Here is a 144179-nt window from a genome sequence, read left to right on the forward strand (position 1 = left end):
TTATTTATAGGCAAAACCCAAATATGGCATTATATGACCGTTGGGGAATAGAATAATATTATAATTCAAAATTTATGAACGTTTTAAGCTCAAATGAGCTTGAACCCAAGAGTTCCGATCGACTGACCCAAGGTCCGGTCGACCAGCCCTAAGAGAGATTTCCTTTTTAGCACGGTTCAATCGACTAGGCTTATGATTAGGTCTGCAGGATCATCTTCACTTGAATGCCAATCGTCCGGACTTATGATCCGATTAACTAACCCCTTAATAAAAATGTGTTTTGGCTAGTGTTTTGATTTCAAAACCATTTCAAACCTTTTGTATAAGTTAAACATTTTAAATAAAAGGTTTTTCATGTAAGATGGGAGTTCCTAAGGTCAATCTATGGTCAATGGTGAGCTTCACATTAAATCAAATGATACACATGCACAATTAAAACCTATAAACATTACAATTGAAAAATATAAGTCTTCAAGCTTTTGCTCTTCATATTCCCAAGGAATGTGCCAAGAAATGTGATCGTGTAAGTGCTTCATGGCGTCCATTTTGCATCGATCATTTTTGCTTACTGAAACATAAACTTGTTCATACACTAAACTCACAAATAAGATGCTATGATTTGTCATTATCAAAATGGGATAGGACTCAAAACGTCAATAAAATGGAGATAGATTAGATGGATACATATATTTTTTGGGTAGATGCGAGCATGATTATGGAGTATGGTCATTTTGGGGACGTAATGACATCCAACGTGATATATTAAACTAACAATTAGGTCAACCACTTGCTATTTTTGTTAGTTTCAATCATCATAGGCGAATTGTGGTTTTTGGAATTGCACTCTTATATAATGAGACAACAAAATCATTTTAGTGGTTGTTTGGAGATTTTTTAGAAGCAATGTTTAGAAAGTAGCCTAAGACCATTTTTATAGACCAAGATGAAGCAATGGCAAAGACAATTTTTTTTTTTGCTATGCCTAGAGCAGTCCACAGTCTCTACACTTGATATAAAAACCTTATTTTTTATTCTTCCTTTCCATTTCTCCCCCCTCTATGCGAACTCTTTCTATCTCCTATCTTTCTTTTCTCTCAGTTCTATTAGCGTCCTTTCTCTTACCTTAAATCCTCTATGTTCTCTCTCTTTTCTTCTCTCAGTTCTCTCTTCTCTCAGATCCTCTCTGTTCTCTCTCTTTTCTTTTTTCAGTTCTCTCTGCATCCTCTCTGTTCTCTTTATTTTCTTCTCGCAATTCTCTCTACATCCTCTCTGTTCTCTCTATTTTCTTCGCGCAATTCTCTTTGCGTCCTCTCTCTTCTCTCAGTTCTTTTCTTATGTTCTTACCTTTCGTTTTGTTTTTACAGGTTGGATATAGGAAAAGGAGTAGGGTTTGTTCAAGTTTGCAGTTCGATTTTGGACACAGATAATATAATGACCCGAAGAATAATAGTATTTAAATAATGATTAAGAAGGTGGAAAATGGAAATAAGAAGAGAAGGAGGCAGTAGGCCACGTCGATGAGGTGACGTGTCTCGTTGACGAGGAAATGCCGAGAGAGGTTCTAGGCAGTTTGAATTTCGTCGACGAGGAGTGGGTTTCGTCGATGAAATTATTAAAGGACTCGTCGACGAGATGACGTGACTCGTTGACGAATCTAGCCCTATAAATAGTGAAAAACTCGGATTTTTTATGGAAATTCAACGCAGAATCCTCTTTTTCTCTTCCATTCGGTTCCCTCTCCTTCTCTTTTCGATTTCGGGCTGGATTTTCGCCGATTCAACGCTGAAGCCACCACAACGCTCTTGGAAAAGTTCCTACAAATCTGCCAGAGCGGATCGTTGGTGGGCCTTAGTTGGAAACCATTCCAAATCCAGGGTAAGGCTTTCTACTCAGTATTTGGTTATTTGGCAGTTGTAGAAAGTGTTATACGCGTAGAAATACTGAATTTTAGTTCTAGGGAATGTTGTTTTCAGGGTGTTGAGTAGGGAACCCTACAGGTGCAGGACAGATTTTCTTAGGGGCTTTTCAAAAATCAGGTAAGCGGATAAACTAAGCTCGTATTTTATGAAAAATATGTATATTGTTATAGCATTTTATTTTAGAAAAATAAATATATGTATATATGATTTATATTTGGGAAAATGCTATTAAAAGTGATGATATGTTAAATATACGAAAAACCTGTTTACTGTGGCATGAGTAGAAATTAATATGAAATACTATTTCTAGGAATGTGTTAATGATACGGATTTTTATAATGGAAAACCGGCGTACAGGCCGAGCTATGTATATGATTTTCCGGCGTACGGGCCGAGCTATGGAAATGATTTGTCAGCGTACGGGCTAAGCTATATATATGATTTGCTGGCGTATGGGCTGAGCTATGAATATGACTTGCCAACGTACGGGCTGAGTTATGGTAAAATGTGAAATACCGGTGTACGGGCCGATGATTTTCATGATATACATATATATGAAAAATGATATGATTGATTCGAAAATTAATGATATGAAATATCCATGTATTACGGTTTCAATATATGGTATATGGTATCGGAACTTGGTTGGCTTGGTCTAGGCTAGCACTTGCACGGTACCGTTGCTATGTGTCCATGGTCATCATGATCATGATATTTGTGTTAACGCCGTTGTACAGAGTGGTGTGAGATTGGATGGTCGATATGGTTTTCAAGAAGTGTGTGAGCGCCCCTGGTGTACGAACCAGGTCAAGTAGACCCATCAGACTTGTAGACTGTACTTTTGACTTGGCAGTGGTCGGCTAACCATTGTCAGGTCCTGCCTTCAGGCCACACAACCCAGTCATGTGGGGGTAATACATGACAATAGTTAGCAAACCTACCAGGAATGTTTTTGTATTATTATTATATGAGATGGAATATGTTTATGAAAATGCAGTTTGTTCTGCCATGTTTTGATGATATATATGTTTTCCCAAATTTGACATAACAGTTACTGAATATGTTCTGTATAGTATATGTATAACACGGAATACTCATGTTGTCACACACTAGTATTAGCTTATTTCCCTTACTGAGAGGTGTCTCATCTCAAAATTTTATAAACTTTTCAGGAGCCCCAGATAGGAGAGCGGGAAAAGCCCCGTTGATCTAGTGTTGTTTGTCTGCCCTCTTTGAAGGGTAAGTTTTAGTAGGGAAAGTTGGATTTTGTGGGAAGTGTCCCTAGATCTTGTTTTTGGGATGTATATACTGAAATATAGTGGATATAGTGACTCTGATATTTATGGTAATGTGATGGATGTTTTCGTATTTATAATACAGTGATTGTAGTAAATTTGGTATTGTGATGTATGGTATAATGAGGTGTTTATGATTTATGTTTCCTACTGCATAGGCTTCCGTGATGTGTTTCTGATGTATCCCTGGTACCCACGGATCCAGGTGGATTATGATCTGCTGAGATTTGTGATATTGATTTTATTATATTTTGGAAAAAAAAAATGGGGAAATTAAGCAAGTCGTCACAGATAAGTCCCTTAACCTTTTCCCATTTTGAATGTTGTTGTTTATTATTCTGCTTGGTTTCCTTGGTCCTTGGGCTTGACTCGGGTTGGCTTCAATTGGGACTAGGGTTTGGTTAGGGTTTTATTAGGGTTTGGTCAGGTCAAACTCACTTGGGCTTGACCAGTGGCTGGCCATTAGGTTGGTTAGGTTAAGCCCAAGTGGGCTTGCAGTAGGGCTGGTTAGGACTTGGGATGAGTGAGATGGGTTGAGCCCAAGTGGGCTTGTGGTGACTTGGGTCGAGTCAAATGGGCTTTTAAAAACGGTTTTTGGTTTCTAAAAAAAAATGGGGCTTTTAAGAGAACTTTGGGCCTTGGGTAAAGAAAAATGGTTTTAGGTTTCTTGAAAAAGAAAAAAGAAAAGGCAAGGCTTCTTTAAAAAAAAAAATTTGGTGGACTTGGGCTTTTAAAAATGATTACAAAAACAATATACTTGGGCTAGGGATTTGAAAAGAAATAGTGGGCTATGGGATTTTAACACTAGGCTCTTAAAACTTGGTCCCTAAACTTTCTTAAAAATGGGCTCTGGTTTTTTAAAACGGTTCTGGGTCGTGGGGCTTTTAAAATTGTCTTCTTGGGCCTTCATAGGCATGAACCAAGGGATTAGTTGACCCTAGAGTTCATAGGTCACAAATATGCTCGGACTTTAGGCTTGCTGACATCAATCTTAGTAAAGAATTTACCTTAATAAAAGCATTCTAGTAAAAGAAGGTAACACATGGATGTGGAATTGATTCTAACCTCAAGCCTTCAACTCCTTTGGTATTCTTGTCCAGAGTTAGTCCTCAGGTTGCTCCCCTTTGGGTGTTGGTCATTTCCTTGCACTTATCTTTTGCCTCTGCTCTTTGGTTCTGAAAATTCTTCAAGTTGTATAGGATCCTTTGTTCTTTGTTCTTCAGTCCTTCAGCAACCTGAACCCTCAGTTTGCCTAAGAAGGACTTAGTCCACCCTTCGATCTTAACCAATATTCCTCACTATACTCTCTTAATATCCATGTAACTTTTCGAGAGACACTAAATGTTGCGTGTATAGCCTCTCAATTGTCTCTCAATTGCCTTGTGTGTTTTTTCTTCTCTTGCGGAGGCCCCTACGTATAGGGTTAGGGCCTCGGCAAGCATTAAAACCAAATCAACCCATCAACCCTTTTTGCATTGCAACTTTCCTTATTACCTACATTTCCATGTGTGTGCTTGCATTCCTACTGAAAATTCCCATCCTATGTTAAGGCTCATTGAAACCGGATTTCCTTAGTCGATTTCCTACTATATGGGTTTCAAGCTGATTAACTAGATTGGGGAACAAAACACCTTTTTTTTATTACAAATTGTTGACTCTATGAGTCCAATCCTGTTTTGATAATGACAAATCACTTGGTATATGATATGTGCATTGAGATTGTGAACAAGAACTATATTAAGCATGCATGGAAGGATAATAACTCATGGAGGCCATAAAGAACAAAACATACATATCTAGGCAAGATCCATGAAACTAAAAGAATACAAGAATGAAGATGCAAACACCAAGCTCAAGAATGTCATGGGAATGGGTATTTAGAACTCATGTATTTACATTTTCATATGATCTAATTTGAGGCTCAACATATACCCTAGAATGACTTTAGGACTCATGCATTTCATGAACATCATTAGGGGACATTCATGGACTTAGAAATATTTTTAAAACCCTGAAAAATATTTTTTATAAAAGAGCCAAGAAAGAGAGCAAAGCAGAATTTTAAACTAGAAAAAAAAAATTCAGGAAATGGCCACTTCGGTAGCCTGAACTCAACCTCAGTCGCCTGAAGAATTTTTTCAAAAGCCTGAAGATTAAGTTCAGTCACCTGAAGAATTAATGGTAAAACACATAACCTAGCCGAGGCACTTCGGTCGCCTGAAGTTGTCACTTCAGGAGCCTGAACTCCACTTCAGTCGTCTGACCCTGTATTCAGGTTGATTTTTCGAAGCACTAAGGAACTTCAGTTGCCTGGGCACTCGACCTCAGTCGCCTGAACTTGCAGGAAACTTAAAAATTTAATTTTTAATAAGAGAACTCGCGAGATATTTCTTTGATCCAATGGTTAAGATCTATTCTAAGGGTAAATCACCTATATATACATCATCTAAACCCTAGTGGAATAGCTAAGATCAATGAGAATAAACAAGAACAAACCTTTGACATTCACTTGAGGAGATTGCACGTTTAGCTCAATTGGAACATACTGCTGAAACTTTAGATTGGGATTTTAAAGTTCATATGTTGAATCTGAGCTGAGGCTACCACGATTTACAAAAGACAATATAGCAATCATTATGCACTCCGTTTGGTATTGTGGTTTGGAAAATCAATCTGCACGTTAAAAGTTATTCTCATAAGAGTTTTTCATCTATACTGATTTGCTGATTGATATATATTTTTCAAAGAGTTTTTCATTGCAAAATCCATTTTTGAATATGTGTTAAGAGGTATATTAGATCAGTTTGATAAGATTATCACTTGAGAAACGATTTTGTCATTAATTAAATATTTTTGAGTCAAGTGAGTTTTCATTTAAAGACTTGATATTTTTTATAAGACTGTTTGTTTGAATATCCATAGAGTTCATAATGACACATTATTGAAGGATATTTTTCTAAAAGATATTACATTGGTTTTGATCTTTGGAATACATATTGTATACATACATATATATATATATATATATATATATATATATATATATATTTGCATATTACAAAGATCATTGTGTGATTGAATATTTGAAAGAAAGTTGTTGAGTTTGATTGATCTAATATTCAAACCAAAGTTTTTGAATAAGTTCACATAAGATATATTTGTGTATTTTCGCAAAGTGAACTAGAACCCTAATATTCTCTAAAGCGTTTAAATATATCATTACTTAGGAGTTTTGGTTAGAAGGGAAATTGCGTATTGAAACATAATCATTCATAAACGATTCTATCGTTTCATGCATTCCTAGCTTCAAGTTTTATTATATGATTATGTATTAGGAATTTGAATTGTACTCACTAGCTTTTGTTGGAAGCAAATTTGAGTGTTTTACAGATTTCATTGTATTCACGGTTCGGGTTATGAACCGGGTTTGAGGAGAGAGTTGTATCTCTTGTAAGCAGCAGATTAGGAGAAAGTTGTACCTCTTGTAAGCAGCAGATTGTAAGGGAAGTTCCATCCCAATTTAAGGAGCAGGGATTATAGTGGAATCCTTGAGTGGGTTGCTCAAGGCGAGGACGTAGGCCGAGTTGGGTGAACCTCGTAAAAACTGTGTTTGCATTCTCTCTTCCCTTATCTTTTTATTTTCCACATTGCATTTCAATATCCAGCTTGCATGTATGTTTGTTGAATAATCTCACATGAACTTAATAAGTAATTGGTTAAATTTAGATATAGGGACTAAGTGGTGAATAAGTTTCAAAGAATTTCCCATTCACCCCCCTCTTGGGATTACACATAAATCAACATTTGGTATGAGAGTGAGTGTACATAGACGTAATTGTTAATTTTTAAAAGATCACATGGACTATTGTGGTGTATCCCCATTTGGTGTGGGACAAATCCATGCAAGACCTCCAGTGTTTTAGGGTGATATTTCACCGAGTGGAAAATGAGAATGACTATTTTTATCAAATCGATGGATTGGAGGACTTGGAGAGTAATTTCTCAAGGAAACTTTGTTCCTATGAAAATTATTGATAATGTTGAAATCCCTAAAGTTGAATATGAGCTGAATGAGAATGACATTAAATTAATGCAAATAAATTTCAGTGCTATGAACATTCTATTGCTTGGTTTAGATACTAATGTTTTTCATGAAAATCAAGTCATGTCAAAGTGCGAAGGAGATATGGGAAGAACTCAATAGGAGATTTGGAGATACCAAAGGAAAGAAGTCCTCTACTTGGAAAGATCCATACTCAAATGATTAGGTAATAAAAAACTGTGGCCTAGTTGTGTTAGTTGATGAAGAGGTACACTCTACTCATTCTACTTCTCAGTCAAATTCTCAAAACGATTCATGCAATGACTGTGGTACATTTTGTGATAACTCTGGTAGTGAATATTATGATGAATCTGATAATGATAACATGCTATCTTATGAGGAATTACAAAAGGGATTTGTTAAGGCTTATAAAATGTTAACAAAGATGACTAAAAAGAAAATAATGTTGGCAAGTGAAAATAAAGACTTAGCAAAATAATTAGAAGAGTTTCGAGAGTCGCATACTTCTTGGGAAAAAGAAAAGATTGAAAAGGAATTAGAGATTAAGAGATTAGTAACCAAGAATGAGGCATCTCAGAAAGATTTGGAATCAAAAATTAGTGTTGAAAAAGAAAAGGATTTGAAAATCATAAAATTAGAAAACAAGAATGATATGATGGCAAAAGAGCTGAAAGAATTAAGATTCAAGATTTTGAGTGATAATGCAAAAGATCTTAAAATTTCTGAACTTGAATGCAAAGCAAACAAAATGACCGACGAATTGGTAAAATTACAAGTTGTTTGCCAAGGCTTAAGGAATTTAAAAATTCAAGGCTTAGAGAGAAAGATAGAGGATCAAGTTAAGATCATCTACACATTCACTAAGGGAAAAGAAAATTTTGACAAGCTCTTAGGTTCTCAAAAGATTACCTTAGATAAAAAAGGTATAGGTTACAATGGAATTGAAAAATAGGAGAAGAAAGAACCTATACATGGGGTATTTTGGTAAAGCGTCAAAATTCTATGCTAGTACTCCTTTGGTCCGTATGCTCATTCCACCTGCGTATTATGTAAAAATAAAGGACACATTAAATTTGATTGTCTATTTAAAAGGAAAGGGGTGAAGCTCAAACAAGTTTGGCGAGTCAAAGAAAAATGAGTACCAAAAAAACCCCAAACACTCCTCTTTAGACTTTAGGATTGAGAATTTAGTGAAGTCAGCCACACAAACAAAAAGGGGACGTGATAACTAATAGGCTTGAGAATATTATATGCTTAAAATGTAAAATCTTAGTATGTGTATGTACTACACTATTATTATACTAAGAATCCTACAAGAAAGTTAAGTTAATAAGATTTCTTTAAGCAATATATCCAATCTAACTACCTAATGCTTTTATATCGGAATGATTGGGTAAAATGTTGAAATATTGAATAACATGCAAATCTTGATGTATTCAAAGTGAAGGCTGGGAGATTAACTGGCAAAATATTAGAAACCTTATATCCTTGTAATAAGTAACATAACTCATAACATTAAAGAATAAATCCACTTCCAAATGGATTAAAGCATTGTTGTTTAACAAATAATTCTTATTGCTTAACCCATGCTTAAATATTAAAACCCTAAATTAAGCAGAGCATGTCCATTGCATAAGACTGAGTCTTTAGGAATAAATCATATATTAAACATCATCTAATCCTAAACTCATCCTTGGAGCCTTAAATGGTTAAGTCAGTCATCATTCTAGCCACAAGCACTAATATACGTAAATTCCATCTCTATCAAGTGCTTATTAAAAGATAACCTGTTATAATCAAATCTAGGACATTCTCTAAGGGATCAAATTTTTAATAAATATTCCCTTTTGTGCTTAAAATGTAAAAATCCCTAATTTTGATTTGTAATTAAGCAACATCCTCCACAAGAAACCTTTACCATACCATGATCATATCCGGTAAAGGTTCATTTATTATAGGTTCGTATCCTTGCTTAAAATTGAAGACATACTTATAAGGCACCATCCAATGAATGGATAATCAAAAATACCTAAAGAGCAGTATTCAAAAGTTAATATTCACCCAAATTGCTCTTTGGATTATGTAGTTGGATATATTCACTTCTACGAAAATATTTTTGAATATTGTCCACACACAATGAATATTCTTCCAAACTAAATGATAATTAACTTGTTAAGAGTGTTTGCAAAATCTCACTTCTCAAGCTCTTAAACTTCAAGTCAAATCTATTAGAAGATTGTGTATATGTCAAATGGTTAAGTTATATGCCATAGGTTGCAATCGATATGATAATGCAAATGACTAGGAAACCTATGCGTTTAGATCCATAAGAAAAGAAACAATGTAGGCTTATGACCCTAAAGTAAAATTGTTTATGACCTTTTGGTTCTCTAAGCTAAAGCAGGTAAAGTCAAGTATAAATCATTCAAAATCTTAGAACACTCGGCTACACTGGTGAAGAATGATTACAAGGAAAAGACATAAGAATATGATTAGGGCATAACTGAAGGGGAGCAAATTAACTTGAAAATACTATGGCTCTGAAACATAAGCATAATCACATTTAGTATCATACCTTGTATGTATATCTAGTATCAAATCATGAATGGTATGGGTAAAATATTTTGTGCATATTTGATTCAACATGTTAACCATATGATTTTCTTTTATATACTAAACTAAGCTTGTTAGATGCTTGAAAATATTTAGGGGAGCTGAGCTCAAATTCCTAGAGAAAGAGCCTAAAGAACCCATGTGTATCGTAGTATAGCTATAGTTGGTTTAAAATATCTTACAATGATTGCTTATATGGCTTTGAACTAGTAGTGAAATTAATTTTTGATAAGTATAAACACTTCATTTCATCTACACAAGTTTCAAATTCATAGGGGGACATCTAGAAATTATTTCCTATCTTATTATGCCTACTAATATTTCTTTTGCTTAGATGTGCAGTGAACCTTCTGTGACATGCACTCAAGTATGATGATTCTATGGAATACTCTAAATGAAAAACATATTGCTTTGCTGAAAATTCCTTGAGTTAATCATATGATCTTGTTTTGAAATGCATTGATAATTAGGATCGGTATAGTTAGTCCTTCTAGTTATAATTCTTTTCAAAATGTACTTAAAGCACAAATCTAGAGCACAATGTGTTTAGAAGATCTAAAAGGGGAGAGATATTTTTAATTGCATAATCTACAATGTGTATGAGTTTAAATAAGTAAAACAAGGGAGAGCTTTTCTGAGCTAAAATAGATTTGGATGCTTAGAATTATATTAGATAACATAATTCAGGGGGAGCAACGTCACTTAATACTCACAATTTGTCAAAAGTTTCATATTTAGTTCACTTGTTCCCATTCGATATCACATTAGTCAACATTTGGTATTAGTCAACATTTGGTATCCTCACATTAATAAATTTGAAATTTGTCACACTGTGTATGTTCACAATGCAATTAACATTTCACAACACAAATTTATGCATTAGCAAGGGGGATGGTTGATGTCAAAAGGAGGAGAAGTAAATTTATTTTGTCAAATATGATGGTTTAACAAGTTTAAAACTTTAAGATTTCAAATGGGAGAAGAACATAAGGTTATGTCCACTCGTGTATGATTGCATATCTACCTTTTTGTTGATGTCGAAAGGGGGAGAAATATCAGGAGCAAAAATTGTTAGCAAAACTAATTGTGCAAAAGGGGGAGAAGGATAATAGCAAAAATTGTTTGAAAAATCAAGAGCAAAATTTGTTGGCAAATCTAATTGTGTAAAGGGGAGAAAAATCAGACTATAGGAGACGAATCAGGCTAAACAACGTGTGTATGAACATGAGAATATTTTATTTAGAATCAGGGTAAACAACATGTGTATAAACATGAACATATTGTATTTGGCATGAGCATATTTCACACTGAATAATTGATGCATTAATTGAGGGGGAGCCTTGTTAGGCATAACCCATTTTTATTCTATGTTTTTGCTCGTGTATTTGTCATCATCAAAAAGGGGGAGATTGTTGACTCTATGAGTCCAATCCTGTTTTGATAATGACAAATTACTTGGTATTTGATCTGTGCATTGAGATTGTGAATAAGAACTATATTAAGCATGCACGGAAGGATAATAACTCATGGAGGCCATAAAGAACAAAGCTTACATATTTGGGCAAGATCCATGGAACTAAAAGAATACAAGAATGAAAATGCAAACACCAAGCTCAAGAATGTCATGGGAATGAGTATTTAGAACTCATGTATTTATATTTTCATATGATCTAATTTGAGGCTCAACATGTCACGACCTGCTCATTTTTTCGCAATTTTTTTTTTATAATGATAATATCAATAGCACATTTCCCATATTCCAATTCAGTAGGTCACAATCCACCTGAACCCTTGGCTACCAGGGATATATTAGAACATACAGCAGAAGCCCTAGCAGCAGAAAACATACAATAATGTACATCTCAATACCATATATTACAATATACCAGAGTTGCTATAGTCCACAGTATTTCCATATATACATCCCAAAATAAATCTAGGGACATTTCCCACAAAATCTAACTATCCCTACAAAAAGAAACTTACCCTTCAAAAAGGGCAGATATCCAACACTAGGTCAGCGGGGCTTTTCCTGCTCTTCTATCAGGGGCTCCTGAAAAGTTTATAAGATTAAGGGGTAAGACACCTCTCAGTAAGGGAAATAAACTAATATTAGTGTGTGGCAACATGAGTATTCTGTATTCTACATATACCATACATAACATATTCAGTACTGTTTTGTCAAATCTGGAAAACATATATATATATATATATATATCAACACATGGCAGAACATACTGTGTTTTCATAAACATATCTCATCTCATACAATAATAATAACATAAAAAAAATCCTGGTAGGTTAGCTGGTTGTTGTCATGTATTATCCCCACATGACTAGGTTGTGTGGCCCGAAGGCGGGACCTAACAATGGTTGGCAGACCACTGCCAAGTCAAACAGTAGTCTGTAGGTCCGATGGGTCTGTCAGACCTGGTCTGTACACCAAGGGCGATCACAACACACTTCTTTAATAACCACATTGACCATCAAATCTCACACCACTCCGTACAACGGCATTAACATAAATATCATGATCACGAAAACCATGGACACATAGCAACGGTACCGTGCAAGTGCTAGCCTAGACCAAGCCAACCAGGTTGTGATATCATATAGCATATACTAAAACTGTGATACATATATATTTCATATAATTTATTCTCACATCAATCACATCATTTTGCATATATACGTGTATCATGAAAATCATCGGCCCATACGCCGATATTACACATTTTATCATAGCTCGGCCCGTACGCCGGCAAATCATAGCACAGCCCATACACTGGAAAATCATAGTCACATAGCACGGCCCGTACGCCGGCAAACATAGCACAGCCCGTACGCTGGCAAATCACAGTCACATAGCACGGCCTGTACGTCGGCAAACATAGCACAGCCTGTACGCTGGCAAATCACAGTCACATAGCACGGCCCATACATCGGCAAACATATAAAAACCTCAGCCCGTACGCCGATTTTCCATCATAAAAATCCATATCATTCACATTTCCAGTAAACAGTATTTCCAACGTTTTATACTCATGCCACACTAAACATATTTTCCACGTATTCAACATAACATTATTTCAACAGTATTTTCCCAAAAACATAAATCATAGATTCATATAAACATATTTATTTTTCAGAAATAAGATGTTATACATATATACATACATTTTCTCGAAAGGACTAGCTTAGTTTATCCCCTTACCTGACTACAGAGAAAGCCCCCAAAACAATCTAATCTAACTCCTGTAGGATTTCCTGACGAATACCCTGAAAATAAAAACTCCCAGTATTAAAGTTCAGTATTTCTGTATGTACAACATTTTTGATAACTACCACAAAGTCAAATTTGGCTTAAAAAGTCTTACCTCAACTTAGGGATGATTTCCAACTTCGTTTTCCCAACGATCTGCTCTGGCAAACTCGTAGAGAACTTCGCAAGGAGCGTCGTGGTAGCTTCAAATCTTCGATCCAGTGAGAAACGAGCCCAAAATCGAAGAGAAAGAGAGAGAAGACCGAAGAGGAGAGAGGGGGGGAAAACTTAGCTTCTTTAGGAAGCCAAAATTCGGATTTTCATATTTATAGAACAGGGGATTTCATCGACGAGACACATCACCTCATCGACGAGTCCTTCGTTAAATTCGTCGACGAGACCCTGTATTCGTCGACGATATTCAGGTTGCCCCAGAACCTCTCTCAGTATTTTCTCGTCGACGAAGCCCTGTGTTCATCGATGAATTTTCTTATGCACTCGTCGACAAGGTCCTGTATTCGTCGACGAAACCTAGAATTTTCCTTGAAATTATGGTTATCCCCCAAAATGCAATGTCATCGACGAACGCGTACGGCCTCCTTCTGTTTCTGTTTCTATCTCTCTCCCTCTTTTTACTAAAATCATATTATTCTTCGAGTCACTACACAACATATACCCTAGAATAACTTTAGGACTTATGCACTTCATGAACATCATTAGGGGACATTCATGGACTTAGAAATATTTTTAAAACCCTGGAAAATATTTTTATAAAAGAGCCAAGAAATAGAACAAAGCAGAATTTTAAACTAGAAAGAAAAAATTTAGGAAATGGCCACTTCGGTAGCCTGAACTTAACCTCAGTCGCCTGAAGAATTTTTTCAGAAGCCTGAAGATTAAGTTCAGTCGCCTGAAAAATTAATGCTAAAACACATAACCTAGCCGAGGCATTTCGGTCGCCTGAACTTGTGACTTTGGTCGCCTGAAGTTGTCACTTCAGGAGCCTGAACTTCACTTTAGTCTCCTGACCCTGTATTCAGGTTGATTTTTCAAAGCACTAAGTAACTTCGGTCGCCTGGGCACTCGACCTCAGTCGCTTGAACTTGCGGGAAACTTAAAAATCTAATTTTTAATAAGAGAACTTGCGAGATATTTCTTTGATCCAACGGTTGAGATCTATTCTAAGGGTAAAGCACCTATATGTATATCATCTAAACCCTAGTGGAATAGCTAAGATCAACGAGAATAAACAAGAACAAACCTTTGGCATTCGCTTGAGGAGATTGCACATTTATCTCAATTGGAACATACTGCTGAAACTTTAGATTGAGATTTTAAAGTTCTTACGTTGAATCTGAGCCGAGGCTACCACGATTTACAAAAGACAATCTAGCAGTCATTGTGCACTCCGTTTGGTATTGAGGTTTGGAAAATCAATCTGTACGTTAAAAGTTATTCTCATAAGAGTTTTTCATCTATACTAATTTGCTGATTGATATATATTTTTCAAAGAGTTTTTCTTTGCAAAATCCATTTTTGAATATGTGTTAAGATGTTGATCTTGAGTGTGCATATATTAGATCAGTTTGATAAGATTATCACTTGAGAAACGATTTTGTCATTGATTAAATATTCTTGAGTAGAGTGAGTTTTCATTCAAAGACTTGATATTTTTTATAAGACTATTTGTTTGAATATCCATAGAGTTCATAACGATACATTATTGAAGGATATTTTTCTAAAAGATATTACATTGGTTTTGATCTTTGGAATACATATCGTATACATATATATATATATATATATATATATTTGCATATTACAAAATCATTGTGTGATTGAATATTTGAAAGATAGTTGTTGAGTTTGATTGATCTAATATTCAAGACAAAGTTTTTGAATAAGTTCACATAAGATATATTTGTGCATTTTCGCAAAGTGAACTAGAACCCTAATATTCTCCAAAGCGTTTAAATATATCATTACTTGAGAGTTTTGGTTAGAAGGGAAATTGCGTATTGAAACATAATCATTCATAAACGATTGTATCATTTCATACATTCTGAACTTCAAGTTTTATCATATGATTATGTATTAGGAATTTGAATTGTACTCACTAGTTTTTGTTGGAAGCAAATTTGAGTGTTTTACAGATTTCTTTGTATTCACGGTTCGGGTTGTGAATCGGGTTTGAGGAAAGAGTAGTATCTCTTGTAAGTAGCAGATTAGGAGGGAGTTATACCTCTTGTAGGCAGCGGATTAGGAGGAAGCTGTACCTCTTGTAAGTAGCGGATTGTAAGGGAAACTCCGTCCCAATTTAAGGAGCAGGGATTATAGTGGAACCCTTGAGTGAGTTGCTCGAGGCGAGGACGTAGGCTGGGTTGGCTGAACCTCGTAAAAACCGTGTTTACTTTCTCTCTTCCCTTATCTTTTATTTTCCACATTACATTTCAATATCCAACTTGCATGTATGTTTGTTGAATAATCTCACACGAACTTGATAAGTAATTGGTTTAATTTAGACATAGGGACTAAGTAGTGAATAAGTTTGAAAGAATTTTTAAAATACCGAATTCACCCCCCTTGGGATTACACCTAAATCAACACAAATCATTCAATTTTGAGAAACAAATCATTCAAATTGATTTTTAAGAAAGAAATCTTTTATCTTTTATGGCTAACATTTTCTATTTGTGCTTGTGTGTAGGTGCCAGCAGGGGCATTTGGGACGATTTGAATATTCTCTGCATATCCCCTATGTATTTTTCTTGTTGTATTTTATGTATTTTTTTGTAGTAGTATGGACCCCCTTTTTTGTTATTCTCTTTTGTATTCTCTGTTGCATTTGTATGAAATAAAAAAAAAAGTTTGTTATTTTTTTAAAATTAAGTCCCAAACAAAATGGGGTGTTTACGCACCTAGTGCATCAAATGACAATTACTTCATTTTGGTGGTTAGTGATTACTTTACATAGTGGATTGAAGGTGCATCATATGTGAGTATAACCACAAAGGCTGTAGTCAAGTATATCGATAAATAAATAATCTATAGATATGGTTTACCAAAATAGATAATTCAAACAATGTAACGAGTTTGAATAACAAAATGATGAATGACTAATATAAGCAATTCAATATCCAACATCACAGTTTTGTATTTATCGTCCCAAGATAAATGAAGCTATTGAAGGTGCGAATAAGAATGTCAAGAAAATTTTGGAGGAAATGATAGTTACTTATAGAGATTGATAAGAAATATTACCATCTATATTACTTGCTTATTATACAGTTGTTAAAACTTCAAGAGACTACTCCATATTCTCTAGTATATAGGATGAATGCAGTGGTACTGGTAAGGTAAAGATACTCTCGTTTAGAGTAACTATGAGAAATTAAAAAAAAAAGGAGAATAGGAAAAAAGAAGAAAAAAATGAATTGTTTGCTTTAAAATTGTATTTGAACTACAAATGGACTTGATTCCTTAAAAAGGGATATGCATGCTGCTTGTCAAATGAAATGATAGGTTCAATCCAAATAGTCACAAATCTAGGTTGTAAGGAAATTAACTTACATAAAAACAAAGGGTTCAAAATAATTAAAGAACTAAGGATAATTTTTTTTAGATAGGTTTGATCAATCAATGTTTGACTAATATTTAAAAACATTTACACTAGGGCGGCTTTTGAAATGATCTTTAAAAGGTTTCTTAAAAATGTTATTGGAAATCAAAAAGAAAAAAAATCCTTATTTTTTATCATAAGGAAAAGCAAAGTGTTTTTAACACAATCAATGACGATTTCATTTCCACGTTTGATAATCCTTAACTTCTTTTCCAAACCACTTCCAAATAAAAAATTTATCTTGTTCAACAAAACATGCTTTAAAATGTTGCAAAACTTCATAGGAGTGCATTGGATAAAGGATTTCATGGAAGACATTGGTAGTTGTAGTTGAATTATAACTTAAGTAATGATTGGGACTAAATGGGACAGGTCAATAAACTTACTACTTTCTTCGTAGGATGGTTAAAAAATGACATCTTTATATTTTCTTAACATTTTATACCAAAAAATAATTTTAAAAAAATGGCAATTGTTGATAGTTATTTTTTACCCAAAATACAACTGGGCTGAACATATGAGCAAAATTAGGTAAAAAACACAAAAGGAAAGGAAGTCAGCATGAGGCTATCAACCGACCACTTTTGGCAATTGACCGATCCCTTTTCCCATCATTATTGTTTGGTTCCCCAAACAAACGGTCGACCAACTCATTTAGGTTGTCGATTGATCGCAGTAAGTTTTAAATTTTTATGTTGCCTTATTGTGATTGGTAGGTAATTTTGGGCAATGCCATATGTTCTAAGGCTACCATATGTTAAGCAACAACGTTGATAGTTGATAGTAAGTAAGTAATGGTAGTCAAGTTTGAATTTAAATTTTAAAAATTTAAATTCAAAAAAATTAAAATTCAAAGAGGCTTTTCCTCTATTCCATTAAAGGTCTATAAAAGGATCTCTTGGTGGAGATATAGGAACACATCCAAATCAGGGCAAGGAAAGAATTTTCTAAGCGTTTTGGGGGGGTTAAATAGGGAGTTTGGTAAAAGAAAGAAAGAAAGACAACTACATCTCCTATCCATATTTTCGGGCATTTTGGGAGTGAATTTAAAAGAAAGGGTTCTCCACTTAATCTATAGAGGCATTTTCTTCAACAAGGTCAGTGTCTAGTTGCCCTCTTCATTCATTTTTATTTGTTTTTATGAGTTTTTGAATGTCAAGACATATTGATATTTTTTTTAATGTCCTTGATAAATGTTTCATGTTTTCTCCACTAATTGATGTCAATATTGCATGCTAAAGTGTTAGGATGTTTCTACTATAGTTTCATGGAAAAAACATGTTAGAAATTTTTAAAAAAATTCTTAAAATTTGCTTACAGGCGGTCGACCAAGTCATTTAGGCAATTGATTGCTCCCTATTGGACTTGAAAAAGTAGTCGTTGAGCTACCAAATTATCAACCGCCCCGTGCAAGTGGTTTTTTGCTAAATTACTAGAAGTGCATTTGAAACGCCCCGAACCCTTAAACCCGGGTCCGGTGCGTTATACCTGATCATGCATAATTAACATAACATACGCAGCGGCAAACATGATCATAATCTCCATATAACATAAAACCAGAGTTTACTAATTCTAACTATAATCCATATTAAATCATCCAACACCTGCATTTCCATAAATCTACATAACTCTCAAAATAATTCAGTATATTTACAAACTTTCTTTTCTCCACAGACTTAAAATATAAGGACGTAAAACATAAATTTTGTACATCTCAAAATTAACATAGAAATATACCCTTTACTTTTTATATTCCCCAATAACGCTATAAAAACCTCGAGCTCTCAAAGCTCTATCTCGAGGAAATCCTGAAAAAAATGACATTCATATTCGGGTGAGACACATCTCAGTAAGGGAAGAAACCATATATTAAAGCAGTGTGTGGCCAACATGAGTTTATATATAACATAATATTTAACGTTTGAAAATCGTTAACATAATTTTTAAAAATTATTCCCTGATCCTAATCAAACACATGCAAATGTTTAACCCACGAGATTTCCCGAGGATAGGGGTGATTACCCACCCATACAAGTAGCCCCCCTCTGCTCTGATACTTAGGCAACCCAAAGGTCACAATTTAAGCATACCAGGGCACTCACCTTACTCAGTAAGCCCTCAAGTGTTAGATTGATCTTGTACTCACGCATTCAACAATAATTTATCGACAAAGGTCCTAAGGATAGGGAAATCTACCCGTCCATACAAGTAGGTTCCCTCTGCCCTAGTACGATATGCAGCTACTGCCACATCTAAAGCTACTAGTGCACTCGCCTTACTCAGCAAGCCCTCAGGCGAAAGGTACGCCTCGCCCAATCGTAACATGTTCTACGTACATACATACTTCTAATATCATAATACATCATTCTTTTCTGTCATTATACATTCATGCACATTCATTCCTGTTCATAACTTAACTTTGCATTTCGTTTCACTTTAAGTGACTCTTTCCCATTTACATCATTTACCTTTGTCATTTCATTTCATTGCCATTTCATCGTCATTTCATTGCATAATATTTCATTTTATTACTTCGTACTACAGCTGGTCTTTAGCCATCATCAGTTAGTTTACGTAGAAACGTGCTAAATCTGCTAACACAGCTCCTTTTAACTGTCATCAGTTAGTCTACACAGAAGTGTGCTAGATCTGCTAACATGGCTCTCTTTCAGCTGTCTTACATGGTTGCATTTAACATACACAGGCAACATTGTCCATATCATATTTTATTTTCATTGCTTTACTTACTTAGCCTGCATCTCATACATTTAACATATATTTGCACAGAATCTCATGCTACACAATTTAATAGTAAAATTCATACATTGCCTATAAAATAAGCCAACCAACATTTAATGTTTATATACTAAAAATACTTTTCATTTCTTACTTAATTATCCTGAAAATATTTCCCACTTTCATCAGTTCATTTTCGCATATACATATCTAATAAATAACCCTAAACTTGGAAAAAAATATAATTTAAACAGTTGGCATTTTACCCATATCGAAATATATACACGTACATATAACACAATTTATTTTTCCATTAAATTCATAAAAATTCTAATTTAATATATATTTTTCCCCTTACCTGGTTTCTTGAACTACGCCAACAGGGACTCCGAAAAATACCTGCGGCGCTCACCCGAACCCTGAAATTAAATTCCTAATTCTAATAAATTATTCTTGAATAAAATATTATTTAAATATTTCCTAGGGTCATAATTCCTAAATAAATAAATATACCCTTAAATTTAGCCAAATTGCCAAATTTCTCAAATCCCACTCTCACTTTTGAGTAGGGCCTAAAAAACCCCAATAGGAAAATTACATACGTCAAAATGATGATGACGACAACTAGGACCCCATGGTGGTGTCCGTTCGTCGATTTAACCACATATTAACGGCAAAATTGAGAAAATGGAGAAAAATTACCTTTCCCCAAGAGCAGTGCTTAAGTCGTTCCCATGAAAAATCTGCTACAGTAGAAATGTTGGCAGTGGAACCAGGATTCCAACGGCACCTTCCGTTTTTCGATCCGCTACCAATTCGCCGAATAATTGAGAGAAGAAGAGAGACGGAGACGAAGGTGGCTGACGCACACGCAGGAAAGTTTCAAGGGGGGGCGTGCAGCTCTGACTCTTCTCTTTCTTCTTTCTTCTTTCTTCTTCCTTTTTCTTTCTTCTTTCTTTCTTCTCTTCTTATCCTTCTGTCAGTACTTTATATATATATATAAATATATATATATATATATATATATATACATATATACATATATATATATTTATATATTATATTAACCATATATATATTTCTCTTATTTCAATTAGTTTTTTTTTTTAATCCAATGTAAAAATATTTAATTTAATAACTAATTATTTAATTTATCTTTATTTAATTTAATATCTTAAATTTTAATTTTTTTTTCTTTTCCCACGTCATTCCTTTTATTTATTTATCTGTTATTTTATTTATATATATATTTCAAATTATTTTAATCTTTTTAAATTTCCGGGTCTTTACAGTATTTTTTTTTCTCTTTTTCATAATTTTTTATAGGATTTCAAGCATTTTTTAGTCTTCACACTCATTAGAATGTATCTGGTCAAGTTTGAGTGATGTTTTACTAGAGGTTTTCATGACTTTTTTTTTTTCCCATAAAAATCAAATCTCATTAAAAAAAGAATTCATGTGAAGTTTTTTGTTGACTTTTTGAGTCCAATCCTTATTTTGATGCTGACAAAGCACAACTATCTTATGTGTGTACTTAGTGCTTGAACATGTTCACAATTTGGCACGCATATAAGACAAAGGAAAAAATGGAAGCCAAAAGGAACTTAAAACACATATCAACCTGGTGTATTCCATAAAGAACTAAAGAGCAAGAAAGGAAAACATGTGTTTCATTTGTAAATGCATTTAGTTTAGATTAGTCTGTAATAACTACATGTCTTGCATGATATGGATTGCAAAGCTCAGAGGACTATAGACTGATCTTAGGGGACCTTACACTTTCACGAAAACCCTTTTTCTAAAATGATAAAATCATATAAGGTTTTAAAGATAATTTGTCAATCACACAAGAACTTAGTTTCCTTTATCCAATCAACAACACAATTAAACAACCTATCGATTAAGCACAATCTCCAAACCAAACAACCAGTTTATTTGCCAAGTTTGAGTTAACTACAGCACTATTAGATTAATGAAAGTATGTAAAATTCAATATTCTTTGGAATATAAACACATTCAAACTTTAAACCATTCAACCACAATATATCAATATATTAAATTCAACTTTCAGCTTTTGTTGTCAGCCCTGGTTATAAATTTGAATCAAGCCCTGTAGTAATGGATTTGCTTCTTTAATATGATGTGTAATATGAAATCCAATCAACACAATATCCACACTCTTCCCAAAATTCAGAATTCAAATAAATTCTCAATTAATTTATCTTTGGGATGTTAACCAAGTAACGTACTCCTGTATGACTTCTGCAAGATATAGTTTAACCAACGTACTCCCTTTCGGTTTCCGCAACCCAAATCAAAATTAAACTTTAAGTTTACTTGATTCCTAAATATACATAGTATATATGATCTTCAATTTAAACCATCCACGCAATTTAAATATGTATTGAAAATAAGGAGTACGGAAAGAAAGAGTGCGACGAAGATTTTTACGAGGTTCGGCTTATACCGAGCCTACGTCCTCGCCTTTGGAAAACCACCAAAGGATTCACTAAACCCGTTCCTTTGACAGGCGGAACAATACCTTTACAACACTCATTGGTTAAGGCTAGAGTCTGCCTTCTCCAAACAATATCCCCTCGTCCGGTCACTCCTTAACTAGGCTAGAGCCCGCCTCTCTAAGAAATATCCCCTTGCTTAGCCAACGATCCAAACAATCCTTGGAATTATCAATCTACAAGAAACACAAACAAAAGATGCGTACAAATAATTTCCTCCTCAAAGAGCTGATTAGTACAACAATTTAGAACTATAATATACTTCAAAGTAAACAACAATATGGAATTTAACTTGAAGCTCAATGAAGTATACCACCGATTAATTATTTCAATGATTGAAAGATTTAGAATTTGTAGCACAATTTTGGTGGAAGAAGATCAGCAAAAAATCAGTTGAATTCATGCAAGTTAAGAGCAAGAGAGAGCCTTGAGAATTTGAGAGCAATTGAGAGAGATTTTGAATTTTTGCTGAATTGAATTCTTGGTGCCTTGATTCAATGATATTTGAGGCTTATTTATAGACTTTAAAAAGTATGTAACTTGATCCCCAAGTGACTTGGAGTATTCCCCAAGTTTTCACAAATTTTGAGCCCCAAGCAATCTCATTTAAAAATTTGACCGTTATGAAAAAATTCAAAACAGCCGCGTGACAGATTACTTTTTATTTTTGGCAATCATCTGTCCAGTTAAACCAAAGGGATAGTAAGGTGGTAGTCAGCTATCCAAACACGAATAGAAGCCTCAAAGTGCACTAGCAGTCGGCTGTCCAGTTCTTGACAGTCGTCTGTCAAGCTGTCAGCTTCAAACACCCTTCAGTCGTTTGATCATAACTTTTTATGTATAACTCCAAATTTGACGTTATTGGTTTTAAATTAAAGCTAAGATAAAATTATAAAACTTTCATGTTGAACACATTTTAAAATAAATATTTTTTTATGAAGAAAAATGTACATCAGTGCGGATGTAGAAAAATTGACAGCATTTGAGAAATCCTCGTTTTGGTGCTTTTCATTCCAAAAATGATTCTAACATTTTTGAAACAATTTTTGACCTTATAAAAATATTTTTCAATTATTTTAAAATGTATCTAGGTCTAATAAATTAACCTAAGAGTTTTATGCATCCATATTGAAATTCTTTGAAGTACTTACATGAAATTTCTTAGACTCTTTCAAATTTTCAATCCTTGAATTCCTTGAGGTCTTTATGCTTGCTTCATCTTTCTTTAAGCTTTCTATGTTGATCACTTGGACTTTCATTCTTGAAACTTTTTCTTTAATATCAATGCTCTTATGATCTTCAAGTTTTAATCGATGCCTCAAGCTTTGATATAATCATCATCCTTTGAAGTGCAAACTTTCATGAATTCTTTAACCTTGCATTCATCATTGAGTCCTAAAAATAAATCACTTAACCAAAGCATGTTAAGTTCTACTTGTTTGTTAGCATCGAAACAAGATGTTAAACCTCGTAAAACCAACAAAATATGTTTTTGAAATCAAATGAGGGCCAAACTCAAGTTTTTCACTAACCTCGGTCAACCGACCCCTTCCTATTTTAAATGCCCCAGTCGACCGACCATGGCTTAAGGCCAAAAACATATTTTTACTGAGCTTGATCGACCGGCCATGTTTTACTCCTCAAGGCCTAGTCGACTGACCTTAGTGTTTGGGCTAGTTTTCTTAAAGACCAGCCAATCGACCTTAAAGCTTTAAAATGCCTAACCGATTGGCCACTTGGACTGGTAGACCGGCTCTTAAGGCCCGCTGACCGAACCTATGAAGGTTTGGGAAATTGCGAAGGTTAGCCGACCGGTCCCTTCCTCAGCCGACTGAACCTCACAGAAATTTGAATTTTTGCCGGAGGCTAGCTGATCGATGAATCTCTCGGTTGACCGAACCTCTCGGGGCTGCTAAAACTTTCCGCACTAAACGTCATTAATTTCTTAATTAAATAATTTTAAAATGACCAGCGTGTCCCTTAATGGTCAAAATTTTAGGAAGTCTATAAATAGCCCATTTATAAACTTAATTAACAACTTGATTAGAATCAAAATCTTCTCAAAATTTTTGGGCATTATTTTTCAAAGGCAAGCAAAGTTTTTACTCTCTTTTTCATTATTCTTTTGAAAAATCTTTTTAAAAGAGAGTATTGATTATATTCTCACTTTCTTCACTAGCAATTTTTTTGCTTTTGAAGATTGTTGTAGAATCATTATTGTGGGCATTTATTATATTATTTGAAAACACTTACTCTCACTCAAGTTTTTATTTTTGAAAATCATTCTTGACAGTAAGCTTAAGTTTCTCCCATATATTTTCTTGATAAATATTTTTTTAGGGAAACCTTTTGCGGTTTGTGAATCTTTTTGCACACTCATTATAAGATTCAAAAGTTCACTTGTGTTTATTTGCAAAAATCTTTTTGAGTTAAAAACCCTAACTTCCCTTGAACTATACTTTTAAATATCATTAGTTGGGAAAATCTCTTAAGGGTTTAAGATCTTTGAAGTATCTATTGCATACTCCATTTTATCAAAGATTATATATTTATATATTCATTTGTGCAAGAATCTCTTCGAGAGCAAATACCCTAGGTTCTCCTGCATCTCTTTTGAAAACTATTTTTGGAGAAATATTTTTGGGGTTTAATCTTTGAAATATTTATTATATATATTTCATTCAAAGATTGAAAAAGTTTTATTAAGAAAAATACCCTTACTTTACTAAGCTTACTGTCATATCATTTGAGAGTGCATTTAGAGCTTCATATTGTACATCTCTGTTTTTTGAGAAGCACTTTTATTGTACAAAAAATATTATTTGTTTGATCGATTTGGCTCAACCCAGTGATTGAGTTTGGAAGACTCCGCCCTGTAAGGAGAAACCAGTTTGGCTCAACCTGGGTAATTGAACTAGGAAGGCACTGTCCTGTAAGGTGCCAAGGTTTGGTTCCACCCGGAAAGTGAACCAGGGAGTTTCCGCCCTGTAAGAAGAGGTTGTAAATGGCGTCACTCCGCCCTGTTAAGTGAGCATTTAGTGAATCCTCAAGCGATTTGACTTGAGGCGGGGATGTAGGCTAGTTTGGCTGAACCTTGTTAAAAATATTGTGTCTCTTTTCTCTTTCCCTATGTTGTTTATTTTCCACACCTGTATGCTATTATTGAATTTGTTGTGAATGTTATATTTATTTTAAATATTTGCATACTTGATTGTTTGAGGGATTTGAGATTGCTTAGAAAAGACTCTAGGTTGTGTAATACTGATTGTGGTTTAAAACAAGACATATTTAACTTAGGAATTTTTAGATACCCAATTCACCCCCCTCTTGGGAGTACACCATTCCTGTCATTTTCAAGTTGTTTACAAAGTTTCTTAGACACTATTTGAAGTAATACATCCATGATATAGCTTTTTGGATGTTCTCTAAGTCTTTTAAAAACATAATTCAAGGTGGGTTTGTGGTTCTCTCACTAAAAATCTACACTCTTGTTAAGTTTGAACAAACAAAATACAAATTTTCAAAGTAATCACCCATGAAGTGGCTTGAGGATGAAAAAAATGTGTTTTGTTGATGTGTAACCTAACTTTAATCTCTATTCTATGTAGTTTTCATTGAAAATTTAGTTTTCTAATAAAAAACAAATGATTTTTCAACCAGACTTCAAGTAGTTTTCAAATATCTTTAAGTGTTTTCAGATGGTTTTTGAAAGATCATAAAAATGTTTTCTAAAAAACTTATTTTTGAAAATGTTTTGATGAACTAAAAGTGGCTTGATTCCTCCAATCGAGGATATATAAGCAATCTACCTTTGTAGATTCTATCATAACAAATAAATCTAAGGGTTTCTTTTATTTATCTTTTTTCTTTTGTTTTGGTGTGTCTTGTTTGGTGAATTTGGAAAGACATTCAAAGTAATGGAATTCCTATGTGATATATGCCTCTATATGAATTCTATGTATGAATTTTCAAAAGGGATTGAGAGTTGAAACTTGGAACTTTAAAGAATAAACAAAAAAAAAAGCAAAAAACAAAACCAGCAGGAAGCGGTTAACCACTTTTTGCAGGCAGGTACAACTTTTTCTATTTTCACCACACACACAGCGTAAGTAGTGCATCCATTCTTGAAATGGATACTTGGGGATGCTAGACCTTGTAATATCAAATTATGAAGATTTAAAAGTCTACTTTCACTATTCATAGCAATACTCCTGAACCAGATATTTTCTAAAGTAAGTTTTCCTTTTATTTTATTTAAAAATAAATAAAAAGAAAATTGCTACTCCATTTTTAAATAAAAAGGTAAGTAAAGGAGTCAAAGGTCTAGCTTGCTTTACTTTGCTTTTCTTAAGTCACCAAACGTTGGCAGTCAAACGAGTTATCTAAACCCGGTGTCAACAAAGACCCATCAAAGTATTTTATGACAATTCAACTATTGATTTTTTGAGTCCTATCCCTATTTTGATTATGACAAATCACAGTATCTCATTTGTGCGTTTAGTCTTTGAACAAATGTATGATACAGAAAGCGCAAATGAGAGATACATAAGGGAAGTCATGAAGTACTCGATCGAGCACAAATTCTGGCGTATTCTATAATGTATTAAGGAGCAAAAGACTGAAGACTGTATTTATTTTTCAGTTGTATTGTTATTTAGGTTTAATGTGTGCATGCATGATCATGATTTAAACTGAAGCTCACAAAAGAGCTTAGATTGTCCTTAGGCACTTTATATTTCATGGAAAATCATTTTACATATGTGCAAAAATTATTTCAAGTGAAAAATTCCAAAACAAGTTTTTCAAAACCCTTTTCATATTTCTTTTGTCGCATTGATGAGCAATTTCATCGATCAATCAATTTTCATCTTATAATATGTTCAACATGAAAATTGTGGGATTTTCTATTATATTTCTTTTGATACCAAGAAAGTCTCATTTGGAGTTTTTTAGAAAAAGTAATGTCCAAAATACTAAAAGGTGTTCGCAGAAGAAAATTCCCTTCATGTTTCTTTTTCTCAATCAATCACTTCTTATATTAACAAGTGTTCAACATGAAAGTTGTGCGATTTTCTTTTAAATTTCTGTTAATACCAAGAATGCTTAATTTGGAGTTGTTAGAAAAAAGTTATGTCCAAAAAACTAAAGGGTGTCCGCACAGAAACCCCAAATCTGGTCAAGCAGGCCACTCGTCGACGAGTTAAGTCCACTAGTCGACGAGTGCAACGGGCAAATAGATACTAACAGTTACAAAACGACTAGTTTTTTAAAATAAAATATTATTCCCCCCAACGGCCATATAACAACTAGCTTTGGTTTTTTTCCCTATAAATACATGCCGAAGCACTTGAAAAAGGTTAGAAAAACTCTTGGGAAACATTATTGCATATTCTTTAATTCCCATTCATTTTTTATACTCTATTTTGAAGATCAAGGTTCTGCTTCTCCTACTCTTTCATTTTTAATATTTTTTTGGGAGAAAATTTTGGGGTTATACAAGTAAACTTTGAGCATTTATTCATTTCATATATTTTGCTTGAAGTGCTTCTTGTTCTTGAGATTTCTAAAGGTTAATCTTATTTGAAGAAATCTTTTTCCATATTTCTCCTACTTTTATTTGTGAAAATTCTTTTTGGAGAAAACCTTTGTGAGAATTAAGGTGTACTCCCAAGAGGGGGGTGAATTGAGCTTTAAAATTTCTTTTTAAACTTTTTAGTTAAGTATAACCCTTTTTAATTTAGTTTGACTACTGTCACACAATCCCTTTTCTATTTAACTTGATTATAATCACATAATACATCCAACAATACATTTTTTATCAATCACCTTACAAACAACCAATCCAATGTAAAGATGATATTATAAATTCAACTCACTTCAACAGATAAAATTCCACATCAGATTTTCTACTTAGTATATATCAAAGACAATGTCAATTTCAGAAATATAATCTGAAGTGCCCTGCAATTTTCCTTTAATGAGATAATTTATTTCACAAGATATCCTTCAGCAGTGATATTTAGCATTCAAATTTAATATGAACGTTCAATCCATCTAAGACAATCAATATAGTTCCTCAAATCAAAGATAATCAGTATTCCAACAATTCCCCAATATCCAGCAAGTTCTCAACAGAGCATACATGCAATTTTTATATTTGCAAGAATGTAAAGAGATTAAGGGAAGAATAGAGAAACACCAGATTTTTTACAAGATTCGGCAAGCGACCTACGTCCTTGCCCCAAGCAACACACTGTGAGGATTCCTTTCCAACTTCATTACCAGGTGAAGTTACAACCTCTCTTCCTTAAAGGTGGAGTTCGCCTCTCTAACAAGAATCCCCTCTCGCTAGGCAACGATCCAACAATCCTGAATCGTCAAGCAAAATAAAAACAAGGAACGACTTTATTCGTACAAGCAACACTCTCAGTTAGAGCAGATTTGTATAATTCAAAATCAGTATACTTCAGTCTATAAACAATATAGAAGATGAAGCTGAGACAAATATCACCAGAGTTCTGATTTAAGAGTGGGAAATTCGTTAAAACGAATTAAAACTTCAACAAGATTCAGCAATAACACAATATGACTTTTAGCAAAGTATCAGCAAGCTTTCAACAAAGATATTTTCAAAAATATAATTCATGTAATCTTTGTGTTGTCATTAATTTTTGAAAATCTTGAATATTTATAGAGTAATAAAGTATCATACCATTTTCCCCAAGTTTCTTATCGTATTTCCAAAGTATTCTCCAAGTTTGGGAGTTAAGAAATCAGTTTTGGAAACTTTACAAACGCTTTTTTAAAGTTATAACATAACTTTTAGTCGACTAAGACCCGGGGTCAGTCGCCTGATCCTTTTAATTTCAGCGTAATTTAAAAACTCAGTGTCGAGTCAGTCGATTTGACGTTAAGGGTCAGTCGTTTGTCTTAATTCTGTTTGCTTAAAAAATTATTAGCAAAAAATGTTAGTCGCCTGATGTAAATTCATAAGTCGCCTGTTATGCTTTGCAACTTCTATGTTCTTCAAAATTTGATTTCTAAACTTTAACTTTAATCTTGGAAAACATAAGTGAGACTTTATAAAGTTATTTTCAATGATTTTAAAATCAGGTTTTTAAGTCAATAATATTTTCTAAGAGTTTCATGCATCAATATTAAATTTGTGAAGTACTTACATGAGACTTATATATGATCAAACTATCTTAAATTCTAAGTCTTCATGCTTTGGCTTGCTCTCTATATCAAACTTAAAAACTTTTATCTTCAATAAATTTTAACTTCATCATTCCTTATGACTTTAAGCACAAGCTTTATTGAAAATCTTCAAGAACAAACTTTATTGAAACTCTTCAAACACTCAAACTTGATCTTATGAAAGCATTTGAGTCTTAAAACTTTACTTAAAAAAACATGTTAAGTATTCTTAATTTGTTATCATCAAAACCTAAGATTAAGCCTTGTTAGGCCAACACTTTGGATTATACAAGTAAGGCTTGAGCATATATTCATACTCATATATTTTACTTTAAAGTCTTCTTGCTATTTATTTTATCAAATGTCAATCATAAGAAAAATCATTTTCCATGCTCTCTCATTTTTACTTGAAAAATATTTTGAGAGGATACTTTGCCAAACTTCACTTGCAAATCATTTGAGAGTGCATATAGATTCCATATTGTACAACTCAACTTATGTGAGAAGCATCCATTTGTACAAAATTTTTTACATTATTTGTATCCCTATGATTCGGGTAGTGAACCGTATTCCAGACGTGAGGTATTGCCTGAGGAGCAAGTGCTCCATCCTGTAAAGAGCGGTTGTAATGGTTTGGCTCTGCTCGATTAAGGGAGTTAGGGGGATTCCACCCTGTAAGAAGAATTTGTAAATGGCTTTACTCCATCCGGTTAAGTGAGCAGGATAGTGGAATCATCAAGTGCGTTGGCTTGAGGTGAGGATGTAGGTGGGTACAGTCGAACCTCGTAAAAATCTTGTGTTTGTGCTCTCTCTTCATTTCTCTCTTTATTTTCAATACTTGTAAGTTTGTATTTAAATTGTTGTGATTATTGTTTTTATTTAAAATATTTACATACGTCGGTAATTGTGGTATTTGAAATCACATAGAAAGACCTTAGGTTGCGTAATAGTGAGTATATTTTGAAATAGGGCAATAATTGACCTAGAGAGTTTTAAATGCCCAATTCACCCCCCTCTTGAGAATACACCATTCCTAACATCAACTATTATTTTCTTTTCTAAATACAACAAGTATTCAAGCAAGTCAAAACACATTGAGTTGAGATATCTTGTTGTTAGAAAAAAAATAAGTGCAAGATAAAAAGGTCTTGTTTTAACACATTAGTACTAAAATGATGATAGCAAACCCATTGACTAAAGCATTGATACCTAAAATGCATAATGAACATGCAAATTCTATGGGTCTAGGCAATAGCTTATGTATATGCATATTATTGACATGAAGACGATGAAATAACATATATGGTGCTTTGACATTATTATGTAACCAATTTACGATATGCATATATAGCTTATGTACATGCATATTATTGAAATGAAGATGATGGAATAGCATATATGGTGCTATGACATTATTATGTAATCAACTTATGATATGCACATAATTAGTTAATTGTTCATACTTATCCTCATTATGAGCCGTTTAAATCAATGCTAATCATGTGACGTGTAGAAGGAATTATATTAGATAATTGACATAAAATTGTCGTGATCCATATTAGTCATTTGCTTAGTGTATAATGAATGTTAATTTAAATGAAAGATATATAATTCTTGATATAATTTTTCAATCAAGTGGGAGAATGTGGGAGTTTTGTATGATCTTCATGATCATATAAGTAGCTGGGTGTATGTGTATATAAATAAATAATTAAAATTCAATACTTTAATTTAAAGATATATGTGCATGACCAAAGTCATGTGTCCTCATGGTTAATCAATAGTCTCCTAATTAAAATACATTAAAATAAGGGAGATGTATAATCAAAGTCATTAATCTCGTTAACGAATGTATCATTAAGGACATATCATATTAAACTAATGTACATTCATCCCGGTGGAAGAATAATACCATATTTATGACTCTTTGATGGATTGAATCCCTTATGGAGTTCCAAATAAATGGCACTTAACCCCTTTCATCACTTAACATAGTTTGATAAATTTTCCATTACTAATCCAAACATAAGAGCGAGTAATGGGAGAGAAGATAAACAATTTATGCATTACTAAAACTCAATCAAAAGGAATAGAAGAGAATAACAAATACTAACATTCAAGTTTGGTTGACTTAACAGAAATGACAGAGTATCTCATAGTTTACTCTTTATATCTTAACTTTGTTATGATTCATAAAATTGGTTAAAGATCCTTATTATGGAGATTTTCTAATCCCTTCGTCACTCTATACAAAACTAGGAAAGAAAATAAAAGAAAAAAAAATAGAGACAGATAGCACCACTGAATTTATATTAGCACGAGCGTGGGACATAACCCCCCTCAATTTATTAAAAATCACTAATAATTATAGACATACACTTAGAGTAAACAAAATTTGGGAGGGTAATCCAGTTTTTAAAAAGTTTTTGTATTGAGGGGCTTCTTCAAAAAACTAATTCAGATTCTTGAATTTTTGAAAATTTTATAAATAATTTGAGTACATAAAATTAATTTTTACGAGTCCTAATATTCACTTTATTTGTTGTTTTCTTCCTAGTTTATGATTGTTAATGAATAATCATAAGAATTTAAATATCTAAAACAAAAAAAAAATTGAAAATTGCCTCGTTCATTGGGCGCAAACGACTCAGCCCCACCGAGTATAGGCACAAAAGAGACAATTTGACCCCTAGGGAGTGGTTCAGGTGGTAGTGCAGGTTGCGGGAGTACTTTTCACGAGGTCAGGTGTTTAAACCCTCATAGATTCGTTTTTGCCACAGGACTCCTGAATTTATCTTTCCTTTAGAGTTGTGAGATCAATTTCAAGGGGCGCAAGATTAGTCACGTGGACCGTAAAACGGACACATGGATACTCGGTGCGTAATCAAAAAAAAAAAAAAAAAAGAAAAAAAAAAAAGGACGATCTTGTCCAGCTCCCTCGTCGAACGACTCGAACCCTGGCTCTCGGGAGTCACGCCCCAACCGTCCGAGCCCTCGAGCCTTTGTTCCAGCCTCCTAGCCTTCTTCGGCGATCTTGGCTTCTGTCGAAGGCTCAAGGGCTCTTCTTTGCTCGAGTCGCCGGACATCTCACCCTAGCATTCGCGACCGGCCTCTTCTCTCTGAAGGCTCTTCGTTGCTCAACGTGAGTCCCTCCCTCTTCTCCATCTCCTTACCTGTTTTTAACTAGTTTGGAACCATTGAAGTGCCCGAGCACAAAATTGATGCTTCAGTGTTTGAATGGTTAAATACAAAATTGATGTCAATGTTTCTGCGTTTCAAAAATCAAAAGTTAGAAGGGGCTGCCAAAACACAAACAATGCATCCCCCCACTGATCCATTGCCTTTTTTTTTTTTGTATATTTTTGGTTGTTGTTGAATGATGAATGTTTCTTGAGTTGTCTAATATGAGCGTTGTTAATTATTATGCAATTCATAATTTTGAGCATGAATGTGTTTATATTAAATGAGTGTTGTTATCGCTGTGTCGGTAGCGTGTCGTATCTGTGTTGGCATCGGTGCTTCTTGGATTGTAAATAAATGCCCTCCAAGCGAAAATAGCTGTTGCTTTCTGGTTTGAGATACATTAATTAATACTCTGATTTATAATCATACATATGGGATATTAACCAATTTGGTGGTATTGTTTTTAGGCATAGGTTGGCCAAGTTTCCTGCGTGCTTGGTGTGCATGTGAATATCATTTAAGAATTAATATAGTTTCTTTGTTCAGGCATTCATATGTTATGATGCTTTGTCCTTTTTGGGTTCAATGTTGAGGATTTTTAGCCAGACTAGTTCTGCATCACAGCAATTTTTTAACATGCCAATGCTCTGGTGAAATGGAGTAGAATCCCAATGGTAAACTCCTAAATTGCATTATACAAGTATTTTTTTTAAACTTTTGGTGTTCAATATTTTTTTCTGTTCAATGCTGACAGTCCTTTTTCTAGTCTTTTTGTTTAGAATGGTAATTATCTTTTCTAAATGAAAGAAGGGGATGTTGTTCTCTGCATATTTTTGTTACACAACAGTAACATTTATTTATTTAGGGTAAATCAGGAAGGTGTATTATTGTATTATCATTTCATTCATATTTTTCAGTATGCATGTTTTTTTTTTTTTTAAATTAATTTTCTATTGTTGTGCTTGAATCTGATAATACCAGTTACTGTTTTGCTGACTTTGAATTTATTTAGATCTTTGTTAGAATTTTTGAATGATTTCCTGAGTACTTAACCATGTATTGTGTATGTTAATCCATTCACAAGTCCGTAGAATTTATGTGCAATGCATCACTGATTTTTTTGTTCATATAAAACTTATCTATATGCACTCATCCTGTGTCCACTTCAATTCTTGTTTTGCCTTGAATAATCAAGACCTTACTAAAAGCATCCTTGGTAAATGTGTTGTTAATTTTATGCTTTTTTTTTTGATTGAGAATTTATAAGAGGTACGTATACATATCTGGTCAATCCCATAATATGAAGGGCTAGGAAGCAAAGTGCTTGGAATAGAGCATAGCTATTGGATATCCTACAATCTAGAGAGTTTTGTTATTCGACTCCCTAAACATAGGCATACTCTACCACAAATAGATAAACCTTGCGACCAAAACAATTCCCCAAGCTTGTTTAAAATAATTGTGCCATAGTGGTATCTAAAGGCCTAATAGCTTGGGAATTTTTTAAAGAGAAAGTAGAATAGGAAAATATATTTTTAATAATTGGAGAACCTGCAGAATGATTAGGGTTCCTATTGTTTTTAAAATGCATATTGCATGCATAAACTGACGATGGATCCCTTTAATGCACAGTAACACTGGAATGCTACCCCTTAGCTGGAGCATTTATATTTTATGTTCCTAGCTTCTTACAAATAAATTTTATTTTGGTTCTTCCAAAATATTTGGTAAACAAATTAGCTAATTGATGCTCAGAGTTCATGTGAGTGGCCTTGATAAGCTTTTGCAACAACTTTTCTCTGACAAAGTGATAGTTAACTTCAATGTGCTCAGTCCTATGATGAAAAATTGGGTTTGAACGACTGCCTGATTCTCACACATCCAACTCCATTGTTGGGGAATGTTGAAAACAAATTCCTTCCATCATTTTCTTCAATAAGCTTAGTTCAGGTTGTATGAGCAATGGCTTTGTCCAAAGAAATTGCACTTGTTCATTCAACTACACACTTTTTTGTTTTATTCTGTTATGACACAAAATTTCACCAGCAAACAACACACTTCCCTTTCTTGGATCTTGTGTGAAAGACATTACCTAGGCGAGTCTACATCCGTGCATCTGTGAATGAAATAATGACCATGATCCTCATATGGATGATCTCTACCACGTGCAGCTTTGAGATATCTTGAAATACAGAAAACAACATACCATTGAGTATTTTGAGGAGAGTCCAGAAACTGATTAACAACACTAGTTATAAAAGAAAAATCTGGCCTGATGACTGTAAGACAATTCAACTTTCCAAGTAGTTTCTGGTATCCACCCTGTTCAGCTAACAATTCACAATCAGTGACATTAATTTATTGTTAAGGCCCATTGGAGTATTTTGTATCCTGACTAACGTGTCTCCCCAAAGATCAAGAACATATTTCCGTATGGACAGAACAGTTTTCAAATGAGATCTGGCTACCTCAATTCCCAAGAAGTGCTTCAATAGTCCCAAAGTCTTGCAACGTGATTGCAAGAATTGCTTTAGATGCTCTATGATGTGACATCACCTGTTATCATTTTTCAATTATCATCCACACAATCATTTGGTAAAATTTTCTATAATTAGTCAAGGTTGTCAGAATTGGGATCCTATGTAGGATCGTTGGTGCAGGATCAGATCGTAGTATCGGATTGAGGATTTGTAAGATTCTACATACAATGCAAAATAAATGTTAATGATTTATGTATGTAGAATTTTATGACAATTCTTAAGACTAAAAACTTGTTAGTATGTATAGGAGGAAGTTAGAAACACATCTTAGGAATGTAAGCTACTAAAAGGCTGCTCTTTTTTTCTGCCACTGTAATTAGGCTATAAGAATGATCACTCATCAGTCATCACTCAAGTATAAAAATTCAGAATTCTGAGTCTTTCACCATGAAGAATCAGTTAGCAGTCGACACTGCTGTTTGTTGAAATTAGGAGAGAATCAAAGAAAATTTGGACTCAAGAGCTAGATCTTTTGTTGTCAAAGGTTTGACTCCAGAGCTTTCCGCATCTGCAAGATTGCGTCAAGGAACAAGAACTTTGCAACCTTATCAAACTCCAGAGAGCAAAACTGTTCTAAGACCAGAACCCAAGAACTCCAAACTGATTGAACAAGAAAACTCTGCAAGAATTGACCTAAGAAATCCAGAGCTGATTGAACAAGAACAGCCATGCAAGCTTATTGAACAATAACAGAAAAATAAAACTCTGTTGCTGTCGAGAGTTCTCTGCAAGCTGCTGCTAAGCATGTTATTGGGATGTGTATGGAGTAACTAAGTCTGGGTGCTATTTGCCCTAATTGTGAAGGATATAGGCCAAATGGGCCAACAGAGCTGCAATATAAAACTATCAGCCCAAGAAAAGTTCATCTTGGACCTCATATTTAAAGCCTGGGAATGAAAAAGGGCAGTCCAATTCACTAATTAGAATAGGTAGAATCCCAAGTAGGATCCAGATTCTATGATTCTACTTGTGATTCTTCCTCATCCCCAGTCATACACAATCTGGATTGCGTGGGTAGATCTGGATTCTAGGATCGTAAGATTCTATGATCCGGATTGGGATTTTGATATCCATGCAATTAGTATGACAATAGAATATAGAATAATCTTTCTCAAATCATTGAAGGACTAAATCAAACAACCCCATTGTATCTTCCAAACCACACAAGGATATTGTTTGCCATATAGTGACTTTTTTTAACAGTATATCGGATGTGAATCCTTTTAAATAGCAGATCTGGGAGGTTGAAATTCTTGGGCATTGCCATTTCGAAGAATGCAATTTGGTACATTAAAATGAGTTTCAATTGTAGAATGAAAGGCACAAAATATATTGAATAGCTCAAAATATCTTCCATTAACCAAAATAAGCCATCCTTGAATAATTGTCAACAAGGGTAATGAAATAGCAGAAGCAACTTTGACCAAACGTGATTGATGCAAACATTTGAATAATGAAAAAAGACTCATTCTGTTTATTGATATGATAAACAAAGGGACATGATGATGCTTTCCCAATTGTTTGGACTTGTACTATTATAGGTTAGATGCTTGACTCATGTTAAAACTAGTTTCTTCAGCATTTTCAAGGAGGAATGGTCAGACCAACAATGGATCTGAATTTGTGTATCTATATAGCATAACAAGCATTAGAAGATGGCATTGAATTGAAGTAGTAGAGACCTCTATCTTCATGTCCTCCACCAATTGTTTTGTGTTTTTTTGGTTTTTTTTTTCCCTTAATAGCAAAAGAATATTTCATTAATAGGAGAAGAATTTTAAAAAGGAATATAAGACATCTCCTAAGAATATTCTGGAACAAACTAGTGGGGAAAAAACTAAAAAATAACAAAGAAAAAAGGGAAAAAATCAGGCCAATTGCCCCTTTTCTTTAAATCAGAATGAGGGATAAAGGTAATTGAATAATTTAAGTACTGTGCCTGAGGTTAAAAGGAATGTCAAGAATATAGTAGATTGAGGCAGGAAATAGTTGGAGCAGGTTTTATTGCCCCTATGCCATCAATTGTTGTAGCATATCCATTAGCAAGGGTAGCACCAGGCAATGTATTGGTGCATTGGATTTTGGAGAAGAGACCATGTATACCTGTTATGTGGTCTGTAGCAGTACCATTGTTTTTTGGATAGAAGAAGACAATTTTACTAATGTCCAAAAGCAGGGTACATAACTTGGGTCCCCAAATATCCAGAGGATAGAAGAACAAAAGAATACGCAAAAAATAAGCATTCAATTATTTAATTACAAAGGCGCTCTCATCCAATCTCTTTTGAGATCCGACATTGATAATCCCTAAAAAAAAGACCAAGAGAGTGCACCCAAAAGGAGGCAAAGAATACCATTGTATCTCATAATAATTTTGAGCAGCTTGAGTGACATTTAAAATTTTTAGCATTCCTCTCAATCCACAACATGGTGAAAAGTGCCACCCTCAAAAGAGCTCTACCATTTCTATTTTTTGATAAAAAAATTTCCACCTTTCCTTGCGTGCCACCCACTCTTCCCCCGCATAAGAAAGGAGGGCGTTCCAAAGCTGTGATGTCACCCTGAAATGCATGAAGAGATGAGCTTTTGTTTCATTGCATTGACAAAACATAATGCACATGTCAGGCCGAAAGCCTTGTAGGGCCTTCTTCTTTGAAGTAGATCATGCATGTTAATCCTTTCTAGTATCATGCATGGTCCAAACAAAGGCATGAATCTTCTCGGGCACCTTAGCCCTCCAAAGAATGTGGTTCCAAGGGGAATTGTTAGGGGATCTCAAAAGGGGTAAGAGTAAAGATTCAATAGTGAACATTCTCGATGATTCGATGAATAATCCTCCCATACTCTCTCATCCTCTCTAAGTGAAGAACATGTTGGTCCAAAAAAGAAAGTAGGATAGTGAGTTCATCGGCCTCCTTTTCTTTGAAATTTTGAAAAAAAATGGAAATCCCATGAAGGACAATTCCCCTTATAAGAAATGAAGGAGTTTATTGGAGCATTATGTAATAATTAAAGCCTAAATAGATTAGGAATCTTAAGCTCCAACAAGGACACCCACACCCATACGTCCTCATAGAGTCGAACTTTTTTGCTATTATCCACATTAAACTGGAGGAGAGGAAAGATTGACTAGCTACCTAGGACACGAATTTCTAGGTACGTATGAGAGACAATACTGCTGCCTCTCGTGAGTTGTACCCCACCACTTCTAATGGATTCACACTTGCTCTTTATCAATTTATGCCATTGAGGTGAACCTCCAAAGCCACATGCCTATATGGGAGGTGTTTTTTTTTTGATAGCAAATCAGGGAGATGTTTTTAGATACCACATCCTCGATGCCTATACCTACCATGGACTTAGGTTTGCCAACCACCTCCTAGCTAACTAAATGGTCTCTCCTATCATTCCCTGGTGTCACAAGCCAAGCTTGTTTAGGGTATTATACTTGTTTACAACCACCTACCATGTGTGCTTAGGATGGGTAACCATAATGTAAATAGCATTGAAGGTTTATTCTTTGAGTCTGATTATGCCATAGTCAAAAAGGGAGCGTGTCTCCTCAATCAATTTGATTTGTCCTAGTGCTCGCTAGAATACCATAGATAGCCCTTTAAGGGGATGGTGTTGCCTATAAAACAAAAACAACAACAACAAGAAGAAGCCTCAAGTCCCACTAGGTGGGGTAAGCAACATGAATCCTTTCTTGCCAATTCACCCGATCCAGAGCATTTTCATTTATTAGATTAAGGGCTATTAAATCCTTCCTTACTACCTCATTCTAGGTTATTTTAGGTGTATCCTTACCCCTTTTCATGCCAGAAACAATAACTAACTCACTCTTCCTCATAGGTTCTCTACTAGGCCTATGTTTGAAATGCCCAAACCATCCAAGCTGCCCCTCCCTTATCTTGTTTTCAACTGGGCTGTACCTAAATTATTGTGTATATACTCATTTCATACTTTATATTTTAATGTTAACTCACTCATCCACTTTAATATATGCATCTCAGCAACTTTCATTTTTTGTACATAGGTTTCTTAGTTGCCCAACATTCTGAACCATAAAGCATAGCTGGCCTTATAGCTGTCTTATAAAGCTTTCCTTTTAATTTTAAAGCATATCATGGTGTTGCCTATGGACGTGTGTATAATTAATTGTGCTGTTTTATGATTTACTACACGACTCACTTGCTTTGGTGATTGTTTATTGGTTTTGCTTATTTTTGTATTCGGTGGTTATGAATTTGTTTAGGTGGTGAAACTGTGATTTTTGTTCAGCTGATTGGTCAAGCTATTGTGCTACAACTAGTGCCACCCTCACAAGGTGTGAAGTGTTCAACCCATGCTAGTTGGTATTAGAGCTTGGCTAATTGTTTCGTGATTTGGTTGCCTTTGGATTGTGAGATTGTGTGAAGCATTGATTAAAGAACTATACTAAGACAACCACAATATGGCTGTAGAGATGGCCTAATTTTTAGAATGTGTTGATTTATTGGAGGGATCCCTAAAATAGCTGCAAAGTTCCATTGAGGAAATTTCGAAAGACTTTTGTGGTATGGTTGAAATGTTACAACACCGTGGTAGCAAGGTGAACTTGATGGTTTGCGCTTTTAGGAAATCCAATTCTCTAGCGATAAAAGAAACTAAAATAACGAGGATGCTAGAACCCAGAGCATATAAGGATGCTTGTGATGCTAAGTAATTGGAGAACTTCTTTTTTGACATGGAGCAATACTTTCCTATGGTGAGGATAGACTAGGAGGAGTTGGAAGTATCTATGGCGACAATGTTAGTCACACTAAACTGTGGTGGCGTACCAAGTATGATGCAAGTTGGGTGGATAGTGTGTAAGTGATAGTTGGGCAAACTTAAAATAGAGAGCTCTGAAGGCCCAATTCTTTCTTGAAAACGCGCAAACTGTAAGATCTTAAGCAAACAATATGTGAAACAACTTTTTGCTTTGATGTTGGATATCTAGGACATGTCAAAGGGACAAGCTATTCAATTTTCTTGAAGGATTGAAACCACGGGAAAGGGCTGAACTTCATTGACAAAGAGTTCATTAGTTGCCTGCCACATAGGTTGTTGCAGAACACTTGATTATCTATGTTGGATAGAGTTTCACCATGTCCAATGAGAGTGGCACGTTGGGTGGGAACAATTGAAAGACTTTCAACAAGGGCAAACCACTATGGGGAAGTATACACTAGGGCATCAACTTCAAAGGAAGATTTATCATCCTGGTCGTCCAACACATCCGGTGATGAGGGTGAGTTAGCATGCTTCTTATATCAAGGCCCTCAGAAAATTGCTAATTTCTCTCACAAGTCATTATTACTGCCTTGTAGGCTTCCATTGTGGAGGGAACGAAAGGATGGGATAAGAAAACCCTGTGGATGCATCCAATGCAAGTACTCATTGCATTGGAGAGGCAAACTAAAGAATTGAAAGTTATCTAGGCTAATAGGTCAGTGTTTTTGGATTTGTGGGTTGGGAAGAGCACCCATGCTAGATGGATATGGGGTTACCTATAACTTTGTCTCACCAGGTGGGGCATAGAGATTCAACTTGAAAAGGCTTCAACACACATGACAGTTGTTAATTTTGTAGAGCCTACTCTTGGAGTAGCCAAACAAGTGAATGAGAAGTGGACGGTGGGCAGGAATTTCACAGCGGTTCCGTTGGATGATCTCTAATTGATGCATGAAATAGAAGTTTTGAGGGAGACTAAGGTGGTGTGATGTTGTTTGCTGTTAACTTTGTTTGATAGGGGATCACCCTTATAGGGTGCAAGTTGTTGGGAATAAAGGGATGGAGTGAACTTCTTCTTAGCTATGCAACTCAAGAAGGGATTGAAAAGAGGTGAGTTGACATATCTTGCCTCGTCGTTGGTGGATGTAGATGTAGTACAAGAATGGGTTCCTACTGCCCTCCAAGATGTGTTGGAGTAGTACAAAGTTGTGATGGCAGATAAGCCACCACATTACTTGCATCCATGATAAGGTGTGAAGCATGAGATCAAATTGTTACTAAGGTGAAGCCTCATGCTAAAGGGCTATACTGGATGACTCCTTTGGAGTTAGCGAAGTTGAGGAAAATGATAGAGCATCCATGAAACATGTTCATCATGCTGAAAGAGAATGGCCTTCATGTGAAGAAAAAGAATTGTTTTTTCACGAAAAGGTGTTTTAAATTCCTTGATTATGTGGTTGAACAAGATCGTATCTAGATGGATGTGAGAAAGGTTAGCAATTCAAGACTAGAAGATCCCAATGATAGTCAGGGAGCTGCGTTCTTTTCTTGGACTCACCAATTACTATTGTAATTTTGGGGCACTTGAGGAAGATTGCCTCGTTAACTAAATTGCTAAAGAAAGGTCATATGTGGATTTGCATGGAGGAGTTCCATAGCGCCTTTGAAAACTTGAAGGAAGCCATGATGCATGATCCAGTACTTCCTTTGAAGCCTTTCGAGGTATAGGTAGATCAAATTATGCCCATGGTGGAGTCTTGAACAGAACGTGCATCCTATTGCTTATGGTGGCATTATTGGTCTAAGGTTGTGGTGAAAACAATTAACTTGGGTGTCGATAATTTTTTTACACAACCTAAGTTATTCCTAAGCAAGCCTTTTAGCCATAATTCTTGGCTGAATTTGATTTCTCTTTCGAGCACAGAGCAGGATAAACGAATCAAGTTGGCAATGCATTAAGGAGGAAGGCTGAACTTGTGACCTTACAATTGGTAACACATTTGATGGTATTTTACCATGACAATATGGGAGTGCATTAAGGAGAACCTTGTCAAGGATCTGGTTGCCCAAAACCTCATGAAGTTGGTGGAAGAGGGCAAAGCATGCTTGTTCTAGTTAGATGATGGATTGCTATTAACATATGTTAATAGGCTTTTTTGTGCCTTGAGTGGTAATGTAAAGAAGACATTGTTGCGAGCAATGTTTTAAAAGGCTCAATTGAGGCTTGCCTTAGTGCAAGGCATGCCTAAAATGCCTTGAGGCTCAATCTGAAATACCAAATCCCAAAAAGTTAATGCATTATGCACTGAAGTTAGATTTGGCTAGAAAATTTTAACTCCATATTTATATAAAAGAAATGTCATAATATGAGTTGATTTCTAAAACCCTTGAACCTCAATCTTTCCAAAATAATCGAGAGTTGTATCCTAGATCTTGAAAATAATTTGAACTTTGTAATGTTATAGCTATCTCTTGTTTATGATTGTGTAGATTGCAAATTATATTTGATTTTACTTTTTAACATTATATTTGTGATTTTATTAATTTTTTATTTGCTTTTAAAATATATGTTATTTATTTACATACTTGTATCTAAAATAAAAGTCTCAAAAGGTGTGCACCCCAATGCCTTAAGGCTTACACATCACCTCTTAAGGATTAAAGTGCCTTGCCTTACGCCTTCATCTTTTAAACATTGGCTGCGAGAGAGCCATGGCACAATTTCAGCAGGCAATCCAAGAAGGCATCAGACTTTGGCACTATTGAAGCAGAGGCATTACTAGCCAAACATGCATGATAAGGTGGTTGGATATACCTTGTCTTGTCTCACCTGCTAACAAGACAAGGTTGAGTGGAACAAGATTATAGGGCTGTTGGGGACTCTTCAAGTACCAATGAGAGTGTAGCAGAGTGTCTCACTTGACTTCATCACCAACCTGCCTAGAGTTGGGGACATAGGGTCTATGCTCATGATTATAAATAGGTTTTTGAAGTATGATACTTTCATACCAACACTAAAGTAATACTTGGCATAGGGGATAGCAGAATTGTTCTCGAGCACCTAGCGAAGTATTGGGGTGTCCCCAAGACATTATTAGTGATTGAGACACAGGGTTCAAAGGAAACTTTTAGACAGAACTTTTCAGAATCCTTAGTTCATAGCTTGACATCTCCTTGATCTACCACCCACAGACAGATGGAAAAGTAGAGAGATTCAATGGGCTACTAGAGGAGTACTTATGCCATTTTAGTATTGCCGACTAGAATAATTGGGTGCAACTACTCAATGTGACTCAATTTTGTTTCAATGCCTAGAAGAGCTCAACAACCAACAAGGGTCCTTTTGAAATTGTAACTAATCAGCAACCATTGTTACCTCACACAATGGAAGAGGAAAGAATTTGGGAGCGTACATTTTCACTAAAAACATGAAGGCAAAATGGGGAGATTGCCCAAGCTTTATGTGGAGAAAACTTTGAAGTGGATAAAGAAGTGGGCAGATAAAGGGAGAAGACCATTGCACTTCAACATGGTGACTTGGTGCTTGTTAAGCTACATTCATAATAGATCAAGTCACTATAGGGTCAAGGTGGTAGACTACTTCACAATTACGAAGGACCAATCCCCATCTTGGACAAAGTTGAGAAAGCATCTTGCAAGATTGATCCTTCGACTTGATGTTGTGTTTCATGTCAATTGCCTTGAGCCATTCATTGCCAACACTGAAGAAACAACCCAAAGTTAGTAAACTAGAGCACCAATAAAGACATATTAATTTGACAGACAAGAAGTTGAAGATATCCCTACAGATAGAGAATTCACATTATCAAGTAAGAAACATCACTAGTTCTTAGTGAAGTGGAAGGGCCTTGGGGATGAAGAAATCAACTAGATGTCAACAAATGGAACTGTTCATGGACAAAGTTGAAGGGTACTTACCGTCAAAGTCTACGAGGACATTAATCGCATATGTAGGGTAGAACATCAAGAGCCAGGCTTGTTTAGGGCATTATGCTTGCTTGTAACGACTTGTTATGTGTGTATATGGGTGACAACCATGGCACCATGTAAAAATAGTGTAGGTTTTATTATTTAAGTAGGGTAATGGCTTAGTTAAAAAAGGGATTGTGGCTCCTTGATCAATTTAATGTTTCCTACGCTAGAGCTGGAATAACATAGAAAGCTCTTTAGGGGAGGGTGAGTGCTTGTAAATTATTGTAAGACTCACTAGCTATTTGTAAACGTTTTTAGCCCACTTGCATCTCTCGCTAAAAACATGTTGCCTACAGAGGTGTGAATAAAGAATTGGTGTTGCTTTATGGTTTACCATTGCCTTCACTTATTTTGTATTTAATGATTGTGAATTTGTTCATGTGGTTAAATCACAGTTTACATTCGGCATACTAGTTAAGCTAGTCTACTACAAATGGTGCCTTATGACTCTTCACAAGGTCTAAAGTGGTCCTCCGTGACACTTGCACTCAACCAAAGTAAGCCACATATCGACCTCTCTAAAGATTTTCTATTTTCGAGGGAATTTAAACAAGAAGTGTTAATAAATTGCGATGTTGGAGACAAAAGCACCAAGGAGAGTGGCCTGGTCCTCAAGTGAAAAGTACACCCTCTTCCAAGCCTCCACTCTCCTTCCCACATTTTCTAGCACAAGATCCCAAAAGGCTTTAGACTTTGGGTTACCTCCAAGTGGGGGGCTGAGGATCTTGACCTAGGATAGGGCAATTCAAGGAAAGCACAAAAATTTTGAGCAACACAATGGCTTTTGCTAAATTGTCCCCAAGAAGGAGCAAGATGTTATCAACAAACTAGGGGTGAAGGATCTCCTCTTGCTCCTCATACATGGAGACCTTTAATCACCCCCTGCCTTGAGCATGGAGAAGCACCCTACTAAGGGTATCTACAGCTGGGGTGAAGACCCCTGGAGGCCCTAAACCACTCTCTAGGTTGACCATTGGCGATGATTAACAAGTGCGTTAAGCTTAGGCATCCCTTGATCCACTTTCTCTAGAGCTCCTTAAAGCCTTTCTTACCCACTAACTTATCTAAGAAGCCCTAGTTGACCATATTATAGGCTTTCTTGAAATCCAATTTAAAGGGAAGCCCCTTTTTACTCCTCCTCCTAACATCCTCTACCACCTCATTAGCCAACAACATTGCATCTAGTATTTGCCTTTTATGGATAAATGCAGATTGTGCCATGGTGATAATATCCCCCAAAACTAGACTAAATCTATTAGCAAGGAATTTTGGTAGGATTTATATAGACTTGTTACTAGATTGATGAGTTTGAAGTCCTTGACTTTCCTAGCTCTCTCCTTTTTCTGGGATAAGGGTGGTAATTGTCGAATTTGCATTAACATTCACTGCTTGCTTATGATACAATTGTAAAAAGAACTTTAGGATATCAACTTTCAAAACACCCTTACCTTGAAAGAATGCCATCATGAAGCCATTTGGGTCAGGATTCTTGAATTTGCTCATATTAAATATTGTTTTTCTAATTTCTTCCGCCTTTCTAGCTACTAAGCAAAACTTTCTTGGATGGGACTTTAGTCAAGGTCATCCACTATCAGAGTCTCCTTATAAGACATAAGTTTAGAAAAGTTACTAATCTCATCTTCGATTTGAGATTGACCTCTCACCACCTAGCATAATAGATTTCAAGAATTTCAACTTCTTCATGAATTTAAAACCCTCTTGCCCTTTTACTTGCCATTTGTCCCACTGGTCTTTGACACTAAAGGTGGTATATGTTAATCACATGTCTTCGAAATGGTAAAGGATAGCCCCCTACTTCCTAGAAACTTCTGCTTAAGAAAGAATCAACATCCCCCGCTTAGTTTCGTGGAGAAACAATATATCTCGGGTGGCTTTAGATAATAGATTCTTAGTCACTCTCCTCTCCCCCCAACTACCTAGGTCTCTTATGTTCCAAGAGAGGAGCTTCATTATACACACAAAAGGGCCGTAGATGATTTACCTATTTTTTTGTATTTAACCGATGAAACTAGTCTCCCCAATTCCCTCCTAATTTTATAACCCCCTTTTTTTTTGGTATCCCTTGAATTTTCTTTCCTAAGCCTAATCCTCTCACCCCTCCAGTTAATTAAAGCAAATTCTTGCTCTTCTAGGACTTTTTGAACTTCCACGTAATCCCTCTTATATTTTAATATGTCCTAGGATAAGGAAGGACCCTCCTTTAATGGCTCCCTATGGTACAGAGGTGCTTCTAAGCTATTTCGAGACATCAACAAAATAAGCGGGTTACACACAACGACATGTTAGTGTCATGGTCTTGAGCCCAACTTTGGTGAGGTATTGTTTGCTTTGCCCCCTAGCCTCATGGTTTTGTCCTATAAAAGGCGCCTCATATAGTTGGGGTCCAAACCATCCTTATAAGTCCAAGGTCTCTCTAGTACATGTTTGATGTGGGACCATCACATGCTCTCCCATCCAATCTTTGACACCCGTCAAAGTGGCCCACTCCTCTGTGTAGGATCCATCCACATAATAGTACCCTCAGGTGGCTCTGATGCTAAATGTAATGGTCTCGGGCCCAACTTTGGTGAGGTAGTGTCTGCTTTGATCCCTCTGCCTCTCGGTTTTGTCCTATAAAAGGCGTCTCACATTTTTTGCATCCAAACCATCCTTGTAAGCCCTAGATCTACCTAGTACACTTCCGATGTGGGATCATGACTTCTAGCTTGCATGGCCTTTGGAGCATTGTGTCCTAAATTGAAAGATTAATGATTAGGGAACATATTAGGCACAAGAGGAGATTCCAAGGTTTCAGTAGAAGCTGTATGGGTTAAAGGGGTTATAGGGCCTTGGTTCTTCATAAGAGAATGGACTTGGTCTAAACTCGCAACACCTTGGAAGGAAAGTAGTTGAATCCCCAATTTTGGGACTCTCCAATTTTGTGCATCTATAAATCTCTAGAAGTTTGCTTATCCTACGGAGGCTGCCAATAAGGACCCCTTTATAATTTGACAAAATAGGGTTGAGGTTTTCTGCTCTATTCTTCGAGTTTTCTCTCTCTAATACGGCAATTTGTTTGCCGCTGTTTTGATCTAAGCCCCCACTTCCGGGTGGGACCTGATCTTATCGCACACTACCAAGAACCTCTTCAAGATTCCTATTCGGATTTGATTTTGGCTGAAGATGAAGGAGATTTGCTTCCCTCCCTTGAATTATAGGTTTCATTTGAGTCACTCTTCAAGTTAGATAACGTGGGTGCCTTGGGCTTGTCTCAAATGAGCACTTATTTGTAGGAGTGGAAACCTTGAGGTTGGGCTTCTATGCCAAACACAGAATTGGGCTGTATTTTAAATGCATGTTGGGCTTTGTCTTGAATGGGCCTAGAAGATGAATGTTTGTTGGCAAAGCCTAGAGATGAGCCCACTTTAGTATTTTTCTCTCTAGCTTCCGTGGGTTTAATTGCGTGGCGTGTAGGATGGCCAACTCTTTAAGTTTCATTCCATTCAAATTTGAATCTCTTCCAGAGCAGGAAACTTAGTGCTCCATACATCTCCCCCGGTCTTCTAGAATGCTTGCTTTAGGAAACCTCCTCATCTGATTTTGGTCACACTGGAAGATTGTCTCATTCGATTTGTTGTTGTTCTATCCTTAAGAACATGAATTTTTTGATGTTTTGGCTGAAGTGTTTGTCGATATTAGTAGATCCACAATCTAGGCATCTCAATCGCAGGTCCATTGTTTCTTCCTCTTTGTCATCAATCCTGCCCTTCCTAGAAAGCTTGTCTCCTCGCCATCTAACTAAGCTCAAAGCCCCTTTGTGTGGTCTTTTCTCCAACGAAGAATCTCTCAAAACCATTCACACTTGCCTATAATTTGGAGCTCTACAAATTATCGCCAAGGTTTTGGTGTCTTCGTCAACATGAAGAAACCAAATTCCTTCTCCTGCCATCTTTGATCCTTTTCTGAAAGGGAAATTGTGAATTGCCTACTTCTGGTTCTCTCAACGATGTTCCATGCTCTTGCCTTTCTACTTGAAGGGGAAGCATATATATATATATATGTATATATTTTTTGTGGATTGAAATACAGGGATCGATCACATTGCGGAGGATGAGTGATGAATAGGTTTGGGTATGGTTTTTCGGGTTTTTTTTGTGAATATATGAGTGTGATGGGTAAGGGGCTTGATTTAGGTTTGGTTTCTTCCGAAACTCATTATTCTTGCTTTTGTAGCAACACAATTTATAACCCAAGGTCTTGAAGAAGAGATAGTGGATAAGCTGTAGGTTTATACAAACCAAGACAAGCAGTAGGTTTACATAACTGAGCAAGGTATGTGAGAGAGAAAGATGCCTGCTCTGATGCACAACATTGTAGAAATTTAGAATATTCATAGCCTGAAACGAACATGGTTCTATGCTCTGCAACGACTAAAGTAGTTGCAACATCAGTGACCATGCAAATCTCAACACTGATCAACCATGTGGCCTAGTCATCTGCAATGAGTACACTTTACCGATATACCTCTACCTATGCATGTATTTACCACCATGATCTACTGGACCATAGTGAGAACCCTTGCTACCATTTGATTGCCTGTATCATCTTGCTTGATAAACTCAGAGCACTTTGTGCGAGAATTAGTAGTACTTGAAGTTCTGCGAGAAAAGGCTTGCAAAAACATGCGATTAAAGATTAGCAGAGGATGGTAAATTTGTTTTCCAATTGGTTCTAGTCATGCTTCAAACTGGCCAAAATTTGAAGAACTGTTAGTTGCTCCCCTTGTTTCTGCATCTTAAATACATCAGCAAAAATGGGATGCACAACATTCAACTCCTCATGAATGTGCTTCATCTGCACATTACTCAGTAATCATTTCTGAAAATACTTGGCTACCCTTCCCAAAACTTGAAGAACTGTTAGTTGCTTCCTTTTTTACTGCATCTCGCAGACATCAGCAGAAATCGGATGCACAGCATTCAACTCCTTGAGAATGCTCTTCATCTCCGACTGCAAAATTCTTTGTAACACCTATCCTTGTGCTGCAATTGAAAATACTCCAAAGAGAGATTATGCTTGCGAGTCAGTTTACTAAAATATAAGAGTTTGTTTTAATTCAGATTTTCTTGTAATTATCAAGGTGCATACACATACTAGCGATCTGAGGTTCTTTAGAATTCCATGGCAATGAGAGAATTATTGTGTCCTAGATTCATTTCTCTTTCCCCTGTCATCACTAGGTGCAGACTGAGTTAGATAACTTAGATGCTCAGACTTTTTTAATAAATCTTGACGGCCTTAGACCCTTAAATAGTCACTGACATTCAACTTCTTCATTGTAAGTTGTGGTAACAGAGAGGGAACTAAGTTCATGGGATTCATGGACTCCATTATAGAGAAATACTAAATGTCAACAATGGAAAAGCCAATGGCAGACCAAAAGACCAATTATTACAAAAAATAATCATAATTACCAATGAAGAACTTGAAATTGCTGACCTATTAGTATGGCTTATAGAGAGAATTGAACGACAGACCAAATTGGGGCAAAAACAAGGGCTATGTGCCTAAAGGAGCATTGCATGTTGGTGTGTTTGTGTCGGACTTGTTGGCTAGCAATTGGTGTGTGAGGCGGTGGCTGGGGATGGCCTTTTGAGGGTTGGCAGATTGTTAAGTTCTGAGTTGGCATGTGATTGAACAAAACTGGCAGTGAAGCTTTTACAAATTACACCAAAGATTGTAGCTGTTCCAGGTTCGGGATGTGCTCCTAGGATGTCGGAGAGTCATATGGATAAGGGGCTTAGGGTCTTGGTTTGGTGACACTTTCGTGGTGGGGGCTTTTAAGGGTTTAGGTCTTGTATTGTTGCTTTGATAACATATTGAAAAGAAAATGGATAGGAAGAGATATTTGTGATAATTGGAGAACTGCGAAAAATAATTAGGTCTCATGCTCTATTTATAATATGCATAATATCTTGTAATGCATGTTAAGACTCGAACAAGCTCAGAAAATAGAAAAAAAAAACATTAGAACCTAATTAGTGTTATATTACTTACCTCGCAAAGAAAACCTTTAGTTATCTCTTATTCTATGACATAATAAAATTATAGAACTCTACTAAAGAAAACCATTAAAATACAATATGATAGTTTCTGAAGGTCCCCAATGTTCCATCCTTTCCTCTCACACTGCATTAAGTGCATGCAAACGCATATATACAAAGACGTGTTCACACACACACATGTGCAGTTTTCTTCTTATTTATGGCCCGTGAATATATTTTAATATAATTTCTTTAAGTTGTTTTTTATTTTGATTGTATTATTTTGAAATTAATACTAGCACAAGATGGACACAAGGCAATAATTTGCTCATGTATTTCCATGTTTTTTGTCATATGGAGCAATATGATATCTATTTGTGCATTTTTTAGTAGTGTGAGAAGTTTTTGTTTACATTAATTAACCACGAAGATATTTTGTTTGAAGGATCAACAAATTGAAGAATTGCCTCAGTATATACATATTAATCAGAATGACTTCTCGTATCGAAAGTAAGATTGTGTTTCTTTTAGTTCTAGTTCTTTCATTATTAATTTCCTATGGTGAATTTACTTTCTTGGTTAGAAAAAATTACCCAGTACTTATTTGTTTTAATGTTTTTTCTTTGAGTTGTTTTCCTCATGGAATTAGGCGTACTATTATTTATTGTCAAGTAATTGATTGGTCTGCAAAAGAAATAGATGGGTTTCTATAACCGCAAAAGAAGTATGCCTACTCTGTCATGATAAAAGTATGTCTTTTTAATCAACTTTCTTGTCTGTGGATTAAGGCTTTGTTTGATATCTCACTTATTTAAGTACTGAATTAGAATAAATATTGAACTTAAGATTAAAAAGCTCTTATATTGTTCTCTTGATTTTTCTCCTTGTCCAATCTGAATGTTCTGCAGAGGCAGCTTTAAAATAGTTTTATCTTCCCTTCGGATGGGGAGGTATTATTTGATTAGGAAAATAGTTGTACATTGAATCAATTGAGCAGATGCTCTGAGATGTTGTTGCCAACCGCGACCTAAATGCTAGGCTCGCTAGCTCTTGCGACAACCTTCCTTCTAGCCTCCAGTTGCTGGACATCTCAAACTTCGAACATCCCTCCTAGCTTCTAGTCATGGACATCTTAGCCTCATCGACATTCGACGATGATCTTATCTCTTTGAAGGCTCGAAGCCTCTTCTCTGCTGAATAGTTGAACACTTGAACTCGAAGCATCCTCTCTCTCGCTTGCAATAGAGAGGAAATTTGAGAATGTGTTCTTGTGTGAATGGCCTTCACTGTCTCTCACGACATAGTTTTCAAATCGAGATTCAAATCGTGAATCAAAATTCCAATTTAGTGAATCGTGAATCAAGAATCGAATCATAAGATTCAGTACAAAATTTGAAAAATTGATTCCAAATGGCATGCACTTATGGACAACAAAATAAAATGGCAACACATTGAAATTTCAATAAATTTGGATCAATCATGTTGTTAACTGGAACGAAGCTTGCTGTTGAAGCAAGTTTTGTAGGTCTGAATCTTACCATGATCTATTTAACTCTACATATATTTATATAAAGGAAAAACTAGTCATATTCAAAAAGATATTCCATGATTATCCATCACATCTCTATCAAGTATCAAGTTATGGTAATTTGCCACAAAGCTGTATGTCTAGCACGTGTTACGAGATGTCATCTTCAAAAACAAAAAAGAGATCTAGAAGCCCACTTCTCATATTCATAAAACAAAACAAACTCTAAACCCTATGATAGAATATAGACTACTAATGCGAGATGTAGCACATCATCATTCATCATCCCATTCCCCTAATGCAAGGTCATCGTCATCATCATCATCTTCATCGTCTACCACAATCATCGCTTCTTGTTCCCCCTCTTCTTCATCTTCTTTCTCTTCATCAATAAACTCAATGTCATCTTCTTCAACATTTTTTTCCTTTTCCTCTACAATCAAATCTCAGTTTCCTTGATCCTACATTATCATATGACATTATGAAAATATTAAAATATGTCAATTATTTTTAATGCTCCATCACTAATTACTTAAAAGCAACCAATATAAAGTCGTACAACTCATACATTTCTTTCTTTTCTTGCTATTCCAACTCCTCCATTATCTTCAAAGCACTCATTGGCATTCATCCATGAAATGTCTTCCCGTAGACGAGGGTCATCCTTTTCGGTAATCCATTCATTATCTAATTCCATGTCTGATAAAAAAATTGGATCATATGTCTCACCACTTTTTTGCCTCCTCGTTTGCCTTAGCTCTAGTTGACTATTGTACTTCAAAAAAAACAAGAGATTTTACTTTTTTTTTGTTCCAATCGGTTCCTTTTTTTGGAGTGGACATGATCAAATGTGCTCCAATTTCTCTCACATCCCGTGGCACTACATGTGAGTCTTAGGATTTTGTATTGCAAGTCTTTGAAGCTGCTTGCACTCCTCTCCATAACTCTCCCACCATAAAGCTATACGTATTATCAAAACAAATGAATAAACATTATATTGTATTTTTGGTTATGAACCAAAAACCAAAAACTAAACAATAAAAAAATTATCATAAAGACAATTAGGCAAATATTTGATTGATATAATACCGAGTTGTTTCTTGTCTCTTGTTAGAGTAGCCTTGCTTAAGTCAAACATCCCTTCAGCTTTTTTAAACTTTTCCAATTGTTGATCAATCTTGATCCTTGTTTCAACATCCAGATACATTTTTCCAATAGGGTTGTGTAGACCAATTTTGACTTTCATGTCCGCATTAAAGCCATCACTATATTGGAACTTGCAAATAAAAGAAGTGATAAAGATAGATGCATAGGTAATAGGCTTACCGCTCACATATGACATAACAAGTTATCAAATTGATTTAGTTTTTGGACAATGTAATTTACCTCGGATTAAGGAAATATCCTGCTGCATGAAGGGGCCTATGGAGTTGCAAGTCCCATCTTGTATCAATGATGCTCCAAATACGATCATACTTAGTCTTTTGATGATTAAAGTTTTGGTCAATTTGTTCTTTTGCTCTATCCATGGCTTCATATATGTACCCCATTGCTGGTTTCACATCACCATCAACAAGCCTTAGAACTTTCACAAGTGGGCTCACACACTTCAAGCAATACTTTATTGCTTTCCAAAACTTATCATCACACAATAATATGACATCCACTTTCTTAGCTTCCAACCTCAAAGCATATTGACACTAGGGCTGCAAACGAACCAAGACGCTCATGAGTGGCTCGGGAGCTCAGCTCCGTAAGAGCTTGTTCGGGCTCGTTTATTGTCTAAATGAGCGATTCCCAAGCTCAATTTTTAGGCTCGTTTAATTAACAAGCCAGGCTTGAACATAGTTGGGCTCGACTTGGTATGGCTTGTGAGCAGCTCAATAATGAGCTCAATTTTAAAATTAATAATTAAAATATTATTTTATTTTATTTTTTTAAGTTAATGGAGTAATTATTGGATCACACAAATAAACCAAATAGTAAAAAACTCAAAAATATCTACTAGTTATTAATTAATTAATTAAACAAATGTGGAAGGAATCTAATATAGAAGAGGAGAGACCTAGGAAGAGTTCAATCTTCCGATGTGGGATATGGGGATAACGGATTGAAGTGGGGAGGAAGCATGGGGGAGAGAGGCAAAGAGCATCAGGCTGCATTTTTGTCCTACATCAGGAATACAAAGATTGTTAGCCTCCTCAATAGTTTATAAAATCCCTTGCCCAGCTTCCCCCCCAATCCACCTTCCCACAAGGCTGCGGGCCAGCTCATTGTGGGCCTGCATAATCATTGTATAATTAATGTTGTGGGCTTGTATACTTATGGGTTCATCCTTGCCTTTTAAAGTTATATTATGGGCATGTTCCATGATGGGCTTAAGTGTTTCATTTTAAGCCTAGTTGGCCATTAATGGCCTCTAAAATTTCAAATATTCAATTGGGCTGCCTTGGTTTTGTGTTAATTATTGAGATCGAGCTGAGCTCGAGCCAATGAATAATTTTTCGAGCTGAGCTCGAGCTTGAATTTTGCAACTCGAATTGAATCGAAGCTCGAGCTGAGCTATTTTTCTTTCAAGCAGAGCTTTAACATGTTAAAGCTCATCTCGACTCAACTCGTCTCGTTTGTAGCCCTAATTGACACATGTCCCACTCCTTTGATGCAAACATGGCTCGAAGATCAAGTTTGTTTTCATCAAAATTTTTCAAAGTGAGAAAAGATGTACCAAACCTTGTAACCCTAGTTCTCTTCAATTCTTTCTTTTTTTCCTAGAAACTCTCTAAACATGTTAAGCACCCATATGTGTCGGTAAATGATGACACAAACCTCCTTAGCCTTTTGAATTGTATTATGAAAGATAGGAAAATCTCCAATATCATGCAAAATTAAGTCAATGCAATGGACTGCACATGGAGACCAAAATATATGTTTCCTCTTCTCCATTAACAGCTCACTGGCATCCACATAAGGTGAGGAACCAGCCGTCACCATTTGAACCACATTTTCCCCTCCAATCTCTTCCACTAATGAGTCAAGCAATTCATACAATTTGTAAGCATTCTTCACCACACTTGAAGTGTCTATTGATTTGAGAAAAACCGTGCCATTAGAACTATTAACAAGAAAATTTGTGAGATGCCTTTGTGTTGTGTTGGTCCATCCATTCGACATCAAAGTACACCTAGTTTTACCCATTCTTTCTTATATTTTTCCATAATTTGTTTGACATTGTCAACTTATTTCTTAAAAAAATGTGACTCTAGCCTCGTGATAACTTGGGAACTTCAATCCCTTTCCATATTCCCCAACCATTTTCATCATTGATGCAAATAATGGACTCTTCACCAAGTTAAATGATAAATCATGTCTCCTTTCCCTTTTACTCCTTTGCCCTTACTTGCAAAAGCATCTATGGTGCCTCGTCTTTGTCCTCCCTATAATTTGAACTTCTTGTTCTTGTTCTCCAAACTCTTTTTGAAAAATTTCTTTTTCATTTTCAATATTCTTTTGTTTTACTCCTTCCAAAAGATTCACAAATGTTTCCCTCACCTCTTCTGTACACTTCTTACTGGGAGCAAAGTTATCATGATCCCCCGCAAAATGATGTTTCATTCTAATTTTGCCACCCCATCTTCCAAGCCTACAAAAGTTGCACTTCAAGTGCATCCTCTTATCATTGATTCGGGAACAATGATCCCATGTAGGATCTTCATTCTTTGTGTTGGAAGTCTTTTTTCTAGGCTTAGCACTTGAACTAGGTGCAAAACTGAGGAATGTGTATGATATGAAGAGAGATTATTCTGGTGAGATAAGGTCAAAGATTTTAAGAAGAGATTTCGCAGGAGATTTGAGTATTGTGGAAGATGCACTTGTTATGATGAAGGATATAGGAAATAATTGAACCAGCAAAGAAAATGAGGTAAAGAAATGGGAAGATTTTTTAGATAAGGACAGTGATGACATTATTGAGTTTTAAGTGTGATGGGGCTTTGTTGTACGATGGGTTTCGGGGACAATATGGTTATGATTCTAAATCCTGTGATGATCTTGGGGACCTTTCATATTTTCATCTAGCACTGATGGAAGGATTGGAGGGGGTTTCTATTTTTGATAATAAGGGGTTGGAGAACAAAATGCAGTGCAATGATGGTATTTACCTGCACCAGAGGTGTTGATTTCTAGGAAGGATTTAGAAGCCCAAGAGATATTGGATAAATTGGATTTGAAAATGAATGATGTTAAAGCTTGATATACATTGTTGGTCCACAACTTAATAGTGTAAGCTTTTAGGTAAAGTGGTAATCTAACATGGTATCAAAGCTGGTTACTAGGAGGTCCTGGGTTCTAATCTTGTTGCTTGTGTATTTTGTGTGGTATTTTAAAAAATATTGTATTTCCTGCAATGGGTGTTATTAGTGTGTGTTCATCTCTCCATGTGCTATCGAGCCGCATGTGCGGGGGATTGTTAAAACTTGATAGACATTGTTGACCCACAACCTAACAACTTAAGCTTTTAGGTGAAGTGGTAATCTAACAAGTGATGTTGGAGAAAGGAAGCGCGTTTTATTGAGGTGAATTTGAAGTGAAAAAGGATCAACGGAGCTAGCAAGTTTGATGTGCTCAGTGACTAGTTGTTAGAATCGCATGATTCTCAATTTGAATTGTACGATTCGTATTGAGAAAGGCATAATTTGATTTGAATTGCGTGGGATAATCACAGATGGTAGTGAATTGGGGTGAATTGTATGATTCACCTGATGAGTCGGTGAATTGAATCGAATCGTGCAAATCCTAAGATTTGGATGCAACTCCTCTATAACCCAACTTAAAGATTTTAAAACCTTTTTATTTTTTCATGGTAGCCTTCTATTTGTTATTGGCCTTCTCATTCTACATGTCTTATTTCTACAATTACGGAAGATTAGAAGAAAACCAGAGTAAGAGAAGGAAACCTATCTTGAGAAGAAAACCAAAGTCAACTAGGTGGGTGAGCTTTTGGTTGGCATGTTGCCCTCTCTACTTGTCTGGATTAAAGATATGATTTTCCTTAGCTTATATATTTTAGTAAGTTTTGTTTATTTATTTTTATTTACTTTCTCTTCTTGTTTTAGTTTAATGAGCAAGCTCATGTATTAAAAATGACTTTTCTTATTAAACACCATAAAGTTCAAATTTTTATTTTTTTCATTGATTCATTCCTTTTAAAACCATAAAGTTCATTTTTCCACTAAGTTTTTCTTGATTCATCTCCTTATTATTTTTAAAAGAAAGCATGCATATGAATTTTTTATTGTTAAACGTGTAAACTTAGATCATAGGCATGAATACCAAATTTTTTGAATTTTTTGTGTGTCCTTATCGTACTTTTGAATATAGCTTTAGTTTTGAGTCGCATAACAAGTGTTATGGCTTAACTTGATACTTGATAGAGATGGAATGGTTAGATCATGGTATCTTGCTCATATGGCTAGTTTTCCTTTTATGTCAATATATGTACGAGATAAATAGATCATGGTAGGATTTGCACCTACAAAACTTGCTTCGAAGGGAAGCGGCATTCCAATTATCTGCATGGATGATCCATATTTGTTTTAGTTTCGATTTATTTTATTATTTTACTTGTTTTATAGATATGCACAATTGATTTTTCAAAATTTGCACTGAATCTTACAATTTGATTCTATTCTCGATTCATGAAATTGGGATTTTAATTCACGATTCGAATCTTGATTTGACTACTATGCTTGGTCAATTACGATGGGAAGGGTTTGAAAAGGGGTTTCCTTTGTTTAATTATGCTTTTTGCTTTATTTTTTCTTTCTTTTCTTTTTTGCTTTTTTGTTTTCTATTTTTTTGGGTGGACTTTTTGTCTTCTCAATTTGTAACTTTTCTCTCTCGATCTAATATACCTTCTTTTATTATCTGAAAAAACCATTGAACTTAATAAGTATTTGTTAGTAATTTCTTTTAACTATTAGTTATGAAAGTTAGGAGTAGTGTTTGGTTTATTTAACTTAATAAATATTGTTAGCAATTTCTTTTAACTATATGATATGAAAGTCAAGAGTAGTGTTTGGTAATGGTATAAGAAGAGTACTGATTCGTTATGAAAATTGAAAGTAGCAATGATGATGATGATTGAATAAAATAATAAAATATATTCATATATACAACTATGATAATGTCTTATTATAATATTTTAATGATATAATGTTATATAGAGATATTTATTTTAATATTATAAGGTTATGCAATATTTATCGGAGAAGATTTATAGCTGCTGCCCATCTCCTTTGCAAATGAGGTGCTCTTCTTTCGGCGTCTCCCTCCTACAAGATAGCAAGCATGGTGAGCTGCACGTCTCTTTTCCCTCTTAACTCCTATGCCTTGAAACCTGTTCCCCACAATATCCTAACCCAGAAATCAAACCCAAGCATCAATAAAATCGCAGTAACTGAACCCTACTTTTCTCCTACTACTAAAAAGTTCTTTCGCCCATAGGAAAACTCTCTTTAGGCATTCGCATCTTCGTTCGATAACTCTTCCTTAGACATCAAAGATTGCTCGACTTCTACTAGCAACAACCTACTTTGCATTTACTAGTCTTCTCGTCGACCACAATTTGTCCATCGGAAAACTCTCTTACATCTTTAGAAACTTTCATATTCCTTTGAAAGCTCTTCTTTAGACTTGAGTTCCTTCAACTAATGCCAATGAAAATCTACACCATATCTACTAGTCTTCTTGTCTACCACTAGCAAATCCATACACCGTTAAAATAACCCAAGTCGATCCGCAAGCTGCACTTCTCGTTCTTGAAGTAGGGATGGGAGGCTATGCAACTTTCAAAATTGAAAAAGAGGTGGTTTTTGTAAACCAATTGAATTCCTCAACATATCGCATCACGAAATTTGCAGGGAAACTTGTTTCCTTTTTAGTGATGGAGAAAGAGGAGCTTGTGTTGGCTCTAAGGCTAATGGGGGTACTTTTTGAGGCTAGAGACGGGATCGCAGGGGCTTGAAAAGGTTTAAGCTTCAAAAAAATAGGGGATAGAGTCAGCCTTAAGATCATTGAATATGATAGAGGAAGATACATTTGCTTTAAGAAGGAGAACTAAGGAAGATTTCAACATGTGCACATTCCCGGGGGAGATCAAAGAAATAGGTGGAGGGCCTTTGTCGCTGCTTTGTTGGAGCTTTCGTTGACTATGAATGAGCCCTCTAAACCTAATAGTGGTAGTTGGAGATGCTCTAATTGCGATTCCTCGACTGGTAGACTAGAGGAGAAAAGTGAGAGGAGTAGCTTGTTTAAGAGACTTTCACCTAAAATCACCTTCATTGATGCAATCAGAGGAGCTTCAATGACGAGAGGGGATTCAGGAAAGGAAACTTTACATAATCATAGGGACTAGGGAGGATTCTTTACTCTAGGAATCCTAATTCCATGCGATTAGTTGGTAGGGATGTAGGGAATTATTTTAAATTTTCTAGGTGGTATTTTGTGGGGCTAAAAGGATTGGATAATGCTGGGCCAGCAACTCTAAGCCCCAAAAATACATGCTGAAGAAACCAAAGCCAATATGGGTTGTCAAAAGAAAGAATATTGGACCAATAGGGGCTATTGAAAAGAGTTCAAAAGAAGAAATGCAACAACACAGGCCTGTGGAAGAGGTGGGAGGAGGTAAAACAACACACACAAGTTTGGGTAACTTGATTGGGCAGAGTTTAGATGTCTCTTTGGCTAGAGAAGGTCTAGAGGATAAATGCAATGGATTAGGGATCCCCACGAACAGTAGGGAGCTAATCGAAACCAATAATCAATTTCCTCCATTGTCCTCAGTTTCGAGGGAGAAGATGATGATAGGACCAAAGGGGGAAGAAGAAGAGGACTTGTTTTATGATTTGGAAGAAGAGATGGGCAGTGTTAGTAAATCTGAAAGGGAATTATCGGTTGATCAGTTGAGAGCCGATCTTGAATTTGCAGAAGACGAGGGTCTAATCCATCTATTCAAGGATTATAGTGTAGGTATAAACATTATTAGTCATATGTTTAACCATTTGAAAGTTTTAAATGATGAGGGGCCTTTGCCTTTGACCCTGGCCTTGGGCTCAATCTTTCTCCAGTGATTAATTCAACTATTCCTTCTTGTGGTGTTGAGAGAAGGGGGGGGGGGGGGATGACTTTGGGAAGGGTGATTTTCTTAAGGAGGATCCTTGTCCATCTAGAATTAGTGAAGGTCTCCGTCCTCTTCCTAGTCAACTTTTCCTTGGAAACTCTATGCCAAAGGGAGGACTTTGTGAGGGAGGGCTATGGGTTTAGGTTTGAGGGTGGTGAGAGATAGCTTAGATTGACAAAAAAAAAAATTTAGGACCTCGACTTGGAATTATTAGATCCTTTTGGGAATTTGGTGAGGGTGGTTTAAGCCCTAGGACGTACGAGAGGAGGAAAATGAAAGTTCAAAAAGATCTTGAAAACCTTGTATTGTCGATAAACTTGGAGGGCGGTAAATGTGTCAAATTATGAAGATAGTTAGTCGGAAGGTTAGAGGGTTAAGGGAGCTTAGAAAAGGAACTTGATTAAGGAAGACTTGGACCAGTACTCCCCTAATATTGTCCTTATCTAAGATACTAAATTGGAATTGGTAGATGGGAGAAGGGGGGGGGGGGGGGGGAGGGCTTTGTTAGAAGAATTTGGGCCGTGTATTGTAGGGATTGGGAATTTTTATCCTGACTTGGTGCCTTAGGTTGTATCTTTGTCATATGGGACTCTCGATCTATATCCAAAGTGGATACTCGGACGGGTTTTTTTCCTCTTTTTGTGTTATTTGAAGTAAGAGAGAGGGGTTAGTGGTGGGTTTCCTCTATGTATGAGCCTTCTATACCTAATCTTAGGAGTTTTTTTTTGGGAAGATCTTGACTTTGTTTTTTTTTGCTTCCCTAGGTAGATTGTGGAAGGTGATTTTTATGCGGGGAGATTTCCCAGAGCGAAGAAAGGAGGAGGCAGAATTATGCTTGTATGCAGAACTTTGATTTGTTAATAAGGGAATGTGGTTTGAGAGATCTCCCCTTGGGGAACACTTATTTGACGTAGTTTGTGGTGGTTGGGAAAAGAGGGGGGGGGGGTGTTAAAATGGTGGCTAGTAGACTAGATGGATTATTATGTTGTAGTTAGTGGGAGGATAAATTTCCAAACCTTATTCAAAGTACCCTCCCTAGGACCACATTTGACCATTTCCCCATTTTGTTGGATTCTAGTAAGTTGTCGTGGGGTCCTACACTCCTACCTTTTTTTAGGTTTGAGAATATGTGGTTGGACCATGTCACTTTCAAGTATTTGGTTAGAGAGTCTCGGGGAGAGGAAATGGAAAGGGGTTGGGGAGGCTGTAGATTCATGAGAAAATTGAAATGTTTGAAGGAGAATCTGAAAGTTTGGAATAAGGAGGTGTTTGGCGATGTCAGAGTTAGAAAATATAGATTTTTGGACGAGTTGGCTTCATTGGATAAGGAATAGGAGTTTAACATCTCAGACAGTGAGGAGATAAAAAGAGTTTCCTTGAAGAATGAGCTGGAAGAGGCAATCTTCTTCATTTGGAGGCAAAAGACCAAGTTCAAAAGGGTCAAAGACCGTGATTGTAACTCTTCTTTCTTTCATAGGCTATCTATTGGCAAAAGGTGAAAAATTTGATTAGGGAGTTAGATGTGGGGGGTGGAAGAGTCACTAATTTCCAAATCCTAGTTTAGTGCTTCAAGGGGCATTAGACTAGGAGACGCTTTATCCCTCTTTCCATTTGTCCTTGTAGCTAATGTTTTGAGTGGGATTGTGGATACGGATGTGAAGAGGAGGTTAGTGAGAGGATTATAAGTGGGGAAAGATGGAGTGGTGCTTTCTAATCTCTAGTTTCTGATGATACCATTTTTTTCCTAGATCATAGCCCTGCTCAGGAGAATCTTGGGTATTCTCCCAATTTTTGAGAGGGTGTCTGGGTTTAAAATTAATATGAGAAAGAGTGGTTTAGCAGCATTGATCGTGCCCATTGAGCATGCTAGGGAGTGGGCTATTGAAGTGGGGTGTGGTATTCTAGATTGGCCTTTGACTTACCGAGGGATCCCTTTGTGGGGTAATCCTAGAGCTGTGGATTTTTGAAATCCGGTAGTGGAAAGGGTAACAAAGAGATTAGATGGTTGGAAGGGGGTTCTTTTCTCCCTTGGGGGATGAATATTTGTAATCTAGGTTTGTCTTTTTGACCCGTTATACTTCTTGTCTGTTTTTAACATTCTGGTGGAGTTTGCTAACAAGTTTTTAGAGGATTTATGAGAGAACTTTTGTAGTCTGGTGGGGGGAGTCATAGGGACTGCTTAGTGAGTTGGGAATGGGTTTGTAGGTCTAAAAAGGAAGGGGGGCTGGCTCTTGGTAAGTTGGTATCTAAAAGCACTGCTCTTTTAGCTAAATGGTTATGGCGCTTCCCTTTAAAAGAATCTTCCCTTTGGTATAAGTAATTAGAAGTAAGTTTGGGTTGGATGAGAATGGGTAGGATACCATTTAAGATGTTCTTTGGGGGATTGTGGAGGCCATTTTCTTAGATTTATCCTTCATTCATTCCTCACATTAAACTTGAAGTGGGAACGTGATATGTATCTGTTTTTGGAAAGATCCATGGCTGGGAAACACATCCTTTTCCACTTCTTTCCCTATTCTCTTTCGTTTGAGTTTTGAGCAAAGTAAAGCCATATCTTTCTTTGTTGGTGATCTGAGCAGCCTTTGGTTTCTTGGAATATCCATTTTAGTAGACCTCTTAACGATAGAGAGATAGTGGAGTTGTCTTCTTTGTTATCTTTATTGAATGGAAGTAGTGTTTTAAAAGGCTCAGTTGAGGCTCGCCTTGAGGCCCGCCCCAAGGCAAGGCATGCTTAAAACGCCTTGAGGCTCAATCTAAAATACCAAATTCCAAAAAGGCTAACGCATTACATATTGTGGCGTACGCATTTTTAAAAAAAGCACGCCTTTTGCGCCTTTTTAGTTGAGGCTTATGCATTTTGGGTGTGTGATTCTCAAGTTAGATTTGGTTAGAAAATTTTAACTACATGTTTGTACAAAAGGAATGTCATAATATGAGTTTATTTCTAAAACTCTTGAACCTCAACCTTTCCAAAATTACTGAACTTGTATCTTACATCATGAAAATAGTTTGAACTTTGTAATTGTATAGCGATCTCTTGTCATGATTTATGTCATGTATTCAAGTTAGCAATTTTTGAATGGCCAACAAGTATTTTGCAAAGTAAATCCAGTTTTTATTTTTTACATTATATTTGCGATTTTCTTAATTTTTACTTTATTTAAAATATATATAATTTTTTTACAAATTTTTATCTTAAAAAACAAATTCTCAAAAGGCTTACGCTCCAACGCCTTAAGGCTTACACCTCGCCTTTTGAGGGTTAAAACGCCTCGTCTTACGCCTTCGCCTTTTAAAACATTGAATGGAAGTAATTTTCTTTGAGAAGGGATGTTTGTCCTTGGTCTTTGTATCGGTCAAGAGTGTATTCTTGCATATTTTTTCTTGAATTCTTTGATTTGTTGCTATTCTTCTTTTTCGCTTTGTCCTATAATATGGAAGGTCAAGGCTCCCACAAAAATTAAGGCTTTCACTTGGTGGTTGTGCTTGATAAAATAAAAGCAAGTATGGAGTATATGAGAGAGAATGGGTGGGATACTAATTTGAGATTTAGATGTTCTTTGGAGAGTCCGTAGAAAGCTATTTCTCAGAGTTATCTCCTCTTCATTCCCCGTATTAAATTCCTAGTGGGTAGAGGTCGTAATATCTGGTCTTGGAAAGATCCCTGGTTGGGGAATGTAGTTTAGTCCACCACTTTTCCATGCCTTTTTTGCCTAAGCTCAGGGTAGGATGTGACCATTTCTTCTTATGTTGTTGATCCAGGTGGTCCTTTTTCTTTTGGGATTTCCACTTCCGTAGATTGTTAAATGACAGGGAGATGGGAGAGCTATCCTCTTTGCTTGTCTACTTGAATGACTGGTGTTTTTCTTTGGAGGAGGATAGGCGGTCTTGGTCTCAGGATCCTTTGGGGGTTTATTTGTGCAAATCTTTTTGTGATCTTTTGAATAGGTCAAATTTATCTTTTCCTCTCTATAGTTCCATTGGAAGGCCAAAGTCCCCTATAAAATTAAGGCTTTTATCAGGTTGGTTGCACTTGATAGAATCAATACCAGTAACTTTCTGCAGGTTAGGAGACCTTTGAAGGCTATATCTCCAGACATATGTGTTCTCTGCTTTAATTGTTTAGAGTCATCTTTGCATTTGTTCACTCATTGTGACTATGCTGGGAGTGTTTGGAATTAGTTATTTGGTATTTTAGGCGAATGTTGGGTGAGTTTTAAGGCAGTGGAGGGTTTTTTGGTTGTGTCTTTTGTTGAATTTGGCAGGAAAAAGGAAAGGGCAGTGTTTTGGAAATGTGTGTGTGTGTGTGTGTGTGTTTATTTTTCGCAGTCTTTTGGGGGTTGTGGATGGAGTGCAATGCGTGCATTTTTCTAGGGAAGAAGTTGGCTCAGTTTCTGGTTTGAGAAAAGATATATTATTTGGCTTCTCTTTGGTGTGTGGGACAAGGGAATTTTAAGGGGATGAGCTGTTCTGATATTCAGTGCGATTGGTGTTGTGTTGGTGTGTTAGTTTGTGATGGTTTTATCTCTTTTGTTCTTTGGTATGTAGGTTGTTCCTCTGTGTTTTTTATCTGGATTTTCCACACTTTGTTAAGGAGATGTCTTATTCTCCTAGCTGTATATTCTTATTCTATTAATGAATTCTTCTTTTATTATAAAAAAAAAGGACTTTGAAGGCTCTCCCTCCTGATGTATGTGTGCTCTGTTACAAGAACTCCGACATCTTCTCATATTCTTTTGCACTGTGAATTTTCTTGGAGGATTTCGAGTAAGCTTTTTGGTGTTATGGGGGGTGAGCGGGTTTGTCCTTCTTTGGTGGAATTGTTAGCCATTTCTTTTGCAGGCTTTGGTAGAAGAAAGGATAGGACAGCACTATGGAAGTTTGGCATTTTTGGAGTTATATGGTGAAATGGTTGGTGGGTAATGCACAAATTTTTTCTGGATAAAAATTAATTTGGGTGCTGGTTTGAGACACAAGCTTTAGCACACCTCCACACATGCATCCCAACTGCATGTGGAAAGATAAAAAAAACGATTAATAACACCTATTATAGGGTATGCTATAATTTTTAAACACCACACAATAAATGCGGGCAACGAGATTAGAAACCAGGACCTATTGGGAACTTGGCTCTGATACCATGTTAGATTACCACTTTACCTAAAAGCTTAAGCTATTAGGTTGTGGGCCAACAATGTATATCAAGCCTTAATATTCCCCTGCACATGCAGCCTGACAGCATGTAGAGAGATAAATATATGATAGATAACATTCATGATAGCGAATATAATAATTTTTTAAACACCACACAATGCGGGCAACAAGATTAGAACCTAGGAGTCTAGGATCTCCTAGCAACCAACTTTGATACCATGTTAGATTACCACTTTACCTAAAAACTTGAGCTTTTAGGTTGTGGGTCAACAATGTATATCAAGTTTTAATAGCCTCATTGTGGTGTGTAGGTTTTGGATTTTTCAGAGGGGCTAGTTTTCAGGAGTTACAAAGATATTGGAGGAACATGGTGGCTTGTTGATCTCCTCTCTTTGTTGATCTTTTTTTGTTTATTTCTGGTTGTCCCTGATTTTCTTCAGGAGATGTCTCATTCTCCCTCTTGTAAATTCTTTCCTTATTGTTCTTGTGATATAGCAGTTGTCTTTAGATTATTATATATTTATAATATTATAATTCTACCATAATATGATTAAAATTAGTGTAACATATTTTAATGTAATACTATTGTATTATTTTAATGTAGACCCATTGTGGTCCGCCCCTTCCCTAGAGCCCGCATATGCGGGAGCTTTGTGCACCGGGCTGCTTTTTTTTTTTTTGAATTTAACAATATTTTTCTTATTTTTAATATTTCAATTATTTATCTATGAACTATAAATATTAAAAATAGTATGTGATAATATTATATTATATTATTTAATAGATATTATAATATAATAGTATAATATAATGTAATATCGTGTTATAATATAATATATTACTATACTATGGCATTGTTATGTTAATTGTATTATGGTATAATATAAGTATATATCAGTTAGTCTCTTATAACTGGCCATAAGCTTTTCTTAACTACTCAGAAAACCTCTTACTTAGTAATTAGTGTTATAGGTTGATATACATTGTTGGCCCACACCTAAAAGCTTAAGCTTTTAGGTAAAGTGGTAGTCTAACATGGTATTAGAGTTGGTTACCAAGAGCTCTTGTGTTCATGTCTTGTTGCCCGTGCTTATTGTGTAGTGTCTAAAAAAATTATTGTATTTCCCTGTAATGGGTGTATCTATCGTGTGTTTATCTCTCCATGTGCTGTTGGGCTGCATGTGTGGGGGAGTGTTAAAGCTTGATATGCTTTGTTAGTTATCTGACGTTTTGTACATGTACTGTTATTTCTTTCTTAGCTGGATAATATCTTTTTCATATTTACATCTTTGCCTTTAATTATAGTTATTGCACCTTCCTCATTCTTCTCCATTGTTGCTTCTTATATTAATAAGTTAGGGCTATTATTGGGACTATCAACAATTACAAACCTTATGTTTTCTTATGAACTATAGCGCTAGGCTGCATATGGATCAAATTTTACGGAGGCATCTTTCATCCTCTTGTGGGGGAGGCTTGTACTTGTAGATGGTGTATAACTAGGTCTCACAAGGTCTACATTCTCACGGCACACCTTGACACTGTGATGGCACCAAATCTAACTTGGTTAAGCCAACGACACACAACCTAAAATTTGTTGGTTTTTTCTTCAAGTGTGTGTGAAGAAATTATGACATACACAAGGCAATTGTATTACAGGAGCAAGACCTCCCAACCTTATTCTTATCTGATCATTAACTGTTTTAACTGTAAACCCTGCTGCTGATGCACGCACTGGTTTTGAATGAATGGAATAATATTCCAAGGGAATAATATTCCCAGTTGAAGAAGTAGTCAACTAATAGTCCTCAGTTTAGAACAAGTCAACTAATAGTCCTCAGTTTTTGAAACTTGTTTCATAATCAGTTAATCAACTTTTCCCTTATGTATTTGTGTGTGCCTAGACCCCGGAAGCAAAAAGAGGAGGACATTGCTATCTGTGAATGCAAATATGATGCCAACAATCTTGATAGTGCGTGTGGAGAGAGGTGCTTGAATGTATTAACCAGCACAGAATGCACACCTGGATATTGCCCCTGTGGAGTCTACTGCAAGAATCAGGTCAGTATGAGGTTTTCATCCTGTAACAACTTGATTGAAAACAAATTAAAAGAGATCACAGTGGATCCCTCTCTCTGTATGTGTGTGCGTGCGCATGTGTTTGTGCACACATGAGTTAAACAATCATAGGTAATTAATCAGTATTAATGTAGAAAACAATTTTTGAGTGTTAAAAATCACATTTTCAATCTCATAGTCTCTTTTTGGCATGACCAACAAAATGGGTAAGATGTTTGATTGTGAAAAAATCACTAGCTTGAACATAGTCGCCTTTTGCATGGCAAAGAAATCTCATAATGTGGTTGGCACTGAACAAATCACTAGGTTGAGCATCTTTGTATGTCTTGAAATGAACAAATTGCAGATTAAGACAACTGTCCCCTTCTCCCTTTTCCTCCAACTTAGGCTATCTATATCACGCATATTAGGTGTGAGTGTGACTTTTGAAATCATGGATTTATATTTTATTTTATTGTACTCATTTTGTAGTTTTATTTTGCAATCAATGGTTTCTAGGTCTTGTTTGGCCCTATTAATTCATGAGGTGGAGGGCATTCCCTTTATTTGAGAAATGTCTCTTTTAATAATTTTATTATTTTCGAAATATTTTGTAAATATCTGTATACTTTTTAATATTATAGGTATTGCCGTATTGGATACGTTATGGAATGGTTAGATGCGTTTTATTGTGAATTTGGACTCCCCTCCTCTCTCCCTCTATCTCACATTCAATCTGCAATATTCTTTCTTCTTCCCTTCCTATCTTCTTCTCTCTCTTCTATATTTTGTCCCCCCCCCCTCTCTCTCTCTCTCTCCTTCTTCTTCTTCTTCTTCTTCTTCTCCCTAAGCATCAGTTTGTTTTAGGTGTACAGTGTACTAATCACTAGCATACTTTTGAAGCTTAATACATATTTTCTTGCATTCTTATTTTGATTAGGTAGAAGAGTGATTTGATTCGGTAGATATTGATTTCTAAGGCTTGATGGATATTGATAGTCTCGTCAGTCTTCACTTTTTTATGAGAAGGTGCAATTATGCCTTTACAGTGAGGGGCTGGTTTTACCTTTTTTTTTTTTTTGTTCTAAATTTTCGAATTGTGAATAATGGAGTTATATTGGTTTTAACTGTTTTAGGTTATGTTTTGTTATTGTGCAATTTATAGTAGAATGAGGTAACTCTTGCCTATAGAAACTCTCTGAGTTAATTATGTTGTTTACACTTTACAGTCTATATTATTCCTATGTCTATTAAGTTACAATATTGACTTCCTAATGTTTGGTTGTATTTCTGGAAATTATAGTGGTATTAAATGTGTTAGAATCTTATAAAAGCAGGGGTGAGGTGGAACAGGGACATAGCACCTATTCTATTCTCTGTTTTGTTGTTGCTTCTGATTTTGTAATTCTCTTCTCCCTATTCTTCCACCATCATCTTTACTGTATTAACTATTTGCATTATGGGCCCTTCACAGTCAGATTATGACTGCCTCCTTTATGTGAACGTGCTTAAGCGCAAACTTGTGAGTTACCAATTGAAGCGCTTTTTGTGTAGAAAGAAAAATCATATCCTTATAGCTCTCCTTTGTAACTTCCTTTATTATGGTTGAAGACAAATTATTTTTTTCTACTGATATAGTGGACAGTAGATAAATTGACTTTTAAGATTCCCTTCTTCCTTGTAAATGCCCCCCTCCTCACGCCTCCAAACCCCCCACGCCAAGTGGTGCATCACCTTCATGGATAGAGACTCCTGATTTGTTGTTGTATATTTCCAATAAGTTATTGATTTTTTTTTTGCTATCCAATTGAAATATCAATAATGAAGTTTTCAAATTTTTGCATCTTTCTCATGTTGCCCTTCTAAAAGCATGGTGCTAATGGCTTGTATTATTTATTTATTTCTTTCTTAATTTGAAAGGTGATATGGTAAAAAATATATATTTTTAAAATTTAATTTTTTTAAAAAAAGTTGACAAGGATTTTGAGATGCCTTGTATAATATTTTGGGTCTGACTTAATTTTGTGCGCTATATGTTCACTGTTTGCAGAGATTTCAGAAATGTGAATATGCAAAAACGAAGTTGTTCAAGACTGAAGGCCGTGGGTGGGGTCTTCTTGCTGATGAAAATATAAAGGTAATCTGTTATTTCTGAACCATAGAATGGGCCTTAGCAAGCTACTCATATTCAGAGCTAGTTGAAGATTCATTTGGTTAAGTCACTTGGCTATTGAAGGTTTGAGTATGATACAACATTTTTTTCTTTTATAAATCTATCATAACATCATGTGTACATGTAGATCTGAAGGCTCTTTGGTGTGAGAAGAAAAGAACTAAAATTGAGGATTATTGTATTCAATTATAATTTTATCTATTTTGGGAAATTAGAGGCTTATTTTATAATTTTATTTTTCCAAGGATTTATTGTTTAACTTTATTTCAGATTTAATGTTATTTCTCTTTATTGGTTTCCTTGTATGGTTTCTGCCTTGCCAATCTGTCTTGCGTCAATATTATAGCCTCCTCTTGGTCTACCTGCTGCAGTTGTCTACACTCTACAGCCATCTTCAACCACTGACGTCATTGCTTCTCCCGCTGCTGAAACCCTGGCCCACCATCTTCCCCAGCCTGCAGCTCAACCCACAATACCCGATTCGTGGCCCTTCTTCACTGATCACTGTCATATAAAACACGTGTTCAAACCCCCTGTACCAGGGTCCAAATAGTCCAATCCTGTACCAGCAGACAAAAAGGAGATCACTGTTCCATGCAGCAAGGTCATACATCCTGCCCCATAGGCATTGCTCTGGCCTGAATTGGGGAGAGAAGGTGTGCCTTTATTGGTTAGAAGTAGTAATTTATACTTTTCTTGTTTGGAAGTTTTCTTTTCTTTTATTTTAGGGAAGTATCTTAGGATTGAAATTTGTTTACTCATAGAAGTAGGATTCTTTGTTCTCAAGCAAGTAGCTTATATAAATATTTTTGTCTTTAATTGAACAAACAATTTTGGGAATTGAATTGATTCTGATTAGGGTTAGGGCTTTATCCTTTTGACATCAATTGATATCAAAGCAAGTCAGCCTGCTGCTGCCACCATTGTGGGTCGTAGTGGCTGACCTTCTCCCCCTTCTGTCATTGTAAATTTATAACTACATCCAGCTGAACCCTGTCATGGCTCATCCTAGCCCGTTGCAGTCCTCTATGTTAGGGGTCGTTTGTTTGATCTGAACTGCTTCTGAATAGAAGTTAAATCTGAATTGGTTCAATATTAAGTGAACCTGTCAGACCCGTGAGTATTTAGGAAGACGTATAAATTTGGGCTGAATTCCTCTTTTTCGGTCAGACATGCACCCATGCCCTAACTATATTCAGAGAATCCTTTTCTTCTTCTGCCTCTACTCTCTCTCCCTTCAGCCACGAACGAGCATCAAGGCATCACCACCAACATCTTCAATGGCCTTTGGAATCTCTAGCATTTTGGTTGGCATCTCATAGAAATCACCAGACTTGCAGCAGGGGTAGCCAGGTAGGAGAAGAGTGCTAGTAATAAAGTATTAATGGGGACGACTTCACGACGGGGATCAGCATGCCCTACCTATGTCATTTTCAGATGTTGTGACACGTGAACGGCCTCCAGATGTCCACATTTCCTTTGCCGACATGATGACACGTGGATGACCTCCCGATGTCCACATCGGTTTATAATTGTTTGTGGATATTGAATGGATTATTTGAAGACTTGTTCTGAAGACTTTTCAGTGTGAGAAAGACCCGCGTAGAGATGCTGAAGCAAGTCCGAGTTCAAGACCATGTGGGCCCCACATGGTCTGGTGGGCCCCACACGGCTCCATTAGGCCCACACGAATTGGGTCTCCCTTTGACTTTTGTTTGTATTTAATTTGTAAACATGCAAGACAACTTGCATGCATGTGTATGTTAGGAAATTGTGCGCGTATGTCTAGTGAGTTGGAGTGTTAGTAAGTTGTGCTTATTATTTATTGTGTCTAGAAAGTTGGAGCATTTATTTTGTTAGTAACTTGTAAAAGTAATTAATGTGTCTAGTAAGTTGGTGTCTTTATTATTTGTCTCCCATGCTTGTGTGGGAATTGTTAGTTGTTTAATGTCTTTGCCCCCCCATGCTAGCTAAGTTTATTAATTCTTTGTCCCTCCATGCTAGCTATATATATACCCCTTCATTGTAAGAACTATGTAGAGAGAAAAGTATTGATATTGAAAGGAAATTCCTTTGTTGAAGCTTGTTAAGCTTTGTCCAATCCTTGTGCTTGTGTGGTGAGAGGCTACGTCGTTCTCCTCTGAGATTAGGTGTGAGAGACCACTATTCTGTCTAGCGACTCCTTCCCTATCCCACCTTCACGACTTTCCTCCATCACCCACACGGCCATCACCAAGTTACACCCCAAGGTCGCCAATCCATCATTTCATTTGCTGCATACATATCCATATTTCAAAGTATGCATGAAGAACTTCAGACGAGTTCTAACTATCCTCCAACGCATCCACACGGCCACACCAAAATACCCCCTGCACGGCCACTTCCCCTCCATTACTTTGCTGCGTTCGTTTCAAGGAATTTTCTGGTGTGGTCTAAGACTTGTGTTGACCAACGTCAAGCATCCATAGATTCTCGTTTCTATTTGAACCCCTGTTATATCTTACAGCCCCTGCTATCACTAAACCTTAGTTTCAAATTCCACACTTTCATATTTGATAAACCCTTTGCCTGAAATTCTGAATTCCAAAACTTGAATAGCATATATGATTTCTTAGAATTTCAATATTACTGCTTGCTAGTGTAAATCAATTGTGGAATATTGCTGTGCTAAACACAGAACTTATTTCTTGAAATATTGAAATAATATCTTTGTTGCATATAACTTGATTCCTTTGTGAAAGAACTTATGGGACTTATTTCAGAACAAAATCATACACCCTTTCAAAATCCCAAAACATGTGAAATGTCCTCTGGTTTATTGTGTTTATGTTCGGATAATTAAATTCTTAATTTAAAGTGTATTGAGTGTATGTGCTTGTGAGGGTTGAATCAGTAGGACATAGGTCGACCATTCCCGTCCTACGTCACTTCATTTGGTGTGAAGGAGAACAAGCCAAAGTCCACCTTCTTTTTCTTCATGTTGAAGACCCTGCGTAAGTTGACACCAGATGGATCCAAGGATAACTCCGACATAGAGGAGGCTTATTGTCTACATAAAGGAGGAGACGTTTCTCCTTCTCCTAAATCCTAGGTAATTAAATAAGTTAGCTAATAAAATTAATTTTGATTTGAGGCCAGGCATGTTAATTGAATATATATATATATTAGTTGGTTAGTGATGCAAAATTTTTGGGTGATGAAAATTTTTCTAAATTTTTATATTTTCTTTAAAGTGCACTGTTATAGTATTTTATACCATTTTTTTTATTTTTAATTTATTTTAAAATTTTTTAAAGCCTGATGAACTGACAATTATTTAGCACTAAACTTGTAAAATTATTCATATTCAGATGTCTAATCAGACCAACTGTCAAACTAGCGAATTTTTTTAGTGTTCAGTGGTTGAATCTGACTCTGAATCCAGTTAACTAATTCAGAATTTAATTTAGATTTCAGAAGGCACTTAATTGTACTAAACAGTGCTTAGTCATGTTCATCACTCCGCAACTTGCACCGGAGGTCATGAAGGAAACCTTTGAGGGAGCATGGGTGGTAGTGGTGGGGTTGAGTCATGACATACAAGGTGGGGCAGCTGCTGTAGAAATTTAACTTGAAGTAGCTGCTGGTGAGACAGATGGGGGTGAAAAGTTATGGTGGAAGTGGTGTGAATGATGGATTCAATTCCATTCCATGGCAAGAATGCTTCTTGAGGAAACTGGAAAATAGATGAGCGTCCTGTGAAGATAATGATGCAGAGATGAGAAGGAGAAAGTGGCTCCAGCTGGTTGCCACTTAAGAAGTCAAATGAGAAATGCACATAAACAGCTGGCTCCCGCTTACAATTTCATATTCAAAAGAAAAATAAAAAGAAAAAAGAGAGATTCCAATACATATTGTGGAATTTAATTAGAAATGCAGCCTGCTTTCAATTTCTAGGACTACTTAGCTATCATAGTTTCAATTTTCAAATCCCTTAGCATGTGTATATAAAGGCTAATGTCATGGTCGAATGGGACAGGTCCACGTACTGAACAATTCTTTAGTTCATTGTCTGGTCCATGTTCAAAAACATTGAATGCGACTGGTAAGATGCAACTTGACAGTAGCAAACGGCTTCTTATCATTTTTTAGCAGTTACTTACTATGACAGCTGGACTAGGCCCCATGGATAAGTGAAAAGGAGTCACAAATGCCAGTCTCTTTGGTTCTGTTTGCTTTCCTGAGGGTACTCATGGTGCTGCATATCCCTGAGAATTAATGTGTATTCCCAAGAGGGGGGTGGGGGTGAATTGGGTTTTTAAAAATTCTCTTAATAAGTTAAGTTTACAAATACTTTAGTTAAGTATTACCCGTCTAATTAATTTTCAACAGTCACACAATCACAATAATATTGATCAGCGACCTCACAAGCACAGCCAACAATCCTTTGTATGAAAATATATTATCACAATCCAAATTCAACCTTTCAATATTAAAGATCAGCTGTTCAATTCCAATAACTATCAAGATAGAATTTTATAAGATTGATCTCAAACAACCCTGCAATATATTCAGATTTACAAGGTTTATTTCAACTAATATTCTCAGAACTTCAATATTCAGAATTTCAACCAACTCCCAATACTCAGCAATTCAGTATTCAAATATAACCTGATTTTTCAAACCAATAAACAATCAATAGAGATCCTTTGATTAAAGACAATCAGTATTCCTGCAATTCCCAAATATTCAACAAGTTCTTAACAATTAAAATAAGCATACATGCAGTTTTTATACTTGCAAGAATGTAAAGAGATTGAGGGAAGAAGAGAAGAACACTGGATTTTTTACAAGGTTCGGTCAGCGGCCTAAGTCCTTGCCCTAAGCAACACACTGTGAGGATTCCTTTCCAACTTCTTTACCAGGCGAAGTTACAACCTCTCTCTGTTCAAGGTGGAGATCTCTTTCTAACGAGAACACTCTCTCACTAGGCAACGATCCAACAATCCTGAATCGTCAAGAAAACAAAAACAAGGAACAACTTTGTTTGTACAAGTAGAACTCTCACTTAGAGCAGATTTGTACAATTGAAAATCAATATATTTCAAACAATAAACAATATAGAAGATGAAGCTCAGTAGAATATCACCAGGGCTCAGATTAGATTTGAAAATCTCAGTAAAATAGATTAGAAAACCGTGGGTTGTATCAGCAAAAGCACAACAATATTTCAGTAAGAATTTCAGCAGGAGAACTCTGAATTTGTAATTCGTATGTGCTTGATCGTTTTGTAAATTTTGTTAAAAAATAAGTATTTATAGAATAATAAAGCATATTACCATTTTCCCCAAGTTTCTTGCCGTATTTCTCAAGTATTCTCCAAGTTTGGGAGTCAAGAAATCAGTTTTGGAAACTTTCCCAACACCATTTTAAAGTTAAAACTTGAACTTCAGTCTACTGTGTCTCGAAAGTCAGTCGCCTGAGCTTTTTAAGTTCAGCGTATTTTGAAAACTCAGTGTTGAGTCAGTTGAATGGACGTCAAATGGTCAGTCGCCTGTCTTGGCTCTGTTTGCTTAAAATTTTCCGCATAAAATGTCAGTCGCCTGATGAAAATCCATCAGTCGCCTGTCCTGCTTGCAGCTTATGTGTTTTTCAAAATTTTGATTCCAAAACTTTAACTTTTAATCTTGGAAAACGTAAGTGAGACTTTTAAAAATATTTTCCATGATTTTTTAAAATCAGGTCTCTAAGTCAACTATAGTTCTTAAGATTTTCAAACATCCATACTGAAATTGTGAAGTACTTACATGAGACTTATATATGATCAAACTCTCTTAAATACTAAGTCTTCATGCTTTGGCTTGCTCTTTATATCCAACTTGAAGCTTTTTATCTTCAATAAGTGTTAACTTCATCAGTCCTTTTAACTTTAAGTACAAGCTTTATTGAAATTTTTCAAACACTCAATCTTGATTGTTATGAAAGCATTTGAGCCCTGAAACTTTACTTAAACAAACTTGTTAAGTACCCTTGATTTTGTTATCTTCAAAACAAGATTCTAACTCTTGTTAGGCCAACAATCCCTTTGATGAATATGAATGTGGAATCAAAATTCCATTACCTGAATTTAATAGGGAAGGGGAAACTGATGAGCTCTACGATTGGCTTATCCAAATTGATATGAATATTTTCACGTATAGAGGAGTTAGGCCTGAGCACAAGGTTAATTTAGCTGTTACTTGTCAGGGGTTATGCTGGTACATGGTTGACATATATCTGGATTCTGATTCATGAGCCCTATTCTTGGTTGGAATCGAATGAAAGAGGATGGTTGTGTTGGCAGTACTTCATCAGTGGTTCTGAAATTCATACCATTTTAGTTATGCTTGAACTTAAATCCTAGAGTTAGACTGTGTGCTCTTGATCAGCGTGACAAAGATGATACAAGGGAATTTTAGAAACTCATCGCTAGGTGTTAGTTTTATGAGACTGGCTATAGTGCTTTTAGATACATTGGTGGGAACTTAGGCAGTGTATCTAGGCTGGACCATGGGGGAAACCTTTTAATTCTATTGACCAGGCTACTTTTTGTTAAAAATTGAGAGAATTTAAAATTGAAAGAAAGGCATCTTGGAAGCCTACGGTTCATCCTGTTTTCTTTTCTACAAAGGCCTGAAATGTGTAAGTCTGATAAGAACCCTATGGAATCTTATTCTTATGCTGAAAAGGGGCATAGTTATTGGCACTATCTATAAATGTCATGGAGCCAAAAGAAGATGAGGATGATGATAGGACTACGGCTGCAAACGAGCAGAGCTGAGCTTTGCCTTGCTCAAGCTTGTTCAAGAACTTTTTAACCAAGCTCGAGTTTTAGCTGAGCTCAGAATGAGCTTTATTATACTGGCTCGAGCTTGTTTATTATGCAAATGAACGAGCTTACGAGCCCTTACCGGGCCAAGCTTCCGAGATTCTCACTCATAGTTTCATTCTTTTGGAACCTCTCATTTTGAGAGATAAGAGGTTTTGTTAGGCCAAAAGGTGAAAGGGGCTCTTACTAATACTGCTTTAAAGTTGTTTTGCCCCACCAAACTAGCCTATTGGCCCTGAGCATTAGCCTTATCACTAAATTAAAGTTATGAAGTTTGAGTTAAATAATCTTGTGCAAAAATAGTTCCTACTTTTGAGCCCCCTACAATCTATCAAGCTAATTCAACCTTATTAAACTAGTACATAAATGTTTCTATTTTAAGCCTATTAAATGAGACCAAGCCTATAATTGAGTCGCTCATGAGCCGAGATGAGCAGAGCCCATTCATGTTTAGGATTGGCTTGTTTATTAAATGAGCCATAAAATGGGGCTTGGAAATCGCTCGTTTACATGATGAACAAGCTAGAATGAGCTCTTACTGAATCGAGCTTCCGAGCTGCTTGTGAGTGGCTTGGTTCATTTGCAGCCCTGGATAGGACGTGTGACATTAAAGAGGGTATTGTGGAAAAATCAGGTTTGTAATGCAGTTGAGTGTTCTAGTTCTGAAGATGAAGGGAGAAATGCTAGTATTGGATTTCAGAGAAAGGTCTGAAATGATTTCCTAAATTGATTGCATTTATCCGTGAGACTGGTGTTGTTATACACAATGGGAACAGCTGGTTCTCACTATTGCTGATGCAGGAACTTTTCCCGAATCTCTTCTCTTGAGGAGTTGTTCATTAGCTCCATTTAGCTTTGATACGGTCATGGTAGATCTGCTTATGAGGTATTTAGTCTGATTTTGCAGCTGTTATTTCTTGCCTTGTGTTGGTTGATTTATTATTCAGTGAGTTGATCTTCTATTCTTGGTTGGTCCTGGCAGTTCTAGAACCACATGTCAGGAAGAATTTGTTGTGTTATTGCTGGTTCTACTAGACATGGTTTGCAGTCATACAGTTGGTCACAAACATGCATTCTGTTTGCTTTTGGATTCCATCTTCAGCTTCTTGATCCTCTTCTTGTTCAAAGTCAAACTCTTTTGGAAGGGATATTGATGCGGCATGGTTGTACATTCTGCCTGGTAGTGTCGCTCAAGCCTGACTTGGAGGGGCTTGCCAATATTTGTATTTGTTACACTTCAGTAGGAAAAAAATGTAATTGATTTATATTTGCGCTGCTGCAAAAGCTCAAAGTGAAGTCATACAATGAATCCTATCCCAGAGCAAGGAACATCATCTTCCTCTCTGTAAAATTACAAGCATTTTGCTCCTACCAAATACCCCACAAAACAGAAAAGACCGCAGACCTTCACAAAGCTGAATCATCTCTACTCTTACAGAAACCCATACAGAAGATAGCTGACAAATCATCCAGCAATTCTGGACATGCCATTGCTCCCCAAATAAACCAAACAAGTTATTCCAAACCCTCAAGAGAAAAGAACAATGCAGAAAAAAATGGGAAGCAGATTCTGTACTGTCAAAACATAAATGCTGAACTGAAAAATTGCTCGAAGTTAAATGTGTTTTTTGGTTTTGTCTGAAAAAAGTACTGATTATACTGAGTAAGTAAGTCATGTTTGGAAATTCACTTTTATCATAAGTGTTATATAAATGTATGTTATTAATTAAGTAGTATTGTCATATTTTAACGTAGAATTAACATATTATATTTATAATAAAATATGATTTTTAAAATACAACAACAAAACCAAGCCTTAGTCCCACTAAGTGGGATCAGCTATATGAATCCTTTTAAAATAGCGTTATTAAATAAATTAATATTTTAATTACTATTTTCTAATTAACATTTTAATATTTTTAAATTGACAATGTAATTAATACGTATGTGAATTAACACTAATATTTTCTATTAAATAAAATAATAACTATTATTTTATAATTACCGATAATATTATTATTCATTTTTGTTTAACCTGTTCCTATCAACATCATTGATCTTTTTTTTTAAAAATCATTCCAATGGTGTTTCTTCTTCACTTCCCTAATACAACCCAACCCAACCCAAAATTGCACAACCTAAAATGCATCCCTCTGGCAACATTATATCTAACGGCTCCTTATTCCTTAATTTCAATATACCCCAACTCAAAAATGCCCATGGTTGTGGTGGCGGTGTTAGGAGGAGAAGGTGATGGCAGTGACAGAGGAGGAGTAGGCTGGGTGGCAGAGGAGGTTGGTGACAGCTGTGGCAGCTGCAGATGCACAGGCAGAGTGCATAGCAGTGGGGAGAGAGGAAGAGAGAGAGGGGGGAGGGGAGAGAGTTTTGAGAATTTACAAAATTGCCATTTAAATGTCATGCCACCACCTCTCTACAGTGTCGCTTATGTAAGTGGCCAAAAAGCTATTTATATTGCTTCTTGAAATTCACTTTTATTCTTCTTAAATAAGTGCTTCTACGGTGCCACTTTTTTCCATAAGCACTCATTCCAGTGCAAGCCAAACACCCATTTTTTATAGTACTTATTTAGGTGGTACGTGCCATAAGCACTTTTTTTTTTAAGTGCTCCCAAACAGTATCTGAAGGCCTCCTGCTCTGCTGCAGATTGTTGGTGTTAGCTCCATTAAGAATGACAAACAAAATAAAAAGCTTTAAATCTTAGAGGGGCTTTGGCCTTCCAAATACTATGATCAAGCAGAAAGGACAAATTTTCACAAAACAAACGCTCAAAAAAAAGATATACTGGAATAAACTCCATGAAGAATCTAGAACCCCTAGATCAACTGTCCCTCCCAATGTTTTAAAAGGCATACGTGAGGTGTGCCTTGAGGCATTTTGAGCATAAAACACCCTAAGGCGTAACTTGAAAGGCGTAAAGCCTCAAATGCGTATGCCTCAGGGAAAAAAAATGCGCCTTTTACGCCTCAAATGGGAAGGCATATGCCTTTTGGGAGCACCTGAGTTAAATTAAAAAAAAGAAACGTAACAGCCTGATAGGGCTTTGACAAGCGTCAAAACCCCCCTCTCTCGACGAAGCTTCTTTCTTCTAACCTTCGTATCTCTTCGACAACAAATCCACCTTCTCGTGTCTCTCCGACGAGTCATTGACTGCTTCCGAGGTATCGTCTCTACCCGACGACCCCTTCGGAGCTCTCGTCTCTTTCAAAGCTAGGGTCTGGCTTCGAAGACTCCTCCAGCTTCTCGTCTCTCTTTGATGAGTTGACGACCCCTTCCAACCTCTGATCTGCCTCTGACTACCCTTCCGATGTCTCATCTCTCTCCGACGACCCATTCGGACCTCTTGTCTCTCTAGCGACCCTCTACAGCCTCTCGTCTCTCTCTGCGACCCCCTACAACCTCTCTGCTTCGAGTATTCAACTCTCGCTCTCTCTTTTGTTGTTTGTAGCAGACTCCCATGGGACTTTCTGCCAGTGTCTCTAAAACTCTAGCTAGCTGCAGCTGCTTTTGATTTGTTTCAGTTTTCCCTTTTCATTTTTCAATTTTCAGTTTTAATTTCCTGCTGCAGCTGCTGATTGTTCCTGGTCAATAAACAAAAACATGTATGAAGGTGAGTCAAAGGGGCAGAATTCTTTTCATTTTGTAATGTTTTGGCCTATATGATATTTAAAAATTATGTTTTTATTTTTTCTCCATTATTCTAAAATTTTTCTCAATTTTTCACTATATATAAATTGATTTTATTTATTAATTATTTTAAAAAATACAGTCCCAAAATGTTTACGCCTCAATGCCTTAAGGTTTAGGCCTTGCCTCACGGAGGGTAAAACGCCTCACCTTATGCCTTCGCCTTTTAAAACATTGGTCCCACCTATTGGAAGGATGACAACCCTCCAACAAGACCAACAAAGAATGGAGCTCCTCTGTATCCCTATATCATTAAGAGACCTATGAAAGTGGAAGCCCCAAGCAATACTAGCCCCATTAAAGGTGAAAAAGAAAAAAAATAGCTTCTTTATCTATGAAGACGATACACGGGATAAAAAGGAAATGAGAAGTGCAGAAGCACTGAACCAAATGACTTCCCAAAAGTGAATATGGGAACCATAACCCACAGAAAACTGGTATAAAGAGCAAAAAGGGAATATATCTGCGAATTACATCTCCAAGTTCAAAAGAACATCTTATTCCCAAATTTCCAACCCACCCATTCACCTGCATGCTGAAGTTACTTTAAAGTTTTTAACTTCTTCCAAAAGGAATTCTCCTCTAGGGGAAACCACCAAAGTCATCATCCATTAAACCAGTATTTTTGGATGCCTACCAAGACCTAGACCCCCTTCCTCCATGGACCTTTTTCCCTACTAACCAAATGGCACCTATAATGGAATTCTAAAAGTAGACATGAAGGGATAATAGAAAGATAAGTTTGAATGAGAGTGATACGATCTCACCTGAAGTAAGGAAAGCACCCTTCCACACTCATCCATACCTTTAGACACCTCTCTATCACAGGATTCCCCAAAACCAATGGACCTAGGATTACCACCCAAAGGAACCCCTAAATAAGTGAGAGGCCACTCTATAGCACTACACCTAGATAAAGAAGCCAACTTTAAAGGTCAGTAGAACTAAGATTTAACCCTGCATTCTCAATCTTTTGGTTTTCCCCGAATTTGTTTTAAACCAGAAACCTGCTTAAAAAGATATAAAATAGTAAGTGCATGAAAAAAAATATCTTTATTTTGTTTCTAAGAAAAAAGTAGTGTGATCTGCAAACTAAAGATGAGACACCAGTACCCTCTTACTTCCCGCCCCAATTTCTCTTACAACCCCTCTATTTACAGCCCTATTAATGATTATACTCAAGACATCAACCACAAAAACAAGCATGAAAGGAGAAAATGGATCACCATGTTTCACACCCCTTGAAGCTCTAAATCATGACTTAGGTTCTGCATTAGTAATGCTTGAGAAAGGAGCATTCGATGAGCACCCCGTCATCCAAATCCACCACTCACTTAAACCTTTCCTAGCAAGGCCTTATCTAAAAAATTCCAACTAGCATGATCATAAGATTTTCAATATCCAATTTAATTTCAATCCCCTCTCTTCAGATGAACATTCTCATTAGCTAGTAAGATGACATTGACGATCTTTCTACCCCCTACGAAGGCCCTTTGTGCTTGAGAAATACTAATCTGACAATGCACAACTCAACCTATCTGCTAGAATCTTTGGAATCATATTTGAAGTTGGATTTTTTATTTCTGTGCAAGTAACCCTTTTAAAAATTTTTAGCTGTAATTGGACTAAATGCTTTGGGCATTGAATTGATTTTGTGCAAGGACATTTTGGTCCTGCGTCACTATTGCTGTTGGTAGAAGAGATGAGGATGAAGTAGCAGACATCAGGGAAAGAAGAAAAAAGGTTCTTGATCCCACGTGAAGAAAAATCTTTGCTGAAGAAAAGAGAAGAGGAAGAAGCAGGAGGTTGGAGACATAATGTCTTGCTGGAGTTGAATCCCTCTGTTCGCTGGAAGGTGATCGATTCCAGATCTTGATAGTTGGAGTTCTGTAAAATTGGGTAAGAGCAATACAACCTTGTTGCTATGGTCCTTGCTGTTGGAGATGACCTTCAAAAATATTTGCTGCAGTCATTGTTGTTGAAGAAAACTGATGATCATCGACGGAGAGATCTGATCATGGACAATCAGTGGGGCCTTCTTGCTGTTGCAGGGTTTTCTCCCCTTCCACACTCTAACAATTGCAGGAACTGCGTTTCACCTCCTCTCTGTCTGTCTCTATGTGAAGTGTGAACTGAATGTTTGAAATCCCTTACCCTCTCCTCTGTATTGCTCCTATTCTCATACACCCTAATAATCTACCTTTATTACCTTTTTACCTAACAATAGCCAACCTGAACCCAGTGTTCCAAACCTAGCATATTTTCATTACTTGGCCCATAACCCAGCCAACCTCACAATTCAAACCCAAACGATTAGCTAAAACAAGAATCAGCCTTTATCTTCTTCCCACATACTCAAGTTCTTATCCAAAATCCAAATCCATTGTTAACTCATATCATCATGACTGATGGAACCAAGCCCATAATCTATTTACACAATCCTTCAACCCAAGACCAGCCCTAGCCAGCTTCATAAACCGAAAACCAGACTCGACCCTTGACCCCACACGACTGGCCCAGTTTTGAGTCAACTGTTTGTAACTTGAGTCAAGGTGGATGAGTGGTATAACACTAAAAGATAAAGTAAACAATGAGCTTATACGCAATAATTTAGGCATAGCACCGATTGAAGACAAGACAAGGGAGGGGCTGCTTAGATGGTTTAAGCATTTGAAATGCAGACCTAGTAGAGAACCTGTGAGGAGTGAGTTCATTATTGTTTCTGGCATGAAAAGGGATAAGGGTAGGCCTAAAATAACTTGGAATGAGGTAGTGAGGAAGGATTTAATAGCCCTTAATCTAATAGAGGAAAACGATCTCGATTGGGTGAATTGGCAGAAAAGGATTCATGTAGCCAATCCCACGGTTCCCACCTAGTAGGACTAAAGGCTTCTTGTTGTTTCTAACCTGAGTCAGCTATTAAAAAAATAGTAAAAAAGGATGAGGAAAGGCCAAAAAAAATTTCCTTCACTCTTTTTTCATTTTCCAGCTTCCTTGATTCCTTTGTGCTATTTTGTTGGCAAGTTTGAGTCCAGCTTCGGACTATTTGATCTTTGGAATCTAGCAGTTCATCAATCCTTCTATTTCCAATTTTGCAAAGACTTTTTTGTAAGATTTGGAAATATCTTGAAAGATTTGTTGTAGTGTCTATATGTGTGTCGGAATATTGAATTACAATTTACAATTGGGAACTCTAATTTGCCTGTGGAAAAAGTATGTTTGCAGTTGCTAATTTGACTAATTCTATCTACTTCCCAAGTTGGTAAATATTGCAAAGGTGTGTTTGATCTTTTTTTCCAAAATTTTGCATGCTTATCTTGACCAATTCATTTGCTCCCACACCTAGGCGTGAGCTTGCATTTGGACCATGGGCATCAGAAAATTAGTATACCTTCATGATGACACCCAATGTAATCTTGCGAGCCATATTATATCGCGTCCAAGTGAGAATCATTCTGGGAGGAAAACTGATAGCTATCATACTTCTGCATGATGTGTGTATATAAGTCATAAGATTGTCATTGATGATTGGAGTGCAATGGTATCTCTAAATGTGCCCTTGCAGGGTTGAAGTTACAATGAGAACAGCATCCTGATCTCTGTAGGATTCTTTGCATAGGCATTACCATTTTATCTTTCATGCATCTTTGTTTGGTTCCTATAGAAATGAGTATGTACGCTGGTGACATTTGGGGCAGCAACTTACACATGATGCATGTATCTGTTTTTCTTGCTTGCAGGCAATCTGTTATGCTGATAATTTATGTAGATATAATGGCAAGACATTTACATTGAGATCCACAGAAAATAAAGTTCAGCATGCAAGTCTTTACACACTATCTTTAGTGTGTGCCTAAAATAAAATTTTGAGAGTGCACTGATTCACCATCCCAAGAGTTTTGATTTTGTTTAAACTTCCTAGAGAAGGTTTTGGTTTCAAACCCCTTGTACATGCTTGTGCTACCTATGTTGATTATCCTTCTAGTGAAGTTTTCCTGGGTTCTCTCTGTCAAATGATTAAGCTCCTTGCTGATTTAGCATTCAATGGATGACAATGGAAACAATGAAATTGGCTTCTTGAATACTCCTTATAACGTTGTTGGTGATTTGCATGACCAGATTAGGAAACTAGATTCAGCACATGGGATTATGTCTTAGTGTGTGAAGGTGTAGATAACAATTTTGAAAATTCTTTAAGAACCTTTGACATTACTGTGAATTATTTTGACATTAGCAAGCTTATGCATATTTGCTATCTTGCATGTGGATTTGAATGTTACCCTGTTCTGCATGCTGAAGATTTACTTATCGTGTATTTTTGAGTTGCCTTCTTCTGTTGGAGATTTTCCTGCAGGTGGAGTTTTTGTAGCTTTAGCTATTGTCCTTGCTCATCTACCATTTTTTCTGCTGTATGTCAGTTTGTTGAAATTTTGGACTTGCATGTTGCTTGCCTGCACACATATTATCTTGCTTGAGAACCCTGATTCATCATCCTACAACATTTCAAAATTTGAGGTCAAATTTTCACCAACTAGGGGAGAATGATGTGGGAGGAGAGAAGAATAACTGGAGATTATTTTTATTTAATTATTAATTTATTTAGGATTTGTAGGGCTTATTCTGTAATTTACCTTTTTAGGGACTCTCTGTCCTTTCTTTCTATTTGTTTCCTTATTTAGATCTAGAGTTTAAACATATATAAAGGCTTTTGTTGGTATGTTGGTGGAGCTTGCATTCAGAAATTGAAAACCGTAATTGATAAATTTGTCTTTCATTTCAATTCTCTTATTTTTCCATTTATTTCTTCTATTTCACCTTATTTTTCCTTTTTTTTTCTGTTGTGTCAATCTGTTCTGCATTAATTTCTTAAAGTTCTTTTGTGTTGTATGCTACTATAAGCGAATCAACCCTTTTTGGCGTTCTCCGTATATTTCCAGAGACCATGCTACTTCCTCCTACTCATAGAATATGGCAAAAACATCTTTTGAAAGAATTTGAACTTTTTCGACTGTCAAAAGTTCCACTTCCAATGAAATTCACTGTCATGGAACTTCTTTCTCAGAAGATTGACTGATTGGGAGAGTGACATACTTTGTGGAATAGAGAGCACATATACAGTGTTTAAAAATGAAGATATACTAAAATCTATTTTTGATTGTTGGGGTTTGGCAAGATATCTTTGAATGATATTTTAGAAGCATTGGTTTTATCTTGTTTTATGTAGTACGGCAGGATCAATGAAGTTGATCTGTCAACTAGCGTTCTTTGAAGGCTTATTTATTTTGATACTATTTTTCTTATGTCTGATTCAGGCTGGATGGTTTATTATTGAATACTGTGGGGAAGTAATTTCTTGGAATGAAGCGAAGCGAAGGTCCCAAGCTTATGAAACTCTAGGTGAAAAATGTTAATCAATTGATAAACATTTTACACTTCTACAGAAATGCACTTTTATCTATTAATTTGGCTTGATGCAGGCCTCAAGGATGCATATATTATTTCTCTTAATGCCCAAGAATCTATAGATGCCTCCAAAAAGGGAAGCCTTGCTAGGTTTATAAACCATTCATGGTAAGCTGCTTAGGCAGAATGTCAACTTGATGAAAATGAGGTATCTAGTATTCATTCATAATTCGTGGGCCTAAACCATTTCTTGTTATGTTGTGCTTAATTGTGCTGGTCTTTAATTGATATATTTGGAATTTTTCAGCCAACCTAATTGTGAGACAAGGAAGTGGACGGTTTTGGGGGAAATAAGGGTTGGGATATTTGCCAAGCAAGATATTTCTTTTGGAACCGAACTGGCATATGATTATAATTTTGAATGGTATGGGGGTGCTAAAGTTCGCTGCCTTTGTGGAGCAGCTGGCTGTTCTGGATTTCTTGGGGCAAAATCTCGTGGTTTTCAGGTGAATCAAAAACATCGGGACTATTATGTTTTGACAAAAGATGCAACATTATGTTTGACATGTGTTTGGTTTACAGAACTGAAGGTGTGAATTATAAAATCAAGTTGTAAGAAAATCACTGGGGCAGTCTTGTATGCTAATACCAAATTGAATTGTCCCATTCCATTTAGTTTCAAAATTCAAGCTCTTGTTGATGTTCTGTACTGGTTTTTAAATCCTTCTTATGACATATGTATCTTCAATTTTGTTGTCAACTTTTGATATTTGCGCCAGAAGCATTAGTTGAGGTTGTTGGTTTATGTCTTCTGAAATATATGTATGATTATGTTACTCTGTGGTGTAGTGGTGGTGATTGTTATTTTTCTATGCAAGAGAAATCACCACAAGGGAAATGGGTTGCAAAGCCGGGAGCCAAAAAGCTACATTATCTAGGCTGTTGAGGACTGGAGAAGAGATTTTGGAGTCTTATAACTCACATTTCTCCCTCTCCCTCACTTTTATTTTCTGCACTGAAGGATGTGAACTGTTATTAACATCATTTTGGAAAGAAGGGCTATAAAAATACCATTTGTTGTTTTCTTTTTGGATACTCTATTTTCAAAATTGAATTCTAGTAATTAGTGAAAGTATACATGCTATAATCATAGTATTATTAAATAATTAATTAATGTGAGGTGGTAATGAATAATTGCTGTAATTAGTAGAATAATTAGGGAAAGAACACAGTTCAATAGTTTTTTTTTTGGCATTGTAGCATTTGAGTAGTGAATTTTGATGCCATTGTTTATTTATGTTGTCTGTTTTAGGGGCCGTGGTTTCATTTGCTTTAGTTGGCCATTACCAGGCTGCATGTGTGCTTTTTATAGATTATAATAATTTGACATTAACTTATTATTGCCTTCTCTGGTTAAAATTTACCTGTGTTGAAGGTGTGGAAAGTAACATTGTGTGGTAGGTCCAACATTTAATTATGCTCTTTTTTCACGCCATTTTTTCCTCTTAGGGGACGGCAGGGGGTAAGCAAGGGTGGTGGAGATTATTCACTGTTAAAAGTGAAAATGTTATTTTAGTAATTAGGTGGTAACTGTGGTGTGCGTGGTGGATATTTTTGTTTAGCTAGGACTCTAGAGAGGATGGTGCATGACTCTCTTGGTCATATTTTAAGGAGAATCTGAATGCACTGAGTTAGTTGGAACTTGGGACTTGGGAGTTTGTTAGCAGATGTGAATCTGAAGGGTGGTTGGGGCTTGGTAATGTGCTTTTTAAATAACAGAAAATGGTTGTGGAGGTTCCCATTAGTGGTTAATTCCTTACGGCACAAGGTGGTAAAAAAGTATGGTATGATGGGTGGGATTATAGAGTAAGTTGCATTGTTTCTCATGCAACTCCCTCTAAGTTTGTCTCCTAGGTTGCTTGTTTTTGTTTCCCCCCACCCATTTCAAAGTGGGCAACGACAACGGGGTTCAATTTTGGGTGGACACCTGGCTGGGTGAGGGTTTCTCTGGAGTAGATGGTGCCTTGTTTGTTTTAGCTTTCTACCCTTTCACAATGCACCTATTAGCACTTTCTTTTCTTTTGAGGGGGCTTATCTTTCTTGGGATTTCCTTCTTTTATTTTTGGGGAATCCTAATGAAAGAGAGGTCAATGAGGTTAAACCACCTTTCTTAATGCTCTGGGATCATTTTGTTCCTTTCAATAAAGATGGGAGGTTTTGGGAAGGCAGTTCTTCAGGTCTCTTTTCTAGAGGGCGGGCCTTGGATCAAAGGTAAGGTTGCTTCTTTGTGACCGGTTGGTCTTGGGTTCGAGTCCAAGGAAACAGCCTCTTTGCATAAAAGTAGGGGTAAGGTTGCGTACACTGTGACGACCCTCCTCTTACTCCTGCAAAGTGGGAAGCCTTATGGTTTGGGGACACTTCAGTTCTTTAGGTCTCTTTTCTACTAAATCTTTCTTCCTTCACCTCCTTATATCTCCCTGTCCTCGTTTCTTACCTAGGAGCCACATCATTTGGAAGGGTGAGGTTCCCTTCAATATTCAGATTTTCATTTATGGTGAGTATTAATACGATTAACATACATGATTTGTTATAGATTAGAAGTTTTCAAGGTTTTCAGCCCCAATATATGTTTGATGAGAGTCCAATGAAATGAATGCACACGTCTTCATTCATTGTAGGATGGAAACCCATCTTTAGAGTTCTATCTCTTGTTTTAGTGAAGATTGGATGCCACCTCGGCGAGGGGCGAATTTTTTGTTGTCAGATATTGGGGTTTCAGCAAGACTAGGAGGGGACAAGCATTGTAGCATAGTGCGGTTTTTGTCATTTTGTGGACCCTTTGGACTCAAAAGGAATGCGAGAACTGTCAAAGATCGCACGACTTCTCCTAATCTGTTATGGGACAGAGTATTGTTCTTGGTGTCATTGTGGGCCTATACCTTTGGGTTTTGTTTATGATTTCGGAGCTTGATCTTTTATTGGAGGCCAGCATTACTATAATTTATTTTATTTCTCAAGATAGTCGTAAGAGAACATCTAGTATCTCATTCTCCTCCTATTATACTTTTTTGCCTCATTAGTATTCTTTTCTTATCCAAAAGAAATTAAAAAATTCCTTAAGTGTGTTATCAGTTAGTCAATTAACAAAATCTAGTTTTGCTTGAAACCGTCTTTCCATCTCATTATAGTATTCAGGATCTCTAGACATAGAAGAGGATTACTAGAGGGCTTAAGAAGGATGGCTTGTACTACTTTTTGTTGGTGGTGGCAGATTTAGTTCTTGCCATACAACTTCATCATGATGTTTCTTTGGACTAGACACGCTTATTTGGCTCATTCATCTCTTCAAAAACTGCGAGATATTTTTCTCATCGTCAAGCCTATTTCTCGTTTTGAGTGTTCTTGCATCAATTAGGAAAGCATAGTAAGAATTTTCATTGGGACTCTTTTCCGTCTAGAGTTGAGTCTCGAAGTAAATCGTGGTTTTCTTTAATTCATTTGGATATTTGGGGTCTGCATTGAGTCAAGATTTTGGATGGATATCGATATTTTATGTCCTTTGTGGTGATTTTCACGTATGACTTCAATTTTTTTTTTAAAAGACTCACTTGGATTTTTTAATGTGTTCACGCAATTCTACTTGGAAATTAGAACTTAGTTGGCTTTCTTATTCATATTTTTCGATTTCATGATGCACTTGAATTTGTTCAAATTGAGCTTTAATCTTTTTTCTTGGCCAAAGGGATTATTCATCAAACATCGTGAGTACATAGTACATACCCCTCGGCATAATGGAGTTGTTGAATGGAAAAATAGACAATTATTTGACTTAGTATGGTATTTACTCTTTCACATGCAAGCTCCTAAAATCTTTTCAGGACTGATGCTCTCCTTACAGCCTATGTTTGTTTAAGATGGCACCCAGTGTCCTAAGGATTTCTTTCATCATGTACCTAGAAAATGTTTTTGTCGTGTCTTGTGTGTTTGGGCACACATGTTTCTTTCATGATCCATGTAAAGGCATACTCATTAGGACAAATTCTCTCATTGTGTTATTAAATGTGCCTTTGTTGGTACTTGGGAACTCAAAAAGGATATAGATGTCATGTTCCCATGCTCACAGGAACTATGCAAATGTCATCTTTTTCCAGGGGACACCTTATTTCTCAAGTGCCCGGTCCTCGTTACATGAATCTATTTGGTGTCTATTAGTGATTTATGCACCCCCCCTCTTGTGTGTTGATCCTCTTGTTCCTACCCTTAGTCCTATAAAGAAACTTCTACTCCTCCCAGTCGACTAATGAACCAAAGAAACTATGGCTTTATGAGCGACAAAGAGTGGCACATACATCATTACCACCATGCTGTCACCACTTCTGCCAATCACTATCTTGAATTCTTGATCTAGAGATCCGTCCCCACGTGACTTCATTTTCATATTTTACTAGAACTTGTACTCAATAGTTTTTAGTTGCTTATCCTTGTGCTCATGTTCACATTCCCATTATTATGCGTTTTTTTGCCTTGTCTATTTGTTTGTTCCTATACCTTTCTCACATGTTGAAGCGCTTGGTAACCCTTGGTGGAAGGATGCAATGAAATGCCTAGATCACTCGAGAGACATGGGGCTTGGTGGATCTTCCTCCTATTAAGGAGTTGGTTAGGTGTCATTGTGTTTGCATCCTCAAATATCTTTGTGGCAATTGTATTGAATGGCTTAAGACTCAAGTCATTGCTAAGCGGTACGTGCAAACATACTGAATTGATATTTTGAGACCACATCTCCTATTGCTCGACGATTTGTTTATTGATCTTGTTGGTAGTTTGTTTTTGGTTGCCCTTATGTGGATGTGAAGAATGTCTTCTTGTGTGGGGAATTGGGTATTTGTTACAAGAGGTGTACACATAATAACCTCCTAAGAGTGTCGCTCAGCGGGAGAGTTGTAAGGTATGTAGGTTGCATAAGGTCATTAGCTGTCTCCTTGAACTTGATTTGACAAATTTAGTATGGTTTACATTTAGATTTTTCAAGTGCTACTCTCATCAATCTTTCTCCACAAAAAAGAGACTAAGTGTTATACTTCAAGTGGGAAAAATCTTCAAATCATGGAGTTTGGTACTTCGATATTTACCTGGCATTGAGATTGTACGATGTAAGAAAGTGAAAGTATACCTTGGACTTGCTAACTGTGAATGGTATGTTGGGAGCTCAACCAGTTGATACTCTTATGGTACCTACTGTGACATTGTATTGGGATGTTTGACCTTGGATTCATCAAAATCAGCATGACAAAGAAGCAAGGAAATTAGGACCATAATAACGATTTCCCGTTTGAGTGCAAGAGTATTGGATAATACATTTTATAGCATGAGGATCCAACTTATCTACCCTTGAAATTAATTGATGAACAAAGGACATGCACCCAAATATACAAGGAGGTAGTGAGAACATGGAGCGTTTGGGAAGAGAACATTGTAGGGCATTTTACTACCAAGGACAAAAGATGGCATTCCGTTGATAAGACAGTGAGTATAGCATCACTCCATAAGCATCATTCTATAATGCTTTGGGAACATTCATTTGATACAAGAGAGCACGAGTGATGTTGAGGATATGCCTACATTTCTTCTATATGACTCATGTTGTTGTTGGAGTGTGGGCACAAGATAACCCCTGAATTACTGCATTTTTTCATATAGGTAGTAAATTGGTTACTAAAGTACTACTAACATTACCATAATTTGAATCTCAAAATTGATCTATTGGGTTGGACTCAAACTGGTCACTTTTCTGATCCAGTTGATGTTTGCGAACTAGCTATGGGCTGAACCAAGGTCAACTTAGCTAGGCTCGGCTAACTCGGTCTAATTTGAGAGGACTTGTTGAACTGGGTGGGTTGGCCTAGTTCTTATTAGTAGGGAAAAGAGATGGCATGGTTTGCATGAGGCCGATGTTGAACCCAGGACCTCACACTGGAAGGACAGTGTTGCGCTGAACCAAGAACCAGCTTGTGTTCAATATCACAATGAGTTATATTTATAGTCAATTTATTTCGTATCTATATACATACCCTTGCTTTCATATGTAATTGCCCCTAGCCTAGCCTTTGAATTGATTTTTTTTACTTAAATTACCTTCCTACGTTTGAATATTTTTTGACTCTTAATGTGAACTTTACTATTTAATAAATTTCAAGAATATTTATAAAATAGAAAATTATAAAATTTCATCTAAATTATTTCCTGCAGTTATTTTTTACTATAATTAGCTAATAGTTAATTATGAGTCTGATGATATATTTGTAATATTATAATCAATGTGAGGAGGAGTTAATTATTGTTTTTGACATGAAAAGGGGTAGGGGTAGACTTAAAATAATTTGGAATGAAGTAGTGAGGAAGGATTTAATAGCCCTTAATCTTATAGAGGAAAACTCTCTTGATCAGGTTAATTGGTGGAAAAGGATTCAGTTGTCAACCCCACCTAGTGGGACCTAAGGCTGCTTGTTGTTGTTGTAATAATACTATTATTATTGTTATTATCCAACTTACTACATAAGAGTATTTTTCAATTTCTATTATTCTAATTTTATTTTTATAATAATTATTATTGTATGATCCTGACATTACCTGTTTGACCACGGATTTGATCCACTAGACCAACCTGGTGAAGTACCGGTCCAAGTTTTAAAACCATGGAAATTACCATTATGAAGTATTATGACATTTAAGTTAAATCGAGTCTTTATTTTAGAACAAAAGGCACAGAAGATAGTAAATAACACATAGTGATCCTTTATTAGATAATGCCAAGTCATCCTTTGAGTAGTCATCAACAAAAATAATAAAATATCTGAAACCCAAATTTGATACAACTGTATTCCCAAATATTAGAATGGGCGAACATGAAAGGTGAAAGCCCATTAATTCACCTGGGAGGCAAACGGAACAAGATGGTGCTTTCTACAATTGACAAGATCCACACCCAATAGCAGACACAGCTCAGGGCAGAAATAAACTGTTTTAACTTGTTCAATAAAGGATGACTGAGGCAACAGCGTATTTGAAGTGTAGCAGCAACGGTGTAGGTGGTCAATGGTGATAGTGGTTCAAAGTAGTAATTTCAATGGCCTAACTTCATTAATTATCATTCAGTAACATAATCTTGTTAGCAAAAGATGGAAACTCTGCATTATTGAGAATCTGGGATTGGACTCCTTTGAACTCGGATTTCAAACACACTAGGACTCAAAAGGATTGTCATTTGCTCCCTTTACTTTTACATCTGACAGGCACAGATGTTATGCATTGCACAGTGTTGAGTTCCTCATGGACATGTTTCCTCCAAATCTTGCCAAATGCGCGGAGATACTCCTGTCTCCCAGTTATGACTAAAGCCTAACGGATAGTACGTGCAGGTTATGTTAGAATTGTAAGAGCTTGACATAGTCCCAAATCTCTTTACATGCATCTAGATGCACACGCATACGTGCAATTTGGGCTTCCATCGAGTCCCACAGCAGTGGGACAGTCAATGCATCTTCTTGAATCCATACTTCCTCCTGTTTGTTGTCACTGGCTCAACTAGGATAAGCGTTTGAGCTTATGTAAACCTATCAAATAGAAGACATCCTTAGACTACTGCGCACAATTAATTCTGTTCAACTTCTGGGTTGTAAGCTGCAGAAACAGTGATGGAATCAAACTCTTTTAGGATTCATGGATTCCATCCCTCCCCACACTACCAAGGCAAACAACAAACAAAGCAAACAACCAGAATGAATTACAAACACAATGACATGGCACTACGACAGCACCCAATGGACTCAGCTACCACTAACAAACAGCCTCCAAAGGTCCAAAATGCTCATTTTTGGAGTTCAATGAGCAAACGACTAAAAAGGATGGATATTTGGATTGAAATCGATGACCTCCAATTTCTTATCGCTTTTCATTTTATTAAATCTGTTGAATTTCCACAAGTCATTGGAAATAGAAATCACAAAATTTTTGCTATGTTTTACTGTGGGACAAATTTTTCTTGAAATTGAAATTCCTAAAAAATTTGAAATTCTATTCTTTTTTTTTTGTTTATTTTTATTAAAGCTAAAGATTATTACAAGAAGTATATTAATGCTAACTTCAAACTTTTGAAATTTTATTCAAAGAAGACATTAGCCACAACATTTATTCTACCTTTTATGTCTTATTAGTTGTATTTGCATGATAACTAATTTTTAAGTGATTTACGACTATCTTTTATATTAATTATGTGTGGTATCATTATTATATTGCAGTTACTGTACCTTATACATGACATACCTGTCATTGATGTACTTTAATTACAAAATTTTAGTTCTAAATCTTGCATTATTACATCTACTAATTCCATGTTTTACTGCTACAATCCATCATTTTTAAGAATGGAAATTGAAGTTGCTGAAATTTCCTTACTTTTAAAGCCTTGAAATTTTAGTTGAATTAAAATTTTAAGCCATGGATATATATGATGCAACATGCAACCTTTAATTTGTTGAACTGTGATGTTGCTCATGCTAGGATGCAAAAATGATTTCTTGTGTTTGGCATGAATGTAGGTTCTAGGCTGGAAAGGAAGAATAAGGGTTGTCATCTGTAATTCAGAATGTAAATTTATGAATTTATATAATCAAGTCACAAGCCATGTTATTGAGTAGAATACATTTATTCATTTTAAAAATGGAAGTTGGACACAGTTATTTTTTGGTGCAATGTGGGCTAACATATTTGTTTTGTATTTTATTTGATTGATACACTTTCCTTTTTTGTCAAGTAAGATGGCATCTTTGCTGATCTTCCACCAATCTATCTTTTCCTGTTTTATTTTTGCAATATGCTTTGTTTTTTTTGGTTAGTTCATTGTTGAACTACTGATTTTTTGAGCATTGGTTAGGGATTGATCCCTTTCTGTTGATGTAGTTCTCATCTATTTTTTCTCCGTGTGCAAATTGAACAGGAGGATACTTACCTATGGGAAGATAATGATGACAGGTAATAAACACAACACTGTGTTTGTAAGCAATTTGAAAATTATCATTTCTACTTTATATTGTTTCATTGAATCAAATCTTAAGTATTAATAGTAAATTTGATGAGCTCATTTGGTAACAAGTTCATTTTCATCCATTGACCTGTGTTTACAGGAAGACAAAGAAAATCCTGTCATAAAGGAACACAATGCAATTAAACACACCGATTTAAAAAAAATTATGAATGGAGTGATAAAAAGATTTCTTAATGTGTTCAAGTGGACTTGCACTTGAATTTGCATGTTTGCATTTGGGTGCATGTGTTCATGTGCCACCAGTAAATGGCTACAATTCACCAAGATGAATGCAGATCAGTGTATAACTTCATTTCAAGTGTAAAGATAATTTTACTTTTTTCTTCTGTTTTTATTTTATTTTGTTTTTGCTTTGTTTTTGTTTTTTTTTTGTTTTTGTTTTTGTTTTTTCTATTTTGGTGTAAATGTGGTATCTCAGTTTTTGTTATCCTGCTTGTATATTGTTGTTGTGTACATAAAGCTGCATTCATAAATGTCCCCTGCTTGTTCTGATGTAAAGCACTGATAAACTTATTTTTTTATTTGAATTCTTATGTAGGCCTAATTTGAACTCTTGCGTTGGTAAAAAAAAAAAATTCTTAAAATATTTTAACACCAATATGTTTTGCAACCAGATCACTTTTTCCTTTTTTGAAACCCAGATTACTGTGAAATTGTAGCTTCTTTGTGTTTTAGTTTTACAAGTTTTACTGGATGGTTTAATCATCAAGCTTTTGGTTGGAACAGATGAAACTTCAATGTTTAAATTTGTTGTTAAATATTTAAGATAGAAAAGATGAAAGTGGGGAAAAGCTAAGGAGTAATGTTACATTGTACTCAACACTGGAAGTTGCCAATCGAAAAATAAAAAAAAATCTTGGAAGTTGAGACTATCGAGGTTGTCTTTGCTGACAAATCATGTGATTTATATTGAAGGGGATAGATAGGGGATGGTGATGCGAGCCTTATTGCCTTGGCAGTAAATAGAGATGAATTTGATATCATTTTCATTTACTAGAATTCTATAATAGTTTGCCACTACCAAGATGAAGCAAACATAGCTTTTGTTAGAGAGTTCATTTGGGCACTTCAAGTTTGAATGGAGGATTATGAAAGGACCATTACTGCAGTTATGTTTGCATTAGTTTACTCTCAAGTGAAGTCAAAATTACACAAGTATCCAAATGAAGAAGAGATGGTTGGAGGTACCTGTTGTTGTAATGGAGATCGGTTTGATATAGTTTCAATTGTAAATAAAAGACTCTTTTTCTAGTCTTTGGATGAAGCAATTCAAATAGTGAAGGGAGCTTCCAATAGTAAATAAAAGACATTATCCATTTCGACTATAAACAGTATTCATTTTAAAAGAAAAAGAAGAATATTATTAAAGCGGCAAACAAGGATGCCAAAAAAAAAAAAATGACAAGAAGTTTCCCAGATTAAAAAGGAATAGTAAAAACTAAAACAAAATACAACAATCAACAAAATGGTGATCTCCAGTTTTGTTGAGTTTGAGTTAAACTTTCTAAATGTGTTAAAAGTCAAGAAGAACTCCTGCAAAAGCACTTGCTAGTAAAATTCATACAGAAGCAAAGAAGACCACCCTCTCCCATCGCATATGAGAATGGTGCTAAGTATTCCTTAAGATCCTGCATTCCTTCCCAGCTGAATGCACCGAAAATGACAAGCAAAGCACAGTCCCACCCAATAATCATAGACTCCCTTATCTGCTTGTAACTCCAATATCTCGAAAGAAACAATTCCACAGAGCTCTAAACACCTAAGTGTTCTCCCCAATGCTAAAGAGTGGATTCCACAACTGTCGAGCAAAAGGGCAATGCAAAAAAAAGATGGCCATTTTCTACTTGGCTTACATTAACACACATATCAGGGGATGAGGCTTGGTTAGGCTTTTGCAAAAAATCACTTGTATTAATCCTTAATCACCACTTCACCTAAAGGATTAATCTATAGGTTGTGGACCAACAACGCAGATCACGCCTTAACATTGCCCCTCACACGTGGCTCCATCTTACATGTGAAGGGATAAATGGATGAACTTGAATGGATGTACAAGAAACAGAACAAAATACACTATGACAGAAATAATGGTGGAAAACAGATATAACATGACTTGAACCCTAGGCCGCCTAGGGTCAAAGCTCTGATATCCTGGTAGACCACGTTACCTAAATGCGGTTGCATACCAACAATGTACATCAGACCTTAACTGTCCTGTTGAAAAACAAGCACCAAACAGAAGCTTTAAATTTGAAAGGAACCTTAGGCTTCTGGATAAACTTTTTGACAGGGTAAGAACAATCTCTCAAGTTTTGGATAAGATGCATGTACAAAGATTTATAAGATAAATTACCAGAACTATTAGGAAACTAGAGGCTCTTGTTATGGCAGAAAGAAACATGGAATGAGATAAGAGCAGTACTCAAAAATTGAAAATTCTAAGAAATGGAAGAACCATCCTGACTGTGAAAGTTGGAAATAGGAGCATCATGAAGGGTAGAAATGTGGTATGGAGGGGGACTATGGGCAGTATTGTTATATTCCAGTTCAATCTTTTACTGTAAAAGTGTATTAGACATTATTAATGTGATTATTTCCTGGTGGATGGGATCTTAGGAATTATCTGCAGAGGTTATCTGCATATCTTAATGACTAATAAAGATGCCTTATAAGTGAGATAATGGACTTTCTGCCCTTGGTCGGTGATGTAGGACAGAAAGTTGGCCACCAGATGAATCACTTTGACTCTTTTTGATGGCCAATTCCAAAGCACAATGACTGACATTTTATTGTCTGTTATATGTAGGTTTATGCGTATGTTGGGGTTTGTAATAAACGTGTCTTGGGGGTTTATTTGTAATTTTTTTAAGTCTTTCATACATGTCAATGTAGAAGTCATGTTAAAAACAATTTGATGAATTTAAAAATTTGGAGGATGTTTGTTTTTGATCCAAACTATCTTCTTCCTCTATCTTCTTCCTCTATCTTCTGTGATGCCCTGATTTTCGTACAATTTTTTTTTTCAATAATAAATAAATAATTTACATGTCATCGACAACATCCACAAATCGGCCACGTCAACAACCCTATTACCATTCATACAACCCGAAACGCATTGGGTACTGGGTAAAAAGTCATTTTATTTATACAACCTAACAGCGGAAGACAGTATATTTATATCATCTAAAATACAATATCCAGAGTATTAATATACCTATTTACACAATACTATCTCATACCCAAAACAATACAACCCTAGGGAATCACACCTCCCTAGTCCAAAACTCACCCTGTGTGTCAGGGTCTCAGTTCCCTAAGGTCTCGGAGCTCTTTTACCTGACCTATCCCTGTTCCCTGAAAAATTTAGATAATTTGGGTGAGACACATCTCAGTAAGAAGGAATAAATTATTTACAGTGTGTGGCCATATGAGTTCAGTTATAAAATGCTTTATTTTTTTTCAAAACAACATTTCATTTGAGAAAATACACTGATATTCACATTCTCATAGTCATATAAAAATACAACACAAGCTTTTATAAGTTTTAAAATCATTTCTCAAAATCAATTATTCCAACACATATTTACCGCGAAGTTCTTGAGAATAGGAAAGATTACCTGCCCATACAGGTAGCTTCCCTCTGCCCTATCACGTCATGTAGCCAAGTATGGCCACATCTAATACATATCAGGGCACTCACCTTACTCAGTAAGCTCTCAGGTGGAGAGTTTCGCTTCGTCTCAATTATTTATTTTATAAAACACACACTCTTTCATTTCTCATTCTAACTCATTACATATCTATGTATACATAAATTCACATTTATGTACTTTACATAATACAATAGATCACATAATTACAATTCTCAACACATTTACAATTTCCATACTGAGCATACCTCCCCAACGGCATCAGTAGGAACTTCATACACACAATCTCCTTACTGAGCATACCTCCCCAACGACATCAGTAGGAACTTCACACACGCACACAATCTCCATACTGAACATACCTCACCAACGGCATTAGTAGGAACTTCACACACACAATCTCCATACTGAGCATACCTCCCCAATGACATCCGTAGGAACTTCACACACACACACAATCTCCATACTGAGTGTACCTCCCGAACGACATTAGTAGAAACTTCACACACACACACACACACACACACAATATCTATACTGAGCATACCTCCCCAACGACATCAGTAGGAAAGGAATACCACCCACCCGCAATTATTGTGTGACATTGACATATCATCAATCATATTCAATATATCTCAATTCAGTTCAATATAAATATTCTCATAATTTTCTGTGCACTTTCATCATTTAATAATAATATATATCATATTTCACGTATTTCCACACTTCCCAAAATACTCATATCAGTAATTTGTACAAGCTCATTTTTCATGCAAATAATTTCTACTCACGTATAAATATCACATCAATCATTCTCATTTCAATATTTTCTCAGAAAATATACATCGTTATATTTCACATTTTTCAACACATGTCATGTGCCACACAATTTTCATCTAATATTCGTAATATATTAATTTCAGACTCCAAAGCATCACAAATTAATATTACTCAAATGCCACACAATTTATTTGATATTTATATCATAATAATTTTCAGGAAAAATACAATATGCTCATTTTCATATATTAATTCAAACGGTAATTCTAAAAATATTGCTATAATTTATTCCACTTACCTAACTTATTGAGAGTCTTGTTAGAACTCAAATCCTACGCCCTTGGGCCCGAAATTCAAATCTTGCAATTTGTATTTTCCCTAGATTAATTAACTTATTTCCCCAAAATAATACCCATCTAACCTTTCTTAGGCTCCCTATACCTCAAATTAACATTTAAACTAATATTTAATACCCCCACTTAATTTTCCGAATTTTGCTTGCGGGCATGGTCTTAAATTTCCACGCAATTGTCGAAATTTCCTTCTTGCATAATTTTCGTCGAAATCTCAATGAATCATCCGAAATTTATCGAAACCTTGAGAGTGAAGTGAAATTTCTCTTTTAATTTATTTTATTGAAACAAAAGGTTATCACAAGTGCTTTTGAAATTATATGAAAAAATAAACTTGTAGTAATATTTTATTTAACCATTCATGTCTAAATTATCAATATTTGTATAATAAATAATATTTAAATGATTTATGAATTTCATTTGCATCAACTGAATATGTTTAATATACATTATCTTACAAACATGTTTGATACACATACTATTTTACAACTTTTTCACCTCATATAAAACATAGATGTATTTAATTTGTAATATATTAGTCTTAAAACTTATATTTTTATGTTTGTTAACCATTTCTAAAGTTTCACAAAGAATTCCATGCTTTACTACTAGTTTTCGTTATTTTTTCAAATAGAAATCGAAATCGACATCGAAATCGAAATTTTCTTACTTTTAGAGCTTCGAAATTTGATTCAAAATCGAAATTTAAGACCTTGCCTGCGGGTCCCAAAATTACACCCGCGGCGCTCACCCGGGCCCTAAATTCCGAAAATTCTACTTCAACTCCAAATGCTTAACATTTTATTATTTTTAAATTAATCCTAATTAATTAAAAATAAGCCCGTTAATAACCCCCGTACCCCAAATTTGGGGTTTTGTCCACGACGACCCCATGAGAATTCCATCCCGCTAGACTTGTACAGGATCATCCCTAGATTCTCGTGATGGTGTTCGTTCGTCAATCAGACTTATAATTTGCAAGAAATTAAAGAAAAATGGGAAATTGACTTACCCCAGGAGATACGTCTACGCCGCTCCTACCACCGATCCGCTCCGGTAGAAATGACGGTAGCGGAAAATGGAGCTCAACGGTATCTTCTGATTCTCGATCAGACGAGAATCCGCCATGAAATTGAGGAGAGAGAGAGAAGCTGTGCAACTTCTTCTTCTGAAGAAGAAAATAAAGACCTCCTGAAGCTTCTTTTGAAGCTTCAGGAGAGTTATAATAATAATAATATATTTAATTAATATTAATAATAATATATTTTATTAATAAAAATAAAAATAAGTTTTTATTATTATTATTTTTTTCTTTTTTATAAATCCGATTAATTAATTAATTAATTAATTAATTATTTTTGGGAATCACCTCACTAATCTTTTATAACCCTTTTTGGGGTTATTACATCTTCTCTCTCTCCTTTCGTACATCTTGATGCTGCATCCAATTGCATCATAGCCTACTCACAATTTCCTTCTCTCTTCTGCTTCTAATCTCCAATTTTCCCTCTCAATCATTCTTCCTCTTCTCAATTTTCTCGTGAGCCCCCTTTCCCTCTACATCATGAAATATCTGCAAGCCATTTCAATCCAACTCCCATCTTTGATATTCTCTACTCATGACTCTCTTTGGTCAATTTTCATCTCCCTACCCCCATTTATAAACTTGTCATTGCAGTTAGAATAAATAAAATAATCACCTTTACCCCAAGGCACCCTGAACTACTGACTGGCAGGCCTCTTTCTTTCATCTTCTCTAGCTACTTCTACACAAAAATTCCAACAACATTACCATCAGAGATTGCTGTCTGGCCAGAAACTGAAGCACCATTGCTGTCATCTTGCTGAAGTGCTGCCTGGTGCTCCTCTTGCTGCTGCTGTTCCTGGTTTGCTATCCTGCTGGGATTCTTTGAGCTCTGTGAAAATCTAAATGATCATTTTAACGCGGGTTAAATTGGAAGTCCCAAATTTTGATGGAGATGGTGCTCCTAATGAATTTGATAACTGGCGGATCCTTTGGAGAACTATTTTCGATGGCTTGAAATCAATGAAAGTTGTATGTAACCAAATCTAAATTATTGAAGGGAACAACTAGAATTTTGTGGAGTAAAGAAGATCTTTTGAAGGAGAAAATATGGTGAAATCGGAACAAGGGATGAAATGAAGTGAGTCATGGAGGAACAGTTTGTACCTTCTTCTCCCAACTTCTGGCAGCATGTTCATCAACACCTTTTTCTATTTGGAGCGAAAAAACCAGACAGTGGCTGACAGTAATAAATTCTATCATTTGGCTGCTCTAGTAGACGCAGAACAGAAAGAAGATGTTATGATTGTTTTGCGCAGGAAAGGGTTGAAGCCGACTAAAGATGTGATGATTGATTTGCATAGGTGAGGGTTGAAGCCAACTATTGCATCTGAACTTGCTGCATGTTATATATATATATATATTTTTTTTTTGAGATATAGTTGAAGTTTCTGCTCAGATAAGAGAAGGATATGTAGTGGAATCCTCTTAGAACTACATCAATCCTTTTGTTTGAGAAGACTACTAATGGAATTGTGTGATAGAAGTTAGTTGATCAAGTGGTAAATGCGCTCTAACCAATGTTCAATGTGAATGTGTAAGGCATGGCATTTTAACCCTTCGTCTTGAGTGCCTTCAAATCAATGAAGTTATAATTTAGAATCACAAAATGATGAATTGGTAGATTTGAAAATAAGTATTGGTCTTTTACTTACGCAAGTTTTCATTAGACTCACTACCATTCCTTTTGCAAGGTTGAGGAATAAGAACTACCACGAACATCGGTTGCTTGACCATTATCTCCTTCATTAGCTACCACCATCAAAGCTCTAATAGCATCACTTCAAAGAGATTTTCATGGTCAAGCCAATAAGTATCTTTTGGGAGGATGGGTTCTTCCTTCATCATGATTTAGTCTTCATCGGAATCTACTTAATCCACTAATATTGGATCATAATTTTTTCTTCTTATAGTTCTCTTCTTGTCTGATGTTGTATCTCACATAAACTAGATTATTCTACCTTTATGCTCTAGTCTATTTCTACTTTTCATATGAATCTATCACTGAGTCATTAACTGTTAAAATGTTAGAAGATGAATGCATAACCGAGTGAGACAGAAGAGAATAAATGAATCACTATAACTGGAAGCACCTCTCAAATGTGCTCTCATTCCTCCCACTTCCACTAGCATTGCAGGTGAGCCTAAGTACATAAAGTGCAAACTTTGTAAGCTTAGGAGCTTTTGTTCCATAATGCTTCCCAAGAGCTACAAAATAAAATTGCATAACAGTGAGTCATGCATAATAAATGAATGACTATAACTGGAAGATATCATGACATTTGTGAGCACCTCTCAGATGTGCTCCAATTCCTCTCACATCCACTAGTGCTGTAGGGGCGACTAAGTACATGAATAGAAAACTTTGTTTGCTTCGACTTTGGATTTTTTGTCTCAAAATGCTTTCACCAATCAGCTACAAAAGAACAAATATATGTACGAAACAGTGCATTGATAATTTCTTGCATTTGAGTAAGCCCTTACACTTTCATGCATTTTAGCGTAAATAGACTTGCACATCTTTGAAGAGAACGTAGTCTAAAGGCCTCACTTTTTTTTGTATAGGCTTGGCAGTGTATAAAAAGCAGTAGCGAAGTGCGTCCCCTCTAGGCGGATGATTTCTGTCTTTGGTGAAATGCTTCCTCATCACTAAAAGAAGAAAGAATTGGTTATAAATAAAGTTGACAATTTTTTTAGCCTTTATGATTGTGGTTGCATGGATCTTCAAATTCACAATGTCTTCCAACATAAACTCTACACGATACGCAGCACATGGAGCCTAATACGACTTTTCCTTTTTTTACATAAGCTTCTTTTTGCCACTTATCATGTTCTTTGCATTATTTGTTCTCACTTGCGCCGCATTCTTATTAGCAACTTCTTCAACCACCTCATCAAGATATGTAAGCATCAAATCACCTTTTTTTATTTTTTTATGTGCCAGAGGCATCCATTTTACTCCAAGCTTTTGTATGCTCTTGCAACATGCCGTGCCATTTACCTCATCTCTAAGTATCTATGTCCTTCTCATGCATGGAAGGAGGCTCGAAACCTGGCCCATAATTGGCAATCTCGCCAACCATAACACCTCAATATACATCATCCATCAAACTAAAAGGGAGAGCATTGTTGAATACACAATGCCCAACTTTCCTACACACCTCATTCCTCTCTTCTTTGTCCCATTTCGAGTTTATAGTAGCTTGTTTAGCTTGAGAAGATGTCACCTTATCCATTGGACTTGTATCCCATGAATTAAAGCTGAGTCTATTCTTCAGTTGTTCCAAATCTTCTACTGGAGTCCAGGAGATAATTTCTTTTAGCTTTCTCTTGAACCTTTGGACCAGGTTTCATTCCCTTTGATATACCAGCCAAGTGATGATTAAATCCTTAACAATCTCACTACAAGATAGATCACAAAATTTGCACTGAAAAAATTCTCCATTAACTGTTATGTATTTTCCAAACAAAATCCTTTTTCTGCCCCTTTGAACTATCAGAAATTTGTTTTGAATGTTGAACAGGGAATGATCAGCAGCTGCAACAGAAAATTGAGAATTTTTGTGACTTAAGAGAATTGAAAATAGTTTCAAACTGCGGGGAAACAGAACTCCAAAAGCTTTGGTCACTTTGGGAATGAAAATTTGATAAAACAAAAAGTCTCTTTTTCATAGTGGAAATTTTTTATAAAAAAAATGAAAAACAGAGATACTGCTGAAATTATTGCAGGGAAATAGCGCTGTGCTCCAAGTTCAGCTTTTCATTATGGAAAATTGGGCGGAAAAAGAAAAAAACTAAGAATCGGCAGCTCATTGCAGGGGAACATCAGTTCAAAGTTCAAGCTTTCATAAATGAAAAGTTGGAAAACAAATGTGGTGGGGAAACAGCAGCTCATTTGCCAGACTGTGAGCAGTGAGCACTAAGCAGCTCAACCTCGTCAATTCAAATTGTTGGGGAAATTAAGAAAGGGAAAAAAAAAAACAGTGTAACTGCTCAAGGAGAAACAAACATGTGGAGAGAGTTCCCAGTAGAAGAGGGACGGAAAGATGGAAACTGTCTAGTTGCCTCATTGGAGGAGCAGTCTTGCTTGACCCAGGGTGGATGATGGAGGAGGGAGAGTGTTTGTTGAGGGAGGCAGGGGTGCTTGTGATCTGAAGGTTGCACAAATGAACGGTGAGACACAGAGAGAATTGTTGTCATTGAATGACAGCGCCCCAGTTTTCTTATTGGAGGAGCTGTCCTGGTAGGGAAGATTTACCAAGGGTGTTTGTTGGAGGGAGAGTATTTTTTTTTTAACCGATAAAAAGAACTATTATTAGCTGGGCATCAAGGGGATGCAACCCAAGGTACAAGAAGTCAACCACCCTGGAGAGTGGAGGCTGTGACAAATCAAGAATTTATATTATGATCATTCACAGTTAGCTCACTGTGCCGGCTAGAAACATCAGCAACCCACTGTTCTTTTCAAATCTCAAGCAGAGTAATTAAATCTTTGAAGTTTCTCCAGTTTTTTCCCAAGTGCAGTAAAGGTGGCGAGAGAAATGAGATTCAAAGCCTTTCTCTTCTCCTTGGTGGCTCTAATGCCTTTCAAGCCCAAAGCTCCCCTCCCACAGAATTGGCAGTGACCCACTAATGTCTGGTCAGGGAGAGAGTCATGTTCCACAGATTTATTGTCCAGGGACAGTGAAGAAAGATGTGGTTGACTGATTCCACATCAGCATACAAAGAAAAAAACACTTATTGACAACGGCCAGGCCCTTTTTTTGCAAGTTGTCCAGGGTTAAAATTTTTCCATGTGTTGTCTCCTAGGCAAGGAACGTGACCTTTGAAGGGGCTGCTATCTTCCAAATATGAATCCAAGGGAGGTTGCTGCAATTTGTTTCCATTGGAGACAACTTCCTGTAGAAAGATCTGATAGTGAATGCTCCATTACTGTCCAAAGCCCATTTTGGTTCGTTCAAAATGTTTCGGTTTCGGAAATTATAGAGATTGCTATAAAAGTCAGAGAGGTCATGTAGTTCTTAATTTGCCACATTTATAGTAAAGGGAATATTCCAGAAGATCCCATTGTATGAGATTTGAAGATGATGATTAATGAGGGCATCCTTGTCATAGGGCAGACTGTAGATGGAAGAAAATGCAGCTCTAAGATCACTATTGTTGTGCCAGCCATCATGCCAAAAGTAAACATTGCCCTCTTTCACCACATGAAATATGACTTAGGGGATGAAATCATCTAAGCTTTTCCTCATGAATTTACAAACCCCCACTCCATAGGGTCCTCTACTAGTATGAGCGACGCCGTCATTATGCTCTAGCCCATATTTTGAAGTGATGATTCCCCATCAAAGGTGATTGTTTCCCTTCATGAACATCCACAACCATTTATCGAGAAGGGCTTTGTTGAATGTTGAGGGATTTAACCCAAAACCTCCCTAACAAAAAGATTGTTTAATCACTCCCCATTTAAAGATGTGAAATTAAATTCCTCTCTCAAACTTCCCCAAAGAATCTCCTTTGAATTCCTGTCAATCTCCTAGCAGTTGAATTTGTTTTGGGAAGGAGGCACATGTAGTAAATTGGAGGGTTTGTCAAAGTGTTCTTCTTAAGAGTGAGTTTGCCACCTTTAGACAATAATTTCCTTTTCCAGCCCGTCAATCTTCTTTTGAACTTCTTAATAATGGGGTCCCAAGTTCCATTATCTTTGAATTTAGCTCCATTGAGTAATTGGGTAAAATGGAAGGCCTAAATTCAATGATAGGTCTCCCCCTTTATAATATATGCAAGTACAATAGGAATGACCGTAATACCCGTACTAACTCGCACTTATTTCTAACAAAACTCTTAACACAATAATAATTTTAAAAGACTAAATAACCATTAACACTTCCCTTCAAGCTAGGGCATATATATCATATGCTACTAGCTTGTTACAAATGAATTTCACATGAGAACTCAGACTTCACATGAGTGGTCGTAATGAGCTTCTGTACAAGTTTCTCTCAAATAAAGTGGCAATCAACTTCAATGTGTTTTGTCCAGCTTCTGTACAAGTTTCTCTCGAATAAAGTGACAATCACCTTCAATGTGCTTTGTCCGCTCATGGAAGAAAGGGTTGGAGGCAATATGAATAGCGGCTCGATTATCACACATCAACTCCATAAGCTGAGAATGTGGAAAACCTAGTTTTTTCAACATGCTCTTCAGCCAAATAAGTTCACATGAAGTGTGCGCCGTAGCCCTAAAATTTGACTCAGCATTCAACCTAGAAACCACAATTTGTTTCTTACTTTTCCAAGACACCAAATTACCACTGAAAAAGATACAATACCTGGTTGTTGATCTTCAATCGGAAGGTGATCCGGTCCAATCTGCATTTGTATATCCCTGAATATGAGTATGACCCTGATCCTAATATAAGAGACCTCTCCTTGGTGCACCTTTGAGATATCTCAAAGTGTGAGTTATTGCATCCCAATGACTTGTTCTCAGGGAATCAAGAAACTGACTCACAACACTTGTTGCAAAGGATATATCTGGTCGAGTGATTGTGAGATAATTCAACTTTCCAACAAGCCTCTGGTACCGACTTGGGTTAGGCAACAAATCATCCATATCTGTCATTAACTTATTATTGGGATCCATGGGTGTATCAACAGGTTTGGATCACAACAGCCCCGTCTCATCTAAAAGATCACGAACGTACTTCCTCTATGGCAAGACAGTTCTAGTATGAGATCTTGATACTTCTATACCCAAGAATTACTTCAATGGTCCCAAGTCTTTGGTATGAAGCTTACTTTGTAGAAAAAGCTTTAGGTCCTGGATGCCACAATCATCATCACCAGTGATCATAATGTCATCCGCATATACAATAAGCAAAATAATGCCCAATGGAGTATGACGATAAAATACAGAGTGATCTATTGCACACCGATAAAGGCCAAGTACTAAAACACTAAAACGGCCAAACCATGCTCTTGGAGATTGTTTTAATCCATACAATGACTTCTTGAGTTGATATACTAAGCTTGACTCCCCCCTGAGCAACAAACCCAGGGAGTTGCTCCATATATACCTCCTAATGAAGATCACCATGTAGGAAAGCATTCTTCACATCTAGTTGATGTAGAGGCCAATGACAAGTGGTGACTAAGGAAATGAACAAACTTACTGAGGCAAGTTTAGCAACTGGGGAGAATGTGTTTGAATAATCCAAACCATACACTTGACTATACCCCTTAGCAACAAGGTGGAACTTCATACGAGCCACAAAACCATCAGGATTGTGTATCACATTGTACACCTAGAGAAAACCAATCAGAAACTTATCAGGAGGAAGAGATACCAAATCCCAAGTATCATTATCATGTAGTGCATGCATCTCTTCACCATTTCCGCCCTCCACCCAGAATGGGATAAGGCTTCAGAAATAGATCTTGGAAGAGCAATAGAAGATAGAGACTTACAAAACAATATTAAAAGGGTGATAAGAAATCATAACAAACAAAATTAAAGATCGAATGTTGGGTACAAGTGTGTTTACCTTTTTGAACAGCTATTGGAGGATCAACATCACGAAAAATAAGATCATCCGATGAGGGAACTAGAAGCATAGTAGTAGAAGCTGGAGGAGGCACTTCCCCCTTGATTCGCCGTGTGTATATCTGCAAATTGGGATGATTCAAGTGTCGATAAGGACTCAAACTAGATGAAGATGTAGGAGGATTGGGCGCAGATACTAGGTTTGGATCTGGAAGGCAAGGCATAGCAATGGACTCATCAAGGTCAACAAAACTTAAGGAATCAGAGTAGTATGGTGTAGACCCAAAAAAGGTGTCATCAGCAGAGACAAAGAATTGATGTAAAGTAGGACTATAACATCGATATCCCTTTTGAGTATAGGAATAGCTCAAAAAAATACATTTGATAGCATGGAGATCCAACTTATCCATTCCTAGAGATAATTGATGAACAAAGGACACACAACCAAATATATGAGGAGGAAGGGAGAACAAAGGAGCCTTAAGAAAGAAAACTGAATATTGGATTTTACCCCCAAGGACAGAGGATGGCATTTTATTGATGAGGGAACAAGCTGTGAGCACAACATCACTCCAAAATACTTTGGCGACATTCATTTGATTCAATAGGGTACAAGTGACTTTCTATTTTTCCATTCCGCAACTCCATTTTTTTGTGGAGTGTTGGCACAAGAGGACTGATGGATCATACCAGAGTTAGTCATATAGTAATTGAATTGGGTACTAAAGTACTCCTTAACATTATCACTACGAGGTATCCTAACTGGCATGTCAAATTGAGTCTTTATTTGGGAACAAAAAGCACAAAAGATATCAAACAATTTGGAATGATCTTTCATTAAATATAACCAAGTCAATGATCTTTCATTAAATATAACCAAGTCATCCTAAGAGTAGTCATCCAAAAATGTAACAAAATACCGAAACCCCAACTTTGATGTCACACGACTAGGACCCCAAATATCAGAATGGACAAGCATGAAAGGACTAACTACCTGTTTTTTGACCCGGGGAGCAAAGGGAGCATGATGATGCTTGCCCACTTGACAGGACTCACACTCAAGATTAGACATAGAACTCAATGTAGGAACTAGCTGTTTTAGCTTGTCCAAGAACGGATAACCAAGGCGACAAATGGATTTGAGGAGATGTAGCTGCGACTGTGTCGGCAGTGGGTGGAGAAGGCGACTCAAAGTAGTAAAGTCCAAGAGCCTCGCGTCCTGTGTTCTTCATCTTCAAATCTTGAATAACCATGAAATCAAGAAGGAATGTGATAGAACAATTTAGGGACTTCGTAAGCTTACTAATTGACATAAGATTGAAAGGAGATTTAGGAATGTATAAAGCAAAATAAAGAGAGATAGGAGTAGGATTTACTGTTCCTATCCCCTTAACAGCAGTAGTGGATCCTATAAGCAAAGGTAACTTGAGAGAGATTTTTAGGATTTTGGAGATTAGAAAAGAAGTTGGTTGCACGTGTTATATGGCCAGTGGCAGCAGAATCAATAATCCAAGGACTAGTGGGAAGGATACTAGATGACATGCAGACTGTAGGACTACCTTTCTGGGAAAAAGCAATGTGATAAGATACTTGTTGAGACAATTGATACTGCAGAAACTTTGAATACTCCTCTTCTGACATAGTCATAGTACACGGTTCACTCAAACAAGTGACAAACGAAGGAATCATATTTTTGAGATTTGCAAACGCCATCCCAACATTCACAAATTTAGACCAATGATCATAGCCATCAAGGTGATCCATCATGAACAAGCCACAAATAGATTAAAAAAACTCACATGCAGCCCCAAGAAAGCAACACTCAGCACTGGAACAATTGGAGAGGTGAACGATCGAAACTACCGTGAAAAAATCACCAACTGCCTTAGATGCAGCCCCAAGAAAGCAACACGTGTGCATTGTCACAACAAAGTTTGGATCTTGGAGCAAAAAAAAAAAAAAAACACATGCCCAACAGCTTGATATTTTGGTAGGAATTAGAATAATGAAACAAAAAACACAGCAAAGCCCACTGTTTCAGACCCAATAAACTCATTAACAATTCATAAATAGCTTCATGAAGCATCAAACAACCATTCCTTGGGTTCCGCACCTCCACATACGAGGTGAACAACTCATCGAAGGATATAGCACTACCACAGCGTCACAACTGAACATATGAATGCTGCCACAGCTCCAAAAAACTCAAAGAAGCCTTCACAAGTCTTGAACAGACATTAATGGAATGCCGCGAGTGCATAGTCGGAAAAGACTAAATACACATTAACAAACTTCCCTTGTGCCACCATCAATCAGAAAGAGATAACTTTTTTCAAGGTTCACCTTCAAGCCCAAGATAACATCAAACCCTACCAAAATGTATCAAAGATTAAGGATATGAAGGCAGTCATGTTTGCAAAAAATGAAGGTATCATCTGCGAAGAGAAGACGCGAAACTTTTGTAAACCTTCCATTTTTTTTTTTCCACCTTGGATCCCCTTAAGAATCCCTCCAACAAGTTTTTTCGACATGAGGCTTAACAGCTCCATCACCAAAAAGGCTATTATCCTTGATGGAAAGAATATGAATAGCTTTTTAAAATTTTTGAAATTATTTAGAAGATTAAACTTAGATATTAGTTACGACATTTTTTTTGGCCATTCATGTCAAATCCTTTTATTTGTATAATAAATAATATTAAATTGATTTATGAATTTCATTTATATTGAATATGTAATGAGCAGAAGATCAATGAGGGCATTCATGTTCCTATCTAGAGAAAGAATCTAGTATTCTTGTCTCGCTTCTTGAGCTATAAGGCTTTGGGTTCCCACCTCCGAGAAATCTCTTCAAGGTTAATAACCTAACTTATTTCCTTCTTGAGTACCACTCTTTTGGCCCAACTTTCATCATCAAAATCCTAGTTTGACTCTTGATTGACAAGTTCTTTGAAATCATCGAGGATAACGGTCTTTTTCGCATGAACATTTTGAAGGTGTTTCTATTCCAAATTTTCAGCTTTTCTTTCAACCCTTCAAATTTGAGACAAGTATGTAGCTAGCCTTCCATGTGACATGAGCAGAACACCAAAAATTGAGTAACTCCTTGAGCCCTTCATGCTTGAGCCACATGTTTTCAAAATGAAAGGAGGTTGCTCTCTTTAACTCCTCCTTTGTCAAGGAGAATAAGAAAGTGATTTGACATGGACCTAGGAAGTAGGCTCTGAGTCACTTTGGGGTAGTGAATTTCGCAATCCACCAAAATTAAGAGTTTGTCAATCCTTGGGAAGGAAGGAAACTTTCTAGTGTTGGACCAAGTGAAATTGCCACCGAGCGGAAGATCAATGAGAGCACTAAGAGTGTATGTTGAGGGAGACAAAGGTTTTCGTGCTCTGAAGTTTGCACAAATGAACAAAGAAATAGATCCTCTCGTGCCCTAATTTTTTTATTTAAATTTATTTTATATATTTTTATATTACAAAAATAAGTTAATCGGGATTTGCATGTATATGCCTTATGGTTTGCCTCGTGGAAGGTAGTAAATTTCAATTTCGACTAAAATTTTTATGCTTCTAAAGTATAGAAATTTTGATGTTGATGTCAATGTCGATTTTGGTTTTTAAAAATAATAATAATATGCAGTAAAGCATGGATTTCCTTTATGACGATACTATGAATAGACATAATAATGCAAGATCTAGAGTTAAAAATATTATAAACAAAATACAGCTAGGGCAATTATGGTGTGTATAAGGTGCAATAATTTTAGTATGATAATGATGTCAAACATATTCAATATAAAGTAAATTCATAAATCAGTTGAATATTATTTATTATACAAATATAGGGATTTGACATGAATGGTCAAATAAAATGTTGTAAGTAATATCTAAGTTCAATTTTCTATATAATTTCAAAAGTTTGAAAAATCTATAACATAAGACAAAATATTTTATATGGGTTTTGAATCTAAAATTTCAATTTCATGGAAATTATTTCAATGGATTTTGCTCCAATTTTGAGATTTCTATAATTTTGGGTGATTTGTGGGAATTTTGATGGAAATTTTGGCAATTTCATGGAAATTTATGATCATAGAGGCATCAAAGGCTTTTTTGGTCTGAGTGTGCAGCTGCCAAAGGCGTTCACCTTTTAGGAGATACCCGTTTCAGTTTGAACCTTGAGTAGTTTTAGGTCCAGCACTCCAGCTACCAATTCAGTGTTTCAAGTGCCAAGGATTTCAGCATTGAGCTGCACAATATCTTAACCATGCAATGGCAATTGCAAAAAAGGAAGATGATGAACCCATGTAATTAAAGCCAGTGCATAAGTACCAAGTGATTTAGATGAAGATGGCAACTAGGGATATTGTTTAGTACTTTGACCTATACTCTTCCACTAGGTTGAAGGACAAAAAGATAGATCCTAATAGTTGTACAAATGTAGTTTTTGAAGAAGTTGAACTTGAGGATTGAGCGGCATCCTAGTCCAAACAAGATTGCTTGGGTGAAGGATATTAACTTGAAAGTTCAATACTATTGCTTATCTACCTTCAAGATTGGTTCAAATGTAGACATAATGTTGTGACATTCTTCCTTTTTTTTGGGGTGTCTTTCATTGTTTGATTGGAGGGTTAAGCATGATGCATATCAAGATCTTTTATCTTATTGATAAGAAGAGGTCTAAGCATGGTCTTAAATTTCCACGAAATTGTCAAAATTTTCATTGAAATTTCCAGTTTCTATCACCCTCGAAATCAAAATGGAAGTTGATTTCCATCTTGTATAATTTTTGTTGAAATCTCAACAAATCATCCGAAATTTATCGAAACCTTGAAATTTCAGCGAAACTTGTCGAAATTTGAACTATGCAATGAAATTTACTTAGAATTCAAATGAGAGATTTAGGAGTGAAGTGAAATTTCTCTCGTAATTTATTTTATTTATTTTGACGGAAACAAAAGATTATTGCAAGTGCTTTTGAAATTATATGAAAAAATAAACTTACAACAACATTTTATTTAACCATTCATATCTAAATTATCATTCTTTATATAATAAATAATATTTAATTGATTTTTGAATTTCATTTGTATTAACTGATTCACTAAATATGTTTAATGTACATTATCTTACAAATATGTTTGATGCATATATTATATTACAACTTCTTCACCTCGTACACAGCATAGATGTATTTACTTGTAATATATTAGTCCTAAAACTTACATTATTATGTCTATTAATAATTTCTAAAGCTTCATAAAAGAATTCCATGCCTTACTATTGATTTTCATTATTTTTTCAAATTGAAATCGAAATCAAAATTTCCGTCGAAATTTCTATACTTTTGGAGCTTCGAAACTTGAGTCGAAATTGAAATTTAAGACCTTGAGTCTAAGTTGATGCCATTCAATATCTCCCACTGAATGAAGTGGATGGTTGCTCTTTCTTATGAAGGGAGATAATTCCTTTCATCTTGATGGATTCCTTGAATCTTTCCCCAACTCTATGAAGTTGAGTTTGTTTTGGCAGGAGGGGCTTGATGTAGGATGGAAAGTTGACAATTGGTTGAATTACTTCTTATTTGGAGGCTGATTCCAAAGAACATGGTCAGAGCTTGATGGGTCCTACACACAAACGTGTTTAAATGTGTTTTGTGGTTTTATTTGTAATTTTCTTGTTTTTCTAGTTTTCCTATAAATTAGAGTTTTGATATCATGTAAAAGCATTTGTCATTTTCTCCCAGTCCATCTGCTTCGTATCCACGGTATTCTCTCCATCCTTGATGCTGCATTAGTCTTCCCAATATTCAGAGCGATCTCACTGTATTCTCTCCCTCCTTGATGCTACCTACATTAGTCTTCCCTATAATCAGAGTGATCTCAAATTTAATGAAATTTATGAATCTTGAATTTATTCTTGACTGAATAATATATTGTGCAACATGCAGAAGTCAAAATGTTTCTGTAAGATGCCATCGCACGAACATTATGATGTTTCTTAGTTGTCCATGGAAACTCTGAATAAATTGTGGGTGGTGGTAGCAACAAATGACGTGGTGCCAGCAGGGTTAGTGATAATAGTGTTGGTTGCACAGTCATGGTTTGCGGGAATGGTATGATTAAGTGGGGGCAAAGTGCTCAGGTAGAGCAGTAGTATTGGCATTGGTGGCGGTGGTATAAATTTTCTTATGGTTGCAGGATCTTGGTGTTGGTGTTGTCATTATATTGACTTTAGTTGAGTGTGCCTCCATTGGTTGGAGCTGTTGCCTGAATCTGTCGCATTCATTGGGAAGGCTAGGCTTTATCTATTTGATTGAGGTTTGCACGTATTTTTTTTTTTGGCTACTTATTTTTCGTATGGGTAGTAGTTTTGATATTTATTTCTTCGTGCCTCGAGGGAGGGGCTTTGCATTCTGGCCTTTTTTGATCGGCTAGTACTACTATTATTTATTTACAATAGAAAGTGCTTCTCCATATGAAGTCGTGGTCCTCTTTTGCATGTGCTTTACACTGGTAATGTAGTGTGGATTCAGCTGCAGTTCATGATTGGATGTACCTCAGATGTTGCTGCTCCTGTTTTTGCTTTTTCTTTAATATTTTAGTAGGTGCGTGGTGGTCATTTCTTTTTGATTGAAGGCTTGTTCTTTTGTTGTTGCTGGAGTCTCCTAACTGTGGTTTTAAATAGCAACATGGCTGTTACATAACACTATTATGTTTTTTTTTTTGGGGTCTCGCGATCCTTTCACACTGCTAAAGTCGTTGGAATAAAAAATTTACAGCCATAGCAGCTGTTACGACCGCTCTTATCTAAAAGCAGTGAGATTGACATCCATCTTGGAGCCTGGTATGTTACTTGCGTCCATGCATTCCTGTACCTGCTTTGCTTGCCTGCAATTTACTAGCAAGATGGCAAAGTAAATCTTGGGCTTCCCATCTTAAAAAATTGTCATTAAGATTTCTTGTAGGAACTGAATGGTTTTGTACACTGTTGAGAGTGTCTTAATTTCTAGCTCACTAATGAGAAGACAGTCTTGTCGAAATATATTATATTTCTTATTCGAATCATACAATGAAGTAAGAAAATGATTTGAAGATTTCTCAGAAGAAAAGAAGTTAAAAAATGGTCATTTGGTGAGCCTTTATTGTGGTGCTTGTCTGGGAAAAAGTTGCAGTGCTTTTCCAATTATAACTGGGAATGTTATCAGCTATTTTGAGGAGCATTGTTCTGTTGTCCAATTGGTATCTTGGTATTCTGTGGCCAGTGAGACTTTTTTTTGGGCTGTCCTGAGGCATGAACGGGAAAGTGTGTTGTAATAAAAATGCTTATTTAAAAAATGATCCCCCAAGTTTGATGACCTATGGAAAAAAAATATTTTGAATTTTCCTGCATTCACTTATCAAGTTCTGAGGGAGTAATTAATTTTGATGCAAGCTCTTTTATCTTGGAGCTGATCATAGAAGTTGACACTTGGGCACTCCCATATAAAATAGATGATATTTAGGCATCTTGTATTTCCACCTGAATTTTTCAAGCACCAAAATATATTAGTGTGCACCATTATAATTATCTTTATTTTTCTTATTTCATTCAGATATGAACTTTGTTCATTGGAATACATATATGGCACATGATTGGATTCATCAATTATGTTGGCTGTTTATCTTTTTATAATTATTTGCACCAAATATATGATCTGTAATTCCGCATTTAGTTAGTTATATGCCAATCTCCCTGTTTGAATACAGATACACAGTTGAGAAAATTCCACTCTATGATTCTGCGGAAGATGAGCCTTCCTCGAAGCTCCTTAAAATTGCAGACCCCTTAAAACCTGACTTCATAATTGATCAGAAAAGTGAATACTCTATGGTGATGGATGTTAGAGTGGGATCTAAGCATGAGTTCGATTCCACTGCAGCTGTTGTTGAGTCACTGGATTCGGTTCCAATGGAAGGTGTGGTAATGAATGCTGTGAAAACTGAAGTAAATGAACAGACAAAGTTGTATTCTCAAGATACTCAGCAGGCTTTCTCACAAAAGAATGCAATGATATCCCTCATTCGAAGTAATAGTTCATGCCGGAACCCTCACACTGGGGCAGGTCCTGTATCAAACAAGAGATCACAACATTATTCAAATGGAAGATCAAAAAATCTCACCCGAAAGCAAGTTGATACAAAATTTGTGTGCCAACTCTTATCAGTGAAGGAGTCACAAGATGAGGTCATCAAATGTGAGGTACACATCTTCTGTTATTTAGTGACATAATTTGTTGGTTTTAGATTGATCACCATATTTATAATTTGGATGTCAGTAATGATTAGGCTTGTCAAGTACCTCAGCCAGTTAAGATAGAGAGGCTGTGAGGTTGTCTGATGAAACACATGTATGTGCATGCTTGTGCATCTGTGTGCGTTGTATGTGGCATGAATTTGAATGCTCCCCTATTCGATACATTAATTTTAAAACTTGTGGTGCAGAGGCAGCATGCTTGCCAAATCTTCTACTTTCTGGATTGACATCATATTTGGCTGTTTAATGTATCCTTTAATCTCCTGCAATTGGATGGACAAAAATTACAAGAAAATCCACATTTGCCATGCAAACTAGTTGCTTTCTCCGATCTATAATTTGGTACTATAATTTACTTCTGCAATTGGATTTCACCTTGTCTAAATTTTTTGATCTAAGCCCTGGGTAAAGGATGAGTGTTGCATTAAGTAGCTGACAGCATAAAACTTGTCAGGTCTCTATGATATGAATCTTACCAATTGGCAGAAAACGATTCATGCATTTGAGTCCACTGAGTGGGATTTAAGACTTGGTTTTTTTGTTGATGTTTATATGATGATAGGAGAAAACAGTCCTGTGATATTCTCTGCAAGAAAACATGTATGATTGAGAACCTTTTATATTTATGTTTTTGCTCGGGTGTAACTTTGAGTCGTACAGTTTATTTTTTGGGCATCTGTTTTCTTTCATCCATTTTCTTTTAAGTCAAGCACTTCAATATCTGGCCTTATGTTACCTTTGTATTAAAAGAAAAAATGTGGCCTTATATTCCTTTTTATTTTGGGACAGGGGGCAGGGGTATTGGGTGGGTGTTTGAGTTGGGGTTACCCTAAACACCCTTTTGAAATCACTTTCCTGTAGTATAAGATTGGTTCATTAATTAGGATCCCTAGGAACATAATCTTACAGCGAGAACATGGTTACTCTAATGTTATTTTAATAAAATTATGAACTGTTGCTAAACCTGAGATGGTCATAATATTATGCATATTCTTGTAATATATGTATACAATAATGATAATAATTTTTGTAAGAGCAATTTCGTCCATGAACAATGAGCGGTGAGGATATTTTTGTCCATGGGAATTAGAGATGTAAATGGATTGCGCTAGTTGATATCCCACCCTAATCCACTCTTATGGTCTAGGGGGATTTGGTGGTTACAACTGCAATCCCTATGGTCTTGGGGGGCGGGGGGTGGTGGAGTGGGGCTTGGTGGTTCCTAAATGGTTGTAACCTAAGGTGGATTCGGGGCAATGAGAGGGAAATGTATTTTCCTGCCCGAATCTGCCCTGCCCTGAAATACCGTTATGCTTAACTGAAACCAACCTGAATATAAATAATTAAATATACACACAAATGGGTGTATATTTTCATTCAATTGCTCCTAGATTCCAAATATATTATTTATTTTAATTTATATTATTCTACTATGTTATCTTTTATTATATTAAAATAAATTATATGTTTTTTTTTAATGATAACAAGACAGGTTTATTTTTCCTTTTCAAGATGTTATGCTAAAGGGGAGTTTAGGCACAACACTAAAGTTGTCGTATGACTTGGAGGTTATGGGTTTGAGGGGTGGAAACAGCCTCTTGCAAAAATGCAAAGTAAGGCTGTGTACTGTAGACCCGTTGTGGTCTGCCCCTTCCCCGGACCCCACATACACAGGAGTTCTGTGCACTAGGCTGCTCATTAAAATTTTATATGTCCTTGTTATAGTTGGTGGGCGCTGATTTGGACCCCTAGCAAGAGGGCAGATCCCCTATTGAGATAGGGATGGAGATACAAATAATGTTTTGAGGCAAATTCTTGGTGGGGCAGATTTTAGTTTTGCCCCTCTTGCTCCAAATCCATCCTGTTTGCATCCTTAATTGGAATCCAAGATTTTGTGGGAGGTGGGTTTTTAATACTCATTTTTTGGGGTTATCTTGCATTTTTAGGAAATTCAAGACATTAGATTCTCATGGTTCCTAGTTATTGGCACAATGCCATATTTTTGGCTTTAGGATAGCCTGACCTGAACGCCTTGTTATTGATTTCTTTTTCACAATGCATTAGGCAACATGGAAAAGCTGATCTGAAAAGTGGTTGATGTTTCATAGAATCTTAATTTCATCCTCAACAAAAGAAATTGTCCTTGTATTTTATTTTTTGTTAGGAAATCATTTGGGGGAAAATACTCTTTGACTTAACATGCCTGATTGTGCATTATCTAAAAGAATAATTGCTAGGCATCCTGATTCCATAGTGGTAAATGTCTCATTTAACAGCTAGAATTTGTCCCTTTTCATCCTTTATTTTATATTGAAGATGAGTGCTACATGGAACCAATCATATTATTTCCTTTTCTGATTTTCATTGGTATTTATCTGTTGTTTGCTTTATAATTTTAACATATTACACAGGAATTGAAGAATCAGGTCAATTCGCAGCTCGATTCCTTATACAATGAAATACGACCTGCCATTGAAGAACATGAGAGGGACAGCCAAGACAGTGTACCGACCAGTGTAGCAGAGAAATGGATTGAAGCTAGCTGTTTTAAAATGAAAGCTGAGTTTGACCTTCATTTGTCCATTATCAAGAATCTTGCCTGTACTCCTCATAGGGTGCGCAGTGAAGCAAAAGCTTCTGAAGGAGAGAACGATGTGAATGAAGTGAAGCATTTGACAGTGTAATGTTAAACTGGAAACACATCTGGTGGGAATCTGCGTGAGGTATGAAAGTTTTAACATAGCAGAAGAAGTAAAATATGAGGTTCTCAAAGCTAAACTAAACAATAGTCGAGGGATTATTTGTTAGCTCATGTTCTGGAGTGATGCTTTTCCATGATTCTAATACACAAGACTGGCACCTAACCATTATTCATTCTTGAATTGCTTGTGCCAGATGTCTCGTCTCTCATGCTGCCTGTTTAAAGGCTGAAACTGAAGGGTTTTGATTGATTGCCTAAGCATGAGTTCCTTAGGAGCAATGTTGATCATACTATTGAAATTTCAAAATTATAAACTAGTTTATTCTTCCTTCAATTCATGGGAACATACATCTATACTTGTTGCAGCTGGTGGATGGAATATAACATATTCATGGTCTAGTGGTAATATGTTTTTGATCATGACAATCCAAGTATACTCGTAAGAAATTAAGCAATTGAAATAGACATGAGGAAGTTGCTGCATTCTCTCTTCCAAATATCTGAACAAATTCCTATTTTTTATATCAGATAATATATTTATAAATTAAATATATATTTTCTAAAAAAAATTTAGCCGTCTCTTAGCATTAGATGTAAAATTCTTACTTCAATATCTTTATGTGGTACATATTTACAAATATAGCAACTCCAAAACATAACAAAGTGGACTCGATAATAATTCAGGGGTTTACTGCACTTCGAACCAAAAAAAAAAAGTAGTATAAGAACAAATAAAGTATTATGTTCTTCACTCAAATGATTCTATGAAATTATGTCGATACTTTCATATATTATGGGCAACATAGGCGACATCTCTACTTTTTTCCTGGGGTATTTTTAGAATTCCTACCACTTTTAGCTTTCAATTTGTATCTGACCATTAAATGAAATCTGAATAACTTGTCCCCTCTTTGAAACAAGGGTGCTTTTGGTCTGTTGATGCTTGAAATTGTCTTTTCCATATATCACAAAAGGAAAACAAGACATCCTAGAAACAAGAAAAGTTAAATTATTCACTAATCCTTTATCCTCCAATCCCTTTGTAGGCTAGGAAATAAAAATCCCAAAGAAAAAAAAAATTCAAAATAAATGGGCCTAAAAAGAGGCTAGATGCAGATATATCTTGCACCAAACTAAGAGAGGTTGTACACATGAAGGTTCTCGACTTCCTCTCAATTCAAAGGATCACAAAGCTTTCCCATTCTATTTTTGCCAAAGCCCTAATCTCACTAGCCATGAATTCTCTAAGAGCTTTTGAGCCACCTAGGTTCAACAAAACAAGAGAGAAACACACTCCAAAATAAATTTCTAGTCAGTAATGAGGGAATAGGTGTGCCCATTTCATCAGCCTCATGACATTGAGCACATATCAAGATTGAGAGATTTATGGAGTTTTCTACTATCTAATTAGTCAAGTATATTAATCTTATTGGGAGTTACAGCCCGAATGAATGTCTAAATCTTAAAAGGAATTCTCTACCTTGCAAATGACGTGGTTCCAAGGAAAATGATTAGGGAAAGGAATTTTAAAGATGAGAGAGAAAAAAAGATATAGCATAAAAGAGACATGAAGAAATTATCCTTGCAAACTCTCTCACCACTTGTATTAAAAGGAACAAATGAATTTAGAGCGATAAGCTAAATGGCGAGTTCACCAATCTCTCTATCATGGAGTTTCATCTAAAGGAAAAGAGAGAAAAAAAATAAAAAAACTAATATGAAGAGCAAAAATCATAAGAAGACAAGGTCCCGTCATCTTCAATGATCGCTCACTAGCCTAAGCATCCTCCCAAAATTGAACCCTATCACCATTAACCGCTTTGAAACATGTCAGAGGAGAAGAATAAAGAAGTAACAAGGAAAAGAACTTCTAAGAGCCTACATAAGAAACAATGCTACTTCCTTTAATGTCTCAACTATTTCAATGGACCCTATATCTTTTAATCACCTTTGTTTGTAGGGAATTACCTCTAAGAAGAACCTCCACAACTATTTTTTGTTTAGAGAAATTTTTTTAGCTACATTCCCAAGGCCTAATCTGCCTTCAAATTTGGATCTTCTTACAATCTATCAACTATTGAGGTGATCTCTTTTATTCTTCCTCAACCCAAACCAAAGAAAGTCAAGCTATCCTCTTAAGGAGATAATAAATAAATGGGCATGTTGTAAAGGGTGGTACTAATGGGAGTAATACAACCTTAACAACATAGCTCGAATCTATCCTCTCAAAGGTTGTAAAAGGGCACAAAATCAAGGTTGCCTTTAAGAGGGAGATCTACATAGGAAAGACACCAGTCTAAAGAGACACAACCTGTTAATACCTTAACCTCTATAAGTCCCTACCTCCCAATTAATGTATGTCACCTTACTCTTGGACATGTTTATCTTTAATACTAAAATATTTTCTAAAATTTTCAACAAAATAATTGCCTTTTTGAATTTCACATCATTGTACTTGATAAACAACATAGTATCATCGACATATTGGAGACGTGACATGTCCACCTTTTCCCTTTCGATTGACAAACCTCTAATCGCCGCCTCACTCTAGGTATGCAAAAACATAATACTCAAAACATCTCACTAGAGTTAAAAAAAAAAAAAAAAAAACAATGAATCCCCCTACCTAAGCCCCAAAGTCTTCCTAACCATCTAAAAAAAACCTGGTTCACGATGTTAAAAGTTGTCTCAAAGTCAACATAATTCTTACAGCATTAACAACCCATTTACACCAACATAACCATTAAGATTTATCTATTTTAATAAATGAAGATTGAGCCAAGTCATACATCACCCAAAGCCTCTCTTAATATTTTAGATAATACCTTAGAAAGAATCTTATAGAAGGCTTGTGATCAAAGTAATAGGTTTAAAATCTTCCCCCTTTTTGACCTTTCTTTTCAAAAGTTAGAAATAAAAAGGTAGAATTCACACAATAGACACTTCATTTTGTCCAGGACTTCACATAATAGGCTTTTAGTTTTCCTCTTTAGAAATTTGCTTTAATTTTCAACAAAATGCAGTTTGGAGTAAAAGGGGGCTTTTGATCCATTTGTTGTGAAAATCCATTCTAGAGTATTAATAAACTTTCCTTTCATTTTTGTCCATCTAAGGTCTCTTTAGGAGATCTTGGCTTGACCTTTTTTCTCTCACCCATTTGAATGCTTTTGATCACTCATCCTTCCATCTCACTTGAGCATGTAATTACATTCATATACTTGCAAAAGAGAAAAAGAAAAAGGATTTGAACAAAATTAAAGTCCAATATAATTCATAACAATCCAATTATTACAACTTGAGGTCAAAATAACTGGAAATTTAAAAATATACATGAAAACGTAAAAATTACTAAGTAACTTCACTTGAGTAGCTCGTTCTTTAGCATGCTGAGGTGGAATTTCTTCAATTTGGAGAATGTAGGCCTTGTTGGCAGTCACGTGGCATTTATAGGCACTACTAGGTGGCAAGTAAGCATTTGAACAATTGATTGAACACCAAAAAAGATAGTAGGGTTAAAATTGACGATACCTTGGAATTCTTTTAAATGGACACTAAAATTTATATGTCCCTTCTTCTTACACAAGAAACATGTGGTGTGTGTGTGTGTGTGTGTGTATGCTTTAGTTGATGAGGTGCTTGCATAGTTTTTAGACTCTCTTACAAAATAGCCCAAGTAGAGATTCTTTTTCCTTTGATTTTCTATTTCATTAAATCCAATGTCTTCTTTGTCTAAGGACATTTTTTGAGATCCAACTAGTTTGTCAAAATTTTCTTTTCCTCTTGTGTAGTTGTAGATAATTTTAGATTGATCTTCTTTCTTTCTAAAAACTAGTTATCTTTAAGTCTTTCTCATTTTCACAAGTGACTTGTAATTTTACATTCACTCGTTCTTTTGACATCTTGTTGATCTTACTCTCTAGTTCGGCAATATATGAGTCCTTTTCTTTTTCAATAGAGTTAGTTGACTCAAGTGACTTGTAATTTTACATTGACTCGTTCTTTTGACATCTTGTTGATCTTACTCTCTAGTTCGGCAATATATGAGTCCTTTTCTTTTTCAACAGAGTTAGTTGACTCTAATTTGTTGATTAACATGTTATTCTCGCTTTTTAGTGTGTTGTTTCTTTTAAACACTCTAACAAAGCTTTTATGCAACTTAAATAGTTCGTTTTGTATTTCAGTGTATGATGGCATGCTATCACAAGATTCATTGGTATAATCGCTAACTGCTTAGTTTTTCATTGGTGATAGAAATAGTTAGGGGGCGTAATAAACAAGTTTTAAAATAAATCAAGTTTCCATACGTTAAAGTTTTAAATACCTAATTCATCCCCTCTTGAAACTACACCATTAGTTTCATTTACAAAGCATGGGTAGATATAGATTGAATCAACATACATTGGAAAGCCTTTAAGAGGATATAAAACTAGATTTGGACCTGATAAATTTGGGTTAATATGTTTAAGGATTTTGTTTAAGGTCCATTTAGGACTAGGTCAACTCATTTGTGATTGGACCTTAGATTCGAGTCTCATGAAAAGAAAACAAAATAAAATAAGAGAAAAGAAAAGAAAACAAAAGAAAAGAAAGTGAGAAGGGAACCTTGAGAATCTCTTTGACCCCTTTCAAGTCTGCAAGCCCTAGGGTTTCTTGAATTGAAGCAACCCATTCCTTAAAATCCCATTTGAAAACTCTAAGAAAGCCTCACCTTTGAACCTAACCTAACCAGACCATTCCCTAGCACAAATCTCAACCTAGGCATGCCTTTGCCAGAACCAAGCAAAAAACCTAGGAACCTATACTAACCCCTTTTGAACCTAAGGTGAGATCAAAATCTAGAAGAGAGAAAATATATAAAGATTTGAAAGAGGGTAAATCTAGAAGCGAGAAAGATATACAAATATATGAAAAAGAGTAGTTCAGGAGAGGTAAAAATGCTAGAGATCTAAGTGTATATGTGTGTATATGAGAGAGAGAGAGAGAGAGAGAGAGAGAGAGAGAGAGAGAGAGAGAGAGAGAAAGAGATGTTCGTAGACACACTGAGAATGGACCATGTTTGAATGTTAGACCCTTAGGTTTGCTCAAGTTAGTGGAGAAGGTACTATATCAGGAAGTTCAATTTGTTGGGTGGGGGCCATAAGTGAGGAGGAAGCAGTGATAGAATGTTAGATTTCACCAAGAATAAAGGATGAAAGGGAAAACAAAAACGAGAGTTAGATCTCCCTCCACCCCCAATGCATTTTTTTTGTTGATCAGCGTGGCTGGTTTGATTGTCACCAATTGATCAATTGATCACTTCAATAGTAATTCCTTCTTAAAAATTAAAAATGATAAAAACAAAATAACAAAAGTAAAAATAAAAATAAAAAATAAAAAATAAATAAAAATAATAATTTACATCGTCAGTATGCATCACGTGGCATATATGGGCCATAGGATCTGTTTGCTAGTTTTAGATTGTGCCATGTGGATAGATCTAGGTTGTAAAATTTGCAAGGCTAAGATTGTTCCACATGACCAAATTTGGTTCCTTCACTCTCTAGACATTGGATGGATGAAACATGACACCTTATGCTGCCACGTGTTAGCATAGAGTGGTTTCCTACTCATTGCACCAATGTTAGCATGACGTCATCAATTGACATTAGCCCTACATGTGGCTACATAAGCCAAGTGTGTCGTTTAGCCTTTCTAAAAGAATATAATAAATATAAATGAATTTAGAAAATGATTTCAAATTATTAGGAAAATTCTAAAAGGCCCAGATTTTGAAAATTTTAGTAAAATTTTAAAAGAAGAAAATTAGACGCTTAAGAAATTTATAAAATTCAAAATTTCATGAAATTATAAAAATCTTAGGAAGTTCTAAAAATCAAGGAAAATTACAATAAATAAATAAATAAATAAATAAAATTCAAGAACCCTTTGCTATGCATATTATGCTATAATTGTTTGTTTTGCATGTTTTTTATATTTTTGCATATTGCTCTATGTCCTTGACTATTTTGCATATGTGACGCTATCTATTTATTTATTTATTATTTTTTTTTACTCTATTCCTCCTTTATATATGTAATAAAACTAATGATGTGTAGAGACACGGAAAAAATTAATTTATGAAAGTAAAAAAAGAAAATAAAGAGAAAATAAAGGAATAAGAAAAGGGGGGAAAATTTTTTAAACTGGGCATCAGTTGGGGTTCGTCGACGAACCCAAAGTCTTCGTCGACGAATGTCCTCCTAGGTCTTGTCGACGAAGTACACGTATCTCGTCAATGAGAAGATACTGAGAGTTAGGAAATTTCAGAAAATTTAAGGTTTGTCGACGAACTAGCCTCCTCGTCAGTTGACGAAGTGACTTCATTGGCTCGTCGACGAATCACTTTAACTCGTCGACGAAGCCTGGCCTATAAATAGCTCTTCTGTCATTTTCTAGCGAAATATTTTCTCTCCTTTCGTTCTCTCTCTCTCTCTTCAATTTTCGCTCCATCTAAACCCGTTTTGACGATCAGAAGCTACTACGGGGTTTGTGGTTATAACTTAGTCGGAGCAGATTGTTGATTTGGAGTCCTTGGGCACCACTCAAAAATCCGGGTAAGTAAGGTATTTTAAGATTTAAGTGTTTATTTGGAGTATATAGGGCTTAGGAAGTGCTAAATGAGAAATATTCTAGGAAATGAGTGAATTGATTTGGAAAAAATGTGAATTTCAGGGTTTTAAGTTTCGAATGTCGCGGGCGTAGGATTTGAGTTTTAACGGGGCTCTCAATAAGTCAGGTAAGGGAAATATATTATAGCAGTTATTTTGAGAATTACTAGTTGAATAAATACGTGAAAATGAGAATATGATATTTTGCCCGAAATTATTATGATATAAATATTAGATAAAATTGTGTGGCATATGTGTCATACTGAATTGTGATGTTTTGAGATTTGAATATATAAAATGATGAATTATGTTATACCAACGTTTATTTTACTGGGAAGTGATGGAATATGAAATATGAATATAGAAATATTTTTTATGATAAATGGGGAAATATGAATGATGTTATATTTTATTGGAAAATGTTGAAATACGCGAAATGAGATAAATACTATTATGAGAATGGAATGTGTATTAAAAAGATGAGAAAGAAACATAAAATGATGGGAATATTGAAATGTGATATATACTATTATGAGATGAGATATGAATACTGAAATGTGAATATGAAAATATGAATACTGTAATGTGAATGTTGAAATGTGAATACTGGAATGTGAATATTGTAATTTGAATACTGAAATGTGAATAATGAAATGTGGAAATAAGAATCCTGATGGACGGTTGTTGATAAAGAGCATGGTATCGTTGCTAATGAGGTGTTAGTGCAACCATAAGGTCTCATGGTGAGTGTGGCATTATGGTCGATTGAGACAGTGAGAAGGGTAGTTTTGCCCTTTGGAGTCCGGACCAGGGTAGGCAAACCAATCGTACTACAGATGGACAGGTAGAGTTCTTCTTTTGATCTAACCGGGTAGGCCAACCGTGATTTAGATCCAGCCTTCGGGCCGCACAATCTTAACTATGGGGGGAAGCATGCTGTGGAGAATATCCTCAGGGCAGCTTTGAGTTACAAATGACACATAGATTGGTTACCGATGACACTCATGAGCTAGATGTGAAATCGAAATGAGAAATGAAAGAGCGTGAGTTTAATAACATAAATAATTAGGGTGAAGTAAAAGTCTCTGCTTGATGGCTTACCGAGTAAGGTGAGTGCCCTGATAAGTATCACTTGTAGCCTCACCTGAGTTAATCAGGCAATGTTACAAACGATATCAGAGCAGAGGGAAACTACATGTATGTGCGTGTAATCTCCCCTATCCTTGGGTACTTTCGCTGATAAATGTGGGTTGCATGTGAATGAGTTTGAAAAATGGAATTAAAGCTTATAAAAGCTTATGTTTTATATCTATATGGTTATGAGTGTAATTTTTATATTTTTCTCAAATGGTATTATCTTTGAAATGAGTATATTATGATATAACAAAACTCATATTGCCACACACTGTAAATAATTTATTTCGTCTTACAAAGATGTATCTCACCCAAATATCTAAATATTTCAGGGAATCGTGACAGACTAGAAGATAGAGCTCTGAGATATAGGGAAGCTGGTACCCTGATAGATAGGGTGAGTGTTTTGAGCTAGGGATGTATGATTCCCTTAGAGTTTTGGTTGATTTTTGTGAATGTCTTAGATATGTATATATATATGGTTAGAACTCTGGTTATTTGTATTCTGAATGGTTTATAAATACTGACTTCTACTGTTAGGACTGTTTGTATGAATGTTTACCCGACACCCATTTTGAGTCGGGTTATGTTTAAATGGTATCAGAGTTTTTGACGTGGCCGATGTTTGATTAATATTTATTATTTATTTGAGAAAAAATGGTATGAAAATCGGAGTGTCACAGTTTGGTATTAGAGCCTAGGTTTTTAGGTTTTGCAGACTTTAGTAAACAGCGGAATACAATACCAGAGTATAGGAATGGATTTTGAGGAGAATAGGGGACGTGTAGGTTGAGATATGAGTTGGTTATTATTAGAGGGCGGGATTGAAATTTAGGGTTCTATCTTGCGACCTGGACGCAGGAGTTTCATGGTTGTTTAGGTGATTTTCTTGGGGTGACGACTACAGGAAAACCATAGTAACTATCGCCGGTTCTTGTTTCTGAGTGGTAGGACTGAATCTTAAATTGAGATTAGGATATTGGAGATTGATGATTATAAAGGAATATTTTATAAGTTTAGTCTGTTGAGTGTATTAGTGATGTTGAGATGATAGAGTTTTAAGACTATTTTATATCATTTTCAAGATGGAGCCTAGAAGTTGTAGTGCACATGCTGGAGGTGATGATGTAGGGCCTTCCAGTATGGTTATGGGAGATTACAATAACTAACCAAAGTTCTCTCAAAACTCACTATATCCTATAATTTAAAACACAATTTATACACATATTACCCTACACTGCATAAAATAAAATTGAAACAATACTTACCTTACCTGAACTATTACTTTTTCTTTTCTGACTAATGCTGATCCCCACTGAACAGATGTGGGTACTTTTGTTTTATCTCCTCCTCTAGTTCCCACGAAACTTCTTCCATTGCTTGATTTTTCCATAATAACTTCACTAGTGGAATTTTCTTGGTGCGCAACTCCTGTTCCTTCCTATCCAGAATCGGCACTGGTATTTCTTCATATGTCAAAGTATCTCTAAGCTCCAACTCCTCATAACTGATCACATGGGACAGATCTGAGATGTATTTCCTCAGCATAGAAATATGAAATACGTCATGAATCCTGAATAGTGCTGGTGGTAAAGCTAATATATAGGCAATTAGACCCACTCTCTCAAGTATTTAAAATGGGCCAATGTACCTAGGATTCAGTTTACCTTTTCTCCAAAACCTCATAACTCCTCTCATCGGTGCTACTTTCAAGAACACATTGTCTCCTACATCAAATTCTAATTTTCGGCGGCGAGTATCTGCGTAACTTTTCTACCGACTCTGAACTGCACTAATTCTATCTCGAATAAGTCAAACTTTATCATACACCTGCTGCACTAACTCTGGCCTCAAAACTCGCCTCTCACCCACTTCATCCTAGTATAGTAGAGAACGACATCTCCTACCATATAATGCCTCGTAAGGCGCCATTCCAATGCTGGCCTAGAAACTGTTATTATATGCAAATTCAACTAGTGGCATAAACTGGATCCAACTACCCCTGAAGTCTAGCACACACGCTCGGAGCATATCCTCTAGTATCTGAATTGTCCTCTCCGTCTGTCCATCCATTTGATGATGAAATGTTGTGCTGAATGATAATTGAGACCCCAAAGCCTCATACAAACTTTTCCACAACCGTGACGTGAATCGTAGGTCTCTTTTTAAGACTATAGATACCGGTACACCATGGGGTCTAACTATCTCATGAATATATAATTTGGCTAGCCTGCTTATGGAATAGTTGACTTTAATAGGGAGAAAATGAGTAGTCTTTGTCAGTCAGTCCACAATCACCCATACGGCGTTCTGCCCATGCAATGCCGATGGTAACCCTGTAATAAAATCCATAGAGATATGATCCCACTTCCACTTAGGGATATAGAGTGGCTGCAACTGTCCCGCCGGTCTCTAGTACTCAGCCTTTATCTTCTGGCATTTCAAACACCGCTCTACAAACTCAGTTATCTCCCTCTTCATGTCGCTGCACTAGAATGACTCGTGGAGGTCCTGATACATCTTAGTGCTTCTAGGATGTATTATGTAAAGGGATCTGTGTGCCTCCTCCAAGATAGTCTTCTTAATCTTAACATCTGCAAGTACACACAATCTGGTATGAAACCTCAGAGCTCCATCATTTGAAATATTAAACTCCTCTTCCTGACTGTCCTGTATTTTATCCATCAACTTTACTAATTCTGCATCATTCCTCTGAGCAGCTTTAATCTTTTCTTGCAGGGTGGGCTGTAGTATCAAGTTAGCAATAAATTCCTGGTGCTCACCCTCTATGAACTCCACACCAATGCCTCTCCATATCCATCTTAATCAGAAACTGAATCATCCCTGCTGATAATGTCGCTTCCATTGATTTCCGGCTCAAAGCATCAACCACCACGTTTGCTTTCCCTGGTTGGTAACTAATGGTGCAATCGTAATCCTTAATAAGCTCCAGTCATATCCTATGCCTCATATTTAATTCTTTCTGAGTAAAGAAATACTTCAGACTCTTATGGTCAGTAAAAATTTCACACCTACCCCCATAAAGATAGTGTCTCCAAATTTTCAATGCGTAGACCACCGCAGCTAACTCCAAATCATGGGTAGGGTAATTCTTTTCATACTCTTTGAGTTTTCGAGAAGCGTATGCAATAACCCTCCTATGCTGCATCTACACACATCTGAATCCCTTCAAGGATGCGTAACTGTATATAACAAATCGATCCTCTCCTCATGGAATAGTTAACACCAGTGCAGACAAACCACTATTTCAACTCCTAGAAACTCTGTTCACACTCATTGGTCCATTCAAACTTCACATTTTTCCTTGTGAGTCGCGTCAGTGGACCCGACAATCTGGAAAAATCATCCACAAAATGCTAGTAGTACCCCGCCAGACTTAGGAAACTTCTGATCTCTTGAACATTTCCCAGCCTTACCCAATTCACTACCGTTTCTATTTTACTTGGATCTCCTAATATACCATCCCCGAAAATCACATGTCCGAGGAAAGTGACCCGCCTCAGCCAAAACTCACATTTCTTGAACTTAGCGTATAAATTCTTTTTTCTCAGTACCCGCAGTACTAATCTCAAGTGATCTTTGTGCTCTTCAAAACTCTTCGAGTAGACAAGTATATCATTAATAAAGACAACAACAAACTGATCTAAGTACTGATGGAATACCTGATTCATTAAGTCCATAAACGCTGCGGATGCATTAGTTAGACCAAATGACATAACTAGAAACTCGTAATGGGCATATTTGGTCCTAAATACTGTCTTTGAAATATCTTATGCTTTAAGTTTCACCTGGGGGTATCTCGAGCGAAGATTAATCTTGGAATAGACTTGGGTTCCCTGTAACTGATAAAATATATCATTGATTCTAGGAAGAGGATACTTATTCTTGATCGTTACTTTATTTATTTCCCTATAATAGATGCATATCCTTAACGTTCCATCTTTCTTCTTTACAAACAACACTGGTGCACCCCAGGGCAACACGTTAGGTCTAATAAACCCTTTATCTAACAACTCTTGCAACTGGTTTTTCAGCTCCTTTAACTCAGCTAGGGGTGTTTTAAATATTGGTGTTGTTCCTGGAAATAAATCCATGGCAAATTCAATCTCCTTATCTGATGGCAAACCAGGTAACTCTTCTGTAAACACATATGAGAATTCCTTGACTACTGGGATGTCAGCAAGTTTCAATTCTCCCTCTAGCATTTCTTTTATATAAGCTACATACCCTTGGCAACCATCCTGAAGTAGCCTCCTGACCTAAATGGCTGATACTAACTGCGGCGAGGCGTGCACACGTGATCCCAAAAATTTTAATTCTTGCTCCCCTTGGGGTTTGAAGATCACCTTTTTTTTTTTTTTATGGCAATCAATGCTGACGTAGTTAGCTACAAGCCAATCCATACCCAATATCATATCAAATCCCTATATGTCTAATAGCACAAGATCGGATGGTAATATTTTCTCCTGAATACTCACTGGATAGTTTTTAATTACCCTTCTACATCTTACTATCGACCTAGTTGGCGTGGCTACTGACAAGTCAATATCTAAAAATTGTGTCTCAACTCCAGTCAAATTGACATATCCAAGTGACATGAACGAATGGGCGGCACCTGAGTCAAATAAAATAACAGCTTTATATGATAAAACAATAATTATACCTGTCACAACGTCGCCTGCAACCTCAGCATCTCCCGGCGTCAACGCATAGACCCTCGCTAAGGCTGTGTTCCGCTACTGGCCGCCACTCTTAGGTGTCTGGATATTTCCTCCAAATGGTATGGGAGCAAGATCAGTAGTACTATACTGCGCACAACAATCTCCTACTACATGACCCGGTCTATCACATCGATAGCAGATATTCCTCCCTACTCAGAATTCTCCTATGTGTCTCTTTCCACATATAGGATAGACTGGATATGTTTGCTCACCCTGAATATCCCATCTCACTATCTCCTACCTCTGAAATCTACCGTATCTATCTCCCCTTCAAGGGCCTCAACTGGATCCTGCCTGGAATCCCGAAGGCGTAGGCCTTTTTCTATGACTAGATACCCTTACATCCCTCTGACTGCTCTCCTCTACCACTGTGGCCTTATCCACTAATTCAGAGAAATCTTATACCTTTAAAACCGCCATCTTTCTATGGATGTCATGCCTCAAACCCCTCTCAAACATTCTCGCCTTTTTAACCTTATCTGGAATGATGTAGGGAGCAAAGTGTGACAACTCAATAAACTTTGCCGCATATTACTGAACCATCAGCTGCCCTTGTGTCAAATTCAATAATTCTGCTATTTTAGCTTCTCTAACTGTGGGTAGAAAGTAATGATAAAAAAAAAAAAACATCTTCTTGAATCAGTTCCATGTCATGACCATTGGTACAGGTCTCTGTTCCTCAAGCAATTTCATGGTCGTCCACCATCTCTCAGCCGCACCAATCAACTTGCATGTAGCATATAGGACTCTCTGTTCATTGGTGCAGTGTAGTATTGACAATATTTTCTCAATCTCCTACATCCAATTTTCAGCAACTTCAGGATCCGCTCCTCCTGAAAACACCGAAGGATTCATTTCGGCAAACTTCTCTATAGTGCAGCCCTGGTCTACTAATGGTCCTCCCTGCTTCTTAGAGTTTCGAGCAATCTCAGCCATAACCTGCTGAGCTACACTATGTAGAACTGAGTCTGAATTATCGCTGCCCGCACTAGAGGGGCCTACATCATCATCACTACTAGCGTGAGCGCTGCTACCTCCAGGGTCCATCCTGAAAAGATAATAAACATAGTATGAGGACCCTGTCTTCATAACATAACTAACATATTTATCTAATTGAAATCTCATATTATCAATTAACTTAGCGTCCTTATTCTCAATTTAAGATTCAGTCCAGCAATTGAGAAACACAACTCGACAATAGTTTACTACGGCTTTCCTGAAATCGTCACCCCAGGAAAGACACAGAAACCACTACGGAAATCCTGCTTCCCGATTACGGAACAAAATCTTAAATACTCATCTTAATTCCCCAACATTGACTAACTAAATTCTTGATCTATTACTAAACTCTGGTATTGTTTCCATTGTACACTAAATTCTACAAAACCTAACAACCTAGGTTCTGATACCAAAATTGTAACAACCCCAAATTACTGCTCTATATATATATTTTACATACTAATAATACTCTGATACCATAAAACGTAGTCAAAGTCAACCCGGACCCATAGGTATCGAGGGTTTACCTGTTTATACATACATATCATCTAAGCAGCTGAATTATAACATACTTAACTTATATACAATATCAGAGTTTCACTATTTTTACATATACATATAAATAACCCAAAAATCCATCCTGCTCCTGACACGATTACTTACCCTACAACTGGGTAATACCAACGAACTCCTCTATTACGGAGCTCGCTCCACTCGTCTGTCAAGATTTTCGGAAATATTTGTAATGCTGGGGTGTAACACCTCATAGTAAGGGAAATGGACTAATATCAATGTGTGGCAACTAGGGGTGAGCATAATTCAGGGAAACCCGAATTAACCAATTTAATCGATCGAAATTGGTCGGTTCGATTCGGGTAAAAAAATTGGTTCGGTGGGTTCGGTTAAGCTTCACTTAAATTCGGTGAATTGGTTTTCGGTTTGGTGAATAGGAAATATAAATTCGGTTAACCGATTAACCGATTTAATAATTAATTAAATTTAAAATATGAATTAATATATTTTAAATAATTAAGCTTCACCAAAATTCTGTTTTTAATAATTAGTTTTAAATAATTTTGGTTAAATTCAGTTAACTAAATTACTCGAACAAGTAATTTGGTTGGGTTAGGTTCGGTTAATACCCTTTATTCGGTCAGTTCGGTTAATGGAATGATTAATTGAAATTTTTGGTTAATTCGGTTGATTAACCGAATTTCACGGAACTGACCGTTTGCTCACCCCTAGTGGCAATGTGAGTTTAATCGTATTATAGACATATATTGCAAATAATATAACTGTAATATATCTTAAGTTGTAACTGATATCACATGGAAAACTATACTTTTAAACATAATCTTACTATATCATAATGAATTTTCATATCATTTAAATCATTTGTTAAATTTGTATATTACTGAAATATTATACTCTGGATGCATATATGAATATCATGAGTTCACCCCCCATGATCCGAGTTGTGCGGCCCGTAGGCTGGACTTAATGTTGGCTAGCCTACCAGGTTAAGTCAAACATGACATATCTATGCATGATTGCCCACCTATCCTGGCCTGCCCATCCTACACCACCATCAAAACCTCTAACGGGTCAGTACACAGAGGGTATCCTACAACACCGCCTACACTTCAAGGCTAATTGGCCTCCAACCCACACTTCCTGATTAGTGTGGTTGCATTGTCAGCTATATACCAATCTGGTCCGCCCATCCTACTCACCGTCAAACCTTTAACGAGTCGGCACATAGTGGGTATCCTCTCTCTCCGATCTGGCTAGCTAGCAACGGTACTGCGCTATCATATCATGACATCTGTGCCGGTTATCGTATCATGACATTTGCGCCAGCTATCATATCACGGCATCTATGCCAGCTTACATAACATAATATACTATAATTATCTTAGCTTCTATATGGTTTATGATCTTTCTAAAAATTACTGTAAAATCACACTTATTTCATATATAAAATCATACTCTACATACTGTTATTCCATTAAATTTATACCCATGCCACACGTATGAGTTCTACTCTATATTATACTATAAAATTTGTTTTCTCTGTTGAACACTAGTATTCCCAAAAATTACAATAAATCATAAATAAATTTCTAAAAAATATACTGTATAGTAAAAATTAAATTTTCTAAAGATCCTGACTTAGTCTATTCCCTTAGATATTTCTTGAGAAGCTTATTGAAAACCTTAAATCACGTCTGTGGTGCTCCAAATTCCAAACCTTGAAATTACATTCACCCTAGTTCAATAAACTCAAACCCCTGTATATTAGCATCTAATGCATTTCCTGGGTACAAAAATACCTAATAACCATGAAAATCTTAAAATAACGTACTTACCCTGATTTTGGGATGATGCCCAAGAACTATAAATCAACAATTTGTTTCGGCAATTTTGTAGAGAATTACCTCAGGATCATCAAGGTAACTTCTAAACGAGGTAAATCAGGACCGGAATCGTAGAGAGAAGGTGGAGAAACCGAAACCTAGAGAGAGAAACCAGAGGGAGAAAGAATTTTTTGCCAAAAATATGATTTTCACGTATATATAGATGGTTGGCCACGTAGCTTCGTTGACGAGACACGTGTACTCGTCGAAGAACTGCAGAAGTGTGTTCGTCGGCAAAGATAATGAGTTCATCGACAAACCCTTAATGACCTAAATCTCTTGCCCTCGGTATCTTCTCGTCGACGAGACACGTGTACTTCATCGATGAGATCTAGAAGGATGTTCGTCGGCGAGAACCCTGGGTTCATCGACAAACTCCTACTGATGCTCCTTAATATAATTTCCTTTTCCTTCTTTTCTTTTCCCTTTATTATTTTATTGCTATTATTTTTCCTAGGTCTCTACAAAAGTGGCCAAGGAAGTTTAGACATGTGAAGAGGTTGACTACTCCACATTGAGGATCTTTAGTTGTCTAGCATACACTCACATTCGTAGTATGATTCAATCCAAATTAGACCCTTAATTCAAGAGGTAAATTTTCATTAGCTATAAAAAAAAAGGGGTTCAAGGTTTTAAGTTGCGGGATTTAGAGGATGAGAAGGTATTTATGAGTAGAGATGTGGTGTTTGATAAGGCATCAATGCTAAGATATAAAGAAGATCGACAAGACAATAAAGTTGACAAGAAAGCGATAGAGGTGTAGAGCTTGGTAAACATTAGGTTTAGCAATTGAAGGTGCCTTTAGTAGAGCAACATGATTAGTGGCAATTAGATGACTACAGTGTAGCTACAGATAGACGCTGACACATTACCCGTTTGCAAAGATATGATTTTAAGGATATGGTCTCCTTTGCTTTAGTTAGTGATAGTGGAGATCCATATTGTTTTCAAGATGTAGTTTCTAGACCAAAGAGAAATAGGTGGATGAAAGTTGTTATGGAAGAGGTGGAATCATTCCATAAAAATCAGATTATGAATTGGTAGCAAAAGGGTACTCTGAGAGGGAAGGAATAGACTATGATAAAATATTTTGTCCAATTTTCCAACATACCTCCATTCAAGTTTTATTGGCCATGATGGCTCAGTTTGATTTGGAGTTAGAGAAATTGCATGTTAAAACAACATTTCTTCATAGTGACTTAGAAGAGAAAATTTTTATGGAGTAACTAAAAGGTTTCACAGAACTAGGGAAGGAGAACTATGTTTGCAAATGTTGATGCCCATTTTGTCTAAGCAGGTTTTCCACCAAGGAGCAAGGGAAATCAAAACCCCCGTTATGCTCTTTGGTGTTTTTTTTTTTTTTTTTTCCTTTTTTGCATTATTTTTGATATTTTTTACTACACCAGGTGATTTGGAGTAGTCCAAAATGGTAGAATGAGGTTTGATAGTGATTTGGTCCTTAGGCATTCATATTGAGGCAAAACCTCTTTCATTTCGGGCTTTCTACCCTCTTTCTACTAGATCTGACGACATCAAGCGATTCAGAGCAATTCAAAATGGTAAGAAGAGGTCTAATAGAGATTTTGACCCTACACATGCAAATCGAGGCAAAATCCTTATCATTTTGTGCTTTTTTTTCTAGACCTAACTCTATAGGATATTTTAGAGTAGTCCAAAATGGGAAGAAGAGATTTGATAGTGATTTTTAACTTAGACACATAAATCAAGGCAAAACGCCTATCATTTTGGCTTTTTTGCCCTCTTTTTGCCAAGTCTGATTGTAACAGATAATAAATCTTTGCATATAGTCATGTAGGAAGTCATCCTCTCCTTATCATACTACCATAAAGCTAATAACCATTTTCCTCACTTTCTTTCTACCAATGAAGTTATAACGTGTTGAAAGAGTTTATTCAGACAAATAACTAGGTTCAATGTTAAGTTGATACACCAATCTAAGATATGACCTTTAAGTTTCATAGTGACACATTATAGCACCAATGCACATGTGTAACATCAAATTCTACAGCTTTCCACATAATCTATTGGTTCTTTAGTTTCACTATAGGAGCTCCTATTCTATGGCCACTTGAAGTGTTTTTTTTTTTTTAGAAGTAGTGCTTCTTCCATGATATCCTTGGTGAAAAAGAGAAAATCTATTTTGAGGATCTCATTTGACTAAGCAGATCATCTTCATAGGTATGCCTTCATGGATGATGATCACTCTCATTATAATTTAAATAATGGGAATGATGTCACATTTTTCATTCCATCCTTCACTTAATTTGACCTAGCTAGGATTACACTTATTTAGTTTGGCCATTTCTTTTACCATGCCACATGTTTCATGGAGTCGTCTGGTTATAGTGTATCTATGACTAGGGAAATTGAAAATTTTAAACCCATAGGCTCAAATAAATATAGCTCTTGGCTACATGAGATTTGGCGATTAACACTCTTTGATCCAATTTGGCCTCTAAGGTTTGTACGTAACAACTGTATAAGGAAGTTCACTTGACCATATAACTTTACTACATTCACTACAAAAATTGTTTTGAGTATTGTGGCCACGAACTTGGGGCAAGGGTGGGTTGTCATCATTAATTAAAAGGGTGCCTACTTTTTATTGTTGCATCTTGTCTATAATTTTTTGCAGCACTTTGTATAATCTTGTAACTTTTGTTCTATTTTGTGACAACAGAGCCATTGATGATGTAAATTTTGTGCTCAATTTCTTATAAGCATCAAGATTAGTCAAGATAAGGAGATCCAGGAAAAAAACCAAACTAAAGCAAAGCCATGCAAAGTGGTATTTGGCAATAGCTCTTCGATGCTTGAGTTTGGTACCAATATGATCAAAAGGATGGTTTCTTTTGGTCACCTTGCTTTAGAAACATACTTTTCTCTTATCCTTCTATGGATGAGTGTGCATTTTAGACAATAAACCTTAAATTCACATTTTGTCAGTATTTATATGGCACTTATAGCACAATGGTTGCTAAGATGCCCATTATAAAGGCCTGACCAGTAATTGTACCAAGCATTTCATCATATGGACAGCTTGATTAGTTGGTGGCTTCGCTAATTTAGGTCTTGTAAGGTTATATGTTTAAATTTTTTCTTTTTATTTTTCTGGGCTATCCTAGCTTGATCGATGTTAATTTGGATTTAACTTCATTTTTGAGATTGGATTTTCAAGTATTGATTTTCACTTACATGAGAAAAAAAAAAAATCACCATTTTGCCTTCATTTATACACAACAATGAGACAAGAAGCTAGCAAAGCCTACATTTCATTTTGTCAAATTTTTAAAGAGGAAGGTCTCATGTTCCTATTAATTGGAAAAAAAAAAAAAATTAACATTCTAAAGTATAAGACTACGGTTTTCGTGCATAGCTATGCACACATCCTCGTTCGAAATTGCACATGCATACACTCAAAGACATATATAACCAGACAACTATATAATGCGAGAAAAACAAAAGTATCAAATAAACAATTATGAAGTCAAAAATTGCATTTCTCTAGGCAACACTATTTTGAATTTTTTTTTCATCTTTAGGTAAATCTGTCTTTATTGACCAAATTTCTCACGAGATTGTGAATAAAGAATAGAAAAAAATTCCGACTAAAATTTTAAATTACTTATAATACTTTATTCTTGATTTCTTAGAATCACGGTTGAGCTTAAGCGACACCTAAAAGAAATATTTTTTATTTTGATTTTATCTTAAGATTTAAATATAATTTTTTTTTTCAATATAAAATGTTCATGTTAAACAAAAATAAAATTAAGGGAAAAGGAAATATATACCGAATCCACTTGATATTATATTAAATATTATAGATGAGAAAGAGCCAAGAAGGAAGAAGTAAAGTGTCACCTAGTTATTTATTGGCAATTAATAGGACGATGTCCACTTGCACTTATTCAAATTTGGGTAGGTGTGTGTTAAATGTCACCATTCAGATGAATCAGACATCACGCAGACCTGGTGGGATTAAAAAATTCCAAGTCCACTTTATTAGTGCGTTGCCTGTGCTTGAATATTAGTACCTGAAATGACTTCATATTTATATTGTTTTGATGAACCCTTGTTGCATTTTCTATTTAAATTTATATAAATTCAAATTAAGGTATGAAATTCATGTTATTGCTAAATACTATTTTCTATTTGAACATGAGACATTTATATTTACCATGCATTTGAAAAAATAATAATAATAAGTCTTTCGAGAGATTTGCCCTCCCATCTAATGAAATCAGTCAAATAGTGAGTTTAATTTAGGTCCCTCATGATAGGGGCCATCTGATAGGTCTTACTGTTTAGAGTGAGTTTATTGGCTGGAAGGATCACGTTGGTTCTCTATAGATTCAAATTTATGGCTCGAAAGTATATATGTTCTCAAACACAATATTAAAGTATCATTGAATTTAAGTTATTTTATCCATCTCTCGTCTCATACTCTTTACCATTCTTAAGATTTGAATATAAAATCTATGGAGAAGTTTCAAGCTTTTGATCACTAAACTGTCTTTTATGGAGATTACATTTACATATTAATAGAGGATTAGGCAAAGCATCGGCCTAGTAAGTTTGTCGTCTAAATTCACTAAAATTTTCTATACAAAAAATCTTGAAGGAGATTATTTTGGGAGAATCAACGGATTAAGGGACTAAGGGGTAGTTGTTCCCTAAACGTCTAATTTTTTAATGTTGGTATATTTAATTATTTTAATATTAAATAAAATATTAGTATATTTTATTCAATATTTTGTTATTTTTTGAATTTATGTAGAATAATCATTGAAATTAGGCGTCATAAGGTCACAATGGATGATTTTCTATGCCTAAAAATAGAATGATTATAATATAAGGATTCAATAGTTTACAAACAAATAAAAAAATATATTGTCACAATTTATAACAAGGTGAAAAAAATTTATGATCCACAAGTAAAGAATATATATTTCTAAATTTCACCATGCGAATAACTAGACATCCCATTTTGTTTGGGGCTAATATAACAAAAATTGGACAAATTTTTTTTATTTCAATAAAGTGAGAAAATTTAAAATATATATATATATATATATATATATATATATATAATATAGGGATATTGAATATTTCTAAATTGAAAAAAAAAAGAAGCAAAAACATATTTTAAAAAATTACATTTAAAAAAAAAGGAAGATCGGATACTCCAATTCCATGCTTGCACCTATACATACATAAATAAATTTCAGTTAGAAAATCAAAATTAAAAATTAATTAGTTAATTAAGATTGATTGAATAAATTTGATTGATTAATTTAAATTTGATTAGTCAATCAAATTTAAGTTAGAAATCGGGAACACACCTATAAATGGAGGCCTTCTAAGGGTGAGAGGGGCACACAAATATAGACAGATAGACATAGAGACAAAGAGACAATGAAACGAATAGAAAATGTTATCAAAAGTGAGCAATAGAAATTGAGGGTTTTAGAGAATTGTGAGGTTGGAGGAGAATTTGTGAAGAAAATGGAATAATTCGAAAAAACTCGAATAGATTTTACAAGGTTAGAGTTTGAGAGTTAGAACTTGAGGCTTGAAGATTGTAGAGGGCCAAAATTAGAGAAGAATTGAAGGATTGACATTAAGCTCGAAGACAGAAGGAGTTTAAAGATTAAGGTTGGTTTTGATTTTTTTTTTTTTTTGTTTAATTTTTCTTTTAAATTGCACAAATTTTAATATTGGAAATCATGTGGTTTGAATGCAAATTTTTTTTTAAATCAAGGTTTGAATTTGAATACGACCCATGTACTTGAATTCGACTCATGTACTCGAACCCGACCCATGTACCCGAATCCAACACATTGACCCGAATATGACCCATTGACTTGAATAAGATCTATTAGCCCAAATCCAACCTATTAACCTGAAGACCCAAGGCATTGACCATTGGCCTAGCCCAAGATCTTATTCAATCAACCCAAGCCTATTTAATCCTAGCCTATCCGACCCAAATCGAGGTTAAGCCCATCTAATTAACTTAGCCTAGAGCCCAATTGGGCTAGCCAGAGCCCAACCTTAAGGTCCAACTCATTTAAAGCCCAACCAACTAGACCTAACCCTAGATTCGACTTAGGTTCTGTTTAACCAAAGAAAGCAAAACATCTTTTTTAGAAAATTTAACTTTTTTTTTTATGAACTATCCATTATGTGGTTGTTAGGTAGATTAAAAAAACCTCCTTTGGTAAAATCACTGTAACGACCTCAAAGTTCTATCATTTTTTTTTTTTATATATATACAGTAAACATTCCTACGCAGTGGAAACATATATCATGAAACCATTTATCTATAAACTATACAATACCAGATTTTAGAATATACAGACCATACAAAATGCCACTCCAGTATCATCTATCCCAAAAACATACACAATTTTGCCAAAAACTCACCCTATAACCAGGATGATCAAACACTCTCTCTATCCGCGAGCCTGATCTGCTCGCCTATCTGGCTCACCTGAAAAATGTTAGAATAAAAGGGTGAGTTGACGCTCAATAAGTGGAAATATGCTATCACTAGTGTGTGGCAACTAAGTTAAGTATGCTTTTAAAATAATAACTATTTTGTAATGCAATAAACAATCTGTAAATCATATCTTTCAAACATATCTTTCCTTCTCAATTTAAAGTACACTGTATCATCTATATTTTTCTACTTTTCATAGTGATAATATCATACTATACTGTAAAACTGTAAACATATATATATATATATATATATATATATATATATATATAACTGTGCTTTTATCCCTAGGACTCTATACGTCATGATTTGACCCCTCATGACAGGGTTGTGCGGCTCGTAGGCGGGACTCTATCTGGTCGGCCCTCCAGATAAGTCATCATACTCTATACTACCTCAGCCCGGCCAAACTGCATCCTCTCCTAAGCTCGGGACTGGCTACTACCTCGTCAAACCGGCCCCCTCAACCCAGTATACCGGGGAGCTGCATACTCTCCGAGCACGGCTGACGGTACCCACATACTATCTGAGATATGTGATTACACTCTATCTGTATCTAGCAATGGTACCGTGCTCTGTAATCTGTATCTGTCTGTGTAACTTTCCTTAGGGATCTGATACTATATACATATATACATATATATATATATATATATATATATATATATATACTCTTTTACTATTTTCATCGTGTTTCCAAAATTACCATAACTCTGTCTTTCTGTACTGTAAACACTGTATCTGTAGCATCTTGATGCTACCTCTGTATATCTATCTGTGTATTCTGTATATATACTCTGTCTGTGTTCTGTATATTATGGTAATAGGAAAAACATGGCATGTTACAACACTGTATATATGTATATACCGTTCTGTAATAAACTGTAATATAAAATACTGATTTGAGCATCTGTATACATGTATATGGGTATATGTATATAACTGTTTCGTGAAGCCATCCATATAGAATCTGTATAAGCATGTACATTTCTTTGTGAATATAAATCTATATCTGTATAATCTCATATGCTGGAAAACTATATCAAATATATATACTATCTATATCTTTGTATCAAGTATAGTATGATGTTTCATAACAACTGTATAAATTCATTCTTTACATGAAAGTCTACTTAGGTCACACACAAACATTTATGCTCATTTCCTATAAAAGCTGTATAATAAACCGGCATGAAAATATGTTTATAAAATCTCTATTAATTTTATAAAAACTCCGAGCATAGCATATTTCCCTTACTTCAACTTTGAAAAGCTCCTATAAAAATCTGGTTGTATACCCGCAGGATTCCTAACCCGACATCCTGAAAATGCAATCCTCCAGAACAAAACATCAGTATTTCCTAGTTTACATCATTTTCTATAACTTTCAGGAAGTCAAAAACTCAATAAAAACCTTACCCAGAATTTGGGATGAAATCCAACTTCGTTTTCTCGACGATCTGCTCCGGCAAACTTGTAGGGAATTCCACCAGGAGTGTTGTGGTAGTTTCGGATCATCGATCCGGAGACTGGTGGGGCTGGAAATGAAGAGAGAAGGGAGAGAGAGTCGCAGGGAGAGAGAGGAGAGAGAGAGCTCGGAGGAAAATGATAAAAATCCCGGATTTCAACTATTTATAGAACAGGGGATTTCGTCGACAAGACCCTGTATTCGTCGACGAGTCCTTCACAAATTTCGTCGACAAGGCCCTGTACTCGTCAACGAAATTCAGGCTGCCTCAGAACCCCTCTCGGCATTTTCTCGTCGACGAAGCCCTGTGTTCGTCGACGAAATTTCTTAACCACTCATCGACGAAGTCTACGGCCTCCTTATGTTTCTGTATCGATTTTTCTCTCTCTTTAATATTTGAATATGAGTATTTTCTAGGTCGTTACAATCACTATCTTTTGATGGTCAAGCATATCCTTTAAATTTCTCCATAGGACGAGTGAGTCATTAACAGTGAGGTATTCCGTTTTTAATTCTTCCTCTAAATGATGTTGAATAAAGATCATGATTTTTGCGCGATCCTGTAGGAATGTGATATTTCTGTCTAATATTGTATTTCCCAAATTCATTGCATGCAAATGGATTTCTACATCAAGAATCTATGACAGATAGTTGTTGTCTTTGATGTTAAGGGAAGCAAACTCAACTTTACTTAAACTCGACATCTGAATAAATTAAGAATAATAAAGCAATTTAGAAAAACAAAATGTAAAACTAAAATAAAATTGAGATAATATAAAATTTTCATCCTTCAGAGATGACCTATGTGATGACCCAAAAATATATATACGATTAAAGTATAATAATAATAATAAAATAAAAAAAGGTCATTAAGTTAATATTAACACAGAAGTACTTTTCTGTAGGATCCTTGATTCAATGTTTGATGCTTAAGAAAGACCTTGTCTTAGCGAGTGCTCAAAGACTATTGCGACTCAGTCGCTCCCTGGAGGTTGGCCTGATCAAAAGGGAATTTCATAGGATAAATAGAATACACACTGTTTGTACACGTAAATAAGTACATATACATAAAATAGTGTTTTGACAGACATAATTTGTAAAAATATATGGTATAATAATAATAATAATAATAATAATAATAATAATAATAATAATAATAATAATATAGGTATCCTATGTGGGACCCATAAGATTGTGTGGGGCTCACATGAGTCTTGAAGTCGTGTGGGATCCACATGAGTCTCGAAGTTATGTAGTGCTCATAAAACCTTGTGAGAACTATTGGAATTACGTATGACCCACTTGGGTCTCGAAGTTGTGTGGAACCTACAAAGCCAAGTGGGGCCCACATGAATTTTTGAAATTCAAATTTAATTCTTTAAAAATAATAATAATGCTAAAACATGGCTTAAAAATAATAATAATGATAATAATAATAATAATTATTATTATTATTTAAAAAAATTACAAAAATAAAATAAAATAATTAATTAATTAATTAAGTAATTAATTAATTAATTAAGTAATTAATTTAAAATTAATTAAAGGGGAGTGGTGGCAAACACTCCCACATGGCCTCCATCCCTATCCCAAACTCAACTTATACCTAACCCATCCCTTGCCCATTCTTTAATTTTAAAAAAAATTATAATTTCACCCATCTCCCCACACTTTTACAAATTTTATTTCTTCCCCAAAATTTCTTATAAATAGGAAGCTCTCAACCTTCATTTTTCACAAAAAATTTCAAAGGAAGAGAAAGATTAGTGGGTGAAAAAATTAGTAGTGGAGAGAATTTTTGAGTAAGTTCTCACTCACCCACTCTTTCCGATCTCATTTCTTAGAGATAGTCATTGTGTTCGTAGCACAAGGTAAAAGAAGAGGTGAGTAAATTTGATTATGTTATATTTTTATTTAAAATTCATACCCGAGTTTATTTGTAAGTAAATTTCAGT

General features: G+C 35.8%; 1 protein-coding gene across 1 annotated transcript; it reads left to right on the top strand.

Annotated features, from left to right (window-relative positions):
• Window positions 1–32182: 32182 nt before the first annotated feature.
• Window positions 32183–118625, top strand: LOC131162306 (histone-lysine N-methyltransferase ASHH1). Its single transcript, XM_058118636.1, has 11 exons — window positions 32183–32362; window positions 32950–33077; window positions 50181–50245; window positions 66498–66654; window positions 68702–68788; window positions 84689–84773; window positions 84854–84947; window positions 85087–85285; window positions 93775–93809; window positions 115044–115536; window positions 118002–118625. Exons 2-11 carry the CDS (start codon window positions 33075–33077, stop codon window positions 118272–118274), a joined length of 1491 nt encoding a protein of 496 aa, XP_057974619.1. The 5' UTR covers window positions 32183–32362; window positions 32950–33074; the 3' UTR covers window positions 118275–118625.
• The last annotated feature ends 25554 nt before the right edge of the window (window positions 118626–144179 follow it).

This window comes from Malania oleifera, chromosome 8, assembly GCF_029873635.1.
Source record: "Malania oleifera isolate guangnan ecotype guangnan chromosome 8, ASM2987363v1, whole genome shotgun sequence".
Taxonomy (NCBI): Eukaryota; Viridiplantae; Streptophyta; class Magnoliopsida; order Santalales; family Ximeniaceae; genus Malania; species Malania oleifera.

Excerpts from the sequence above, each read along its gene's own strand:
- LOC131162306 (XM_058118636.1), top strand. Across the intron at positions 68,789-84,688 it reads TTGCTGATGAAAATATAAAG|GCTGGATGGTTTATTATTGA; the intron begins GTAATCTGTTAT and ends TGTCTGATTCAG. Across the intron at positions 93,810-115,043 it reads TGGGAAGATAATGATGACAG|ATACACAGTTGAGAAAATTC; the intron begins GTAATAAACACA and ends GTTTGAATACAG.